The sequence below is a fragment of the Sphaerodactylus townsendi genome, linkage group LG03 (genome assembly GCF_021028975.2).
Source record: "Sphaerodactylus townsendi isolate TG3544 linkage group LG03, MPM_Stown_v2.3, whole genome shotgun sequence".
NCBI lineage: Eukaryota > Metazoa > Chordata > Lepidosauria > Squamata > Sphaerodactylidae > Sphaerodactylus > Sphaerodactylus townsendi.
This window is the reverse complement of record NC_059427.1, coordinates 116,066,009-116,168,711: the sequence shown is the minus strand read 5'-3', so window position 1 is coordinate 116,168,711 and position 102,703 is coordinate 116,066,009. Positions and strand designations below refer to the sequence as shown.

The 102,703-nt window shown below is 42.2% G+C and overlaps 1 protein-coding gene and 1 pseudogene across 1 annotated transcript; both read right to left on the bottom strand.

Moving 5' to 3' along the window:
- Positions 1 to 30,119: 30,119 nt before the first annotated feature.
- LOC125429057 lies at positions 30,120 to 57,079 on the bottom strand (annotated as a pseudogene).
- Positions 57,080 to 67,218: 10,139 nt separating this feature from the next.
- Positions 67,219 to 98,481, bottom strand: LOC125429056 (myosin-4). Its single transcript, XM_048489819.1, has 38 exons — positions 98,242 to 98,481; positions 98,010 to 98,153; positions 94,233 to 94,389; positions 92,557 to 92,584; positions 91,758 to 91,878; positions 91,178 to 91,270; positions 91,024 to 91,087; positions 89,811 to 89,909; positions 89,616 to 89,719; positions 89,396 to 89,534; positions 87,066 to 87,184; positions 86,797 to 86,946; positions 86,048 to 86,218; positions 84,427 to 84,733; positions 82,741 to 82,811; positions 81,076 to 81,163; positions 80,866 to 80,983; positions 80,234 to 80,357; positions 80,013 to 80,149; positions 79,278 to 79,533; positions 78,554 to 78,796; positions 78,277 to 78,453; positions 77,842 to 77,987; positions 77,646 to 77,736; positions 77,166 to 77,555; positions 76,867 to 76,993; positions 75,699 to 75,817; positions 74,589 to 74,785; positions 73,696 to 73,879; positions 73,427 to 73,592; positions 72,141 to 72,265; positions 71,633 to 71,941; positions 71,328 to 71,531; positions 69,074 to 69,199; positions 68,811 to 68,981; positions 68,337 to 68,441; positions 68,135 to 68,230; positions 67,219 to 67,501 (listed from the first exon to the last, which is right to left on the bottom strand). The coding sequence occupies exons 1-38, from the start codon at positions 98,443 to 98,445 to the stop codon at positions 67,349 to 67,351; spliced, it is 5,823 nt and encodes a 1,940-aa protein (XP_048345776.1). The 5' UTR covers positions 98,446 to 98,481; the 3' UTR covers positions 67,219 to 67,348.
- Positions 98,482 to 102,703: the final 4,222 nt, after the last annotated feature.

The following is a 102,703-nucleotide window of genomic DNA, read 5'->3' as shown; positions in this document are numbered from 1 at the left end:
CAGTAGGAATTATGGACAAGTTCTTTTCTACTGCACGTTCCTGTGGACTATCTGGTTTTAAGCATAACAGTGCATAGTTGAAACCTGTGCATTCGTAGTCTCCTCTGCTTAGGTCTTATATGCCTTCATCTTCAATTGTAGCTTATCCATCAGATCTTGGAGCCTGAAAACATTCTTCTTGTCCTCTGCAGCCTACAAGGAATGCAAATGGAATGCTAATGCTGCAGAGATCTGAGAGAGGCATCCTTCAGAGGATATCAGGATATGAATGATCCAGAAGATGACAGACAGAAAAGGTCCTTTGCTGAATCACTATCTCTCCCTCAAGCCAGGAGTATGAGAGAAACAAAAGTTCAGGAATGGGAAAAGTGGAAAACAGCCACACCTGATGTGAGTTCTTTTGATTCGCCACTCACATTTTTGCAATCCTTCTGTTCATCATCAAGCTTTTTTGTAGTTCATACACCTACAAGAGAATATTTCAGCAAAAAAAAATCTACCCCCACAGTGAAGCATCAGTGGAGATATGAACACTCATTTCAGTGATTAATGTTAGAGACACATCATCAAAAAGATAAAACTCATCATCCTGGTAAACAGCCCTTGATATCTAATGTCTACATACAACTGGCCTCCAGCTTCTGGGGCAGCATCTTTCCACCTTTTATTGCTAGCTGACTACCTCATCAAGATGGTGCTGTAGGTTCTTCACACTCTGCTCAAGGTTTTTCTTTATTATTTCTATGTGGGCACAGGTGTCGTGATCCTTCTTCAGCATTTCTGTTATCATAACTGCCTGATAATACAGACGGACTGGTGATATTGAGGGGATTTGAAGGCAATGAAGCAGGAGGGGCAATGACTTGAGTGCTAGTGGCAGAAATCACGTGGCAGATCTGACCAGACACTAGTGAGAGCCCATTATCAAGTCTACCAAGTTTTGGGGCAGCGAAGGTGTATTTCTCTGCCCCCGTTGCATCCACAAGTAGCCATTCAGCAGAGTTATTTAGGGTGATTAACAGCTTGCTGTTCTCCACTCGGAGGACTGTGGCTGATGTACCATTGGTTTCTGCTGTGATCATTTTGCTGCACACTTTCAGGATAAAATTGGTCAGATCTGCATGGGATTGGACTCCATCACTGAACAACCTCTGGTGAAACTGTTTGGAGCACCATCTGGTCCAGTTTTATTGGATCAATTTCAGTTTTTGAGGTTCAAGGACAAGTTGCTTGCAAGGATTCGGTTTACTACTAGTCCCCTGGACCCTTGTCCATCATGGCAAAGAGAAGCTTTGGGGTGGGGGTGGGCTGGTCCAGTGGGTTCAGGAGGTGACAAACACCTCTTTGATGGAGGTGGTAGTGCCAGCACTTCTGAAAGAGGCAATTACCCACCTTCTTTTGGAGGGGCCCTCTTTGGACCCTATAGTGCTAGGCAATTATCCCTCAGTGGCCAACATCCAGTTTTGGTCAAGGTCCTGCAGACAGTGGTGGCTGTTCAACTGTAGGCTTGCTTAGAAGAAACTGATTTCCTGGACCCACGTCAATCTGGTTTAAGGTATGGTTATGGCATGGCAGTTTGATGATGAAGTCCATGCAGATGGTTTGCCAGGTGGATTGGGCAATGGTTGAAGTAACCCCTCTGTTTTGCCCTGTTTATGCTTGATGACATGTTGCACAGATTATCACATTTCATTAGACATCCTATCAGAGCAAGGGCAAATCCCAGGATACCAGATGCAAAGGCTTCAAAACGTCCCAATACTCAGCTGGTTTAAGATCATGACACAGGTGCAATATCTCAGAGTGGAGTTTCCCTGATGGCACATACAGTCCATCATCTCTGATCCTCTGAAAATTTCCTGGGGGAGGGGGGTTGGCACATGGTGCCTGAAGCCAAATCTGCTGTTGTGGCTCCTGGATCTTAACCTCCCATTCAGTTCCCACCTGGGAAACCATACAATGTTCAGGTTGCAAGACTGGTGACAAGTTCTCTTTTGGAGCTTGGCAAGTGTACTGAGGCTTCTGGGATAGGATTTTTTGTCTTATTTTGATAGTCTGGGAACCTCTGGAAATTTAACAGGAGTGGGCTGTTCTGTAATAACAAAGACCCCTTTCAGAAGACTGATGAGGAACATCTCCAGGTGCAGGTCAGGAAAATATTATAATCTCACTGATGAACAATCTTGACGAAGCCAAAAAGAAGGGAAACAGCTTTGGATTCACCTCAGCCTTCTCTGGTGGACTGAATAGGCATTCTCATTGTTGGTGGTGGATGGAGGTGCCTGCCACTGTAGCTGTCCCTGTAGGGCTAACACTTGCTAACTCAGAAGGGCCAATTGAGACTGAAGGGCCTCATTCACAGTCTCCAAATTCTCCAACTGTTAGAGCTAGATTGTCCTGTACTCTGCAGGCACAGCCAGCCAGATCTCCTCAAGGAATATCAGATTCTTCACCCTAGGGCTGGCTAGGCTTGGGGAGTTGGAGATAGAAGCATTCAATTTAAGCCTGGTGGACCAGTTGATCCATCAAGCTTCTCCCAGTCTAAGACTTAAATAAGCTGAAACAGCTCTACCTGCTCTGGACCTGTGTGTGAACTAATGAACAGGCATTGGAGATGACCTTGACAAGTAACACTTGGGAACTCATCTTTTCCAAGTTTAACTGTGGGTAGAATCCTGCAAAGGTTTGCATCCACTGAGACCATAGTCTGGCCCAGGAAGTGGAGCATGGGCACTGCGTCTCCACTGGGCTATTTTAGATTGAGCTTGCTGCCTGGTGGACTTGTGGGCCAGGTCCTGAGTTGGCCCAGGACCTAGGTCAAGCAGAGGGAAGTTCTAATGCAGGAGTGCCAACTTCAGTCTTCTCAGGGGCAGCCTCTGGAACAGATGGGCCAGGGGTATCTGCCATGTAAAGGTCTCTCAGAGTTTTCTGCTCTCTCCTAGGCAGTGTTTCTGACTCCAATAAGAAACCATTTCAGAGGAAAATCCCAGCTAAATTATCCTCACATTGCACTCTAACTGCAAGTGTCAACAACTGTTACTTGTCAAGATCATCTCCAAAGCCCATTAGTTAGTTCACACAGTTCAGCTGTGAATCTGGTACAGGAGGGGAAGTGTGCTCTTATCCAAAAAGTTCCACACAGGCAGCCCTCTGATTGGGAAGGTCAGGCATTTATGGCCAGCATTTTCTATATAATATAGACCAGGGGCCTCCAACTTTTTGATCTTGTGGGCTCTATGGGGATTGTTAATGGGGTGGTGTGCGCAAGAATAAAATGGCTGCCAGAGGAGAAGGAACCAACTGGAACTCTTGTGATCAACTATGCTAGAGAGAACATCCTCATCTTATCCGCTTTCCTCTACCTTGCTGGCTGAAGATATTCTTTGTGGCACATCATGCTTTAGCCTTAAGAACTATTGTTGCTGCTTTTAGGAATAAGTAGATAGCCAGTTAATTTTTGTATTTTATGTGCATTAAGACTCCGCTGAATTATATGCTTTGTTCTAAGAATCTTTGTTGAATTTCTTCAATAAATCTTTTTTGCTTCATTTTGTTTAAGTTACTGGGAAGTGCCTTGAACCAACCTGGGCCTAAGTTTGGTGCTGTTACCACACCAAGGCAGGGTCAGCCTTGACAACTCCTCAGGCTCCTCCTCTGAGGTTTCTGAGTCGGAGTCCAGAGGCAGCTCAGTAGGAGTCATGGCAGATCGTGACCAAACCTGGGTAGTATCATCAGGAGAGTCCCCCAAACAATCCCTGAAAGTTTGGTGCTGCTAGCCTAAACAATGCGCCCTCTGCAGGCCAAAAACTGCAAAACACTAAAAATGTTTTAAAAACCCACAAACGGGTGGGCGGAGCTTTGGACATGAATGGGGGGGTTGAACCCGTGAACCCCCCTTACCTACGTCCTTGCTTGGGGCCAACATACCTTAAGGAATGTCTACATATGAACCTATCTGACCCTTGTCGTTTCTGGAGGCTGTGCTTCAGGTGCCCATCATTAGAGTTTAGATAGGTAGCAGCCTGAAAAGATAACTTCTCAGTCATGGCATTAACTTAAGGAATTCCCTGCCTAAGAAGATTTATTTGTCTCTCTTTATCACTGTACTCCACCAGCACATGAAGAGTTTTCTGTTTTGTTTGGTGTTCCCTCAGTTCTGTTTACATGTTTGTGTGTATGCGTTTTACTGAACTGTTTTCTCCTCCCAGCTCTTTTTTATTTTGTGACATCTAGCCCAAGGAAGAGTTCTGGTGAACTCAAAAGCTTGCATTCTGTTTCGTGACATTGTAGCTGGTCCTGATAAAACGTACTATATGGGTTGTGGGTTGTTTCAATTTTCATTTTGGATAAGTTGTTGACAACACAACTTTTGTCTACTTGAAAAAATACTTGAAAAATTGAACAGGAAGCATTTTCATTTAGGGGAATATACTGATCCTTCCCAATTAGAAATGGAACAATGTAAGTTCAATGATATAACTTGTAAAAGTAAATTCAGAATCATAACTACTAAGACAATACTACATCCGAAAAGTTCTGGATCATAAATACTACGGCATATTTCAAAGTCATCTTGAAACTGCAATTCAAATTGACAATCTTTTTCAAATGAATAAAACAAAAGTATAGATTTTATATCACAATAAATGAAATTGGCATTCATCACAGAGTAAATAGTGAAAGGCTCCTGTCAGTTCCAGTGATACTTACATACCTGCTCAGCCAGCCCAGCCCAGACTCTCAATTATCTAGGGAAAATGTAATTAGTGTTTCTCACTCCCAGGATTTGACTTACCCTGCCCTGGAGCTCTTTGCAATATGGAGCTAATGAGCTGTTTCAATTTAATTACGCATTCCATTTCTAGCCAGCAGATGGCACTAAAAATCCTTCTAAGGCTCCCAGAGAGTTTCAGCTTTCTTGTCCAACAGGAAGAAAAAGAAGCAAAAAAAGACTTGGGATACAGCAGCTAAATCTGCCACTTGTGAAGATTTTGGTGGCAAAAACTGACACAGCCATAAGGCTATTGAAGAATCAGTACAAGCTGGAGAAACACATTTTCTAAACTGTATTGACCTCTACTGAATTTGTCACTCAGCAGGAAAACATGCTACCTATAATTAATTTAAAATAATAATAGTAATAATTAAATGAACTATCCATATTCACATCTACTTTTAATAGGGCAGTTTGCAGGCCTGACTTCTTTTGCTTCATCTGCTTCTATTTATATAGAAGGCTAGAGTTGGAGGGAACTTCCAGGGTCATCTAGTCTAACCCCTGTACAATACTAGAAATTCACAGCTATCACCCTCCACACAGTGACCTGTGCTTCATGCCCAGACCATGGCAAAAAAGCCCTCCAGGATCCCTGGCCAATCTGGCCTGTAGGAAAATTGCTTCCTGCCCCCCTCAAGAGTCTGGATGTGCTCCTAGATGCCTCTTCTTCAACAGAGGTTCAGGTAGTGTGGCAGTTTTTCATCTTTGTCTGGCAAAGCAACTGGCCCCTGATTTTTCCCAGACAGATCTAGATACTGGGATCTATGTGATGGTCACCTCTAAGCTAGATTACTGCAATTCACTCTATGTAGGACTACCCTTCGGTCTGCTCCAGAGGCTCCAGCTGGTCCAGATTGCAGCAGTTACAGGAGCCCTGTGGTGGATGCATATTCAACCTGTGTTCCACCAGCTGCACTGGCTCTGTACTGCACTAAATGGTCTGGGACCAGCATACTTACAGAATTGCCTCTCCTGGTATGTCCACCAAAGATTGCTCCATTCAGAGAATACCAACCTATTGGTGATCCCTGGCCCAAAGGAACTCCGGGTAGTCTCAACTAGGCCCAGTGCTTTTTCAGTTATGCTCCCAACCTCTGTCTGAGGAGACTAAGGCCCTGCTGGACCTAATGCAGTTCCACTGGGCATGTAAGTGAGTTGTTCCACCTCCAGGTATATGGTTGAGGCAGCTACAGTTAACCATCTAGGCCTGCCCTCCAAACTCTAATTTTCAACTTGGTTTATTTAGTCCACCAGGACCCCTTGATGTTATTGTTTGTTTTAAATTTTGAGAGCAGCAGTGACATAGTGGTTAAGACCAGGTATATTCCAACACCTTAGACTAATCACAGTTCTTCTGAGCTCTCTCAGCCCCATCTACCTCACAGGGTGTTTGTTGTGAGGGGGGAAGGGAAAGGAGTTTGTAAGCCCCTTTGAGTCTCCTTACAGGAAAGAAAGGGGGGACATAAATCCAAACTCCTACTCTTCTTCTTCTTCTTCTTCTTCTTCTTCTTCTTCTTCTTCTTCTTCTTCTTCTTCTTCTTCTTCTTCTTCTTCTTCTTCTTCTTCTTCTTCTTCTTCTTCTTCTTCTTCTTCTTCTTCTTCTTCTAAATCCAATAAATAAATGACTAAATAGATAAAGTGGTAAATGCTACTATCCTGGGCATGTAAGAAAGGATCCAGACAGACAAGCACTGAGGCAACCCTTTCACTGATGATCTGCCAGAATTCACAGAATCAGCATTCCTGCCAGATGGTCATGTAACCTCTGCTTAAAAACCTCCAATGAAGGAGAGTCCACCACCTCCCAAGGAAGCCTGTTTTACTGAGGGACCACTCTACCTGTTAAAAAAATCTTCCTTATGTTTAGCTGAAAACTCTTTTGGTTTAATTTCAACCCATTGGTTCTGGTCTGACCTTCTGGGCCAACAGAAAACAACTCTGTACATGACAGCCCATCAAGTACTTGAAGATGGTTACCATATCAGCTCTCAGTCATCTCCACTCCAGGTTAAAAATACTGAGCTGCTTCAACCTTTCCTAATTGGACTTGGTCTCCAGACTCCTCACCATCTCCATCTTGTCTATATCCTTCTTAAACAGTGGTGTCCAAAACTGAATATCCAGGAGTCTGTGCAGAAAAGTTACATATCACATACAAATCAGGTTCAGAAAATATTAGACTGCACATTGTTCTGTGAATTTCTCCTCAGATGCAAATTAGTTACTCCAGTTATTTGGAACAAAGGTCCTTTATTATATATTTCCCAGCATAAAGGTGAAAATGTGAATCAGCTCCAGGGGACCAAAGGAGTGGGTAGTTTTGATTTCAGGGCTACTTGCAAGTAGAAACCATTCCAATAATAGCAGTGGTTGATACCAAGCATGAGGAGCTGTTGTTCTGTTCTCTCCTGTAGTTTCTAAAGACTGGACTCCTATAACACAAATTTTCAGGAGAGTTCAAAATGCTAGCCAGTTAATAATAATGACAATAAAGAATCTGATTTCTAGATGAACAGTATACAGGCTACAATTATACCAAATAAGCCCATGAGTTAAATAGAATTTAAATAACTATTTAAATAATAGAATAAAGCAGAATTCACAGAAATACCAAAACATACCCTGAAGAGTCTTACCGGTAATCTTACAAGTACAAACTGGCATGAACTGCACACACTTGCTGTAAATGTTTCTGACTCTTTGCCAGCCAAGGGGAAAATTCAAAGTGCCTCTGCTTTTTGTCCAGGACTGCACAGGCTGTACTTGACCTCTCTGCATTTTGCTTGGTCTTCTGTAGTGAAGCACAGAATTGACAGGATCAGAGTGCTCCTCTGATTTTTGTAGGCACTGAACCGGCTTCTCCCTGCAAAACAAACAACCCCATACCAAAGGTGTTTTCCAAACGTCTTTCAGGTATAGGGAGCAGAAAAGATGCTTGGAGTAGCTAGATGGAAGCATTAGGAAGATGAAGCAGGAAAAACACATGGAAAGGAAGGCATGTGTGAAATAGTCTTGCTGAAGTGATCTGAATAATGAGATGAAGATAACTACTGGGAGAGAGAGTGAAGCTGAAGAAGAAAAAAGCAACAGGTAGAGCGTGGCCAGCTTCACTGTTATTACAAAATAATAGAAAATATGCAGCCTCAACTGCAATAGGAGCAACATAGGATTGGGTGCCAAAAGGTTTATACTACTAAACTCAAGTCCATCCTTAATACATAATTTGCCAAGGGTTGGAATGCCTGACAACGAACCCCCAACCAATGGACTTGCAGGACTCCCAAAGTGTGTCCCTCACATTCCAACCAGTGCCCCTGACCCTCACTGCCCCTGACCTTTCCAAGACCTGTCGGCCTCAGGAAGAGAAGTGGGCTGGATCCTATGTGCGGACTCAGTGCACTGGATCCAGCATGCAGGATCAGACACCCCCCCTCCCTTTTCAAGACCAGCTGGCCTCAGGAGCAAGGCGGGGGGGGGGGCAAGAGGGCCTGCTCCTCCATGCTGAATTCCCTGTTTCTCGAGCTGCAGAGGGTCTCAATAGTAACTGCTCAGGGTGAACATGTACATGGGTGCTTAACCCACAAAAGAAGGGTGCTCCTGTAGTCAAGAGATACACACATGTAAGCCATTCTGATAACATGGAGATCACATTTGCATTATAATGAGCAGACTGTTTTCAGCACAAATATAACACACACTCATGGTAACAACATAAAATTTTTTGTCTCTGAATCATTGATTTATACTCCAAGAAGGGAAGATTAAACTTTTTCCACTTCACGCTTAATAAGTTTTTACAATATTGCAAAGAATTAATTCTTTTATATATAAATCTTATCTTATTTTTTGTTTCAATAATTCTCTTCCTGATAAGGTGGTCTTATAATGTGAAAGAATATTTTAACCATCCATCATTATTGGAATCTTTGCAAAAGTGCCTGTTTTGCTTTTCCCCAAACCACGTGTTGCTCTATTTATATTTATAATACACCCTGGAATTTCCATCATTCAGTTCCAACTGAAAATCTGATGTGATAATTTTATTGCTTCCCTTTGATGTTTCAGTTTCTCCTGACGATACAGAAGTTTCCATCCTCCTTTTATGTGGATTTTTTAAAATCCTCTGAGACAGGATATAGCAGACCTAGCTATTAATAGAAATATCACCTTGTTCGTTTCCTTCAGCTGACTCTTGGACCCTTCCGTCCTCTGTGTGGAGATATGTTTACTTTTAAACTACGGTGAAATCAAGGTTTCTTTTCCTTCTTGGTTTTTTAAAAAATTACTTAATGAAAAAATATCCAGCTGGTCAATCTTGAAAACACCTGTTCTCTCACAACTATGAGCACTAATACCAGTAAGTCAGATCCTTTGTTCTGTGAGTCCAAGAATTAGGGATCTTTGCTGTGTTCCTCTCCTCTAGCAGCCTCCTCTGACCCCGGGGAAGTTGATTCCTGGGATTTGATTACCATGTGGGTAATCAGGGGCAGCACATAATACCTGAGGTGTCAGAATTAAACTTCCGAATCTTCTTGCAATGTCTTCTATCAATGATAACTATATTTACTGTTGTTACTCTCTTAATGTTTCTGCTGCTAATACACACTCACCTAATTATGTCAACATGCCAGAGTCGTGTAAGACATTTGTGCATTACTAGCAGGAAGAAAGTGAAGGCAGCAGTTCTATTATTTATATGGGGAGGCTGTGTCTGAGAATAATTTTGCAGAGCTCCATAAGAAGAAGAAGAGTTTGGATTTATATCCCCCCTTTCTCTCCTGTAGGAGACTCAAAGGGGCTTACGAACTCCTTTCCCTCCCCCCCTCACACAACAAACATCCTGTGAGCTGGGTGGGGCTGAGAGAGCTCTGAAGAACTGTGACTAGCCCAAGATCACCCAGCTGGCGGGTGTTGGAGTGCCCAGGCTACTCTGAATTCCCCAGAAAAACCTCCACAGCTTAAGCTGCAGAGCGGGGAATCAAACCCAGTTCCTCCAGATTAGAGTGCACCTGCTCTAAGAACATAAGAACATAAGAACTAGCCTGCTGGATCAGACCAGAGTCCATCTAGTCCAGCATTCTGCTACTCGCAGTGGCCCACCAGGTGCCTTTGGGAGCTCACATGCAGGAGGTGAAAGCAATGGCCTTCTGCTGCTGCTGCTGCTCCTGAGCACCTGGTCTGCTAAGGCATTTGCAATCTGAGATCAAGGAGGATCAAGATTGGTAGCCATAAGATTGACTTCTCCTCCATAAATCTGTCCAAGCCCTTTTTAAAGCTATCCAGGTTAGTGGCCATCACCACCTCCTGCGGCAGCATATTCCAAACACCAATCACACGTTGCGTGAAGAAGTGTTTCCTTTTATTAGTCCTCATTCTTCCCCCCAGCATTTTCAATGAATGCCCCCTGGTTCTAGTATTGTGAGAAAAGAGAGAAAAAATTTCTCTCTGTCAGCACATTTTTCTCACCCCCCATGCATAATTTTATAGACTTCAATCATATCCCCCCTCAGGGACATCTCCTCTCCAAAACTAAAAAAGAGTCCCAAACGCTGCAGCCTTCTCCTCATAAGGAAGGTGCTCCAATCCTTCAATCATCCTCGTTGCCCTTCTCTGCACTTTTCTATCTCTTCGATATCCTTTTTTGAGATGTGGCTTAACGCAAGAACTGAACATCAGTAATTCCTGGGCAAGTGCTTGGTCGCGATCTCATACTGCTTTATATATAAGGGCATGACAATCCTTTTGCAGTTTTATTATCAACTCCTTTCCTAATTATCCCCAGCATAGAGTTTGCCTTTTTCACAGCTGCCATGCATTGAGTTGACATTCCCATGGAACTATCAACTAAGACGCCCAAATCCCTTTCCTGGTCTGTGACTGTTAGCACTGACCCCTGTAGCGTGTATGTGAAGTTTGGATTTTTTGCCCCTATGTGCATCACTTTACATTTAGCTACATTGAACTGCATTTTGCCATTTCTTTAGCCCACCTTCACCCCTAATTTACTACAAAGGTCCACCCTTGGAGCTCTTTCGCCAATCCCTTTGTGGTTCTTACCAATCCCTACATAATTTGGTATCATCTGCAAACTTGGCCACCACGCTACCCACCCCTACTTCCAGGTCATTTATGAATAAGTTAAAGAGCACTGGTCCCAAAACGGATCCTTGGGGGACACCACTCCCTACGTCTCTCCATTGTGAGAACTTCCCATTTATACCCACCCTTTGTTTCCTGTTCCTCAACCAGTTTTTAATCCACAGGAGGACTTCCCCTCTTATTCCTTCATTGCTGAGTTTTCTCAACAGTTCTATTATTTATATGGGGCAGCAGTTCTATTATTTCTATCTCTGAACCATTATGCAGTTCTATCTCTGAACCATTATGCCACACATTTTCTGCCAAGCTTTAAAATATTTAGCTACATGTTTGCAGTGAAGTTTGGATCAGATTTTGTAATCATATGTGCTTTATACATTTATCTTATTGTCTTATTTTTAAAGATTGTTCAATGCCTTTAAGTTTTGGGAGTACTGAAATAAATAGTGGCTGTAAAGGTTTCAATGGTGTTGATGGGAAGGGCAGCCGCCTAACCTTGAGTACATTCCACAGCCCGGGCGATGGGCCAGCTGCATCGGCGGAGACTTTATCTCTGCGCGGGAGATGAGGTCTCCGTTCCCATGGGAAGCCGGGAGGGGGATGGGATGGATAGAGTTATAACCTGTGCTTCTGGCGGGAAGTGTCATTCCTGCCACCGCGCAGTGTGCTTGGAGCTTTCTAAGATGTCTGAATAAACCGGTCTTTTTTCACCAAAGAGGCCTTTTATTTCTGCTTCTATGGAATTCCTTACATTGTGGCAGGAATCTTTAATTCATCTACATCCCTAGTACAGTGGACCTCTGGTGTAATACTCGGCATGGAGAGGTTGAATATTACCGCGAGGAAGTTGTGCTTGGTAGCTCCCCAAAGAGGGCCTCCTCGACCTTTCCCTTTCTGGATCTGGAGGAAACCCGGCAGGGAGAAGCGGGCCTCAGCTGGTGACTTCTTTCTCGCCCTCGTATCAGCACGAAGTCTTCCCTTTACTCCGTTGGAACGAGGGACGTGGCGACGGCGACCATGGGGGACTTTACATGAGTCGTTTGGGGCGCTTGCTCTATGGATCGGCGAAATTGGATCGGATCTCTACCCGCTTTTCGTATGGATTACAAAACCTCAGATGCAACCTGTCATGGGAGGAGACGTGGCTCTGACCACCTTTCATGCGGCAACCCAGGGAGTCCATTGAATGATTCCTGGACTTCGTATTTTTGAGTGATGCTCCCAAAGAACTTCAACACCGTGGCAATACAGCATCTGGGGCCTCATCTCGAAGGACACTGGGACTAAACCTGGATTGCAGGAGGGGTGTCCGTACCGTCTTCCCGACATCCGGACCCCCCCCTGGATCCCCGGTCAGCGGCTGCACCACAGGGGAGCCACCCGGTGGCTCACCGTGTGTCTCCAATGTCTTCGCTTCCAGATGACGGAAGAGTCCGGAAGAAAGCCTGCACTCCCGCGAAGCGTCGGATCTGTTCCCTCCTCCCATCGAAAGAGAACTGGGGAGGAGGAAGTGGGCCGACTGGGCGCAGATGCCCAAGAAGCATGGACCATTGTCGCCAAGCTATGGGAGGAGGAACGGGCACAGTTGCAGCAAGAGCCTTTGAAAACCTGGCAGAAGGGGACCGGGAAACAGCGAAGCGAAAGCAAGTCCAACTTCCTGAAGGTTGGACCCGTGCCAAAGAATGCGCCCAACAACACATATCGCGCAGAACCTGTCAGTCCATGATAAAGGTCCTGGAACACTCCAGACTGGATTTTATAGCAGCGGCAACACGAAAGCGTTCAGGCGCTTTGGCGCACGCATAAGTGAACTTACTGCAGCTATTAAAAGCGGGACCTAACTGGCTAAATTGAACGAAAAAAAAGCAGCCCATTACAGCATATGCGCACCAGGATGCATTCGACCCCGCTAAGGAGAGAGAGAGCTGGCTGGCGTTAGAGAGGGAACTGAGGGAGGCAGCAGACCAGGAAGCCCCAAGTTGGAGTCTATGCTGTTAAACAGCTCGATGCTGCCGGGCGCCAGAGGGGCAACGTGGCTGAAACAGGTCCTTGCCACCCAAACGCCAGCGTGCACCGGGAGTTGATACCGCCCGGTTCCCGGCCCCCCCTTGTGCAACCGCTGCCCGCCCAACCTGCTTCAACCCGTGCAACCGGCCGCCCCTGCCGGCGCCAAGAGCCGTGAAGAAAGGGGTTACTATAGGCCCCCCGATACCTCGCCCGCTTTTGATGGGACCCGCTTCCAAGCTTCCCTACTTCATTTTGCAACTTCGATGCCCCACATGGAGTGACTATGATGATTTATGTACCGGTCTGGTAGCGAAAAAAATAACGTGGACATCGGGCTCTAGTCCTTTGGATGGGGCAGTCAGCTCGACTGGTTTGTGACCCTTTTAGATTTGCAAGATGAAGGAGCTCGTCAAGCCGCGATGCCCGCTTATTCCTCCAAGCCTTAAGAGCTGCGCTTCCAAGATCCGAGCGCCAAAATAGAGGCAGGCTATCCGCTAACCATCAAAACTATCCAGCAGGGCAAATCCGTCCGCTTGCAAAGAATTTGCCCGGTGAATTTCGTGCGGCGGTTGCTCGACTCCCTCCTGAGTGGCCTGAACGCATGAAATGCGAATACTTCTCAGATCTGCGTGTTGGGCCCGGGCAGAAGCTGCGTGAAAGCGGTGTTTTCTTAATTCGGGTTCCCTTCGCGCACTGTTGCTGATTGGATCCAATTGGGATCCCCAGGTGGCGCCTGCGGCTTTGGAATACACTGGCTTCGTGCGGAGGCCGCCCACCGCCGAAGCCTACCACTTAAGCGGGGCCCACCAAGAGCCAAGCCCAGCCGGCCCCCACCGAGACCACCTCTGAGCCGTCGCCCGAATTTCTGGGATTGTGCCTTTGAGCTGCTGAGGACCAGGTCATCTAGCTGCCAACTGTCCAAAGAAACAAAAACCAACCGCTTCCAGCCACGCCAAGCATCTCCATCTGCCAAAGCCACCACGCATAAGAGTCGGGGCCGCCTCCGACGTGGCTCTTCTAAGGCGGTCATCGGCTGCTTACCCAGAGGAGGGGGGGGAAGCAGCTGTTTGCCTTTCTTCAGCCCCCCCCATGGATATGGGCCAGTCCCACTCCTGACGCTGTGAGTGCGGAAGGCAGCAGCTCCCATTACTGTCCAAGCCTGCTTCTGGCCAACCCGGCTAAACATACTCGTGACATTATAGCACTTCGGCCCGCTTGTGGGATTCTGGCTGCTCCCATTGCTTTAATGCATTTGCCCCCCAGGTGGCAGAGGAGCTAGGTCTGGACCAAATTCCCCTGGCTAAAGTTCATTTCTTACCATTTCACCCAAATGGACGGTAGCCCTCTTTCGAGAACGTAAGGACTCCGGCCCTAGTTCAAAACACAAATCGGGTTCTCCATGCCGTTGCGCTAATTCATTGGGAGAAAATTAGTTTTATTTTTAAGCCAGGGGCCAAACACTCCATAGTTTTGGGCATGCCTTGGTTATTGTTACATGAACCAAAGTTCATTTGGAAAGAACGGATCTTAGAATTTCACTGACCCTCCCTCGCGGTGGTGAACACACATGAATTGGGGGGAAAACCTCAACTTCTCCCTGACACACCCCCCTCCCTGGCTTCATCAGCGATTGTTCCAGATTCTAATGGCATCCCATCGGGCGTACCAAGCATCCATAGCCACAGAGTTTTTCAGGAGTATAAGCAATGCGATCAGTTGCCAATCCCACATAGAGACATCAATTGACTGCAAAATTGTTATACAGCCGAAGGGCGCAACTGCCCAAAGGTAGAATCCTACCGTGATGAGTCCCAATGAGGAGAAGGAACTTCTGTGCCTTTCTTGGACAAAGAAACCTGCGCTCAAGGGTTCATAATGGGCGGCTACCAAACACACACACCGCGGCGCTGCTCCTCGCTTTTGTTTTCTTGTAAAAAAAAAGATGGGTCCCACGGCTTTGCAACAGATTATCGAGGTCTCAATGCAGTCTCCCCTGTCCAATAAATATCCTTTTGCCTTTGATCTAAGGGACAGCTTTAGATGCACTGGGGCGAAAGGGCGCATCTTTACTAAATTATTAGACTTGAGAGAAGCTTACTACAGGGTCAGAATTGCTGAAGGCTATGAACACTTGACTGCGTTTAACACAAAGTTTGAGGACAGTTTGAATACTTAATAATGCCATTCGGGTTAAATTAGGGGCCCCGGGGCTTTTATGGCCCTTCATCAACGAAGTTCTCCATGAGATTTATTGTACAAGGGAGTTGTGGTAATAAACTCTAGATGACGCTTTAATTTATTGATTCACAAACCATAGAAGAGCATGAAGCATTGGTTCGGAGGTATTGGAAACGCTTAAGCTAGACAACTCTCTCTTTGCCAAAACTCTCCAAATGCTGTTTCCACCAGACCTCCATTGACTATTTGGGTTACCGGATTCAAGCCCGAAAGGGGCTTAAAAAAAAATGGATCCTGCTAAAATTCGACGCCGTTCTCCAAATTTCGGCCTGCCCCCTACCAAACCTAAAGGAGCTCCAATCTTTTTCTGGCGTTTTGCTAATTTCTATCGCGTGGACTTTATAAATTCCACAATTCGCTGAGCTGACTCTCCCTCTCACAGACCTCTCTACACACTAAGGGTAAAGATCCAACTGTCCGGCCAAGCCCGGGGCCCCCCTTTCCTGGTCTGAAGAATGTCTGGCAACAGCCTTTTCAGCTCTTAAAGTCTGCTTTTACCACCGAACCTATCCTAAAGCACCCCCTGACCCAGGGATCTCTCCGCTTTGTAGTTCACGTGGATGCTCCGCCGGACAAAGCCAGCTTAGGGCAGCCCTGTTTGCTAGAAAAAATAAAAGATGGTAGGCTGGTTCCGTTGGTGCTTATTTATTTCAAAGAAATTCCTCCAAAAGGTGCTTCGAACTCAACTGGACTGTGGGGGGGATAAAGAGACTGCAGCCATCAAAGTAGCGCATCATCTCTCCACTTCTGGCGCCACTGGCTGGAGGGGGCTAAACACCCCTTTCAGGTTTGGTCGGATCACAAAAACCTGGCCGCTCTTTCCACCCCCCTCAAGATGTCCGCAAAACAACTCCGTTGGGCCGATTTCTTTTCTCGTTTCTCTTTCACAGTCCATTTTCCGAAACCAACAAACTAGTTGACGCCGCTCTGCGCGCCTACCCGGGAGAGGGGGGGGGTGGAGCTGCCTTACGAGACATTCCACGACTGTTCTCTCCCTCCCAGTTAGGACTGGCTGTCACCCGATCTCAAACGCCCACTCCTCCTTCAACGCCTATTCCTAGTCTCGTCTCTCCTTTCCTGCGGAACCCGAGGAGGCGGGGCTGCACGAGCCTCCAGCGGAGGAAAGTGACTCCCAATTGCGTTTGGAGAATGGAGTTTGGCGGAGGGGAGTGTTGGTATTGGTACTTATGGAGTCCCTCCAGCAGGTTCTTGAAGCTCGCCACGATGCCCGCTCAGCCATTTTGGCTTTCTGAAAACTCTGCATTTGGCCCGCCGTCAGTTCTGGTGGCGCCGCAATGCGCAAGGACATTGAGGCGTATATAAAAGGCTGCTCTGTTTGTGCAGAAGCCAAAACCATTCGAAAGCCCCATGGGCTGTTGAAACCGCTCCCGGTGGCCTCCCGCCCTTGGGAAGTCATCTCCATGGATTTTATTACAGATTTGCCCGAAAGTCATGGCAACACGGTCTTGTGGGTGGTGGTGGACTTATTTTCTAAACAAGCCCATTTTATTCCATGTGCCTCCATCCTCCTCGCCCTAAGTTAGCACGGCTGTTCATTCAACATGTTTACCGCCTACACTACGCCTCGCGTTAAGGTGGTCTCCGATCGCGGCCCCCAATTCATTTCAAAGTTCTGGAAGGCGTTTTTGGTTGTTGGGGTCACCGTCGCCGCCCCCTACCACGTTCAAAGTGACGGTGAGTCGGAGAGAACGAACAGAACCCTAGAGCAGTATTTACGTTGTTACACCAACTACCACCAAGACAATTGGCGCGAGCTCATTCCCTTTGCGGAGTACGCCTATAACAATCCGGTTCAAAGCAGTACAAAGAAAACCCCCTTTGAAATTGTGTCTGGTCGCTCGTTCCCGCCGTTGCCGCAACTACCCGAGGCAGCTTTGGATCCTCCAGAGTTTCAACAATGGATTTCATCCCTATCGAGGGATGGACATCGGTCCAGACCGCTTTTACAACAGGCTAAGGACTTCCAAAAGCTGCAAGCAGATAAGCACCGCCGGATTTTCCTCTGCGTGTGGGCGCTTGGGTGTATTTGTCTACCAAAAATCTCAGAGACGCATAAATTTTCCAAACTAGGCAAAAGATTCGTGGGACCTTTTCAGATTACTAAAGTGATTAATGATGTCACTGCCCGATTGGATTTGCCTAACTCTCTTAGTAACATTCATCCTGTCTTCCATTCCAGTTTACTCAAGGAGGCTCCCGCTTCCGATGCCTGTCACTACCCGCCTGAGGGACCCCAATCGACTATTATTGATGGCCACAAGCACTACGTAAATTGACGCCATCCTGACTCTCGCTTTAATCGCAAACGCTTGCAATATTTAGTCTCTTGGGTGGGATATTCCTCTGGTATAATCAATGGGTTTATTCCGAAAATATTGACGCTTCCACCCTTATTTCTGCTTTCCACCGCGCCTTTCCGCATAAACCTGGGGGGGAGGGGTCTTCTTTAAGGGTGGCAGAGTGTAAAGGTTTCAATGGTGTTGATGGGAAGGGCAGCCGCCTAACCTTGAGTACATTCCACAGCCCGGCGATAATAGCGTATCGGGCGGAGACTTTATCTCTGCTGGAGATGAGGTCTCCGCTCCCACGGGAAGCCGGAGGGGATGGGATGGATAGTTATAACCTGTGCTTCATGGAAGTGTCATTCCTGCTACCGCGCAGGCCTCTGAGCTTTCTAAGATGTCTGAATAAACGGTCTTTTTCACCAAAGAGCCTTTTATTTCTGCTTCTATGGAATTCCTTACAGTGGCATGACATCCCTCCAAAGGTTGCACAGGCTTTATACTATATCGGTGGTGGCAAACCTTTGGCACTCCAGATGTTATGGACTACAATTCCCATCAGCCCCTACAATTGGCCATGCTGGCAGAGGCTGATGGGAATTGTAGTCCATAACATCTGGAGTGCCAAAGGTTCGCCACCACGGTACTATATTTTCTAACACTGGTGAGCTAAGCTGAGTATATGAATGAGAATTAGAACAAGAATCAATATAGCTGCTATGCAGTTGGTTCGGATCAGCTGCATTTGATTTCTAAGCCCAAACCCCCACCAAAAACAACAACAGTGCAAGCATCCATTTAAGGAGCAAGTAAAGGTGAATGCAAAGGCACTTTGGGGGTAGAAGCTAAATCTGTTTCCTACTGCTAGAAATTATTTCGTGCCACATTCTTTCGATACTGCCACTTATTCCTGTTCCTCAGAGTTGCATTGAACATAACGGATGCTCTTCATTTCACAGTTTTCACACTCCATAGCACACAGAGTACAACAGAACAGTCATACCGCCTACTACCCTCTGTGCTTATGGCTTTTATTTCTGAAACACTGACCTAGCCTTCTCAGTTCAGTGTAGTGAAGAATATTCTGAGTTTGGTAGCGTGCTGCCTGGTTTCTATCAATAACAATATTAATAGAAAGATGGTTCAATTCCTCTGGAAAATTCCTTAGAAATTTACAGTTTGGGTAAATCAGTGTATTACAGTGCAATCCTGAGGGAAGGATAGTTGTGCCATGGCCAGGGATGGCGTAGCCACGGCGCTGCCGGCCATCTTCTAAGAGACTTGCTATGGTGTGGTCAGGAACTGAAACTGGCGTGTGCAGCTTAGTGTGCTGTGCCACCGATTTTGCTGGTGTAACTCTGCACTGGCAAATAGGGATGTTCCCAGGCCAAAAGGGGTCAGGAAGCTGACTAAAGCCACTCCCACCCCCAGGAATGCCTCCTCTGTACCAATGCTGGTTCCTGCACTGGAAGAGCTGTGCTGCAGTAGCTGTACTAGTGCCCTGGCGTTGTTTTGCCATATGGCTCCTCACCCTAGAATAAGTACCCTTGCACCAGCATAAGTGCCCCTTAAGCTGGCACGTGGCATTTATGCCGACTCCAGGGTGACACTCAGTGGTGGGATCCAAAAATTTTAGTAACAGGTTCCCAGGGTGGTGGGATTCAAACAGTGGCGTAGCGCCAATGGGGTGGGGCAAGGCACGACGGGGGCGGGGCATTGCTGGGCGGAGCTGTGGCAAGGACGCAGCCGCTGCACCGGTCCTTGGGCGTGAAACGAATGCACACAGGCGCAGGCTGCCACGCACCTCCTGCTAGACTGCTTCAAGTTCTGCGCGCTATTGCTGAGGAGCGGAGGAGGGGCATAACTAAGACAAAAATCACGTGGCAAAATCACCAATTAGTAACTCCCTCTCGGCACACACAAATAATTAGTAACCTACTCTCGGGAACCTGTGAGAACCTGCTGGATCCCACCTCTGGTGACACTGCCTCCTAAGCAGTTCCCCCCTCCCCACATTGCACTGTTAAATGCTGATATCAGCGAAACTATTTTTTCCCTGCTGACAGGAAACAGATGAAAACTTATGAATGTTATTTACATTTTAAAAGAGGTTTATCAAGCTATAATAACCATCAGCAACCAACTGGAAATGCAAGAGACCACCATAATTTCTCATACTGCTGTTATACAACCATTATTTCAGCAACTAATAATTCTGAATAAAGTGTGTGATGGCAGATAGTGTAACCTGTGCTTCCCAGTCAGTTCAGATCTCTTATTAGACATTATCTACTCAAAAATATGGTAAGCTTAACAGAGCTGAAATGTTATTCTGAGTTTTTTCTGGAAAGTCTGAGAAAATAACAATGCAATCCAAAACAAAGTTAAAAACCCTCCGAAACCCATTGACTCTACTTTGGATAACACTGTCAATCAAGCAAGAAAAGGTTGATGTGTTTTCTTGATTGCTTTTCTTAATATACCATTCAGAGAAGTCAATGTCATGAGCAGATTTCTATGACTGCAGAAGTCAGCTTTCCTGGGATCCCCCAATGAATTCTGATAAATTTACCTTGATAAATTAGTCCAGCTACTCATTAGAAGAAGCCTTACTTGCTGCATGCACATAGCTAATTTATAACATGCAGATTTTGTACATGATGAAACTAGTAATGCAGTCAGCTTACAAAAGCTGACTTTTGTAAGAATGCACAAGCACACTGTCACCTTTCCAAATATTGGCTCTTCTTCCAAAGGCCTCCAGCAGAGGTTTAGGCTGGATGATCTGATCTTCCAGATTCTCCTAATTATAAAATAAGATGCTTCCTTTTCAGTTGTGATTTATAAATGTAGAAGAGTGTGAAAGATCTAGGGCAAATTTAGATGTTGTAAACCAGGCAAAATATTACAGTGTTTCTTCCTGTAATCTCTGCTTTTTCATTCCTTAGTAAAACCCTTTTCTATTCTGATACAAAACAGTTACAGTAAAGAAACAGCAAAAGCATTTTTAACCAGGTGTAGGCTAGGATCCATCAGAACATTTCTGTAGAGAACGTTCTGCTTGTGGAGTGTAACCTTTTATTCCTTACCCCACACCCCACCCCTTTACTGCTGCAGCCTAAAAATGTACTGGAAACAGTATTTCAGGAGCATTTTAAATGGGAAGGGGCCAGGGGAGGTGACAAAGTGACATTCTATTGGTGGAAATGCTTCCATCCGCAGAAACACTCTATACCTTTTTTCGAAGAAACACTCTATACTTTTTTCCATGGAAAGATGACAGTGTGGTTGTGCATTCTTCGGCAGAAGTCCCAGTAGCTTGTTTTGGCATTTGAAAAGTGTCCAGTTTCTCTTTTTCCATGAAAGAATCTTACCTAAGTCCTTTTTTTATATATTTATTGTCCTCTATCATGATAAACTGAATAACATAATCCTGCATTGAATAACATGGTCCTGCATGCCAAAATGTTTTAATTCCTGTCACTGGAGCCACATGTTGACAATTTATGCTAAATGCTGTTGACAGTGATCATTCATTTAACCACCTAAACCATATTCAGAGCAGTACTGATGGGAAGTGGAAGCAAAGGTCATGTACAGCCTTGAGCAATGGCAAAAGTCCAGCCTCCCTGACAGCATAGCACTGGACTGAAAATTACCTTGAGATGATGAACTGCTGATGAATGAAAGAGCTGTGGGCCTGGGAGACTTTACACACAGCTGCCTGTCAGTGCAGCATTCTAACTTCCTATTTTTGGTGCAGTAATAATTTCTTTTTTAGGTGCAAATGTGTTGAAGTGCTGGTCTCATGTGCTCTTCCTGTTAATTAGGGAAAGACACGATTACTTGAAGGTTGCAAGGAGTCAGCTGGTCTGAGACTTCTTTTTCACCTGTGTCATCCATAGCCTATCGCACTCTGTCAGCTTCAAGATCAAAAGAAGAATGCTAGAGAGGATTTCAGGAGACACTTCAAACAGGAAAAAACAGCTCATTGCTGGGGACATCACTCAAACATGCAACAATTTGTTAGTTGACCCTGGGAGATTTAGTTTCATGATTCATGTTAAAAGCCAAGACAGAAATTTAATTGTCTAAATTAAAAAAAAACAACCCTTCTTCTTAAATGCTCATAAGCATGAGAAAGGTTCTTCATATTCCAAACTCATTGTGGCCTGGATTCAAAGAACCACAAACACAGCAGTGTTCTGTGAATATATCCTTCCCCTTCTTGCTTTAGCCCCCTAGATCCCCATGCCCCAGAAAAGCCTCAAAAGTCAATCTGGAGGAAGACTCATAAAACCTTGGTAATGGCATGCCATGTGGAAAAGAGGCGGACAGTTGTTTATTCATTTTAAATACAGATTGTGCTGTCAGTAAAAATTCCCAAGATGATTTTTTTAATATAAAAAGTCCAACAAAACTATAAACAGCATCAACGAAAATCAGGTACCAATGAAAGAACAACACTGTCTTTGAAGCAAAGTGCCCCTCTCCACATGTTCATGTTCGCTTTGCATAAGAACTTAAGTGAAAAGGAAAAAATGCTTTATTTTATTTTATTATAGTATATTTATACCCCACTCATCCCTGACAATAGCCAACCTCAGGTGGCTTACAAACAGCTGAAACATTATATAAATACAGTCCATACGGTAAAATTGGAGTGTCAGAATCTAAAAATACATTTATAGATGAGGACAATAACACCCCATTCAGTTTATAAATATCTCAGTTTCCTTGCTAGGGAACAAGATATCAGCATAGGGAGGGAGGCGTGCAATTTAACAAAGACACTCAGTGGTGCTAGAAGTCAATGATCAGTGGATATGCAAGGTGGTCACAGTGGTTGTGTGGCTGGCAAGATGGTACAAGAATGTCATCATATCATCACATCATCATCATCATTATCAATCTGACGGATGGATGGATTTGACGGATGGATGGATAGACGGACGGACGGATGGACGGACGGATGGACGGACGGATGGACGGACGGATGGACGGACGGATGGACGGACGGACGGACGGACGGACGACGGATTTGGATGGATGGATGGATGGATGGATGGATGGATGGATGGATGGATGGATGGATGGCGGATTGATGGATGGATGGATGGATGGATGGCGGATGGATGGATGGCGGATGGATGGATGGATGGATGGCGGATGGATGGCGGATTGATGGATGGATGGATGGATGGATGGATGGATGGATGGATGGATGGATGGATGGATGGATGGATGGATGGATGGATGGATGGATGGATGGATGGATGGATGGATGGATGGATGGATGGATGGATGGATGGATGGATGGATGGATGGATGGATGGATGGATGAGCTCAATCAAAAGCCTGGTAGAACATCTCTGTCTTGCAGGCCCTGCAGAATTGGGTGAAGTCCTGCAGGGACCTGGTGTCAGCAGACAGAGTGTTCAACCAGGCTGTAATCAGAGGCAATAAAATCTCTGGCTCTGGACGAGGCCAATCTAATGTCCTTATGGGCAGGGTCAGAAAATTTCCCATCAAAGGAATGGAGAGTCCTTTGTGGGTGATATGGGGAGATGCTGTCCTGCAGATATGAGAATCCCAGACTGCACAAGGCCTTAAAAGTCAGAACTTGTAGATTGAACATGACTTATAATTCGTGTTCGACAGGTAACTAAGGCAGTTGATGTAAAATGGGAGTGATGTAATCCCCCACAGTAGCTCCAGCAAGGAGTCTAGCCAGAGGCATATCTAGGGGAAATGGAGCTCAGGGCAAAGTCTGAGTTTTACACACACACAGCTCCATTTTCCCTAGATACACCTCTGGTGGGTCTTGTAGATGAAGCCATACTTCTGGCGCTTCAGCTGCAGGAACTTGTACCGCTGTCAGGAGAGAAGCAGAGGAGCCAAGCATCACCTGCCTTGTCCCCTTTCTCTTTCTTCTCCCTCCCTCTGTTCCTTCCTACTCTGTGAGTGTTGTGTATTCCTTCCTTCCTTCCTTCCTTCCTTCCTTCCTTCCTTCCTTCCTTCCTTCCTTCCTTCCTTCCTTCCTTCCTTCCTTCCTTCCTTCCTTCCTTCCTTCCTTCCTTCCTTCCTTCCTTCCTTCCTTCCTTCCTTCCTTCCTTCCTTCCTTCTGTTTAGTTAACACAACTGGGGTTGCTTGCTTGGTGTCTCCTCCAAATCTGCTGCCCCTGTGCAGCAGTGTTCAGGTTGGGGGCTCAGTAACAGTGCTTGCTGTGGGTGCCATGTTTTGTAGCTACGCTTCTGGGAGGAACTAGAAGTTCTAGTACAGGAAGGGGACTATGACCTAATAGGCTTTACTGAAACTTGGTAAACTCAGTATTGGAATATTAGCATTGAGGGGTACACTTTTTTAAAAAAAGGGGATAGACAAATAAGAAAGCTAGTAGGAGTAGCATTATATGTCAAAAATGTGAGGAATGTACTTGTGAAGAAATACATGAATCTGAGCATGGCAATTTCATTGAGAGTTTATGAGTAAAAATAAAAGGAATAAGAAATTATAGTGGTATTATAATGGTGGTCTGCTATAGACCACCAACCCATGCAGAGTACTTGGATGAAGCACTCCTACACCAGATTACACAATTCTCAAAGAGACAGGATAAAGGGGTCAAGAGAGATTTCAATTACACAGATATCTGTTGGTCATAGGATTGATCACTGATAAGGTGCAAAGTTTTAAATACCCCAGTACCCTAGAGTTCCCATTTTTATGTCATCCCCAAGATATATAAGTTCAGCTTTCCACCCCCTGGATGCCTTATCATCTCCAACTCTGCATCCCTATTAGAACTAAATATCTGGACTTCTTCCTTAGATCATTTACCTTTGTATGGACTCTTATATTAAAGACACATGTGATTTTGCAAATAATGACACTTGATTTAGGGGCACTGTATACTAATATACCACATGAAGAAGCAAGGGTGATCCTTGTTAACACCCAGAATGCCCTTGCCACGCACCTGCAGGGGCGCATGCCCGGTGCATTGCGCACACCCCGTCCCCTTGGCGCTATGCCATTGTTAACACCTTAAGTAGAAGAGAGTCTCTGTTCCCACCAACATATTTCTTAATTGAGTTAGCTGACATAATCATGGGAAAGAATGACTTTAGATTCAATAATCAGTTTTACCAACAAATTAAGGGTGATGCTAGAGGGGGAAGGGCAGCCCCAAGTATAGCCAACCTCTTTATGGAGGACTTGGAATGTAAATTCATTTGTAATCCACATGAAAATCCTTTTAGGGGCAATGTTATACTTCACATGCATTATGTAAATGGTATCTTTATGATATTTGCAGATGAGAAATCAGTACAGCCGTTTATAGAGTGGATGAATAGCATACATGCCATGCTCAATTCCAGTCTACCATGAAAGCATTAATTTTTTAGATACCATAGTCTATATTACATCAGAGAAGTTAAACCCTACATCAAGCCCATGGATAAAAATAATGCTTTACATTACAAGTCATATCATCCCAAACATCTTAGGAATAGTTTGCCCTATAGTCAACTCCCGAGAATTAAGAGAAATTCAACTTTGGATAGTGATTTTTAAGCACAAAGTTTAACAAGCTCCTGCATCAGTAGTATAATAGAGATTATCCCCAGCATACTTTAGATAGGGCTTGGAAAAGGGCTGCACACATAAAAAGGGAGATTTTGCTGCAACCTGAAGAAAGAAAATCTGAACAAAGAAAAACAATTTAAAAACACTTGCATGTCATAGCTGATATTCCAGGCTGTGCCAAACCCCCAAAAATTGGTTTCAGACATGCAGATAACATAAAACAACACCTCATTAGGTCGGATTTTTAAAAAGAATACAGCCCCATAGACAATTAACTACATGGCATTTCAGGTGTGGACACTGCGTGCACTGTGAATTATCAATGAATATTAAGGAATATATTCATCCTAAAATGGGAATTAAAAGACTTGACAATGTCTCAAACCCATAATTGTGTTTATCTTTTGCAATGTAAATGTGATTATTTATATATTGGCATGTCAACGAGCGCTTTGAAATTTAGAATTTTCCAGGATATTTCAAAAATTAAACATAAATAGGCATAAGCTTCACTGTTTGAACATTTTATTAGCAAACAGCATACAGAGAAAGATTTCAGATTCTGTGTCTTATATAAACATCATTAGTTCCCTCAGGCGGACATTAAAAAACATTTACTGCAACGAGAAGCTAAACTTATTTATAAAGTCCAAGCATGCAAACCCAGGGGTCTCAACAGAGAACTATAGTTCTCTAGTTTCCCAGCCCTTTTAGATAAAAATGCACTAGTGTCCCTTTAAAACACTACAATATGGAGAACGTAGCCTGCCTAAATTGAGGAACAGGTTGCTTTTGCAGGATTAGTTTATGTTGTTCCAATTAAGTTGTAAAAAGGAAACTAGAATAGGTTAGTCTGACAAAACTGAGTAACATCCCAGCTGCTTCTAATTAGAATTATGCTTTTAGAATACATAATCTCCAGACATCACACATGCCTAATTAGAGCATTATTACGGCTGCTTGAGTTGCCCCATTGTTAAGGAACACATCTCTTTATTGAGGCTACTTGAATAGAAGAAAACGTATAGGTTTTTAGACTTACTCTTTAATATATTTATACATACTCTTTAATATAACTGTATTTATTCTTTAATGTGCTTTTAAATACAAATATTTTGTGTTAAATTGTATTTAATAAAAATGTGCTCCTAATAGCTGATGGTAATTTCTAACCATTGTTTACACAGCCTTAATTATGTATTAATTATGAATTTATAGCTTTGGATGACAGCTATCCTATGTGCGCAATGGGCATAACAGCTTTTTAAATTGCTGATGAAGTGGAATTATTGACCATCTATGAAACAGAATTTTATCTGGACACTTGTACTAACTAGGAATACCTACTTTGGTCTACGCAATTGGACTCTCTGGACTGATCTGGATTTCGATATGTATATGGATTATGACTTACTTTTAGAACACTAGCTAATTAACTTTTGCAGTGTTTCTAGACACATTTGTGCGGTATTATGATTATGCACCTTGGATGTTTAGAGGTTGTACTTTATGAAATACATGTGAATAAGCATACAAATGTTACGTATTATCTTGTTAGCCACAGTATCGTGATTTTGGGTTTTTCCCCTTCAGTTGAGTGTGAGGAACTACATGAATCTGAGCATGGCTATTCCATGGTTAAAATAAAAGGAGTAAGAGATAACAGTGGCATTATGGTGGGGGTGGGGGTGCTATTGACCACCAAGCCAGGCAGAAGACTTGGATAAGACACTCCCACACCAGATTTGAAAGTTCTCAAAGAGACAGGACAAAGTGGTCATGGGAGATTTCAATTACTCAGATATCACTTGGAAGTCCAACTCTGCTAAAAATGAAAAAGTCAAATGAATTCCTGATGTCCATATTCCAAAAAGTGTAGAGAGAAACAAGGTGGTCTGCTAGCCTGGATTTGATTTTCACCAACTGGGAAAAATTGGTTGACAAGATGAAAGTAGTGGGCACCCTGGGAGGTAGTGACCATGTAATTTTGAACTTTACAATCTTGGGGAAGGGAAAAATTGTACGTATTCAGGCATATAGGTTGGATTTTAGGAAAGCAACTTTTTTTAAACAAACTTGATGTCTGTAACAAAGGGAGTGGAAAAGGAAAAGCTTCTTGTTTTTCTCCACAGAAAGAAGAGAAAGTATAAGAACTCATATTTTACTTGATGCAGAGTAAGCCTCTAACCACATGGCCAATTGAGCAGGCAAGAAAGACATACATAAAGGAAGATTTTTAATCTTCCATCAGCCTGGGTGTGATAAACAGCCATATATGGCAGGACAGGGAAGATTGCAGAGTGCTCTGGAATAATGCATATTTAGTATGCCTTTTATACCACACTATGACTAGTTATCAGGCTGCTGTGGAAGGAAACCCAGGAAAAACTGAGATTTTGCACTGAACAGGCTCAATCACTTGGAATGTACCACTCATGTAGATTGGCAGCTCCAAACTCCATTAACTTTATTTTGCACCTTCCCATGAAGCCATCCCTCTACCACATTCATGAGAAGAAGAAGAGGAGGAGGAGGAGGAGGAGGAGTTTGGATTTATATCCCCCCTTTCTCTCCTGCAGGAGACTCAAAGGGGCTGACAATCTCCTTTCCCTTCCCCCCTCACAACAAACACTCTGTGAGGTAGATGGGGCTGAGAGAGCTCTGAGAAGCTGTGACTAGCCCAAGGTCACCCAGCTGGCGTGTGTGGGAGTGTACAGGCTAATCTGAATTCCCCAGATAAGCCTCCACAGCTCATGCAGCAGAGCAGGGAATCAACCCCGGTTCCTCCAGATTAGATACATGAGCTCTTAACCTCCTATGCCACTGCTGCTCCCTAGGGTCATGAGGGTCATTACTACTGCCTGCTGCTATTTATGCCAACAATCTTCGTTCTTCATGTCACTCCCCTTCATGTACTCTGGCAGCCCAATCCAGAAGTGGGGAGGAGCTTTGTGGCTGCTAGGGACTGTGTGGCAAAGGCAGTGCCATACTGCCTCCAAAGGGGCTTCAAACAGCACAGAAAGAAGGGAATTTTTAAAACCCTTCTGCAGCGCAAAAAAATCCCATAGCCTTACACCCTTTTTGGGGCCATGGAGTTGGGGCCATGGACGGGGGACCGTTTCCAGGCTGGAAGGTCAGCTCCACCCCTGGTGATGCCCATGGCCTGCCTCCCTGCTGGTGTGCACTTAGATGACCAGCTCCTAAGCAGAAGATATTTCTGGGGGTGCAGCTGCCATGGAGCTATGCTGCAGCTGCATGCTAGCATCTTTGCTTTCTCCACCAGCATAGGTGCCCCTTATGTTGGCAGTGTGGGCAAACGTGCCAGTGTGACCCTATGCCACTCCCACTGACTGATTTGTCTCCTTTATCTGGATTTGGCCCTTAATGATTTAGTCACACAATAACAGCAATTGGCAATGATGAACCCAGAAGACAGACATTAGAGGATTTTCTCAGCAAGGACTGCTCCCTCTTTACCAAACCCTATTAAAACTAATCCATACCAGTAAAACCATATATTGAATAAATAGCCCGACAATCTGATGTTTCAGAGAACAACTTTATGTAAAGAAATGAGTAAATTTAGGAAGTCCAGATGCACTGTTCTTTCTATATTTACACATATCTCCAAAGAATTGACTGTTTCTGTCTGTTTCTCTCCCCTCTCCACCCCAAAGCTCTTTCATCTCACAAAACAATTTTGTTAAAGGCAGAAGTCACCTTCTCTGATCCTTTCTGTCTCTTTCTCCTGCATCCTACTGCACCCTAGACTCCTGGGATGGCCCACAGGAAGCATAGTTCCTAGAAATAAATTATCAAGAGTCTGTTCTGGCAAAGTGCTGGATAATGAGATGAAAAGCTGAAAAGTGGAATTTGCTAGGATTCCATCTTCTATCTATTACTTCAATTATTAATTTTTTTCTTTTCCTATCTCAAGTACAACAAGGAAGCATGGGAAAGCATCAGACAAAAGAAACAAGGGACTGACTGAAAAAGTGGCAAAAGTAGAATCAATATGTAGAGTGGCAGAAGAAGAAATATGAAGAAGAGGCTTTTGATTGCTCTTATTCTATGTTTTTTTAACTGTACAACCAATTAAGTATAGATATAAGATTTCTGGCTATCCTGAGAAATTTTGCTATCATAATTATCTCTAGGTTCACATCAGTGGTGGGATTCAAACATTTTAACAACAGATTCCGATGGTGGTGGGATTCAAATAATGACTGTTAAAAAGTATTTTAAAATATATTTAATATCACTTTTTCTATTTTAAGTATTAAAAATATTAATACTTAATAAAAATATTTTAAGTATTAAAAAGTGATATTTTAAATTTTAACAACAGGTTCTACAGAACCTTCGGAACCCCCTGAATCCCACCTTTGGTTCACATAGAATTAAAGTTTTTAGGTACTTCACAGTTGATATGGCATTTAATTCCTATTGCCTGGTTGCCATTGCAAACACCTTAAGCAACCATAAGGTGGCAGCAAAACATCTTAAGAGATAATGAAGCAACTACATTTTAAAGTCCATGGCAGCACTAAAAGAGGAAGGCCCAATATGAGATGGATTGACTGTATAAAGAAAATAATGGTCCTTAGTTCGCAAAACCATTTTGCAAGGCTGTTAACAGTAGGATGTTTTGGAGGACACTAATTCATAGGGTCACCATGAGTCAGAAGCGACTTGATAGCACTTCACACACACATTACATTGCCTTACACTTGTATCTCAATGAAAAGGGGATTCGAATGAACAACAGAACCCATACATTATTTTTTGTTACACTTTAAAGCTCTGGTTGGAGCTCTGGTCTCCTCACTGTCATACAAGGAAGTGTAAATACCTCTTATTTCCTCAATGTCATATAAGGAAGTATAAAATGTACCCTGTAATAATGAATTATTTTTATCCCAACAGAGCTTTTCCTGGACCCATTTAAGAAACGCTATACACACAGAGAAAGTGGCCTTATATATTATGGCTCCAATGCTGAGTTAATTTTATTTGCCCATTTGGGGACTACTAGGCTATCTCATAAGAAAGGGCCAGACATAATGTGTGAGAGAGTAAGATTCACCAAAAAAAAGTTTACACGTTTTTATGTGTGCAAAGGTTTCTACAATCTTTATTTCCTAGACATTTGAGGACAGAATGAACAATAATTACATAACTAGGTGACAAAGATCTTCACATTTTGTGCATTTCTTCGTTCACCTTCAGCATCTAGGTGAGCTCACTCTTCGCTTTTGGCTGCCTTTCCAGCATCACGGGACTTCACCCGCAGTTTGTTAACCTGGGATTCTGCAATGTCAGCCCGCTCTTCAGCTTCTTCCAGCTCATGTTGAATCTTGCGGAACTTGGAGAGGTTGAGGTTGGATTGTTCCTCCTGAGAATGGCAAAAGAATTATGAAAATCAAAGTACTATTTCTGCTTAATTTGGGGGCGCAACTTCTGCTTCATTTCAGGGCTAAGATGAACATGGCAGATTTATTTATTTTATTTATTTATTTATAATTACATTTGTATACCGCCCCATCCCCTGAGGGCTCTGGGCGGTGATTTGAGTTTCTGTGACTGAACCTAAGCAGTTAGAACAAACAGCAATCCTGTTTTTCTCAAGATAAGGCAGCAGAAATTCATGATAAAAGTGCTCATGTCAATTTAATGTAATTTCTATTTAGCTTAATGAAGAACTAAGCTTTCAAGAAATAATTTAGCTGGCAAACTTTAACGTTTCTTGAGACTCTAATGAATTGAGTAAGAACAGTCTAACAGCCACATGGGGGGGGGGGAGGGCATTAGGAAGAGGCATGGCCTTGCTCCACTGCATTTGCCCTCCCTGGAGCACCGACCCCGGTGGAGGTGGAAGATGCTCTAGCAATCACCTGTCCCTCAGACCCACACCACAAAATACAGAAGTCCAGGCTGCAACACAGCTTCACTGGCATCCCAATCGGAAGCCAGCAAGGGGGATGGGGGTGGGCTGGGAGGCTCCCAGGAGTGTGGCCAACATTAGATTGAGGGCTGGGAACACAGCCCTTTTGGTGGCGTAAATCCTGTTAGCCCTATGGGGCTTTCTGGCAGTGGGGGGGGGAGGGTTCAGAGCTGTTTCTTGCTCCCTATGCCACCCTTGTAGAAGCAGTGAGGTGGCACCACATTGGTGCGGTGTCCTGCCACCTCTGGGTTTGCCCATGAAATAATCAATATTATTTCAGCGTATAATATTTTGTCAAATTAAATTGAAATGCAATTCTTTTCCTGTCAAGTACTTACAGATTCTTCAGATTGTCTCTTGTATGCTTTCACTTTGAGTTGGAGTTTATCCACCAGATCCTGAAGCCTTAGAACATTCTTCCGATCTTCCTCAGACTGAAGAAAATTTGGATAATGGAAGGAAAAAATGTAAGCGTATAGAATTTATTTTTCCTCAGTCCCGCCTTTCCTAAATAATACTGGCTTTCTAAAACAGAAGTATAAAGCAGACTAGTAGTTTGGATTAAGCGCAGTTAAGGTTAGCATAGTGTGGGATAGTGGTAACATTTCATGTTGCCCTTTATGGGTACTGCAATGATTGGCAGTAATTGTGTTAATTATACTGGAACGGGGAAAGGGGGACAATAAACATATGGGTCGGTATGGGGCAATATTTTTTCCATGTCATAAAATTGTAATCTATGACCTACTAACTGCAGGATGTAAATACATATACATAACTATTATTATGATTTTAATAATGATGTTATTCTTTTTTTTTGCACTGTTATCAATGTCAAATGATACTGATTAATAATGTCACTGGACTGTTTATCACAGGTAAATTTTTACATGCTCACCTGGTAGGACAACTCTTTAACCCTTCTCTCATATTTGCGCACACCTTTAACAGCATCAGCACTGCGCTTCTGCTCATTCTCAACTTCTCCTTCCAACTCCCGTACCTGAAAAAAGAAATTGAAGATTTCAGTTGTAACTTATACAGTTGTAACTTATAGAAGCACCACCACATCTGAAACAGATGCCTTCATTGGCATACAACTACATCAATGCCTTCATCGACATACAACTACAACAAATAGAAAAATACCTAGCTCTTACATGGATGGGGACAGCATTAAATCCAGGTCATTTACATACAGTTATGGGTCTCTTACTATTTAGGAAATTTTCCTTAGTATACCAAAAAATATAGGGTTCAATCCAAATTAAATTTCCTAACGGCAGAATGGAACTTTCCTGCTTCTCCAGTCCACTGATCTCCACAAAACACTACTCCTGGGGGATAGAGGATCCTGAGAAATGACACGAGGAGAGTCTGCAGTGGGAAGGGGGAACTGATAGAAATTGCAGATTTATTTTGGATCTAATATTGTAAATTGATCAAAAAAAGACCAAAAAAACATCCTCAAAAGCCACCTTGATAAATAATGAAAATATTCCAAGAGGCATGGAATTTTGAGAGCATTAATTAAAGGAAAGGAGGAGGAGAACTGGGTCTCTTCTAGTAGGGACCTATTTACCATAGATTTTGAGTATTGTTCATAGAAATTCTGATAGGAACCTATTTGTTTCAGCTACTCACTCTAGCCTCCAGTTTCTGGAGCTGCTTCTTGCCACCTTTCATTGCCAGCTGCTCTGCCTCATCAAGACGGTGCTGCAGGTCCTTCACGGTCTGCTCAAGGTTCTTCTTCATCCTCTCCAGGTGAGCGCTGGTGTCTTGTTCCTTCTTCAGCTCCTCTGCCATCATGGCTGCCTATTAATAATGAAATCAGTCCAACTCAATAAACCAGCCATACCAATGAAAGCCAGATTATACTTTTCAAAGAAAAACATCCTCCTACTCACATCAGTGATGGCCTTCTTGGCCTTCTCTTCTGCATTGCGTGCCTCCTGAATTGTCTCTTCCACTTCACCCTGGATTTGGGCAATATCTGTTTCCAGCTTCTTCTTGGTATTGATCAAGCTGGTGTTCTGTTGGGGGGCAGGGAAAGGGTTTAGCGTTATTGATTGAATTGAACATAAAAGATTGCCTTCTATTGTCAAACATTAATAACGTTTTGGCAGGGAGTGCAGAGTGTCTGTATGATACCCAGCCTTATTTCTAAACTCCCTTCAGAGTCCCAAAGGAGGCCAAAAATGTTGTCACTAGATTTAATAATAATCTTCTTAATATCCATTCATGCGTTGTATGAAGCCTGACAAATGTTAGTCAGGCATAGTTTTCATATATTTTTTTTAAAAAGCATAATGACCAGCAAGGTCAGAAAGAAGGACAGGGAAACTGCAGATTTTCCTAACATATTCATCAAGCTCAAGTTTTGCCTTTTAGAACAGGGCCTATACACAATTCTTTCTTCTCTCTCAGGGACTCTGTAAGGATACACTGTTCATTAGAAGCTGACCTGTGTGTGGAGGAGCTGCACACGTTCACTGGCATCCAGGAGTTCCTGTTCAGCCACTTTCCTGCCCCTTTCTGTCTGTTCCAGGGCTGCCCGGAGCTCTTCAATCTCAGCCTGCATCAGGTTAGCCCTGCGCTCAACCATGGCCACCTGTTCCTTCAGATCATCTTGACTCCTCACAGCATCATCCAAATGCAGTTGTGTATCCTGTCAGACAAAATTATTGTGAGTCTTTAAACGTTTGTTGTTATTACAGAATCATGGTTTCTTGGCCAATAGCCTGAAATTTCCCTGTATATACCTTGAGCTGTCCTTGGGTATTCCTGAGGTTCTTGAGTGCCTCAGCAGCTTGGCGGTTGGCATGGCTCAGTTGGATTTCCATTTCATTCAGATCTCCCTCCATCTTCTTCTTTATCCTTAAGGCATCATTCCTGCTCCTCACTTCAGCATCTAGAGTACTCTGCATGGACTCTACCACTCTCAGGTGATTCCTCTTCAACTGGTCAATTTCCTCATCCTTCTCTGCAATTCTCCTATCAATGTCAGACTTCACCTGGTTGAGCTCAAGCTGAATGCGGAGGATTTTGCCTTCTTCATGTTCCAGTGAAGCCTAAAGGAAACCATTTATTAAAGCTGATAACAATGAACTAAAATTGGCAGCTTCTTTCTATTGTATTAAAATATAGTAGAGATTATCTTTAATTTAGAACATTCCGCATTCTTTTTTGTGGCCATCAGTATAACAGAACTGTTTTGATCAGTTTTATGTTCATTATTTTCAGTTTGCTTTTTGAATTGTTCCATAGTGGTTTATTTATTTGTTTCATTTGTATACTGCCCTCCCCCAAAGGGCTCAGGGCGGTGAACCTCAAATATATAATCTCAGTAAATCAGCATAAAACCAGCATAAAACTATGAATTAAAATTTGCAACACAACAATTTAACAACAACAGCTGATGGCGACTTCTTCCCCATCCCCTCCCATCCACGGGAGGCTTAGATGGTATGAGGGTCCCAAGCCTGGTAGAACATGTCCACCAAAGGCCTGGTGGAACAGGTCCGTTTTACAGGCCCTGCAGAAACTCTATAGGTCCTGCAGGGCCCTGGTCTCTTTAGGGAGCCTGTTCCACCAGGTTTATAGTATCTCATAGGACAAGAGTTCCTTGTCCAGTTTTCTCTATGATCAATCTCAGGTTTACCTCAGCTTCCTCAAGAGAAGCTTGAAGTTCAGATTTCTCCTGCTCAATCTGTTTCTTCACTTTTTCCAGTTCATGGATGGCCTTCCCTCCTTCAGCAATCTGTTCCGTGAGGTCAGATATCTCCTCTGTTGGTTAAATGACAAAAGCATGCTTGTATGGATGAAGATATAGGATGGGGTGAAGATACAGAAAGAGTGCTTAAGATTAAGGATTAAAGTGTATTTTGCCAATTATGTCATCGGCAAAGTTTCCATTCTATTCAGCTTTCAGAGGAAGGCATACTTCAGCACATTGCATCCCAACATTTCCTTTGATGCAAGGCATAATCACCAATTTGCTTACCGGTAAAAGTCACGCACTAGCTTCTCACTGTTGGGCATACAGTGTTCCAAATCCAGATTTGAAGAGAAAGTAATGAACTTACGTTGAAGATTCTTATTCTCGCGTTTCAGAGTTTCCAGCTGATCCAAGGACTCTTCATAAGAATTCTTCATCTTGAAGAGCTCTGTGCTCAGAGAGCGAGACTCCTTCTGTGAAGCTTCCAGTTCAGACTGAGTTTCCTCATACTTCTGCTTCCATTCTGCCAGAACCTGCAAAGCACCATCAGATAATAATCCATGAATTCCTAGGCAGGAGGCTTTTGTATCATATAGTCAAATGGTTTTTACAGTGGCCAAACCTACCTTATCGAAGTTCTTCTGTTTCTTATCTAGAGCTGCGCAGGCTGCGTTGGACCTTTCCACATCAATCATGAGGTCCTCCACTTCATTCTGAAGTCTCTGCTTTGTCTTCTCAAGGGAAGCACACTTGGAATTCACAGCCTCTACGTGTTCTTCAGCGTCCTGCAGGCGCTGGGCAAGCTTTTTCCTGAAGGAAAAATATTGGAAGTAAACAGCATTTATCTCTTTAGGCAACTGAAGGGAAGAAAGGACTTTGGCACTGCATTATAAACATAGCACATCCTTTGTTTCATTTAAAATTCAGACTCTTTTTATTTACATGAAGCATTGAAGAGGGAATTTAAACAAAATATCTTTAAAACAAAATGATGAACCAGCAATACACTTTGTCATGGGAATGTTTGGGGGGGGGGGGTTGTTTTTCTTTTCTGTAAGAACTTTTGAGGAAATATGCAATATGCTAATCTCAGTTACCACTGGCATGTGCACTGGGTGATTATTTTGAAGTGATGATCATTCTAAAACTTCAAATACTTAAAGGGCATCACAAACAGTGCCATAACGCGAATCCACTCGCCATAATTAGATTTCCCAGTATTTGCTGACTGAAAGGTTAATGTAAAAAACATGTGATCAGAAAATATCATCTGTAATTCTAGATCTGTGATTACGGTTTCATATGTACAGCACTGGGTAAATAGAGCCTTAATTAATCTCAAATACTGGATCATATGCAGCAACCAAATGGGGAATGTTGAAACAAGGGAGCTGGAAGCGGAACAGGTGGTGAGTGGGCAGAGAGTGGGTGGACGGAAGAGAAGAATGTAGCACTGTGAGAGGGCAAAACTTTGGATGGAGAGGTATTATGAACCTGAGACAGGCATGGCTCACTTGTGCAGCAAGAGGTCAGAGTTTGAGGAAAAGGTCAGAGTTTCCCTACATCAGGAAAATGTGTGCTTTGTGCACCTGAAAATGTGTGCTTTTTGCACCCGAAGCACAGCAGCGTTGGAACCATTGTGTAAATGAAAATCAAAGTCAGATATTGCCATTAATATGGTGCGTAATTGAATATCTGCCATGACGCGCAGGTGAGTTTTCCACAAGAGAACTTGTGCAAAATAAGCCTGAGCCTCTGGTAAACCTCATAGGCAATCAACCTGAAAAGTGTTACTGGGCTTATTAAAACTTGCAGAAAACAAATAATATTTGAATTAAGCATGAAAAGAAGTAACTTTTTAATTTATGCAAGGTTGGGGAGCTAATTCAACTAACTCAAAAATAATTAACTCAAACTAACTCAAAAACAGTTTTATACCGGGCCCATTAAACACAAGCCTGTTCGTGTGTTGACCGTAATATGTGCAAAAAATGGTAAATTTATTTATTTGCATCATTTGTAGTCTGCATTTCTCACTTGGACTCAAGACAGATTACAAAGAGTATGTGAACACAGTCAACTGGATGGGGTATTAAATAAACAATACAGTAAGATTAATGATGTTGAACCAATCAGACATTCTATGTGCAGTGTCAGAAATCTGACAGCATATTCATCACATAGGATCCTGACTAATATGTAGAGTAATCACACTCATCCCAAACCCCCTGTCCTCAATTTCCACCCCCCAAAACATACATACTTGGCTTCCTCAAGTTCCTCAGTGCGCTGAATGGCATCAGTCTCATATTTGGTCCTCCATTGGGCAACCTCACTGTTGGCCTTGGACATGGCACGTTGTAGCTCAGCCTTGGCTTCCTGCTCTTCTTCAAATTGCTCCCGTAGCAAGTCACAGTCATGGCGAGCAGATTGCAAACCATGGGCCAGTGCATTCTTTGCCTGCACAAAATAATTAATTTGTTCAGTGATTTCCCTAAATCTGTTTTGCCAGCCCTTCTGAGAATAACTATGTTTCTATTTCCAGTTATAAAACAATTAATGTATAATTACAAATTAAACTGAGGAAAACTTATCTGAGGAAAATTAAAGGGTCTCTTTCCCCACCTGTGTTGTGACTTTTAATTTACAAATTAATCTAGTTTTTACTGATTGTAGACTAGAAAGTTTTAGGCAGTTTTTTATATATACTTGTCTGTATAATACTGTCATTGTATATTATGTTCTCGGACATCATGGTTATTTTCTGCTTTATTCAGAGTAGTATTATAACAGCGCAAAAACTGTCTACCAGATGCAGATGTAAAATGCACCTTTGTTTCTTCTTCAAGTTGCCTCTTCAGTTCTTCAATCTGTTGGGTAAAGCCTTGCTTGCCTCTTGAAAGCTGGGAAATGAGAGAATCTTTTTCCTCTACTTGACGTGCAAGTTCACCTGAAAAGTACAAAAGCAAATAGAGGTGTCTTGGAAGAATAGTACCTCCAAGTGGACACTTTGAAACAACATATGTGGAAGAACATGGAAACTATCAAATCCAAAGATCCCAATATCTTGACCCATACCTGTAGCACTCCCAATACCATAGAGCTCCTGCAATCACTCCATGACCCAGGACCAAGAGAAACAGTTAACTGGAAGCAATTCTTACATAGGCTTTTTCTGCCCAAAACATTTAAAACATTTCCCAACTGTTTTGCAAATGTTTTGAAAAGAATAATTTTGTGGGTTGTCCACATAGCATAGAAAAATAAAGCATTTCAGTTGAAAACGGTTCTTTTTAAAAAAAAAGAAAAACCATGCAGACATATCTTCAAACCTATGGAGATTCAAAATCTGCACAACCTTGCCACTTGTGACCACTTGTCCTGTGACCTCTCACAAAGCAACAACAACAACAAAGGAATAAAAGCACATTCACATAATCAGCAGGCAAAACTGAATTTATTAGTGCATAGTAATGATGAAAATGGCAGGCAGCCCGATGCCAGCTGAGAAAACATCTGTAGGAAACTTCAGCAAATAGTGAACAGCACGAAGAATCACTGAAGTGGCAGAAAATGACAGGCAGCAGAGAAAACAAAAGTAAGAGCCTCAAAATCAGGTGGAAAATAAAATGTTTCCTGATCTCCGCATAGCAAGCAGGAAACGTTCTTAAATTTTTTTATAAAAAAGATTGCTAAATAACCGTATCCAATTAAATAGCTTGAAGTAGAACTTGTGGGGGGGAAGCTATGTGGAAACTTTTTATTTATATGAGGAAACTTTTTATTTCTTTCCTCAAAACATTTTATTTGTGCTCTGCAGAAAAAGCCATGGAAAAGTACTTGCAAGACAGCACAGTGCTACATTTCTCCTTGGTTCAGCCTCAGAAGATAAAACGCTTTCATATCTATTTTCAGAAGCAGGGTCTCTACTGACAAAACAGCAAGAGCGAAATTGTCAGTACAGATAAATTCTTCAGGTTCTACTACTGAACCACTGTTACTCTCAAGCCCTAGGTTACCTTTTGACTAGCTTCTTTGCCATTCAGGAATTGAGTACTTGAACTTAGTCCTAACTTACTCTACCTTTACTTGCTTGCTAACTTCCTGGTTTGGGCGATTTTCCACAGTGCTCCTGTGATGACAAGACCACAACAGACCTTTTTAGCATTTAAAGTTTGCAATCATTCTTTTGTAATTTATAATCAATCTTACCTGCTTCTGTCTGTAGACGAGCTCTTTGAGCACTCAGATCGTTAATTGTGCGCTGATGTTCTTCCTCCTTTGCTTTAACTTCACTGAGCTGATCTTCCAAGGAACGGCTTAATTTCTCAAGAGTGGCCTAAAATGAGCAAAAGGAAATACAACATTCACTTGAAAGATATTTTAGTAAAAGAGTGAGAAATGGCACACAATGAACAGCAAAAGTGAACATTTGATCACATATGAAAAATAACACAAATATTGGTTGTGATGGGATTTCTGGGCTATGTGGCCATGGTCTGGTAGATCTTGATCCTAATGTTTTATCTGTGGCTGGCATTTTCATCTTCGTGAAACAGACTTTTCTCTGTGATACACCTCTGAAGATGCCAGCCACAGATGCAGGCAAAACGTTAGGAACAAGATTTACCAGACCACGGCCACACAGCCCAGAAAACCCACTACAACCAGTTGAATCTGGCCATGAAAGCCTTCAACAACACAAATATTGTTTGTGCCAGATCATGTATCCTTCATTCCAGCCACAATCAAGAAGAATTTTGGAACAAGCCTAATTAATAGGATAGCACATACTTAAAGCAATGTTCATCAGGTGTTAGGAAGCATGGAAACTACTGATTCTTAGACTAAATGTTAACATGATTTAGGCTTGTTAGAGTTAATTTTAAGAGGTCTCATTACATATTGCTTGTTCAAGTTTTCATTAATTCCTGGCACCCAGATCCTGAATATTTGCCTTGGTGAATTTATCTTTGTTTGCATTTACAATGATGGCATATTGTTAACATTTTCCTGTTTTGATAATATAGCTGGTAGTATACTACACCTCCAATACTTAAAAGCTTTTGGTATAAATGATAGTATTAGGTTGTAGACTCCGACATCAGTATGGATAATTTTAGTTTTCAAGAATGTTAGATGTAAATTTTATTCTAATGTACTAAGAAGCAAAACCTTGGTTTTGGAGACAGATTCCATGTTGCTGGCAAGGTCATCAATCTCCATCTTCAGCTCACTCTTTTCCTTCTCCAGCTTCTGTTTCACGCGCTGCAGGTTATCAATTTGTTCCCCAAGTTCAGCTGTGCTGTCTGCATGCTTCTTGCGGAAGGCAGCTGCAGTGGCTTCATGCTGCAGAGTAGCCTCTTCAAGGTCTCTGCGCAGCTTCTGGAATTCTGCCTCGCGTTTCTTGTTCATCTCAATCTGAGCTGCTGTTGCTCCACCAGCTTCCTCCAGGCGCTCACTGATCTCTTCAAGTTCCCTGGAGAGATCAGCCCGCTGCTTCTCTGCTTTGGCCCGAGAGGCACGTTCTGCCTCAATTTCCTCCTCCAGTTCTTCAATTCGGGCTCTGTGGAAACAAGGGAAGCAACCATTAGGAGTCAAAGATGCTTCTCAGGATGGAGTTAATTCCCACTCCAGTCCTAAGGGAGGCCATGTTGCAATCTTGCCTGTAGCTCCTTGATCTTCTTCTGAAGCTGAGAGCCTAAGGCCTGCCTGGAGTACTTCGAGAATTTTGCTTTGGAGTTGGCTGATTTCAAAGTCTCTTTCCTTTTCATGACAAAACATAATATGTGAAAGAGTCCACTGTATCTAAAGTCTAGTCTTCAAAATCCAAATTAAATGTGGCTGGTACAATGCATCTCCATGCAAATCTTCCAAAAGAAAGCCATGCTTACTTGTAGAAAGCTTTTCATCCAGCTGCTGTTTTGGTCATTCTCCAAATCCATTGTAGATTCCTTGGGCCCAGTTTCAGATCTCCTTCAAGCTTCCTCTTGGCTCTTTCAAGGTCCATGCGGAGCTTCTTTTCTTGCTCCAGAGACCCTTCAAGCTGAAGAGAAAGAAGTCATAAAGACCCTGCCACTCCATACCCTTCTCTCCAGGGTGGGTGGGCCTCAACCAGATGATGGGACCTCTTCCCCTCTCCCCATCACTCCCCCCAGGGTGAGTGGGCCATGACCAGATGCCGGGTCCCCTCCCTCCCCTTCCCCCTAGTGTGGGTGGGCCAAGACCAGATGACGGCCCACCTTCCCTTCCCCTCCCCTCTCCCCCTCCCTACCATTCTCCCTAGGGTGGGTGGGCCACCTCAGAGATATTATTCCCCATATTATTGTGCTCACATCATCCACTTGCTGCTCCAGCTTGGTCTTTGCTTTGGTCAGAGTATTCACTTTGTCCTCTTCTGCCTGCAGGTCATCCAAGGTCTGTTGGTGGGCTTCTTGGAGGGCTTTCTTTTCCTTGGTCAGTTTGGCAATGTTCTCATCCAAAACTGCCATCTCCTCAGTAAGGTTTTTCACCTTTCAGAATGGAAATACATCCAGAATTTGATCATGCTATGCAATGAGGGTGGTACATTTTGACTACTTGCTACAGATTTGAAGGTATTCTGGCCAGTACCTTGTTCTCAGTGGCATGCTTTTCCTTTTCAACCTTGGCCAGTGTCAACTCAAGATCATCAATGTCTTTCTTCAGCTCTGAGCATTCATCTTCCAGCTTCCTCTTCTTGGCTGTCAACTCAGCATTCATTTCCTCTTCATCTTCTGCTCGTTCCGTCAGCTCTTTAATTTTGGCTTCCAGCTGGATTTTGGTTTTGATCAGCTGGTCGCACCTCTCCTCAGCATCTGCCAAGCCATCCGATTCCTAGAGGTGAAAAACATGTGCATCCCAGAACTGGGTCAGGGTTTTGAATCCAGAGCTATAACCATATAACCAGATCCTGAGTACAACCTTTTATTTCTAGTGCAAAAACCAGCATAGTGACACATTAGAACATGATTTATTTCCTGCCATTGAAATGAACATGGCAGATATCCGAAACTGGATAATTCACATTAAACATATATATTGGAGCAGGATCTAATGTTTATGGCTTATATAACACAGAATACTAAACAGAAAAGCAAATATGTTATATATGTATATGTGTGTATATATATACACAAAATGCCTTTAAGACTCGACACACAGATACATACAAAGTTTCATAGCAACTATGGTAAGAAAAAGTTTATAAACGGTATGTAGGAAAAAAATTGAAAACTCCTATTCCCAGACATTCCACTGCAATGTTTGAGTTCCTTATACACTTAAACATGCTATAAATGAGATTTAAAAATGCATATTTTAAGTCACCAGTAATGCTTACAGCTTGGACTTGGAGCTGCAAGTCATTTTTCTCTTGCATCAGAGACACCATTTTTTCTTCCAGTTCCTTCCGTTTGGCTTCTGACTTGGCAAGGTCCTCCTTAGTTTTCTCAAACTCTTCCTTCATGTTGGCCATCTCCTTCTCAGACTCAGCACTCTTCAGCAGAGGCTTGATCTTAAAGTACAGCTTCATCCAAGCCCAGGTTTTGACATTCATGAATGAACGGATATTGTACTGAATTGTAAAGATGGACTCCCTGCAAGGAAGGCAACATGACATCTTGAAGATGATTCCAGAAAAAAACTGGTGTGACCAAAGTTTGTTTTTTTATTTTATCTACAGTTTATTCTACTCCTCATTCCAATTTGTTTTATAACAGTCATACTATATTATTGAAACATATTTTGCTTATTTTCCAAAGTGGGACAATGTGCAAGAATTTATGATGGTTTCCTCTACACTGCTGTCTCACAGACAACATTATCAAGTTTCATTCTAAGACTCCTAAAACATTATGTATAAGTGCAACAAATGCATTTTTTCTGAGGCATAAACATAGTTCTGTGTATCATGGAGCAGAATTGGCTATGTGTGTGTACCACAGACTATGGCAAATTCACAAATTTGCTGCAACATGCTTTGTGGCCCAACAGCAGTTCATACTTTTGTCACATGTCCTTGTGACAAGAGGTTCACTAGGTCATGAATTCTATTAATGATGTCAAAATTCTACCTCCTTTCCATCATTTTCTTGAACTCCAGCCTCATCACGTAGCCACGGCACACGGCTTGTGTACGTGTAATCAGTTGTGCCAACTTCTCATCTCTCATCTCCTCTAGAGTACCAAGGAGGCCAGCTTTGAAGAACACCTGGAGAAGTAAAATATTTGAGAATATTGCTCACTGTTACAGTAAAGTCAGATGTTTCATTCTTGTTCCCCAGAATATTTTTACCTTGGTGTGGCCAAATTTATATTGGGTGTGATCAACATCAATGGATCCAAGAAGTTTCTCTGAAGCCTTCTTGCTATCAATGAACTGTCCCTCTGGGATGGCACTTGCGTTTAATATCCTGTACCTGTAGAGAAAAACATAGTTATTATTTTGCTGAATCATTATATAAAACTCGTTCCTTTTCATTTGTAAACATCAGTCAGAAAAACTCCCTAATTTTGCCAAAGAATTTCAGTCTCATGCCCAGATAACTCTCCCTTCATATGTTTTAGTTTATTAACAAATTAATGAGGAACTGTGTCACCCTCTACCTAGTCTAAAACACTTCTCTTGAAGCTCTCTGGTTGTGCTGTTAAAAGTCAATGCTATAGAAAAAGAAATCACATATTTCTATTTAAAGTATATAATGCCCGGTTTGTCTCTTTGTCCCATCCTCATTTCCTTAACCTGTACATTATAAATATTATATACGTTAATTGATTCCTAATTTACAAGATATTTTAAAGTCTAGTTTATTGTATTACGTTGAAAATGGCTTTTTGAAACATAAGTAAGAAATACAATTAATTAGCACATACTAACCTCTGTTTGAAGTCACCGTAAATGATCCTGCTGGGGAATCCCTTCCTACAAATTCTGATGCCTTCCAGCACTCCATTGCACCTCAGCTGATGCAATACCAGTTCATGCTCCATGGCACCTTAGAATATTAGAGCGTAGATTAGTGCTACATGGTAGGAGAGGAAATTGGTGTTTCACACTTCTCTTTTGATCTCCATATCTTACCAGGAGTTTTAGTTTCATTGGGAATGAGGCAGCGCACAAAATGCGGGTGAGTACTCCTCAGGTTACTCATCAGCTTGTTTAAGTTCTCCTGTGGGACCAGAAGCTGCTATTACAATCTTTATGTGGCTGAAGAACAATTTCTTGGACTGCCACACAGACAAATAATTTTTGAAACTGATCAGCAGCCTACCACTTGTCAGTAGGAGCTATTGCAGAGAGGACACACTCATACACACACACACACACACACACACACACACACACACCTTTAATAGCCATGAATAATGACAAAATATAGGATCCAAGAGCAATAAAAACATATATAAAACATATATAAAACATCTGAAGTCCGAAAGGATCAACACTCCAGAACTTTTCTCAGGAATTTGGCAACTAGCTCCAAGATCTCGATTGAGCTATTATTTAGCAAAAAAACAAGCCCACAAGTTAGGTGTGAAATTCCTTAGTAGAGGAGGAATGATACACTGGGACAAATTCATATTTTTCTCTAAGTTTCTATATCCACTCTTTGGTTTTAACTATCAGCCCAAAGCTGTTTCCCTTTCTAAATAGCGTATATTTTCTTGATCCATGATTTTTACATACAGATTTTTTTAAAAAAATTCAATTATCTTTGAGTTTACAAATTCTGACATATTTATGTTCAGTTTTACAAATTTAAAAAATTGCACTTTACCCTGAAGAGAGCAGACACAGTCTGGAAAGAGGAACCCTTCTTTTTGCCACCCTTCTTGCCGCCACCGCCCTCTGGTTAATTAAAAAAATAAGTAATTAGAAATGCAGTGAAATTTTAAACAAATTAAATGTGACTAGTTTTAATATCTACAAAAGGTTTTTAGTTTGTATTCTACTTATTTTTACTTTCCCTTCCCCACCCCCCACAACAAACACCCTGTGAGGTGGGTGGGGCTGAGAGAGCTCCAAAGAGCTGTAACTAGCCCAAGGCCACCCAGCTGGCATGTATTGGAGTGCACAAGCTAATCTGGTTCCCCAGATAACCCTCCACAGCTCAAGAGGCAGAGCAGGGAATCAAACCCAGTTCTCCAGATTAGAGTGCACCTGCTCTTAACCACTACACCACACTGTACACCACGCTACACCATTTCATGAATCATTTCATTAATATATGCATCAAGCTGAATACATATGCATAAAGCATTTGACTCTGATGAATTACTTAAATTGCTAATTATGCAGAACTTCCCAGCATGTAGGGTGATCAGCAAACAGTATAGCTCAGCAATACTGATAGTCTGTGACTGTAGCCCTGTTCCCATGTTATAGTGAACACACATGCATCCTCTATGTAAGAAAGAACCAGGAGACATTTGCTTTACAAGTGAAACTGGGAAACAACACCTGGATAAACTATGGGGGTGCAACTGCATGTTCAGTTGTGCATGAATTTAATGTAACAAAAGAATTATTTAACACATGCATGATTTTAAAAAATCAAGTGCACCCTCTTTACATGCGTTCACTATAACTTGCAAACAGAGCTTGATTCACTCAGAGAACAGCAAAGGAGAAAGTATTGCTACTTTTAAACAAAGTTCGTTGTGAACGTAGATATGGGTTGCAGGGTCACACCACCTCATAAATTGGCAAGTACTGATTAAAGTTTTCTTTATGAATTTGTTTTAAGGTTCAGGAATACCACCTTCAGGGGGACGATCAGCAAACAATAACGCCAGGGTCTTCATGGATGATTTCTGGTACAGCCCCAAAACGGTTTCATTCAGGGGGTCCTTGTTCTTGTCCAGCCAGCCACTGATGTTGTAATCCACAGTCCCGGCATAGTGCACCAGGGAGAAGTGGGCCTCTGCTTTGCCTTTGCCGGGCTTGGGCTTCTCAAAGTTCTTACACTTGCCAAGATGCTGGTCATACAGCTTATTTTTGAAAGAAGTGTCTGTTGCCTTGGGGAACATGCACTCCTCTTCAAGGATGGAGAAAATGCCCATTGGCTGTCAGCAAATACACAGATTAATTAAATCAGCATGTATTTAGTAATGTTAAATCTTGCACAGTAAGCATACAATAAAACTAATTTAATACAGCTAATGTAATGAAAGTCATTTCGTCCTGGTGCAAAGGTGCATACTTCTGCGCACCTATTTGTCCACACTATGAAACACGAACTCAAACGTCTTCCAAAAATTGGGATTTTGACAGCTACTTTCAGTTTAAAGGGCCTTCTCCATTGTGGTTTTATAATTCAGGAAGAAACATATCTCTCCCTCTATCACTGTTTCTCATTAGTGGGTGAAGAATTTTATTTTAATTCTGTTTGCCATGGCCTCACTAACTCTCATTGACCATCCTCCCTGTTATGTATGTTTACATGTTTACATATTTTATTTAATTATTTAAAATGTTTAAATAATTGTAGCCATTTATCTGTATTTTAAACTGTTTTAATGTTTGGTTGTTTGCTGCCTTTGGGACCCTAAGTTGGGTGGAAATATGGCACTCAAATGTTTCAAATAAATCCATCAAATTATTTTATATCCAGACCTTCTCAATAAGCTCAATGCAGGCGGCCAAGTCCATTCCAAAGTCAATAAACTCCCAGTCAATTCCTTCTTTCTTGTATTCTTCCTGCTCCAGCACGAACATGTGATGGTTGAAAAACTGTTGCAGTTTCTCGTTGGTGAAGTTGATGCAAAGCTGTTCCAGGCTGTTGAACTAGAAATTGATAAATGAGACCACAGTGTTTACAAGTGTTTCTAATCAGATTCCGAATGGCTATCTATCAGTATAGGCCTTCCTTCTCAGTAGGTTTATGTACTAAAAGTATATATAAAATTTAGCAAAAAGGTGTCTTTATTTTTCACACACATCCTGTGTTATCAGATCAAATCTGCTCATATTATAATACTATTGTTCGCCTATGATGGCTCATCTTCTCTGAACTCACTGTTTTTCATCCTTTCAAAGACATCGTTTAAACTCCAAAGATTCCTTTAGTTGATGAGTCCGTAGTCCTCAAGCCAAATAATTTCTACAATTTCTAATCTGTGCCAGAGACTTCTCTCTCTAGCCAACAGCTCGGAAACAATCTCACTCCTTCAGTGCCTTTGCATTCAGAGCATTATTGAATGATACGCTTAATTGCTTAAAAGATTTCCTCTGGCAGTTAGGATGCTCATCACTCTTCTAGAACTATTCCACAAAGTCTGTGTTCCTTACATCAAAGATCTCAAAGCCAGCAATGTCCAACACTCCAATGAAGTGCTGCCTAGGCTGTTTGGTATCCAGCTGCTGGTTGATACGAATGACCATCCACAAGAACATCTTCTCAAAGACAGACTTCGCCAAAGCACCAACGGAATTGTACACCTACAGTAGCAGAATGTGAACAGGAAACAGAGAGTCAGAATACAAAGCAGATGGCTAATACCTTGGACAAAGAATGGTTAATAATGAGGCAAATTCAAACAGCTGATTTCATTCCATCAATCATCACCTGCTGGACAGTTTGGCCTTTGGTGACAAACTCGTTGCCGACTTTGACTCGAGGATAGCACAGAGCTTTAAGCAGGTCTGCTGAGTTGAGGTTCATGAGGTAGGCAGCCTTGTCAGCAACTTAACACAGAGATGACAGGAAGAGATTATCAATCCATAACAGAAATACGATGTTTCTAGACCATCTTGCAATGATTCATGTAAGTCAATGGAGATGTTAGCAGTAGTCTAGCTTTTCTATTCTTTGCATTGGGGTGTATTATAACTAAAGAATGAGTCACAGAAATCTATTTGTGTAAAAAGGTACACATAAAGAAGCAATTTGGGTAACACCCACTAATCCCAACACCCCATTGCAAAGTCCTGTGTGCAGAGTGCCACTAACCTGGATAGTGCCACTAACCTGTGTGCAGAGATGGCCACTAACCTGGATAGCTTTAAAAGGGGCTTGGACAGATTTATGGAGGAGAAGTCGATTTATGGCTACCAATCTTGATCCTCTTTGATCTCAGATTGCAAATGCCTTAGCAGACCAGGTGATCGGGAGCAACAGCCGCAGAAGGCCATTGCGTTCACATCCTACATGTGAGCTCCCAAAGGCACCTGGTGGGCCACTGCGAGTAGCAGAATGCTGGACTAGATGGACTCTGGTCTGATCCAGCTGGCTTGTTCTTATGTTCTTATGCCTGTGACAGTAACGCTGAACATTTATAATCCCTGTATATAAAATTCATAATGGAGGCTATGGATCACCTTACATGGAAGTAATATGGAGGAAGAAACTTGATCTCCCATACACACATTCATTTTTACATTTGAGCAAGATGTAATATTTTTGATTCAACCTCTGTTTCCTAACATTAATTTTTTTCCACCTCTGTCCATGTTAATTCTTTTTGTTAATGCTGGATGGTTAAATGAAAGGAACGAGCAAAGGATCATAATAAAACTGTATTGTCTATACTAATGCAATACAGACAAAGTTATAATAAGCTACAGTACCTTACCAGGATGTATAAAGTACTGAGACATCTGAATATAAATGGCACAGTATATCCTGCACCTCTCAGTATGATGGTTAATATGATATAACTGGGAGTTCTGAAGAGGTTTTCAGTAGTACCTTCAGTGCCATCTGGCTCAGCCTGCTCCTCACGTTGCTTCTGCTTGAACTTCATGTTCCCATAGTGCATTACAGCTCCTGTAAGCTTGTAAATGGCTGTCTTTTCATCAGCACTGAAGCCCAGAATGTCAATGGCGCTCTGTCGATTGAATTAGCAAGCTCTGTAAGTGAATACACTTCAGGTAGATACCACCCAAACTCAGTTTTGCACGCTACTTACGTCTGTGGCCATCAGTTCTTCTTGATCATCTATGCTGGCAACAGTGATTTCCCCTTGACTGACAAAGGCGAAGTCGTAAGGGTTGGTGGTAATCAGAAGCATCTCTAAATGGAGAATAGAGTAGATTTGTTCAAATTGCTTTGCTTAAATGCCTAGTTGCTGCTTCTGTGGTACAAATTATATTTGTTTGTTCTAAATTGTAGAGCATAAAGCCAGGCAACAATGTCTGTTTTGAATTGTAATCATAATGGTGTCTGTTTTAGATTGTGAGGCAACAAGCCAAGGGTCACCAGTCAGGGTTGACAGCTGAGGAATGCTGTCAGTCTGGTTTTTTTAAAATCACCCATACTGATAAGTTATGTCTTTGAAAGACATAACTGTTGTCCTTTGTTTTATTCAGAACCAATCATCTGATTAGTTAGAAACTATTCTGCCTAGCTATAAGCTAATCAATAAGGGTAGCTGCTGCTTTTTAGCACAGTAGACTGAAAGTATAAAGATATGTCTTTGTTCTTTCCCTCTTGAGGAACACACATGCTTATTCTCTGTGTGTGTGTCCTGTTTTTTATTGCAATAAAAACATTTGGCTAAATGAGACCAATTAATTTTTCAGACTGAATTATCTAATATTACTACAAAATAAGTCAAATATTATCTTTACCAATTAGTTCTGGCTTCTTGTTGGACATGATCTGATAAAAAATGTGGTAGCTTCTTTCTGCTTTTAGCTGGAAAGTAACTCTGGATTTTTCCAGAAGATCTGAAAAGAAAGGAGAAACAGAAGCAACCCAATTAAAAACCAAAAGGGACAGACATAGATAACTGCTTATTTTTATTTTTTAAAAATGTTCTCTTACATGTCTCAATGTCAGCAGAAGACAGTTTGCCTGTGGCACCAAAATGAATTCTGATGAATTTACCCTATAGAATGGAAAAGGCATGTCATGCTATGTTCTATTGAAGATATGCTATATGAGTATGTCTGATTTCAATGCAGGCCAATGCTCAGATTCTGCAAAGAACTTACAAAACGTGAAGAGTTGTCATTCCTCACAGTCTTGGCATTTCCAAAAGCCTCCAGCAATGGATTGGCACTGATGATTTGATCTTCAAGGGTCCCCTGCAATGTAAATGCTATTATCAAATTTCTGTCTTCAGTTATAGAGTAGGCTGCACAAAATCATATTACTAGTGAAAAAAACATACCTGCATTTTGCCAGGTGTGGGTGCTGCCTCTTCCTTTTTCTTATCACCAGTAGTTGCAATTGTTGCAAAGTACTGGATGACACGTTTCGTGTTTACAGTCTTTCCAGCACCAGATTCTCCGCTGTTGATCAAAGAAAAGTGTTATGACCAAAACAAAATAGAAGTGCAGTGATAGCTTGAAAACTAAAATTTATTCCAGCATGAGCTATTGTGAGCCAAATGCAAACTTTCCTTCTAGTCTCTCCTGCCATTTCCATGTGTTGGCCTTGGACAGTCCAAGAAGGAGTGGTTTGAATTCTCCTTGAACCCCGAAACCCCACTCTGTACCACAAAGCCAGCATAAACCTGAATAAGGAAATAAACTTACGTGATCAGAACTGACTGATTTTCACGATCTGAAAAGACACAGAACCAGCATTGTTGGGTTTAATAAGACTATGGTTCTACTCAAAATTTCTTGAGAGTGAATCTCATTAAACTCATTGAGGCTTTCTTGTGGAATCCTTAGTGCACATAATTATTAAAAAGAAGTGTCCCTATGATCAGGAAATGATCTGCAGGGCAAGGCCAGGTTGTTTACATCCTGCAATTCTGTGGGGACTCAAAAAAGGTGCAGAATGTGATACTGAAAGCAAATATCAGCCTCAGATCGATCTAGCCACAGTGATCCATGCAACAGTCACCTCTAGGTTGGATTACTGTAGCTCACTCTATGCAGGGTTACCCTTGAGACTGCTCCAAAAACTACAGCTGGTCCAGAACATGGCAGTGCGTGTCCTGACTGGGACCCCTTATAGAACAAATATAATAGTAGTGTTCCACCAGTTGAATTCCAGATCAGGCTCAAGGTATTGCTCTTGAACGTCAAAGCCCTAAATGGTCTAGGACCTTCATTTCTTTGGGACTGCCTCTTCCTCCACACCCGTCAGAGAGCCTTATACTCAGCTTCATTTAATCTGACTCCAACCTGGAGAAACGTTCTGCTAAGTGAAACTTGCTGGATCTTACACAATTCTGCAGGATTTGCAAGACAGAGATTTTCTGCCAGATGTATGATTGAGACAGCAACCATTAATATATGTGCTTGGCCTCCACACACCTCTTTCCCCCTTTCTCTTGTTCCCTCCTCCCACCTCTGATCTTGGCAGCATACTCCTTCCTGGTTTATGGTAGATACTAGACTGAATCATCCTTTTGAGAGATCATCTTCAGAATTACGCCATTCTAGGATTGTATGATTATTGTATGATATTTTAATGTTATTGTGATTTGAAATTCGAATGTTTAATTTGAACTGTACTTTTAAATATGATAAGCTGCCTTGACCCCAGTTTAGCCAGGGGAGGGCTGGGTATAAATAGCACTATTATTATTCTTATTATTTAATTTTGTTTAATATCACAGCTGCCAGTTCTTTAGCTGGTTGTTGTTGACCTTTCTATTATTATTATTATTAGTAATGTGGTAGTAGCAGTGATAGTAGCAGTATTTAATTTTGTTTAATACCACAGCTGCCAGTTTCCTGCAACATCCGTGTAGCTACACAGATATGCAGAAATGAACCCCCACAGCCATGCCAATCATCCTACAATGCAATTGGCTGCACCTGCATAGCTGCATATATGCAACACAAAAAATGTTTTTTAAAAAAGGGGCAGGGCAATGACAGGCAGATTCTCCCTGACCATGGACAGCACGGTGGAAGGAAGAGAAATAAAGTATCACCTGCCTGGCCATTTGGGTGGGAGTGGCTCCAACCCAGGATTTGGAAAAGATAGCTGGTTTAGTGATTTTTGAAAACCCTGGGTTGAGGGAGATAAAACAGGTTTTTTGGGGGGTGGAACCAGTGCAAAGTCCCCCCTCCTCAGAACAGGTTATATAGCGTCCGGCACCCATTCTATTTACCCTGTAAATTGTAAACAAGTCTATTCAATGTTACATAACTTTCTAAATATTTTGTGACAAGCAAGAAACCATAAGGACTTGCCGGAGGCATCTCACTTTCCCCTACCTCATTGTATCTTCTTTCTTTTTCCCGAAAGCTCCTGACACCTCTCCCCTTTTCCCGATTTCTTCTCTCCTCTCCACCCAACAGCTAATCTACATTTATCTGCACCTCCACTTTCAGTTTTCCTTCTCTTCATCAGCAGCCTCTTCCTTCATCCTTTTTGTTAACTAGTTTCTTTTATGTATATTATTAATTTTTGGTGGAAAATTGGTCCAGTTTTAGTTCAGCAGCAGGAAATAGGACAAATTGAATTTCTAAGACAAAAGAATTTCTTTGCTATATTGACTGGCATTTTCATTTCTGAGAAAGGATGTTAACTCAAAATGATATCAGTCTACTTACCAGTTAACATGAACTGATAGGCATTGTCAGAGATGGAGAAGATGTGGGGAGGAGCCTCTTGACGCTTTTTCCCCCTGTATGCACTGACAACCTCAGCGTTGTACACTGGCAGCCACTTGTAGGGGTTGACAGTGACACAGAAGAGACCTGAATAAGTCTGTAAGAAACAGGAAACATAATTTACAAGCAGGAACTCTCAAATACTTGACAGAATCATCTAATTTCCTTCTTTGCTCACTATTTCTTCTTTCCATTTCCTGAAAGCTCCTATAGCCTCTCCCCTTTTCCTGATTCCTTCTCATTTGATTGACAGACTACAGTTATCTGTGCCTCAGTTTGAGCACAGTCTGAACTGAGTTGTGATAATGCCTTTCTATGGGACAAATCCTGTGTACGCTGAAAATGCCCATGAGCCTTGAAGATTCTTTGAAGCCAGATAATTCCCGGACACTGGCAACTCACTGTGGATTTTCTAATTAGTTTAGAAAATCTTAAATTTATTTGAAAGTATGGATGATTGTATGCTTTGACATATACTTCTGGAGACTGGGGCACTAGCTGTTTCATAGCCCTGTCTGTAGACTTTGTTCACACTATTGACTTAGTAAAGTGTTAAGTTATTCAGTCCTACTGACTGTTAGCCACTGTTTGTTTATTGCTCACAGTTTTATTGAACAATAATTCGGGAGCAGTAGCAACAGAAGGCCATTGCTTTCACCTCCTGCAGGTGAGCTCCCAAAGGCACCAGGTGGGCCACTGCGAGTAGCAGAGTCCTGGACTAGATGGACTCTGGTCTGATCCAGCAGGCTAGTTCTTATGTTCTTATGTTCTAATAGCAAGCAGCCAGGCCTAGCTGAGTTATGGAAGCCCAGTAGTATCAAGTCATCCAGAGACTGCAACCAGACCTAAAGTTGCCAACCTCCAAATGGGATCTGGAGATCTTCTAGAAGTACAACTGTGATCCATCCCCTTCAGAGAAAATAGTTGCTTTGGTAATGGCCTCTATGGCCCTAACTCAGCTGAGGACCCCCCCCCCTTAAGCGCTCCCCTCCTCAGTTTCCACCCTCAAATCTCCAGGAATTTCCCAATCTGGAGCTGGCAACTCTAGTTAGATAAGTCCCAATAAGTCCTCTCTCAAAGACCAAAATAGTCTGGAAAAGGCTCCACACCCTCCCAGTTGCTTTTGCTGACAGAACGAAGTCTTAGAACACTGTGGTTGCCTATCAAATGCTTCTGGCATAATCCACTGCTAAAATCAACAGGTGTACCTTTTATCACTTTCAGATTTTTAATCCCTCTAAAGTATTTTTTTTAGATTTCATATTTTTCTGAAAACCTGAGGCCTTTTTCAGGTTTGTAGAAATGTCTGTATTGCCTGTTTACAACTCCAATCTCCAGATTTAAGTATCCAAAGATTTGCTTGCTTTAGAATAAAAGAGTGTGTGTGTGTGTGTTTTGCTCATGCTGTGGATTATCTTCATATCATCCCAAATAGTATAAAAACCCATTATTGCCAAGCTTAGTGTAAGCAAAAATATTCAGGGATGGGGGTGGATGAATTTCATGAATACTATGAAAGCAATTCATCTGAATAAATGGCAATAATTAATGGATAATTCATAAGGCTCTGGTCGCTTTCCATGCTCCTATTTTTGAGAGGCCCAAGACTTTAAATAGATGGGAAAGTAATAGTTCCCCCATACACTGCCAAAAGAGAAAGAAAAAAGCCCAACTATGGGGAAGAAGAAGAGTTGGATTTATATCTCCCCTTTCTCTCATGTAAGGAGACTCAAAGGGCTTACAAACTCCATTCCCTTCCCCCCTCACAACAAACACCCTGTGAGGTAGGTGGGACTGAGAGAACTCCGAAGAACTGTGACTAGCCCAAGGTCACACAGCTGGCATGTGTGGGAGTGTACAGGCTAATCTGAATTCCCCTGATAAGGTGCCACAGCTCAGACGGCAGAGCGGGGAATCAAACCTGGTTCCTCCAGATTAGAGTACACCTGATCTTAACCACTATGACACTGCTGTTCTACGCCACTATGGACAATGGAAACACACTGAATTTCTTGAAATGGGTTTGATGCCTAGTTTCACTACAAAGGAACAGAGAAATGCCACTTTAAAGCATACTCACATAGATCATCCAGGCTGCATAACGCTCTTTGAGGTTATACAGGACAGCAGGTTCGTGAAGATGGGTCATCATGGCCATGTCCTCAATTTTGTCATATTTGGGAGGATTCATGGAGAAGGTTTGATCTTCCTTCACCGTCACAGACTGTCAAGGAAACAAAAGACTAGTTATCATCATCCTAGAAATTAGAGAGGAGACAGTTATTACATTTGACTTATTGCATTTTACTTACTTCCCCCTTTTCAGTCTTGGCCGTGACCTTTCCCCCTTCCCTGGCAGTGACAGTGGCCTTGATATAGACGATCTTAGGATCCACCACAAAAACAGAATTCTTAGCATCAAAAGGCTTGTTCTGTGCCTCAATCCTCTCCTTTGCTGGTTTGCGGAGAAACGGGGCAGCTGCCCCAAAGGCGGCCATCTCAGCGTCACCCATGGCTGTGTTTTATAGTGCACAGCTCAGCACAGAAAAAAACTGAAGAAAAGAAAAATATAAACAATGTCACCGAACGGTTGAAATATTTCTCTTACAATTATTTCCAGTGCCACTTCCACTTTCAATCAAGATAGATTATATACAGTATGTTTACTTCATCATACTTGTCACACTAACTACATGGGTAAGTGATGTGGTGTACGGGTGGGTGACCAGTGGGTACTTCTTGGTGGCATCTCATTTGCCTCCCTCCACTCTTCCTTTCATAAAAGCTCAAACATCATATTTCCTTTTCCTCCTTCCTTCTTTCCTTCCCATCTACTAACCAACTCACCTTTATCTGCCTTCAATTTTTCAATTTCCCTCCTTCCTTCCCCCGGCAGCTTCTTCATGGGACAACTAGTTGCATAAGGCCAGGCTTCACATCAAGCTCATTAGCATGGTGAGAGCTTGCAAGAAGCACCTCATTTTCCTACTCACTAGCACTTGCAAGGGGCACCTCACTCACGTCAACTTGCAAGGGGACTTCATTTTCCCATTATCTTCCCTATACTAATACCTTTTTTCTTTCCTCCTGACAACTCATCTTTTCCTGTTCATTCTCTTGTTCCCGCCCATCAACCAACCTAACTTTTATCAATCCCCAGTCATCAAATACATTTGTTATTTTATTATAGTCTATCTTTCTCCACAACGAAGACTGGAAAAATCACCCAATAGTTACCCCCAGACCTTGCTGTTTTCTCCTCCTTATGAGGTGGATTAGCCAGGACACAAAGTCACTTCCTGAGCCAGCACTGTGGCAAAACGCCCAAGTGAGGTAAAGGAACATGCATCGAGCCCAGCCACCTGAGCCTTGTGTGAAGTCAGACATGGGACCCACAGCCTATCCCTGGCAAGGTAAGGTCACTGCTATCTGGCCTGCCCAAGCCCCATGCAAGGTAAGAAGGTGACATTTGGCTAAGTGAGGGGGTATGTTTGGCCTTAGGGGTGGGGGTGCCTCTTCCCTGTCTCTCTTCCTCTTTTGAGGGGTGGGACCGAGGCAGGCTGGGAGTAAATAAAGAAATGTCAATAGAGGCATCAAAAGATGTAAGAGGCAGTCTGTGTAATTTCTATGCAAGTCTCCTTTGCGTACAAATTAAAAACAAGGTATATTCAAGTCAAGCACTTTAGAGACCAAGATTTTTTTCCTCTCGGGTTGTTATTGGACTCAAATCTAACTCTTCTACCTCAGACCAGCTACTCTCCTGAAATTAAATTTAAAAACATTCTCGGCAGCAAATTTTGTGAGACATGTTAATTTAATAACACTTATGCAATGAGAATGTTTTGAGTTTATTGAAGCCTAATTTGCTTCTTGATGAATTCTAATTCAGTAGTTCCATCTGGACAGCCAGTGCAATATAGTGATAACATGCAATGGACTCGTATCTGGAGAACTGAGTTCAGTTACAGCTCCCTCAGAACTCTCTCATCCCACACAGAGTCAGCCAAGGGCAAATCACCTTTGAACATTTCTTGTCTTGAAAACTCTATGAGGTCGCCTTAAGTCGGTTGTGACTTGATGGCATGAACACACTGTTCCAGACAGGGACATGCCTTCAAAAAATTTTGCATCATTCTGTGTGTCCAACAGGTGAGACTTTTGTTTGATTAATTCTACACTGGTACTTCTTATTCAGCATTTTAAATAAAGATCATATAATTTCAGAAAAAAATTGGGAACATGCCATGCTCTTTATGCCGACATCCTAATTGCAGCTAACGGCAGGATTAAGTATGTGCGGTGATAGCTGTGGGTTTCCAGTATCAATCATCCTTTTTTGGATTGTGACAGTACAAATATTTAATTAGAAGGGCTGGTAAGGGTTTCACTGATTTCAGGATAGTATCTTAGCAGACTTTCTCCCGTTTGTTGGAATGCAAATTTAGTGGTGGGGGGGGGGGAGTAACTGTGATATAGCTGTCCACCAAGAAACATGCAAATCTCTTGCTATAGGGTATCTAGCTATCCCCATGGGACTAGTAAATCAGGGTCTTACCTTCTTTGAGTACCAGTCAGATAGAAATGCAGGGTCCAGCTGGCCAACACTGCAAAATAAAAATGACAAATCCTTTCTTTACTGCTTTACCAAAGCTCTAGTAATATATCACCGAGCAAAGAGGATATGAGGCCGACTGCAAATCTCTTAATTACACAAGCAGTTGCTATACAGAGGTGTCAAAAATAACCGCAGTGTACTGGGATATGAGGAATTCTGGGTGACATCCCACTTCTTTAAACTCCAACTCCTCACACCCTTACCTTCAAGCTGTAACAGAGCAAGGACATAAGAGTCTGGTCCCAGTGCTACTTATATAGCGAGTGATTTGCATACACAGCAGCCTCCTCTTCTTTCTTAGGTCAAAACCTTTTTGGCAGCCTGGCTTCCAGCAGGATTCCCATTCATATTTGACGTGAATAGATATAATTAGACATATCAGCTCCATGAATTAATCTATAAATAATTTGGCAAGGGTAATGCGGTGGCAAAAAGGTATAATTAGGAAGTCTCCTCCTTTGTATAAGGCTAAGGAAGCAATCTACTCAGAAGTAAGCACCATTTTAGTCAATGGGGCTTACTTCCAGGAAAGTGTTTTTAGAATTGCATCCAAAATCTGTAGTAGCAAGAGGCTGGATGAAAAGAAAACTTCAAGGCAGGATTAAAATTGTAGCTCTCAAGAACAGGGGCAAGACACTAGAAGAAGAGGGGACAGTAGTCAGTGCAATAAAAGGGAATATGGAGTGACAACTGATGGCAATCTGACAGCAGAAAAATAAATGTATTTGTTTAATAATTATTTTGATTTCAACCCTGCACTTTTCCTGGCAAGGCTGGGCTCAGGGCAGCTTCCAACAATAAATACATAAATATAAAATTAATACATGCCCTTTAAAACAGAATTCCTGGCCTAGATATTATAACATTTACAGTTCACAGGTTAAAAAAATGGCGCCCTGTGCTACACAGCCACCTTATCTAGGGTCGATCCCCACTGAGGATTAGATGCGTGCTCGTCATACAAAATATCCAGGTTTTCAGCAGAACTCCCCACTGCACCAGCGCCGAACACGCTTTCATCCCGTTTCTGGTGCTCCCCACCCCCCCGCACGTGTTATTTTAGAACCTGGAAGAAAGTAGACCTTTTCAAAAAATGTGTGGGCAATCTGGAGCGGTGGGGAAGTTATGGGGGTGAATCCGGATTCGTTTTTCCCACCGCTGGTAGTGACGTGGAGCCTCCCATCCAATGAGAACACAGTGGACTGTGCGCAATGCACGCGCAGCCTTTTTTATTTATTTTGCGGACTGGAGATCCACGTGGATACGAATCATGGGGCCAGTTTTGACTGATTGACTGAGTAGAAGGAAATACAAAGCATGGAATATATATGGGAACAAATACAATTAGAAATTTTGATATAATGTCAAGAAATCAAATATGGCAAGAAAAACAAAAGGATATGTTGTGGATCTGGACTGAATTCAAAGAATGGTTAAATGAAATTGGAATCACAGAAGACAACTGGAAAAGAAGACTAGAAAAAATGAACCTGCTGCTGCACATTTAAAGAAGAGAAGAAGAGGGGTGGGGTGGAAAAGGGGGTAAAAGGATATGGAGGATGGAATATAATGATGTATAGCATAAGCATGTAATGATCCAAAATATCAATACAAATTTATATATAAAAAAAGAAAATACAAAGCAGTGCTACACGTCGTATCCACGTGGATCCGAGTACATGGAGGTGTGCGGAAACAGGGCTTTTCTTTAATCGTCTGTTTCTTCGTCTCTGCGTAGAATTGTTCTGTGCATGCTCACGCAGATGTGGATCCGCAAGGTTTAAAAAAATCCCGCCCCAACACAACGCAGCAGCCAATCAGGATAGCCCCTGAGCAGATTGCGTGTTCAATCCGCCTCATCAGTGGGGAATCCTTCATTGCTGCTGCATTTCTGGGAACAAGGATAGTTTGTGGAGCAGAAGCTTCAATGGGGATGCTGAAACCGTGCTCAAAAGGTGGACTGTCTTCTGTAGGTGAGCATTGGTCTAAATAAGGTAGAAGGTAGATGTGGAGACAACCAACCTATGTGAGTTCACAGGCCCCAAAAAGGTACACAGGGAAGTGGAAATAGGTAAAATAGGAAGAGGAAAAGAAAAAGGGAAGGGAAGGGGGAAAAGGAAGGACCAGAATAAGGGAGGATGGGGGAAAGGAGGCCAACTGATCTATAGAATGATCGCTGTCCTCAACCATATGCCTGGCAGAACTTCCCTCTCTTATAGGTCCTGCAGAATTGAAATAAGTCCCTCAGGGCATGGGTTGCACTAGACAGAGCGTTCCACCAGACTCAGGTCATATCTGAAAAGACCCTTGGCCTTGCCTAAGACAGCTGGATGGTTTTGGATTACTAGGAGATTATTCCCCTTTGAGAGAGATATAGGGAGAAACAGTTTGATAGTATAAGGCCCCCAAATTCTTTAGGGCCTTGAAGGTAAGCACCAAAACCTTGAACCCAATCTGGTACTCAATCTGGAGCCAATGCAGCAGTCAAAAGCTGTATGTATGCTCTTCAAGGGATCCCAGTAAGGACCCATGCTGCCGCATTCTGGACCAATTGTAGTTTCCAGAGCAACTTCAAGGGCAGCCCCACATAGAGCAAAGTTACAGTGCTCGAACTTAGAGTTGACTGTTGTATGGATTGCTGTAGCCTGGTTAGTATGGGATAGGGAAGAGATCAACTGTTGGGCTTGATGAAGAAGGAAAAATGCCAACCTTGCCATGTTTGTGACCTGCCTCATCCCCCAATGGAGGCATTCTGAGTCACACCCACTTGACAGCAGTGGCGTATCTGCCGGGGACAAGGGGTAACCCCTGTCCCCAGGCGCAACTAATCTGGTCACTTGGGGGCACAAAATCGTGAAGAAGTCCTGCTGCCTTGTCATCTTTGGGATCCCTAGGCCCCACCCATGTCATGAGAGTGACGACATAGGCGGGTCTGAGGAAGCCTGAAGACAAGGCAGTGGTGGTGCCCTGCTGCCCAGCTTCTGCCCTTCCTAGACCCTGGGAAGAACAGGAGCTGGCCTCCAGGGCTGACGGGGGGCCCCCTCCACCCTCTGGGCCCCCTCAGCCCAGCCTCTGCCTTCCGCAGAGCCTGGGTAGAGCAGAAGCCACTGCCATCCTCCAGAGACATGCTTTTTAAAGTATGGAGGGTGGGGGCGGGGCACAGGGAGGGCAGAAGCCAGGCTGCGGGGAGAGGGGGCAGGGCCCACATCTCCTGTCCCCAGATGCAGGGGGCACTCAGAGAAGGCTTGTCTCTGGGTGCCATTTTTCCGCCATACATCTCTGCTTGACAGAAGTAGCTGGTACCAGTTGTACTCCATCAAGAATTGGGAACTTTTCCCAAGTGGCTCTTCTTCAACCACCTCATCATAACCTCCAATCATTTGGGCAGATTTTATGGGTAGCGCCTGGCCATCCATGAACAGATATAGCTGGGTGTCATCTGCAAATTGATGGCAACCAACCCAAAACTTTTAACTAGCTGGGGAGCGGATTGGTCCTTGTGGGATTCCACACACCACAGGGTGTTGTATTGAGGCCCCCTCTGCTAGCACCACCCTCCTTATGTGGACAAGGAAACAGGATAAACAAAGTACAGGCCAGAGACATAATTGACACATACGTAGTGTCAATATGCTATGGTTTAAATGAAGGTTGCACCATATGGAAAAGAAAGAAATGCAAAGAGTAAAACTTAGGTGAAAGATACTAAATTACTAGGAAAACCATATTTTTAACTTGAATATCAGAGGAGAATTTCTCTCTACTCTTAGCATTATGGTGTCTTTATATAGATAATTATTCCTTGCTTTTCTCCCAATGTGGAGTCAAAAAGGCTTGCAACATCATTCTCCCCACCTCTTATATGATCCTCACAACAGCCCTGTTGAGACAGGTTGGGCTGGGAGAGAGTCATTCCGCAAGCTTCTATGACAGAGTGGTAATTCAAACTTGGGTTTCCATGGTATAGCATGTCCTCTGCTATACCACCCTGGCAGTTGAATGAAAAGAGATAAATGCATGCATCTGATTGGTGCAATGGAAGCATGTCACATTATTCAAAGGACATTCCAATAGAATGAATGCCAGTAAAGATGGTTTAACTGGGAAATGGATGCATCTCACATTGAGAAGAGGCTGGTGAGTTCACAAAAGAGCGGAGATGAATATTTGAAATGTGCTAATTTTTCCAATTTCACTCCTCAATTTTTTAGTATGAAATGTCAAAGTCTTAATTTGAATTTGCATTTTCAATGTTACACCATTGCTTATATTCTAACTTTTCAGGTTTGTGGACATCTTCAAATTGTTTCACCAAGAGATTTAATCTCTAGGAGGAGAGCTGGGTTTTTTTGTTGTTGTTGTTAAGCACCATCATGTTGTTTTAGATGTAGTTAAGGGTGCCATCAATGGGGAATCAGAAAAAATGGTTGATCTGAAACAAGGACCCACCAACACAAATACTCCTTATGCCAGCACAAGGGGCAAATACTGTGGCATTGGGCACACAGTGCAGCTCTGCAGTTCCCATAAACAGAAGCTACCACAGAGCCAGGACTACCGGCATGGATAGGAATGCATTCCCAGGAGCCAACTTTAGTAAGCTTCCACAGGGCTTTGAGCCCGGAAATGTCCCCGACACCTACCAGCAACTTAAACCATCAAAAGAGTAGGCATAGGCCACTTACACACAACAGTGAGTTTCAAGTGTTGGGGTTTTCTTGATTTTTACATCTTCTCAACACCTCCCCAGTCCGCTTTGGACATGAACAGAGCTGTGCCAACCACCAGCAGATGTGAAACTACACCCCCCCCCTGGATTGCACTGGTCATATATATATACATATATATGTATATGTGTGTGTGTGTGTGTGTATAGAGACAGACAGACAGACAGACAGACAGACAGATTTTAATAGTTTTAAATCATTTGTATTATACTTATTTTGTGAGCTGCCCTGAGCCCTGCTATGTAGGAGGAGGGTGAGATATAAGTGTAAATCATGAATAAATAAATACAAGCACCAAATATGACATTTCACGAGATTTGCATAATCAAATAAACATAACTACATGTTCAGTTCCCCTGGAGAAAATGGCTGCTTTGGAGGGTGGCCTTGATGGCATTTTGCCCCACTGAGGTTCCTGTCCTCCCCAGGCTCCAAGCCCAAATCTCCTGGAGTTGTCCAAACTGGAGCTGACAACACCCTCCCACACCCCCTGCCAGCCACAGAATTAGGTAGGCACTAGGACCCAAGTGGAGCATTCTAAAACAAAGATGGTCCACTCCAGTGAATGGCGGATGAAGTTACAATTCTACTGAGTTCTTTTTGTTCAAAAGAGTATAGTGCTTCTACACTTTTTGCGAAGAATTCTGGGGTCACCAAGATGTGTCTCATATGACACCCTCCGTAGAGAAACTGGACAAAATAGTATGGAACTGATGGCATGGATAAGAGCATTTAAGTACTGGACCCAAATTCATTTTGAGTCCAGACCCAATAGCTTTATACGTCAACTCTTATCAGAATCTACATCTGTGAAATGGTTGGCAGGCATAGATGAGAAGCTCAGCAACATGGGTTTAACAGCTGATCAATTCCAAACTATGTCTGCCACCAGAATTCATAACGAAATTAAATCTGAACGAGAGAAACTGGAAATGTTGCAGGAGGGGGGGGGGGAGTTGCTCTCCACAGTCCTTGGTATTGTCCGGTCAGATTACTGTGCTAACTATTTGTACATTCTGTGCAATCCCAAACAACACAGAGCGTATACTTTGGCTCGTTTTAACGCTCTGCCTAATGCTATGACTCTTGGCAGGTATAATAACACTCCATATGAGAACAGGTTATGTCAATGTAATATGGCTGTTGTTGAGACTGTTCAACATGTACTCTTGGAATGCCCTACATACGAATCGTTACGCTCTATGTACATTTATCCATTGATAGAGAGCTCAAACGCTGTCAGGCTACCATCTGTTATGAACTTTCTACTCAAAGGTTCCTGTGATTTTGTATGTGAGAATGTTGCGAGTTTTTTGAGGCACTATCTGGTCAGGCACAATCATTGCCTACAAAGTAGTAATGGCTAATTTATTTCTATGTGTGCGGGTTACAAGGCTTGGTTGCAAATGTTTAATGTAGATTTTAATTTGTTTTAATGTTTTAATGTTTTAGTCAATAGACAAATGCCCTTTTTACTAATTTTGTAATTTATAATGCCAATAAAGGCTTTGGAATTGGAATTGTTCAGTATAGTGCTTCTTTTAAATGGGCAAGTCTGAGAATTTTCCTTTTCTTTGTGTTTACAGATGGTTGTCTCTTTAGTCGTTTTGAATGTTAAGAGGCAGGGCCTTAGGGAGATTGGGAAGGTTGAATTTCAAGCTGGCACAAACCCATTCTTCAGGAGCGCTTGACATTCTAAGAATCCAAAAGCTGACATTCAGGAATTTAGCTGGTGCAAGTCAGCATTACTCCTGTGACCTTCTCAAGACCTGCGCTCGTGGAGGCTCAATAACCAAGTGATTTCTGAACATTTGGTAACATTGGCTATAGCAAATTAAACACGTGCATCCACTCATTTAAACTGAAAATTCTTTCTGCACATTGGAACTGATCTGAAGCAACAGCCAAATTGCAGAAAATCTATTCTAGATGGCAAGCTTGAAAGTCCAAAGCTTTAAACTTCAGCTACAAGGGGTGGGGGTGGGCTTTTGGATGATGAGGAACTCTCTCTTCTTACTACAATACAACTGGGCAGTCAAAGGCAAATGGCAAATACTGATGTCCCGTTTATATGCCTCTCGTTGCTTTTATGAAGTATTCAAACTACTTTACGTACGTTATCTTTGTATATGCCATTATTATTCTTGTTTTATAAATGAAGGTGAAACAGGGTGAGCTTGAGAGCCAAACTAGACATTACTTCTTTTATGAATTAGCCTTGAGGACTAGCAGCCATACTCAAGGTTAAAAAGTGGACTGTAAAAGTGGTAAATAAAGGGGAGAGCAGTGGGCAAGAATATTCCTCGTAATAGAACAAGCATTGTATAATAGTTCCATGAGAAGCAGAAAGCAGAGGCCTTATTTGTGAGTCTGACAGTAGTTCTGCTTTATGTTATCTTCAGAAACTTTCTATATCATAATCTTTCCATACTCAAAAGATTCACAGATCACAGAGTTTTACAAGCTTGAAACAGCTTTATTGGTCTGGATTGTTCAGTTGTTCTGTCTCATTCCTCCGTCATCCGATCTGGTGCTGCATTCAGTTTCTTGTAAGATGCTCCTTTACCCAACTGTTGATGCTTTTTAAATTCCCCCCTCCCCCACAATATGAAGCCATTATTACATCTTTCTCTGCAAAAAAGATTGATGTTAGTCAAAGAAGTCTTCATCAGTCATAATCTGTCCCTTGTAGCAATGGAGGTTATCGAATATGATTGTACTGAATTTCTTTGTGGGGCAAAAATAGGGAAAATATAGGGAATTCTTTAAAAAAAAACCTTTGGAAAGGCAGGTGACATTTCTTTTCGTCATAAAGAATTGTAGCAAACACTAGCTGCAAGGTTGTAAAATACAAGAATTACGAGTAATTGTAAAATGTGTCAATTAAATGTTTTCCTCTGCATTGTCAAAGGTGATTTTTTAAAAAGTAATTCTCAGGCTTGGAGGCTGCAGAGAACCAAACTGGTAACTTTAGCCTCGCACCCCTATGTATATTCTTTCTCTTCTTTTTTGTTTAATTCAGTTACATCTAGAAAATAATTCTGAATCCTTTACAGTTGAAATTCAAATGATGATTTGGTTACCGGAAAAAAGTCTGGGATTTTTTGTATTTTTTGTCTGAGGAGAAGGGCTTTCCTGGTGGTCAAAAAGAATAGGAGATGGAACTGATGCCCACTCTTATATAGGCGTCGTCCCCCAAATCCATCACAAAGAATGCAGCATCATGCTAGTGGTCTAAGTGTGAATTCCACCGGGACAGGCTGGACTTCCTGGGTTACTGAGCTGGGATTGAGATGGACCCTCAATAGGTGCAAGATGTGCTGGTTTGGGAACCACAATGCACCTGCAAGCAGTTGCAATCTTTCCTAGGGTTTGCTAATTTTTATTGGGACTTCATCCCAGGGTTTGCCCAACTAGCTCTCCTGCTAACAGACTTGTTAAAAACTAAGGGGAGGGGTCCTCAGGTTAGCACTCCGGGGTGTCCTCTGAACTGGTCTGAAAAGTGCCAGGTTGCATTCGATCAATTGAACCAAGCCTTTACCATGGAACCAATCCTTAGGCATGCTATTCCTGAAAAATATTTTGTGGTTCTTGTGGATGCTTCAGATTTGGCCATGGGAGCAGCCCTCCTGCAGAGGGGGGAGGATGGAAAATTATACCCCTGTGCATATCAGTCCCAAATGTTTTTGGAGGCCGAACTCAACTGGACTGAGGGAGAGAAGGAGGCTAGGGCCACAAAGAAAGCTCTGGCCTCTTGGAGACATTGGTTAGAGGGGGCTAAGCACTCCTTCAAGGTGTGGACTGATCACAAGAACTTGGCAGCACTAAAGACTTCCAGTAAATACAGTTGTGTTGGGCTGATTTCTTTTCAAAATTTGATTTCACCTTGCATGTCTTCCCAGGGAAGAATTTCCTGGCTGATGCTCTCTCCTGGTTGCCACAACCTTCAGTTCATAAAGAACCAATTGTGTGTACAGTGTTCACCCCCACTCAATTGGGGTTGGGTGTTATCACCTGCAGTCAGACTAAAGGGGTGCAGGGGAAGATGCCCCTTCCTCTGGATAGTGATCTGGAGTTGGAGATCTGAGCTGCGGTGGTCATTAACCCAGAGTTGGCGGATAGAGGGGGGAGGCTTTAGTTTTGGGACTGTAAATTGTATGTCCCCTCTACTCTCTGGCAGAAAGTCCTGCAGGGTTGTTATGATGTTAAGGCAGCAGGTCATTTTGGGTTTGTAAAAATTCTGCACCTGGCACGATGACAGTTTTAGTGGCTCACATTGCATAAAGATGTGGAAGGTTACGTGAAGGGGTGTTCTGTGTGTGCCATGATGAAGACTGTCCTGGACAAGCAACCCGGCCTGTTGCAACCCAGAACACCAGAAGCCCCTGGGAGGGTGATCTCTATGGATTTCATAACTGATTTGCCCACCAGCAAGGATAAGATAGTGATCTGAGTGGTGGTGGACCTGTTTTCCAAGCAGGGCCATCTCATCCCATTCTGGGGGTTCCCATTGCCCAGAACTTGGCTCAGATGTTCGTGGCGCTCTGTGCCACTGAAAATTGTTCCAGATAGAGGAAGCCAATTTGTGTCCCACTTCTGGAAGCATTTCCTGAAACTTTGGGGGGGGGGGCATTTCAAAAATTTTACGTGGCATACATCCTGTATTCCATTGAAGCCTGCTGAAGAAGGCGCCCCCAGGAGATCGCTGGCATCCAAGCTCGAGTGTGCCCCTGCCCATTTGGATTGGAGAAGATATGCATCATAAAATGGATTCTATTTTGGACTCTTGGGTTTATAGGGGTCGGCTGCAATATCTGATGTCTTGGGCCCATTTTCCAGTGGGAGGCAATGAGTGGGTGGACACTATCCATGTTAAAGCTCCTCAGAAAAAGCTGAATATCTTTACTGGCTTTTGGGGGGTGGATTTGACATTTTTCAGGTCTGTTAAACCCAACCCCCCAAAATTTCAGCTGCCTCCAAGCCCACATGGAGTTTAAAGGCAGCAGCATTTAGCACTGAACGAGCCCAGCATTCAGCTCTGCACTGCTGCTGCCTCTGAGCCCATGTGGAGTTTGGAGGCAACAGAAGTGGAGAGCTGAAGGCTGGACTCTACACAATCTGCTGCCTCCAAGCCCACATGGACTTGGGTGGTGAAGCAGGGTTCTCCCATCCATCCTCCATTGTTTCCAATATAGGGAGAAGAGTCTGTGTTTATACCACCTGCCACCTCAGAGACCCAGCCAACAAATAACTTAAGGGGAAAGGGAGAAAGGAGAGTTTTTTTAAAAAAAAAATGGCAGTGGGGCAAAAGTAGCCAGAATAATGCCAAACAAATTCAGAATTATTCGGGATCTGCTTTTCAACTCCCTTAAATCACCACCATTTTTTTTTCAGGACACCTCCCCCCAAATATTTTTTTTTGGCTTGGCTTTTGCCAAATGCACACCCCATTGGAATTATTTCACTGAAATTACTCCATACAGGAATGTGCTGTTAATGTTTTTGCTTCTTTATAAGGTTTATGAGAATAGATTTTTAAAACCACAACTTTTTCACAACTGTTAGAAAGGGCATTTCTCATTAAGATTCTGTGTGAAACAACAACAAACACTCTTAATTCTAGACAGCTAGTAAACCACAAAAGCCATTTGTTCTTCAGTATGCCAAGGAATCTACAAATCTTTATTTTCTAGAAACTGATAACAAAATAAACAGGACTTAACAGTGACAAAGAACTTCACATTTTGTGCATTTCTTCAATCACTCTGACGCTTCTCGGTGAGCTTACTCTTCGCTTACAACTTTCTTCTGCACTTCTCGGCTCCTCACCCTGAGCTTATTGACCTGGGACTCAGCAACATCAGCCCTTTCCTCAGCCTCTTCTAGTTCATGCTGAATCTTGCGGAACTTGGAAAGATTCACATTGGATTGCTCCTCCTGGAAAGAGAAAAGCAATTTTGAAATCCAAGTCCTGGTAATTCTACATCAAAAGTAAACAAGAAACTGTAATTTTATTAAGAATTTGTGTGATATAAGAATGACATGCATTATTTAACAAGTGGAATTTTGGACTGCTGTGGGAGGGAGCAGCCATGAGAGTCACATTCAGTACCCAGAGGTCAGTAAAAATGCTGCACTGGATCCAGCCACATATCTTTTGATTTCAGTAAATGCTTGTTGTTGTTGTTGTTGATTATTCAGAATGTTACTCGCTGATCCTCATTTTAACCATCACAAGAACTTGAGTTCTAGAACTCCTATATGTAAACAGTAGGGCACATAACTAGTTGCCCAGATTTAATTTGCTGATTTCTAGCTACAAAATCAGCTGACCAGCGTCTCAGCAAACCTAAATCATTCCTTCCATGCCTTCAGGTGCACATATTTCTTGTGAATTGCTATACAAATGGGAATGCATGTTTCTAATCACTATATTAGGATGCATATGTGTTGCTCAAGGGTACATCTGGGTCTTTTGTTTATGTGTTTGATAGAATTCAGTTTTTGTGCTCATTAATTTGTTCCATAGCCACTGACACAAATTGAAACCAAATTTAGAAATATGCTTACTGATTCTTCAGACTGTCTCTTGTATGCTTTCACTTTCAGCTGCAGTTTGTCAACCAGATCCTGGAGCCTAAGAACATTTTTCCGGTCTTCCTCAGACTGAACAGAATAGATAAAATACAAAACAGTGGGATTTCATGTGGTTCTTAAGGTACTTCTGAACTTTTGAATAACATTTAGTTCCGTTAAAAGCCTCTATCCTCACCTGGTAGGTCAACTCTTTTACCCGTCTCTCATATTTGCGTACTCCCTTAATAGCATCAGCACTGCGCTTCTGCTCAGACTCAACTTCTCCTTCTAATTCCCGTACCTGAGGGCAAAGAAATGGAAAATTTCAGTTGTTATTCATACGTTAGAATGAGAAGTATCACTATATCTAGTTGTAAAGTGATTTGCCCCCATGCAAATGATAGTAGCCTCAAACCCAAGTCACCCACACAAAATTATGAACCTCTGCCTGTAGTTTAATTAAAAAGAAGATGGTGAGGAGGAACCTTCTCAAAAGTCACCCTCAGAAGGGATGGATTTCTGAGAGCAGCTGAGCATTAAGTAAGGAAAGGAGGGGGAGAATTCAAGCTGCTGAAGCCCCAGAGAATGTGGCAAATTCTGATTTTGAGAATTCTTCATAGAATGTTGAGAATTCTTCATAGAAATTCTGATAGGAACTTCAGCTACTCACTCTAGCCTCCAGTTTCTGGAGCTGCTTCTTGCCACCTTTCATTGCCAGCTGCTCTGCCTCATCAAGACGGAGCTGCAGGTCCTTCACGGTCTGCTCAAGGTTCTTCTTCATCCTCTCCAGGTGAGCGCTGGTGTCTTGTTCCTTCTTCAGCTCCTCTGCCATCATGGCTGCCTATTAATAATGAAATCAGTCCAACTCAATTAACCAGCCATACCAATGAAAGCCAGATTATACTTTTCAAAGAAAAACATCCTCCTGCTCACATCAGTGATGGCCTTCTTGGCCTTCTCTTCTGCATTGCGTGCCTCCTGAATTGTCTCTTCCACTTCACCCTGGATTTGGGCAATATCTGTTTCCAGCTTCTTCTTGGTATTGATCAAGCTGGTGTTCTGTTGGGGGGCAGGGAAAGGGTTTAGCATTATTGCTTCAATAGAAAAGATCACCTTAATTATTGATCCATCAAACATTAACAATGTTTTGCAAGGAGAATCATACTCAACTAGCAGTAAAGCTCATTTTAAATTAAAATAAAATGAGTTCTAGATGGGGGGAAGGGTAAGCAAAGGACTGTTGGCAAAGCAGCTGCTACTCCTGGCTGCCGCTGCCGCCTCCTACCCCCTCTCCCATTGCTTCTTTGCCCCCCTCCAATTTTCTCATGCTTCAGCCTCCAGGGCATTTTCCCCATGGACAAATATCCCGGGATAGACCTAGGATCAGTCACGGAGCTACAAGGGGGCAGGTTGTGCCGTGCACCAGGCGCACGCCTGGGAGATGCAAAAATCCCCCAGGCCCCTCCCCCCTTCCCTCCACAGCACCCCCAACCCCCCCGGCGCCCCCACCCACCCACCTTCCCACACTTACCTTAGTTCCTTTTTCAAAACTTTTTCAGGCTGCAAAAGGCCTGTTCTCAGTAAAAATGGCCTGAGGAACTACAGTCCCCAGGAGACCTTGGGGCTCACAAGGTCTCCTGGGAAGTATAGTTCCTCAGGCAGTTTTTACTGAGAATAGGCCTTTTGCAGCCTGAAAAAGTTTTGAAAAAGGAAAGGAACTAAGGTAAGTGTAGGAAGGTGGGTGGGGGAAGGGGGTGGGGCACTGCAGGGGGGCAGGGCGCCGCGGGGGCATGGAGGGGGCAGAAAATGTAGCATGTGCACCGGGTGCAGTTTGGCCCAGCTACGCCTCTGCCCAGAATTATATATCCCAGGTTGTTTTTATCCTGGTTTCTCCCTTCGCATGGTTGCCCGTCAGTGCATTCAGGCTGGAAGGAAGAACTCCAGTGAATTATACACAAGCCCCCAGTTTATTTTCATTTTCAACATGAACATTTATGTTTACATCATTTACGTAGTTTACGCAGTTTGTGTACATTTATGTAGATTCTGTTTTTCCAACTTTCTGATTGACTGCTCCTAAGGGGTAGGGAGAGCAGGCGCTGAACCTGGAAAAATAAACCGCCCCGTCTCCCATGGTGTTTGCATGGGAGCAGGAGTACATGAGCTTTCTCAAAAGAATCACCAATTTCATTGTTTTTTTGAAAGCTGCAGGATAAGGGAAATCTTGCAGGGCAGCCCCAAATTAAGCCTGGAAGCCATGCCTGAACCGGGATGTTTCACCTCCTTATCCCAGGATATTTTGTCCATGGGGAACACAGCCATGTTTCCTGGCTGTCTGCTTCCTCCCCCATCCACCTCTTCTGCCACCGCTTCTTCCACCCACTCCCCTGGTCAACTTTTTTTTTGGCTGTACCTCCTCATCTTTTTTGGCAGGGACTGTTGGGGGCTCCTGGGTAAGTGGAAATGGGGGTGGGGATTTGGAGGTGGAGAGTGGGGGTGGGAGAATGGGGAAGCTTCTGCCGGGCTGGCAGAAAAGGTGGCTTGCTGCCTGTGCCCTGCCTGGCTTGGGTTTAAGGGCACAGGAGGGAGGATCGGGGAATGGGGAGGCTTTTGCCAGGCAAGAAGGGGAGGGCAACTTGCCACTGCTGTCCCACTGCTCTTGGGTTGGGGGAAAGTCAGGAGGGGAACTGGTGCGGGATGCAATTCCCACCAGTTTCCAGGCAAGACACACTTCCTCAACAGGAAGTGAGTCTTGCACACCGATTGGTGGAAAGTAGGTTGTCACGACATTCCATCTCTTGGGGAATTATGTGTAAGGATTGCAAAGGGCAACCATTCAGAATTGAGCAGAAAGAGTGCCTATGTTGATACCTAACCTTATTTCTCAACTCCCTTTATAGTCCCAAAGGAGACCAAAAATTCTGTAACTGAATTAAATAATAATCTTCCCAGTATCCATTCTATGTTTTATGTCAAGCCTGACAAATGTTAGTCAGGCATAGTTTTCCTATTTTTTTTAAAAAACCATGATGACCAGCAAGGTACTCAGAAAGAAGGACAGGGAAACTGCAGATTTTCCTAACATATTCATCATGCTGATTTTTTGCCTTTTAGAACAGGGCCTATACACAATTCTTTCTTCTCTCTCAGCGACTGTGTAAGGGTACACTGTTCATTAGAAGCTGACCTGTGTGTGGAGGAGCTGCACACGTTCACTGGCATCCAGGAGTTCCTGTTCAGCCACTTTCCTGCCCCTTTCTGTCTGTTCCAGGGCTGCCCGGAGCTCTTCAATCTCAGCCTGCATCAGGTTAGCCCTGCGCTCCACCATGGCCACCTGCTCCTTTAAGTCTTCCTGGCTTCTTAGGGCATCATCCAAATGAAGTTGTGTGTCCTGGAAAATAATATTAAAATCAAGTAGTACAATTAGCATTCTTTGTACAGCGATAGTCATTATTATTTATGGTGTAATGGAATAATGTAATTTAAGAGTACCTTGAGCAGTCCTTGTGTGTTTCTGAGGTTCTTGAATGTCTCGGCAGCTTGGCGGTTGGCATGGCTCAGCTGGATTTCCATTTCATTCAGATCTCCCTCCATCTTCTTCTTGAGACGTAGGGCATCATTTCTGCTCCTGATCTCAGCATCCAGTGTGCTCTGCATGGACTCTACCACTCTCAGGTGATTCCTCTTCAGCTGATCAATTTCCTCATCCTTCTCTGCAATTCTCCTGTCAACCTCAGACTTCACCTGGTTGAGCTCAAGTTGAATGCGGAGGATTTTGCCTTCTTCATGTTCCAGTGAGGCCTTAGAAAACAATTTAAAACTTGTAAATTTTGGAGTAAAATCAGCAATTGTCTATCTTCTGAACATAGTACTGTATATTGAATATTTTATATTTCTTTATACTTCCAACGTTTTTGTTCATAGTCCCTTTAGGTGTCTACTGTATTGTTTCACAGAATTAGATACATTTATTTTTTTCTATTTACAATATTATTCTTACCTCAGCTTCCTCTAGAGAAGCCTGGATTTCAGATTTCTCTTGCTCAATCTGCTTCTTCACTTTCTCCAGTTCATGGATGGCCTTTCCTCCCTCAGCAATCTGCTCCGTGAGGTCAGATATCTCCTCTGTTGGTTTCCATCAAAGCATGCAAAAAAATATGATTGATTGATCTGGTGCATTTTTATTCCACTCTTTGTTTAAAGGGGTAATAGGAGCACGCATGGTTTCCCATTTCTTTCATGTCATTCTCCCAACAACCTTGTGAACTGGTGAGGCTGAGAGAGATTACTCAGTGAGTTTCATTGTAAACTTAAATTTGAACCTGATTCTAACCACTACACCATGAGAATCTGGTTATTCCTACTATACCTGGTTCCAACCACTACACCATGGTGACTCATATAGATGAGAAGAAACAAATGTATGCTGCAGTTGAATAAAATCTAGTTTTAATTTGGGCGGGGAAGGGGGAAGAATATTTCTTTAATTTATCACAGATCACCTGTGCAGAACAGAATATTTAGCACCATAGTATTAGTACTATCCTAGATTGTGAGACGGTGAACAGTGCTTGATTAATTTATGAAAACTGCAAAATGCCTGATTATTTCGGTGGTTTATAAATAACAGTAACATAATGATGAAATTGTGTTTTGTAGCTCACAATGTGCTCGTAATGTGACCCCTTCAGACGAAAGGACTTTGGAGGGAAGGACTGCATGAGGACATTACTGCCAGCATGGTTAGAATGTCAGACTAGGATCTGGGAGGCCCAAGTTCAAATCCTTACACTGCCATAGAAACTTGCTGGGTTGCTTTGGGCTTTCACATAGTTTCAGCCTAATCCACCTCACAGGGCTGTTGTGAGGACAGAATGAAAGGAAGGAGGGCAACATAAGTCACTTTTTGTCCCCACTGTGGATAAAAGTGAGGTTTAAATGAAGTAAATAAATAAATAACAACTTGGTGTCTTAATCATTTCTTGTTGGCGGGAACACAACATGATATATAGCCCAATCTTGTCGGATCCTAAAAGCTAAGCAGGGTCAGTACTTGGAAAGGAGACTTCCAAAGTAGGCTCAGCAGAGGGGGGCAATAGCAAACCACCACTGTTTCTCATTTGCCTTGGAAAAACCCTTGCTGGGGTAGCCATAAATTGGCTGTGACATGACAGCACTTCATACACACACCATCATTTCTTGGAACAGGAATAATAACTGACATGTTTCTGCTACACCAGCGAACTGGTAGCTTGTGAACTTTTAAAAAAGAAATAATGGCCTTACGTTGAAGATTCTTGTTCTCCCGTTTCAGCGTTTCCAGCTGATCCAAGGACTCCTCATAAGCATTCTTCATCTTGAAGAGCTCCGTGCTCAGAGAGCGAGACTCCTTCTGGGAAGCTTCCAGTTCAGATTGGGTTTCTTCGTATTTCTGCTTCCATTCTGCCAGAATCTGTAAAATACCATCAAGAAAATATAAGCAAGGACCTTAGATACTATTTTCCAAACTCTGATCTTGGCCAGTAATACTACATCAGTATCCAATTTCTGTCTACCTTGTCAAAGTTCTTCTGCTTCTTATCTAGAGCTGCGCAGGCTGCGTTGGACCTTTCCACATCAATCATGAGGTCCTCCACTTCATTCTGAAGTCTCTGTTTTGTCTTCTCGAGGGAAGCACACTTGGAATTCACAGCCTCTACGTGTTCTTCAGCATCCTGCAGGCGCTGGGCGAGCTTTTTCCTGAGAGAATGGAATGTATAGGCACAAGGTGAGCAATGGATATAAAGGCACAAAGCCATTTTGTGCCCCCACATGCATGCTGTGATTGATTTGTGACACAAATGAGACCCACCATGGTATAATGGTTGCAGTGTTAGACTAGGATCTGGGAGACTTAGGTTTGAATCCTTACACTGCTTCAGGTGCTTTCTGGGTTACCGAGGGCTAGATTCACAGGATTTGTATGAGGATTAAATGGAGAATGGAAGAATGTAGATAGTCACTTTGGGTTCCCAGTGGGGAGAAAAGTGTGGTATAAATGAAGACATGAAAATATCTTTTAAAAATAAGTTAATCTTGGTTGGCAGTGAATTGATTTTTAGGGTGTCCTGAGGACACAGTATATTTAGCAAAAATACACTTTTTCATTCAATCACCATCTTGCCACTGTATCATAATGCAAACTTTCCTGCAGCTACTCTGCTCCCTGCCCCCCCAAAAATAATAGCACGTGGCTTGTTTTTTGTGAACTCTGATACATGTAACTGTTTTTCTGCATTCCTTTCCAGATAAAGACATATTGTGTTCTTGTGCGAAATACACTTTTGACACACAATACACTTTTCACAAGTTAATGCTTTTATTGCCTCTCTCCCTCTCCCCTCGCACACATACGCCTGCATGCACACACAGGTGCACACAGGTGCATACCACAGCTACCAGCACTCACTTGGCCTCTTCGAGTTCCTCAGTGCGCTGAATGGCATCAGTCTCATATTTGGTCCTCCACTGGGCAACCTCACTGTTGGCCTTGGACATGGCACGTTGTAGCTCAGCCTTGGCTTCCTGCTCCTCTTCATATTGCTCCCGCAGCAAGTCACAGTCATGACGAGCAGATTGCAAACCATGAGCTAGTGCATTCTTGGCCTGAGATAAAGAGTTACATTATTTAGTGAAAAATTCCATAGTCTGTTGTAAAAACAACAAACAACCGTGTGGCCCTTAAGGACTAACAAATATGCTAAGATACAATTTTATGGGCTCGAGCCCGTTTTGGCCTTTTCTAATAGCTTAATTCAATATCCAGTTTAACTTTCTGTATATTGATTTTGTGAGCAGTGTTTATGACTTGGGTTCAATAACCTTGTATGCCTTCTTTCTTGCATATTTCCTCACCAGAGGAAAACAGCAGAAAGAAAGCACAAGATCCAATGCAGCATAATGAAACCCGTTATCTCTTTGCTAGACCAAGTAGACAGCTGGAGGGGTTGGTTGCCAAAAGTGCTCCAGATATGCTCCTGGCCAATTGGAAAGTTGCGGAGTCCACCATAATTAGATATCTAGAGAGCTTTTTTGAATGTTAAGTTTCTCAGCACTTCTGAAATTAAGAATGGTGGACATTTTACTAAATGGCACATGGGAAGAAAAACGTTTTGAGAGTTTGATTAGAGACAGGGATCCCACAGTGTTTGGAGAAATTATAAAAAATATATAAGTCCATTTTTTTTTACTAAACTAAACTCTACAGAGTAATAATCTTATGTATTGTCGAAGGCTTTCACGGCCGGAATCACTTGGGTGCTGTGTGGTTTCCGGGCTGTATGGCCGTGTTCTAGCAGCATTCTCTCCTGACGTTTCGCCTGCATCTGTGGCTGGCATCTTCAGAGGATCCTCTGAAGATGCCAGCCACAGATGCAGGCGAAACGTCAGGAGAGAATGCTGCTAGAACACGGCCATACAGCCCGGAAACCACACAGCACCCAAACTAATAATCATACTTGGAAATAATAAATGGCAAAGTCCAGTATTGTAGTGGTAAAAGAAAAAAATGGAACCACACCTTTGTCTCCTCCTCAAGCTGCCTTTTCAGTTCTTCTATTTGCTGGGTAAAGGCTTGCTTGCCTCTTGAGAGCTGAGAGATCAGCGAATCTTTTTCCTCTACCTGGCGTGATAATTCACCTGATTAAGCAAAAATGGATTAAATTGTCAGAATTAAAAATTATGCATTATTCTTAAAAAATAGTTGCCACAAGTGTTAATAAATTAAGAGTTAATAATAAGTGTTAATAAATTAATTAACTTTGATTTTGCACCTGCTGCAGGGCTTCTCACCCTGCTTGTAGTTCCCCACTGCTGCCCAGCTCTGTCCTTCACTCAAATCAGGGCCAGTGAGGGAAGCCCCAAATGGTTCCCCACAAGCCCAGGGCTTTCCCATGAGCACCGCTTAAGCACCACGAGCTCTTCCGTAGTCTCTTTCAAGCATGTGAGGGCAGCCTCCGTTTTCTGCATTCGGATTGGCTGAAGCTCGCCCCATTCCACCCACTCACTTTCACTATAGTTTTACATAGTTTTACACTATAGTTTCTCCATGAAGACTCCCCACAGAGGTTACCTCTGCTTGCAGCTCATGCAAAACTATTACTACCTTTCTATGTATGTGTTATCTAGAAGTGCAAAATAAACAAATTCTTAAAAAATGGTTCATGAAGGAGAGGTCTATCAATATCTATTATTGGTAGTAACTAGCAGGAAGAAAATGTGTATTTTGAGGCCAAATTAGGTGGTGGTCTTAAAATCTATGCCCTTCTTATTGATACCCCAGAATAACTTGTTTGCCATTGTGTAAATCAGGATGCTTTTTTTTGCAAAAACTGATCTGCTTCCGCTCCCCATCCATCCTGTCTCCAGCTTTGCATTGAGTTGGTGGCTGTGTTTCTTCCTGTCCCCAAATGTTGCAGATGATTTTGTGTGGGAATTCGTTTTCTGTTGTTGCTCTTTTGCTTTTTAATTCTCTTGAGTCGCCCACCTGCCATTTTTTTTTAATTAGCAGGTTAAGTTGAAGTGTATTTGGCTCTTTTATTTTAAGGTACTGTAAGAGGCATTAGTGAATAAATATCATTTTTACACACACACAAAAAATCAGGATGCTGGACTAGGTCTGATCCAGCAGAACTCTTCCTATGCTTTTAAGGTTGCTGATTGAGGCAAAATTTGCTCAAATTTCACACCTGTTTCTGTTTGCAGACGAGCCTTTTGGGCACTCAGATCATTGATTGTGCGCTGATGTTCTTCCTCCTTTGCTTTAAGTTCACTGAGCTGGTCTTCTAAGGTGCGGCTTAATTTCTCAAGAGTTGACTGAAATGAGTAAAAGGAAATACAACATTCACTTGAAAGATATTTTTCAGTGTAAGAGTGAGGAATGTTCAAAAGGAAGGGCTTTAATTATGTGAGTCAAATATATTTTGTATTCAAAAAAAGCCGTTTACTTTTAATGTGCTTGAAAAACTGTAAAATTATCATGGCAGACCTTAGCCTTAGAGACAGATTCCATGTTGCTGGCAAGGTCATCAATCTCCATCTTCAGCTCACTCTTTTCCTTCTCCAGCTTCTGTTTCACGCGCTGCAGGTTATCAATTTGTTCCCCAAGTTCAGCTGTGCTGTCTGCATGCTTCTTGCGGAAGGCAGCTGCAGTGGCTTCATGCTGCAGAGTAGCCTCTTCAAGGTCTCTGCGCAGCTTCTGGAATTCTGCCTCGCGTTTCTTGTTCATCTCAATCTGAGCTGCTGTTGCCCCACCAGCTTCCTCCAGACGCTCACTGATCTCTTCAAGTTCCCTGGAGAGATCAGCCCGCTGCTTCTCTGCTTTGGCCCGAGAGGCACGTTCTGCCTCAATCTCCTCCTCCAGTTCTTCAATTCGGGCCTAGAAACAAGGAAGCAACCATTAGGAGTCAAAGATGCTTCTCAGATGAGTTAATTCACTCAGTCCTAAGGAGGCCATGTTGCAACTTGCCTGTAGCTCCTTGATCTTCTTCTGAAGCTGAGAGCCTAAGGCCTGCTCGTCTTCAATTTTGCTTTGGAGTTGGCTGATTTCAAAGTCTTTCCTTTTCATGACAAAACATAATATGTGAGAGTCCGTATCTAAGGTCTAGTTCAAAAAATCCAAATTAAATGTGTGGTACAAATCTTCCAAAGAAAGCCATGCTTACTTCTTAAGCTTTTCATCCAGCTGCTGTTTGTCATTCTCCAAATCCATTGTAGATTCCTGGGCCAGCTTCAGATCTCCTTCAAGCTTCCTCTTGGCTCTTTCAAGGTCCATGCGGAGCTTCTTTTCTTGCTCCAGAGACCCTTCAAGCTGAAGAGAAAGAAGTCATAAAGACCCTGCCACTCCATACCCTTCTCTCCAGGGTGGGTGGGCCTCAACCAGATGATGGGACCTCTTCCCCTCTCCCCGTCACTCCCCCCAGAGTGAGTGGGCCATGACCAAATGCCAGGTCCCCTCCCTCCCCTTCCCCCTAGTGTGGGTGGGCCAAGACCAGATGACGGCCCACCTTCCATTCCCCTCCCCTCTCCCCCTCCCTACCATTCTCCCTAGGGTGGGTGGGCCACCTCAGAGATATTATTCCCCATATTATTGTGCTCACATCATCCACTTGCTGCTCCAGCTTGGTCTTTGCTTTGGTCAGAGTATTCACTTTGTCCTCTTCTGCCTGCAGGTCATCCAAGGTCTGTTGATGGGCTTCTTGGAGGGCTTTCTTTTCCTTGGTCAGTTTGGCAATGTTCTCATCCAAAACTGCCATCTCCTCAGTAAGGTTTTTCACCTTTCAGAATGGAAATACATCCAGAATTTGATCATGCTATGCAATGAGGGTGGTACATTTTGACTACTCGCTACAGATTTGAAGGTATTCTGGCCAGTACCTTATTCTCAGTGGCATGCTTTTCCTTTTCAACCTTGGCCAGTGTCAACTCAAGATCATCAATGTCTTTCTTCAGCTCTGAGCATTCATCTTCCAGCTTCCTCTTCTTGGCTGTCAACTCAGCATTCATTTCCTCTTCATCTTCTGCTCGTTCCGTCAGCTCTTTAATTTTGGCTTCCAGCTGGATTTTGGTTTTGATCAGCTGGTCGCACCTCTCCTCAGCATCTGCCAAGCCATCTGATTCCTAGAGGTGAAAAACATGTGCATCCCAGAACTGGGTCAGGGTTTTGAATCCAGAGCTATAACCATATAACCAGATCCTGAGTACAACCTTTTATTTCTAGTGCAAAAACCAGCATAGTGACACATTAGAACATGATTTATTTCCTGCCATTGAAATGAACATGGCAGATATCCGAAACTGGATAATTCACATTAAACATATATATTGGAGCAGGATCTAATGTTTATGGCTTATATATCATACCCAAAAGCAAATTTATTATATGTGCATATGTATACACAAAATGCCTTTAAGACTAGACACATCATACACAGCTTTACACCAACTATGGTAAGAAAAGGTTTATAAAAGGTATGTAGAGAAGAATAAATGAAGCACTCCTATTCCCAGTGTTCTACTGCAAAGTTTGAGCTCCTTATACACTTAAACATGCTATCAGTGACATTAAAAATGCATATTTTAAGTCACCAGTAATGCTTACAGCTTGGACTTGGAGCTGCAAGTCATTTTTCTCTTGCATCAGAGACACCATTTTTTCTTCCAGTTCCTTCCGTTTGGCCTCTGACTTGGCAAGGTCCTCCTTAGTTTTCTCAAACTCTTCCTTCATGTTGGCCATCTCCTTCTCAGACTCGGCACTCTTCAGCAGAGGCTTGATCTTAAAGTACAGCTTCATCCAAGGCCAGGTCTTGACATTCATGAATGAACGGATATTGTACTGAATTGTAAAGATGGACTCCCTGCAAGGAAGGCAACATGACATCTTTGAATATGATTCCAGAAAAAAACTGGTGTGACCAAAGTTTGTTTTTTATTTTATCTACAGTTTATTCTACTCCTCATTCCAATTTGTTTTATAACAGTCATACTATATTATTGAAACACGTTTTGCTTATTTTGCAAAGAAGTGGGACAATGTGCAAGAATTTATGATGGTTTCCTCTACACTGCTGTCTCACAGACAACATTATCAAGTTTCATTCTAAGACTCCTAAAGCGTTAAGTATAAGTGCAGCAAATGCATTTTTTCTGAGGCATAAACATTGTTCTGTGTATCATGGAGCAGAATTGGCTATGTGTGTGTACCACAGACTATGGCAAATTCACAAATTTGCTGCAACATGTTTGTGGTCCAACAGTAGTTTATACTTTTGTCACATGTCCTTGTGACAAGAGGTTCACTAGGTCATGAATTCTATTAATGATGTCAAAATTCTACCTCCTTTCCATCATTTTCTGGAATTCCAGCCTCATCACATAGCCACGGCACACGGCTTGCGTACGTGTAATCAATTGTGCCAACTTCTCATCTCTCATCTCCTCTAGAGTACCAAGGAGGCCAGCTTTGAAAAACACCTGGAGAAGTAAAATATTTGAGAATATTGCTCACTGTTACAGTAAAGTCAGATGTTTCACTTTTGTTCCCCAGAATATTTTTACCTTGGTGTGGCCAAATTTATACTGGGTGTGATCAACATCAATGGATCCAAGAAGTTTCTCTGAAGCCTTCTTGCTATCAATGAACTGTCCCTCTGGGATGGCGCTTGCATTTAAAACTTTGTATCTGTTTTAAAAAGTAAAATATGATGTTTATCATTCAAAGCCATGACTATAAGAACAGAACAAAAACACCTGTATCAGACCAAGCATCTACTTATTTAAATACCCTGTTATCATCAATGATGAAAAATCATTGACAGCACTAAATGTCAGAAGAAAACATGGATTCAAATCAAACTTCAAGCAGAGCAATTGGTAAAATCTAGTTGATAATGATGAGATAGTTATTATCCCTGAGACTTTATGTATTAATTTTTTGACATTTGTGTATGTGCTATGGCTTCGTGCACATGCCTGTTTGGGAGGGGAATAGTGTGTCCAAATAGCTACAGTGGTGCCCTTCCTCCTTGACTGGAACATTTCCAGCCCAGGCGCCTGATGCCCCAGGGCAAATATATCCATGGCTGCTAATGCCATGAATGCCACTTTTATTTTCTCTATACAAATTGGATAAGCTCTGTTCATGACATTACAAAACAAATCAAACATGTTAACCCTAGAGCCAGTCTGACCTCTGTTTGAAGTCACCATAAATGATCCTGCTGGGGAATCCCTTTCTGCAAATTCTGATGCCTTCCAGTACACCATTACACCTCAGCTGATGTAGCACAAGCTCATGTTCCATAGCACCTTAGAAAACAAGGGCAAGTGTGAACATAAAGCGTATATCAAGGGTATAAACCACACCTCTTTTAAAAATCAGAGTGAGCTCTATAGCTTACCAGGAGTTTTAGTTTCATTGGGAATGAGGCAGCGCACAAAATGAGGATGGGTACTCCTCAGATTAGACATCAGCTTGTTTAAGTTCTCCTGTGTGATCATAAGTCAAGGTCAGTTAACAAATTCCATATCTAAATAGAATATCAAGAAACACCAATGCACAATGAAATTCCTAAAGTGTTACTTATATAAGGAACACAGTGAAAATATTAGTACAAAACTTAATGGAGCTCTGAATCTGTGTAATTTAAAAAATGCTGTGGAAATGGTTTGCTTGTAGGAGATGGAGTCAAATTTTCCCTTAAGAATTATGTTCTTTGCTCAAGGGTGACCCAAATATCCTGGTGGTGTCTGTTTTCATGAATGATTTCTATCAGATCTGTATGGTTCACACCACCATCCAGACATTCTGGAATGGATGAACAAGTTTACGGAATGCTCAACAATGGCAAAGCTTTGGTGCACAGTAGGCCCTCCACAGAGTATGATAGAAAACAAAAAGTTTTTTTGGATTATACTAATTGAAGACTTGGATAGTTATACAAACTAAGAACCTGCATAATTAGAGCTTATAAGGATTGTGTCAATAAGGACAAATGATTAATTGTATCTTAATTTCTGGAGCTTTAAAATTATTTTCGGAATTTAAGATGTTGTAAAATCAAATGATGCAGATGTATGCAAGCTTCTGGCCCACTCTGCAGGGCCAACAAACACAGGTTTAGAACAGTAAAAAATGTTTTGTGGGGACACTTTGCACAGATTCTCCTTTTAAAATGTGTCTGCCCCATGTTATTTTCCCAAAACTAGGTTTTTTGAGAATCACACTATCCATGAGTCTTTTCAAAAATCCTAGGTTGCAGCCACTTGCAAGCGAATGGCCAGGCAAGAGGCACTTTATTCGCCTCCATTTTCCTTTTATAAAAATGTTGTGGCTTACATCTGCGTAGCTTTGCAGATACAGGTGGTCATATCATAAGACATCAGCATGGCTGTGGGGGTTCATTAGTGCATGGCTGCGTATCTATGCATCGGTGGGAAGTAAATTAAAAAAAAGAGATGTGGATTGTCATATCATAAGACATCAGCATGGCTGTGGGGGTTCATTAGTGCATGGCTGTGTATCTATGCATCGGTGGGAAGTAAATTTAAAAAAAAAGAGATGTGGATTGTTTCCATGGGCTCCAATACCAGCCTGCACAGATGACTGCAAATATGAAAACAAGAAAATGGGTTACTTTATTCTGACTACAACCCGTTATACATTTGTTGTCTAGAACGGGCCTCACGGTGATTATGCTTGATTTTAATTTCATGTAATTATAAAAAAAAATATTGATCACTAGGTGTGTTTTATTGTGAGTGGGAGAGTTTGCCACCTTCATACTTGACTTGATAACTTCCAAAATGTATTTCCACTGTGTGTTCTGTGGGACATTCCCCTTGAGAAATTTCAGCTAGTCTACAAAGTGGTAACCTGGTTTTTTTTTTCTTCTAGCACATTTACATTACTGAAGGGTTGAAGCTGCCACACTCAATATTCTAGAGACAGAACCTTTGGATCCTTGTGTTCTTTATAAGTCAGTCAGCTTAGATATACTACCTGCAGCCATAAATCAGACTTTTCTTCCATTAAAAGTACACTTTAAGCAAAGGTTTTACTGTACCCTGAAGAGAGCAGAGACGGTCTGGAAGGAAGACCCCTTCTTCTTAGCAGCCTTCTTACTACCACCGCCCTCTGAATAAGAGAATAAAATATCACAATTAAAAAAAACCTTCAAATGTCAATTATTAGTTTGCCATAGAGATCACCTTAGTCAAATTCTTACCCATATTATCAAATACTCTTTATTAGGAGATGGCATATTTGGGGTGCATATTACGCTGTGTGTGATCCTCAGAGAAAGTGAAGGGAGTGCAAAAACTGACATAAAGATCAGTTTCATTTTCTCTTAATATTTGATTTAAACTATATATGGTGTATAATGCTTAGACATAAATAGATTTATGAGTTTGAGCCCCAAACTAACCCTGTTCTACTTCCAGTCATTGGTCCATGCCTCACAGCATAACATAGACATCTGTGGGACATCTTTTTTTCTCACTAAACATTTCTCACTGCATAGAAAAACTGTCCGTCCGTGGAGTCTACCCAATACTTCTCAATGGGAGGTAGATCAGTCTTCCAAAGGGCTAAGATTCTTGCATCTGTGACTGTGCAGCTAGAAGGATAGCTCATAAAAAATGGGAAACTATATAATTCTGGAATCAGCAGGACCAAATGAGTACAACTGTGTACTTTTGGGGATGAAAAGTTGCCCAGGATCAGAGCCTGTAGAGCAAACTTCCTGGGGCAACCTTCAGCAGATGGTGGCAAAGAGAATCCCTTTAGCTACACACAAAATGCTGAGTGCAAGCTAAGGGTGAAACTGACCAAAGAACAAAACAGTTGAGTGGGGAAAATAAGATACCTCCTCCTGAATTCCACATTCTGCACAGGCAGGCAGGGGAGTCTTGCAAGTGCCTTAGGGGGAGAAGGTGCACTTCAAAATGTGTTCCAAAAAGGATGCCTTGAGCAGAAATAAGGTGTCCTGAGGATTTCTTGGGGAAACAGCTGTGTGGAATGCCTTCCCAAGGTGACTTTTTAAAGGTTCTCAGGATGTCTTATTTGTGTTGTGTGAACACTGTCCTTCTTGAATCTTCTCCAGCCAATGCAGCCAATTGCTATATTTAAATATTTCTATTCCATCCTCGGAAATATCTTTTTCTGAGCTGGATGACTAATTCAGAGGAGCAAGCGCTAATTCTGATGAATTTTCCTTGCTAGTCTGGTGGCATTGTTGTGTGAAAGGAATAGCTGAGAATAGGAAAGCAAATAATATAACAATAGCCTCATGACTTGGCCTTCTCATTTGATCTATCTATCCTTTGTTCTTTTCATACTCTCTATTTGGTAAAATGGGTCAAAATTGAGAACAAAAATGTCATTAAAAATCTGGGAATCATACGACCAACCCTTGGTATCTACAATACAAATGTAGACCTGTTCCCGTGCTACAGTGAACACATGTGCATCCTGCCTGTATTTAAGAGAGAGTGGAAAGACAGTTTCTTTATAAGTGAAACAAGGGAATAGAACCTGGATAAATGAGGGGGTTCAGTCACACTCACACTCAGTTGTTCATGCATTTGATGTAACATAAGGATTATTTAAAACATGCGTTCACTGTAATTTGTGAACAGATCATGATTCACCGTGAACTTAATGATGGGTTACAGTGCCATAATGTCTTATAAAATGGCAAGTCCGGATTGAGTTTTCCTGTATAAATCTGTTCTAAGGCAGAAATTACCAGCTTCAGCAGGACGATCAGCAAACAATAAGGCCAGGGTCTTCATGGATGACTTTTGGAACAGCCCCACAACAGTTTCATTCAGGGGGTCCTTGTTCTTGTCCAGCCAGCCACTGATGTTGTAATCCACAGTCCCAGCATAGTGCACCAGGGAGAAGTGGGCCTCTGCTTTGCCTTTGGCAGGTTTTGGCTTCTGGAAATTGTTTGATTTACCAAGATGCTGGTCATAGAGTTTGTTCTTGAAAGATGTGTCAGTCGCCTTGGGGAACATGCACTCTTCCTCTAGGATGGAGAAAATGCCCATTGGCTACAAGAAAACCAAGAGAAGAAAGAGTTTGCCATCTGTATTTTGCATAGTAAATAGGAGCAATTAATTTTTAAATGTCAGTGTCTTAACTCCGTCAAACAGTTATTTAACTAGATTTGCCCCTTTTACAAGGGACAATAACATTAAAGATATTTGGAAATAGTCTATTTGAAAATTAAAGGAAAGAATTCATTGCACAGTAAAAAGCACAGAGTATGACTCCTTTTTTACATAGCCAATACATGTAGAAAGGCTACTGACTGAAAAAAATTGTAATTAGGAAACATTTTCTACAAGTTTACATTTATACTGCAAAGCCCTTCCAGAAAATATGGAATGTCAATGAATTTAAGACTCTGGTTAGGATGCCCTGTAAATGTTTTAGACTTTGCAAGTGAAAAAATCTACATATCTGTGAATAGGAATATTGCTTTCTTTTGTGGAAAATAGAAAGATAGGAGAATACAGGTAAGCCCATGATATGCTTTTAAATTTTCACTATAAATCCACTTGTCACTGTTTTAATATGAAAGTTGTACCTTGGAAGCTTTAAATAATCCATTTGTACCATGTTTTCATTTCTTTTAAAATATAGGATGATTATTCTGAAGGTTGAATGATAAATACTGTCCTAAATTATGATTGTGGTCAAGTCCTTCAGAAATGGTCTACTTAAGATATGACTGAGCTTCTTTATCACTTCTTATGCCACATATGAACACTGATAATAAATTTGAAATCCTATTAGGAACTGTCTTTAAAAAAATGTGTGACAATGATTTAAGCATATTTGCTTAGAACTGAATACCATTAATTTCAAGTGGAAAATTCTTCCAAATACATGTAGTTATGAGTGCAGCATAGAATATTCTTGTGTCAGGACAAAATTTGGCTATTTTGTTGCTGAAAGTATGAACATTATTGTTGTTGCTGATGTTAATAATAATTCAATTTGATACCCTGATCTCCCTACTGAAGCGGGCTTATGGTGGCTTCCAATACATTTAGACACAATTTACAAATAAATATTATTTTTAAAAATATCAATAATGTATACAACTATTAATCTATGATACTAAAACACACCAAAGGGTGGAGCGACACACCACTCCCCCAATTTTATAAGAAAAGGGAGAGGGGAAGAGAGAAAGAAGGCCAGCAAGATGCCCTCAACTACAGGTCTGGTGGAAAAGCTCTGTCTTCCAGGCCCTGTGGAATTGGGATAAGTCCTACAGGGCCCTGGTTTCAATTTTCCTACTTTAAGATCTACTGAATGAAGTTGCATGCCAGATTAATAGATTCTTTTTAAAAGACCTTCTCAATCAACTCAATGCAGGCAGCCAAGTCCATTCCGAAGTCAATGAACTCCCAATCAATCCCTTCCTTCTTGTACTCCTCTTGCTCCAGCACAAACATGTGGTGGTTGAAGAACTGTTGCAGTTTCTCATTGGTGAAGTTGATGCACAGCTGCTCCAGACTGTTGAACTAGAATAATAAAATGAGAAATGGTTATAAGAAACTCAATTCAGTATTACATACATTTTAGTCAACCATTTCATGATAATGAAAAATTTATTGTTCTTATTATGATGTGTGTGTAAAACAATCTTTAATCAGCATGGAAGATGTGGCCACTCACTAAAACAAATTTAAATGGCTTGATTGTACATGGAGAATCTAAAAGGACAAATAGCAGTGCTACAAAATTAACCTTGATTGAAACCTTGATTGAAAAAAATAAATATTCCTGTTTTAGAAGTTATGTCAGCAGCACTTAAGCACTTCCTTAATGCCCATCTTATTCTTAATTTCCTCTTATTTCCTCTTCAGTGTCATACATATATACACTGTCAAGTTTTGAGTTTGAGAACACTTTATCATGTCTTCCTATGTGCCAGCTAATTTTTGCAATGAGGGCACATCAGTTCTAAGTTACTTATGTTTCTAAACATTTCTAGTTTGTCAATTCCTGTTTTACTTGTGTGTTACCAGCTGAAACTGGTACTTTGAGTACCTGGTACTCAAAGCTGATGAGAACTGAATAAAAAATACCTGTCCCTTACATCAAAGATCTCAAAGCCAGCAATATCCAGAACACCAATGAAGTACTGTCTTGGTTGCTTGGTATCTAACTGCTGATTGATACGAACGACCATCCACAAAAACATCTTTTCAAAGACAGCCTTTGCCAAAGCACCAACAGAATTGTACACCTACAGTAGCAGAATGTGATCAGGAAACAGAGAGTCAGAATACAAAGCAGATTCTTGGACAAAGAATAGTTAATAATGTGGCAAAATCAAACAGCTGATTTCATTTCATCAGTCATCACCTGCTGGACAGTTTGGCCTTTGGTGACATACTCGTTACCAACTTTGACTCGAGGATAGCACAGAGCTTTAAGCAGGTCTGCTGAGTTGAGGTTCATGAGGTAGGCAGCCTTGTCAGCAACTTAACACAGAGATGGCAGGAAGAGATTATCAATCCATAACATAAAGACGATGTTTCTAGACAATCTTGCAATTATTCATGTAGATGTTACTCAGTGCTTCTCAGCAGTGGTCTAGCTTTTCTGTTCCTTGCATTTGAGTGTATTATAACTATGGGACTCGTCACGCATAGATTTATGTAAAAAGATACACATAGCTGATTTCTGGACAGCAAAAATAAAACATCTTTAGGACTTTTTAAAAACCGCTTGGAGGGAGAAGTTCAAGCAGCTCTCTACTGCAAAACATCTTCCAAAAAATTATTTCTCTCAACCCAGGTTTTTAGAAAATTCTAAATTAGTGATCTTTCCCTCCATAAGAACATAAGAAAGAGCCTGCTGGATCACACCAGAGTCTATCTAGTCCAGCACTCTGCTACTCGCAGTGGCCCATCAGATGCCTTTGGGAGTTCACAGGCAAACTGTGAAAGCAATGGCCTTCTGCTGCTGCTGGTGCTCCCGAGCACCTGGTCTGCTAAGGCATTTGCAATCTCAGATCAAAGAAGATCAAGATTGGTAGCCATAGATCAACTTCTCCTCCATAAATCTGTCCAAGCCCCTTTTAAAGCTATCCAGGTTAGTGGCCATCACCACCTCCTGTGGCAGCATATTCCAAACACCAATCACACGTTGCGTGAAGAAGTGTTTCCTTTTATTAGTCCTAATTCTCCCCCCCCCCCCACATTTTCAATGGATGCCCTCTGGTTCTAGTATTGTGAGAAAGAGAGAAAAATTTCTCTCTGTCAACATTTTCTACCCCATGCATAATTTTATAGACTTCTATCATATCCCCCCTCAGACGTCTCCTCTCCTAAAAACTAAAGAGTCCCAAACTGCAGCCTCTCCTCATAAGGAAGGTGCTCCAATCCCTCAATCATCCTCGTTGCCCTTCTCTGCACTTTTTCTATCTTTTCGATATCCTTTTTGAGATGTGGCGACCAGAACTGAACAAAGTACTTCAAGTGCGGTCGCACCACTTCAACCACCCAGGTTGAAGATGTTTCCTGCCTGCTGAGCCAAAAAAAATACCCAGGCAGGAGACACTTTATTTCTCCCTCTCAAACTTCTCTTATTTTCGCTGCTCGCACTTGCCATTTTGTGTGCTGCAGCAGAGATTCTCTGAAAATTTCCCGCGGAAGTTTTCTCTGCTTGCAGCTCATCCACATGTGATTTCTGTAAAAAGTAGATGAATAAAGTTTGTTTTGCCTAGTGATCCAGCGCACTTGTCATTTTTCTTTTTAAAAAAAACTATTTGAGGGGGAGGTCTGAGAGCTACAATGTCACAATTAGAGAAGATGCAAAACGTGCATATTTGTGTCATTTTAGCTTCACAGACCTCCCCCTCAAAGCAAAAAAAGTAAAAAAGACACGTGCACAGAATTGCTGGGCAAAACAAACTTTATTCATCTACTTTTTACACAGAAATTGCATATGGATGAGCTGCAAACAGAGGAAACCTCCATGTAAAACCTTCACCAAATAGTGAAGGCACAGAGAATCTCTGCAGCAGCACACAAAATGGTGGCTGCAACTATGAAACTGAGAAAAGCTCCGTGCAGCAAGCAGGGGAAAAATCCATTTTGACTAGCAACACTTTGACTGGCTGTTTTTAGCAGGCTGTGTGTGAACTCAAAAAGCCCAAATGGAAAACGTCTTCAGGATGTTTTATTTCTGCTATGCGGAAATCACCATAGAGAAGCGACTTATGTAACACCCACTAATCCCAACACCCTGTTGCAATTTAAGAGTTCTATGTGCAGATAGCCTGTGACAGAAATGTACAAAATTCATAATGGAGGGTGTGGATCCTTTTGATACATGGAAGTAACATGCAGGAAGAAACTTGATCTCCCATCCACACACTCATTTTTACATTTGAGCAAGATGTAGTATTTTTCATTCAACCTCTGTTTCCTAGCATTAATTTTTTTTCCAGTTCTGTCCCTGTTAATTCTTTTTGTTAATGCTGGATGGTTAAATGAAAGGAACAAGCAAAGGATCATAATAAAACTGTATTGTCTATACTAATGCAATACAGACAAAGTTATAATAAGCTACAGTACCTTACCAGGATGTATAAAGTACTGAATATAAATGGCATAATATATCCTGCACCTCTCAGTACGAAGGTTAGTATGATATAACTGGGAGTTCTGAAGAGGATTCAGTACTACCTTCAGTGCCATCTGGCTCAGCCTGCTCCTCACGTTGCTTCTGCTTGAACTTCATGTTCCCATAGTGCATTACAGCTCCTGTAAGCTTATAAATGGCTGTCTTTTCATCAGCATTGAAGCCCAGAATGTCAATGGCACTCTGTCGATTGAATTAGCAAGCTCTGTAAGTGAATACACTTCAGGTAGATACCACCCAAACTCAGTTTTGCACGCTACTTACGTCTGTGGCCATCAGTTCTTCTTGATCATCTATGCTGGGGACAGTGATTTCTCCTTGACTGACAAATGCAAAGTCGTAAGGGTTGGTGGTAATCAGAAGCATCTCTAAATGGAGAATAGAGTAGATTTGTTCAAATTGCTTTGTTAAAATACCCAGTTGCTGCTGCTACTAAAAGATGTGAAATATTATCTTTACCAATGAGTTCTGGCTTCTTGTTGGACATGATCTGATAAAAAATGTGGTAGCTTCTTTCTGCTTTTAACTGGAAAGTAACTCTGGATTTTTCCAGAAGATCTGAAAAGAAGAAGAAACAGTGGTCCATTGTGCACAGCACAAAAAAGATTTCTGTGAGCATCTTAAAAAGAGGAAACTGCCTTTTTACACTCCACACACTCAAAATAAGACATCTGGGGGACATCTTAAAAAGAGGTGGCTTCTGGGTGCTTTCCAGACCCTGGGTGCTTTCCAGACATGTGGGGAAAAGAGGCCTTTTCCCACTTGACTATTTTGCACTCTGGGTCAGTTTAACCCTCATGTTGCACCCAAAATCTTGTGTGTAGCTGAAGGGATTCTCTCTGATACCATTTGTTGAAGGTTGCCCAAGGACGTTTGCTCTGCAGGCTGGGTGCCTTTTCAGCCCCTAAAAGTATATAGTTGTACTCAGCTGGTCATGCCAATGTCAGTGATATATAGTTTTTTTTTTATTTTGGAGGAGCTATCTTCAAAAATATGCAGATACAAATACGAGAATCTAAGGTCGCTTCCGCACACGCAAAATAATGCGTTTTCAAACCACTTTCACAACTGTTTGCAAGTGGATTTTGCCATTCCACACAGCTTCAAAGAGCACTGAAAGCAGTTTGAAAGTGCATTATTCTGCATGTGCGGAATGAGCCTAAGGCACTTGGAGGACTCCCGTTGAAAAGCTTAGTATGATATAACTGGGAGTTCTGAAGAGGATTCAGTAGCACCTTCAGTGCCATCTGGCTCAGCCTGCTCCTCACGTTGCTTCTGCTTGAACTTCATGTTCCCATAGTGCATTACAGCTCCTGTAAGCTTATAAATGGCTGTCTTTTCATCAGCACTGAAGCCCAGAATGTCAGCTTAGGAAAAAGGTGCACTTTGAACTGCAGCTTAGGAACTGCAGCTTAGGAACTGCAGCTTAGGAAAAAGGTGCACTTTGAAGTATTCTTTAAAAAAGATATCTTCAGCTAAAATAAGGCATCATGAGGAAATCTTGGGAAGAACGCTTTGTCAAGTGCCTTCCCAGGACGCCTTTTTAAGAGTCACCAGGATGTTTTAGATTTTATGGAACTGATGAGAAGCAATGCAATAAAAAACCAAAAGGGACAGAACATACCTAATTGCCTATCTTTTTTTAACAACAACCAAAAAAAATGTTTCTTACATGTCTCAATGTCAGCAGAAGACAGTTTGCCTGTGGTACCAAAATGAATTCTGATGAATTTACCCTATAGAATGGAAAAGGCATGTTATCAATATGCTCTTCTAAAGAAATATGTTATGCACTTTCCTATCCTGCGACTGTGCAAAAAACTTACAAAACGTGAGGAGTTGTCATTCCTCACAGTCTTGGCATTTCCAAAAGCCTCCAGCAAGGGATTGGCACTGATGATTTGATCTTCAAGGGTCCCCTGCAATGGAAATTTTATTGTCAAATTGTCTATCTTCAGTCTTAGAGCAGTTGTGCAAAATCATGTTAGCCCAATCCAGAGTGCATGGCAGTCAGGGACTGCGACACTTCCACACCACTGTGCTGCCTCCAAAGAGGTTTCAGACAGTGCGGGGAGGGCCCCCCCTTTTAAAAAAACCTGGCTGCCTAAAAAAAAAAACCATTGCTCAAAATGACTTACACCACTTTCTTTTGGCATAAGTCTACAAGAGGGAGGGGGGGGGTGTTCCTGGAATGAAAGGCTGTTGGAAGCTAACCAAAGTTGGCTACATCCCTGGTGTGGTCTTGCACAGTGATGGAGCTGCAGGGCAGCAGGCTTTTCTGGGTTCAGGTATCGTGGAGCTGCATGGCACTCCCTTTGGCACAAGTCCATGCTGCTTCCAAGACTCCATTCACCACCACCCTATATTGGGGTAAATGTCATTTATTACTAGTGGAAAAAAACATACCTGCATTTTGCCAGGTGTGGGTGCTGCCTCTTCCTTTTTCTTATCACCTGTAGTTGCAATTGTTGCAAAGTATTGGATGACACGTTTCGTGTTCACAGTCTTTCCAGCACCAGATTCTCCACTGTTGATCAGAAAGAGGAAAACCAATAGAAAAAGAGAACAGGGTTCATTGCCTGAGAATCATAAAACTGCCCCCCATTTATACCACACTGTTCACTGGTTTTATACCAGCTTAACCTGCCAGGGCAGAAAGTTGAGACTGGCAGTTTTTCAAGGATTCTGGATATTCTGTTAGAGACCACCAGACCTTCTTTCCCATGCAGGATTCTGGATATTCTGTTAGAGACCACCAGACCTTCTTTCCCATGCAGGGTTATCTACAACTACGGAATGACTATTAACCAAGTTTAAATATATATTGTAGTTGTGTCTTAGGAGAACAACGGTATTGTGATAATGTATTGTCGAAGGCTTTCACGGCCGGGATCACTTGTGTGCTGTGTGGTTTCCGGGCTGTATGGCTGTGTTCTAGCAGCATTCTCTCCTGACGTTTCGCCTGCATCTGTGGCTGGCATCTTCAGAGGATCCTCTGAAGATGCCAGCCACAGATGCAGGCGAAACGTCAGGAGAGAATGCTGCTAGAACACAGCCATACAGCCCGGAAACCACACAGCACGCAAGGTATTGTGATGCTTTTCCTAACGTAATGATGATGTGTTTAGGACAAATTTCAAGAGGACAAATTTTACAGCGCTGCATGCTCTGGTACAAACATACTGCATTAAACAAGAATGCTTACGTGATCAGAATTGACTGGTTCTCCCGATCTGGAAATATGAGAAAACAGTTACTTTTTAATGAAACCAGATGTTTTCATATCAATATAAGAAATGTGAAAAAAAATATTAATAGAACTCTACAATCACCCAAAATACACTAGCAGTAAAACCTCATCATTTAAAATACATTAGTATAACCTTACATTTATTTTACATATTCATTACATAATTATGTGTTAGTTAAAAACCTATGACAATAATGTTTTCCTCGTTTTCCCAGCAGTCTAGCTGCAGCGTGCTTCATCAGCTAATCCAACTGGAAGATTACCACAGCATGTAGCACTGTGGCCAGGTCCCCTTTGTCTAAAAACAGGAGGAGCTGGTGAAGCCAAATATTTTTGATGGGAGACAGAAATTTGTTTGGACAGAGGCTTGTGTACAAGAAGAACCAGAAAAGAGGACAGTGCGGGGAGGGGGGGAGGTAGGGATCATTAGCTTCAAGACTGTTACATTTTCTTTATACAGCAGTGTGAAAAGTGGAATCCAGTTCTCTCTTTTATCCTCAAAACAATTATCTCAGGAAATGTTTAACAACTGAATCATTTTGTCTGTGTTCCAGGTTCCGAAGGCCATGAAATCGGGGATATCTGCTTTTGGAGTTGTACTGACCCAGAAAGACCAGGTGCAAGACCCTTGGATGTTCCTGGATTCACTGCTGTCTCTTGAAGCTCAGGTGGTGGTGGTGACCAGGAGGGCTTTCCAGAAGTTCCGTCTGGTTCACCAGATCCTCCTGTTTTTAGACAAAGGGGACCTGGCCTACAGTGCTACATGCTCTGGTAATCTTCCAATTAGATTAGCCGATGAAGCATGCTGCAGCTAGACTACTTGCTGGCAAATCAGATGCACATCATGCTGGTTCTCAGGGAACTGCGTTGACTCTGGGCCCAGTTCAAGATGTTAACATTAACATACAATGCCCCAGTGGCAGAGCTACAATGGGGGGGGGGGATTTCCCAGGTGCAAGCATGGGGGGCAGAAAGGGGGCTCCCCCACCCCACCCCTCCCCTCACGCTGCCTCAGGCTACCTCTGCAGCCCGCAGCAGCCTCTGCAGCCCACAGCAGCCCACACGGACCACAACAGGCTGCTTTTTTTGTTTTAAAAAGGTAGGTAAGGGGTATTTTGGGGGACAGGGGCACATGGGGGGTCATGGTTGCCATTTTGCCCCAGGCACCATTTTCCCTTCCTATGGCACTGCAATGCCCTAAATGACTTGGGTACTGCCTACATAAATGTATGTTTGGGGCTGCATGTACTCGCCCAGGCACTGAGGTCATAGGGGGAGGATCTCCTTGTGGTACCCCCCTGCTGAGATGTGGGATCACTTTCTCTGTGATTTGTTCCCAGGCTTTGGAATAACCTCTACCCAGAGCTTTGTTGGACACCTACTCTTTTATGTGTTTAGGTGCCTGGCACAGACTTTCCTGTTCACCTAGGCATTTGGTTAGTCTCCTTGGATGCCCCCTCTATGATACTGCTGATTAGGGATGTGGGGGTAAGGGTTAGGGTTGGGATTTTAACTTTTGTATGTTGTAGTTTTTTTAAGAAATGATTTTATGTATGAGGATGTTTTGATGTTGTAGCCACCTAGAGATCTTGCATATAGGCAGGGCATAAATTAAGTAAACAAATACTCACCAGTTAACATGAACTGATAGGCATTGTCAGAGATGGAGAAGATATGGGGAGGAGCCTCTTGACGCTTTTTGCCCCTGTATGCACTGACAACCTCAGGGTTGTACACTGGCAGCCACTTGTAGGGATTGACAGTGACACAGAAGAGACCTGAGTAGGTCTGTAAAAGTGAAATAAAATAGCTGGCTCAATTTAGCTGCTTATGCTAGTCAAATTTTTACTCATAGATTGTGAGGAAATATCATATATTAATAACTGCTACTTATTTATAGAGTGGAAAAAGAGGAAGAGCAAACACTCTAAGCATTTCCAGGCAACCTAATATTTGGCAGAGTATGTGTTTTCATCACTTCCAGATAAACAAATACTTGGTAAAGAGTTTTTAATTTTGAGTACACAGAGCCCTTCAGATTTCAGGACATAATTGACAGAGTTTGGATTTCCCCTCCAATCAAGATATTTCTCTTTATAAATCCCAAATATTAATGAAGGATACAAGATTAGCTGAGTATTATTATAATGTTTAATATACTTGTCAGCCTGCTGCTTGTTTCTTAAGAACACATGTATATGGATTCACAGTGAAGTAAAATACATGGATGTCGCCACCTCTGCCATTTTAACTGTGGAGGGGAGTACACTCTCTAAAAGATAGCACTGGGAAATATTTCTAAAAGCTTGAGTAATGCCTTGATTAATTAAATAATACATTTGATTCTTAACATGACCCATCTGAGGATACTTCAATTTGGAGATAAGAATAATGAGCATACAAAGATCTTCTACAAAGCTGAGAAAATCATGAGGTTTGCAGAAAAATCTGAAATCTAAAAAATATTAAAATGGGAGGGAAGGGGTTAAACCTCCCCAATAACAGAACCAACACCCATAGCTTTAAGAAATTAATGCCTTCTGAGATTTCAGTGACTATTTTGTGGGTTGCTAGGAAACCACAACAGCATTGGCAGCTATCAAACTTGGTTTCTATTAGGAAAAGGCAGGGGACAAAGCATGTTTAGGGCTGTATTGGCCTTCTGGTCGCCAGTTTTCATTTCCCTCCTGTCTAGGGGAACAAGTCATTGGGACTAGACCCAGCAACAATCACCAGGCAACTTGCTATCATGTAATTTGAATGACTCACAAATGTGCAACAATGGCTACTGAACAACATGATGTCAAACAACATGTTTGCGCCCAGCCATAGCCTTTGCACAATTTCAGTAGCTACCATACAAATCACCTGTGCAGCTCGCTACCATGTGATTTTTGAAATGTGGCTAGACTTCTCCCAGGAGAGGCTGCTAAGGGGAGGGAAGAAGGGAATGCAGGAAGCTACTGTGGTGTTAGAGTGCCAGGGTAGGATCTGGGAGAGTCAGGTTAAAAGACTGTTCTGCTGTGGGAGCTTGCTTGATGGCCTTGGACCAGCCTCTTTCTCTCTGATTAATTTATCCCACAAGGCTGTTGTCAGAATAAAATGGAGGACAGGAGAATGATGTAAGCTGCTTTGGGTCCCAACTGGGGGGGAAAGTTAGGGCCATAAATGTAGTAAATTAAGAAATAAAGCTGAAGACTAGTGCATCTGATAAAAGAAAGAGTGAGTGGGAAGGAGAGAAGGAAGCAATAAAAAGGAACAGGGTATGGGGGTTGCCAGGAGGTCAGAAAGAGGACATCATGCATTGGCTCCCAGTCGAGTTCCGAATCATCTACAATGTATGGATACTAACCTTTAAGGCCTAACGCGGCCTGGGACCTTCGTACCTTCGGGACCGCCTTACCCCATATGTCCCTTCAACAGCCCCTGTGTTCGGCAGAGGCCAATTTGTTGGTGGTCCCCAGCCCCTCAATGATGCGGCTGGCCTCCACTCGGGCCAAGGCCTTTATGGCCCTGGCCCCTGCCTGGTGAACACTCTTCCTCCATCTGGATCTTGGTGAGTTCCACAGGGCCTGTAAGACTGAGTTGTTCCACCGGAGGGACCAGCTGCTGATTGGTGGCCCCTCCTTTCTGCTTTATCCTCTTTTATATCTTGGGTCCCTAACATCTTGGGACCCACCATTCCCCCTCTTTGGGAGGGTTTTAATGAGGATTTTAATGGACGCCTATAATTTTGTACTATACACTGTATTTTAAAGGGTTTTATTTTATAGTTAATATTTAATTTATATTTTGTATTTTGTGTGTTTCTATCGTTTGTTGTTTTGTTGTGCACCACCCTGAGCCCTTTGTGGAAGGGGCGGTATATAAATTTAATAATAAATAAATAAACGTGGAGAAGGGAATACAGACAAAAATGAAGTGAGCCCCACACATCCTTGTGTTGCTATGTTACAAGTAGCAGATACTTGCAACATATTGAACAGCCTGAAAGCTAAGACAGTGGAAGAACTCTTTAATCCCATTCTTGTGCTTCCATCTACAGTAGAGGCTGTATAGACTGTGTCAGCACTAACCATGAAACGGTAGCATGAAACATTGTTGACAGAACGTAGTAAGTGGAGGGCAGGGAATGGAGAATTCAGAGAGAGAATTTGGGTCGCGGGAAAGCTCTAGTGATGCAATGGGGGTGAAGAGTTCGCAGACCTATGCTGGTCACCCAGCAGTTAATATTGTATAAGTATTTGTTAACTCAGTTAATCCAGCCTCTGGCCATGGCATGCAGATAGCAGAATGCAGAGATTCTACGTAAACAAAAGATCTCTAGGAGAAAAAGACTTCCAAAACATGTATCCATCCCAAGACTAGTTCCAGCTGCATATCTGCAACCTATGAGCTGTTTCAAGTTTGCCAGAAGTGAACATTTAATTCTTGTTGGGTGTAGGGGCTGCCATCACTATGTTGCAACCCAAGAGATTGGAAGAATTTTGAGAAGAATTGCATAGATTCCCAGCCAGTGGCTTTTGGTTTCAGTTAGTATATATTGGTTGGTGGAGCCATGGAGCCATTATAATCTATCCAAATCACTCTCTGTTTCTTCCAGGATTTTATAATGTGACTATTTCCTAAGGGCTGCAGTGTCTCTTTCCCAGAGCACTCACACAGATTGTAACCCATGAACCACAATTTGTTTAGAGTCACCAGGCACCAGGCATCCCTCTACCTCTTATTCCCCAAAGAATGGCAGGGATGGGCTACTAATGTTACATAATAATTTTCAGGTATAATTAAAAATAATTTTACAGTATTTTTAATCATATCTGAAAATTATTGTGAAAAAAGCACAGCCTCAGAAGAAAAACATTCTTTCAATTTTAACCATATAGATAGGAGCCTAAAGGAGATCATTAATTTCCTTCAACCTAGCTCCATCTCAGTGAACAGCTGTGCATCAAACTACAATAAACACTGCAGCAGTTATTCACAACATCTGAACTGTGCTTCATTAAACAGATAACATACAGCAGGATGAGGGTTTCATAATTGTTCGGGAGTGTGCCTAAGAATTATTTGTTTGAAACAGTTATCTTCCTCGTTATTGGGCCACTTTAGGGAAGCATTCTGAAGAGCCTCAGTAAATCACAGAATGCATGGCTTCATCATGATTTATCTATACAACTTTGCATATTGTCTTTCAGATTTATTTGTTTGGAAAGCTGCGTGGTATTCCCTTCTGATGGCATGAGTAGCAAGGTATTAAAAATACCTCAAATTGTAACTCTCAGACAATAAGCAGCCTACAGCAGTCCAAAGAGAATAATTTTTATGAGAATTAATTTTTTTGGTTAGACCATACCAAAAAGTACAAAACTGTATTAGCGAAAGAAAGAAAATTCTTTTTTACTCACATAGATCATCCAGGCTGCATAACGCTCTTTGAGGTTATACAGGACAGCAGGTTCGTGGAGATGGGTCATCATGGCCATGTCCTCAATTTTGTCATATTTGGGAGGGTTCATAGGAAAGACTTGGTCATCCTTAACAGTCACAGACTGACAAAAAAGACCAAATTATATCAGTATATAAAAGAGAGAGGAAACCGTTTTGACAATTCATTCTCCATTTCCATCTTTTACTCACTTCTCCCTTTTCGGTCTTGGCTGTTACTTTTCCTCCTTCCCTGCTCTGGACAGTAGCTTTCACATAGGAGATCTTAGGATCCACCACAAAGACTGATGACTTGGCATCAAATGGCTTATTCTGTGCCTCAATTCTCTCCTTTTCTGATTTCCGAAGATAAACAGCAGCTGGCCCAAAGACAGCCATCTCGGCGTCCGAAGACATGGCTTCTGTTTAGAGGAGGTACCTCAGCAATAATCACTAATGACAGAAAAAAGGTCTATCAGCTTCTCTTATTCATAGAAAGTCTCCTATGATTCTGATTCAGCTTTCTTCAGTAACCTTCCATCAAGTCCATACAACAATTTATGAATGCAGAGGACTTTATGACTATAGAGCCCCCAGTTCCAAGTACTTCTGATTTGCATAAATAAATTACCCTGTTTCCCCAAAAATAAGACATCCTCTGAGAATAAGACGTAGTAGAGGTTTTGCTGAAGGGCTAAATATAAAGCATCCCCCGAAAGTAAGACGTAGCAAAGTTTTTGTTTGGAAGCATGCCTGTCGAACAGAACACCAGAGCATGCAGCTGTGGAGTGGAAAAATAAGACATCTCCTGAAAATATGACATAGTGCATCTTTGGGAGCAAAAATTAATATAAGACACTGTCTTATTTTTGGGGAAACTGGGTATATATTAATACACAAATACATTATCTCTCCATTGAAAGAAATGGTGAAGACCATGCATGCAAGAAATTAATGTACACAACAAAACACATAAGGATAGATAGGATGCATATTTGTTTCTTTTCATAGGGAATATTATTTTCATTTGCCACTTCCCAAAGAATCTTGGAGTTAATTGAGAATTGCATGATATTGTTTCTAATTTCTCCTTCAGCAAACATCTAACAGTTTTCTCTTTTTATATTTCATCTATGTAGAACTAATAATTTTCTCATGACTTTGACATACATTCTATAGTCAATAGCATTGGTTAAATATTAATAATATAAGCAGGATCCTACAATGTACTGTAAATCCAAAGGGCCCCTAATGTGGACTTATTCTATGTTAATAAAAGAATGTATTGGACCAGATAGAGAAAAGGATGAATAGTATTGTGGAAGACACAAAAATTTAATGACAGTCTTCATATTTCCATCCTCCAGTCATGCAGCTGCTATTCTTTCTTTTGGAAGGCAAGGTGGGGTTAAATGATGTTTTGATATTTAACAATATGGAAATTATTTTGGTGTGTGTAAAATGCCATCAAATCAAGCTGACTCATAGTGACCCCAGCAAGGGGTTTTCAAAGTGAAGGAGAAGCAGAGGGATTTGCCATTGCCTTCCTCTGCAGCCTCTTCCTAAGTGGTCTTCCTTCCAAACACTGGCCCTGCTTAGTTTCTGAGATCTAAAGAGACTGGGCTATACCACACCATCTTCCCTCTGGAAATAATTCTGATAAGACATGAATAAAGGAGTAGAGAAGTATTTCTAATTTAAAATGTCATGTTTAAAATTTGTTTCAGATTCATGAAAATAAGTCAACATGTCGTTTCATTTATTAATTCTATTGCTGTTCAAATTCTGATTCAAAAATGTTTTGATATATTTTTTACCAATGATGATATTGATTTAAAAACATATTTTTAAGTATACATTTCAAGTATACATTCCCAAGGCTGCTCTATGGGAATAAGTATATTTGTATCTTACCTCAACTTGCACATGTACGCCGGCTTAAGACTGTGCAACGCTGCAAAAAACTAATTTTTACTGCAGTCAAAAAGCCTCAGGGATCGATTAGAGAAAGGCCATGAATGAAAGCATGCAAGAGCATCTTGGGATATCTTTATAATAAACAAGTTCCAGAGGTAGCAGGATTGCCCTGGGCGGTGCGGATTACCAGGCCTCTGCTACAAGCATCTGTCTTTTTCTCCAGTTGACTTACCTTGTGGCTCCAGCAAAAAGATGAGGCAGATGAAAGACAGGGCAGGTTTCAGAAACTCTTTTATAAGGTCCGTCAGCCACCCCTCTGCTGCAGGTCAAATATTTCTGGCAAGGTATTGTTTGCCAAAGTTGACAGCCACCATCGTTCTTACTCAGATTATCCATGGATATATTTAGAATAGAAAAATCGAGTCACTGCATTCCTACAAGTGTCTGTATGATTTCTAAATATATTTTATAGAGATGATTGACTTTTTACATTTTCCAATAAAAATCAATCAACTATTTATATGCCTGTAATAAATCAAGACTATTTTAAAGTGTGCTTGTATTGAACCATTTTTCTTATGCACGTTAAACCAATGTAAAGAAAATGGGAAATTAAATTTCACCAACTTCCAGAAAAAAACTGGATTTTAAAAAAGCATCAGAATATTCATTGCAACATTTTGCTCTGTCAAAGTCCTTGTTTCAATATTTAAAAAACAAACAACCCTCTGTGATGGGACTATGAAAACCTGTCTACTGTTTTGAAATGGGGTTTGGTTAAGAGCCATGTAGGCAACAGGAGATTTAGCAGGCATCCATTCTATGTCATCCATCCATTTTGGACAACTACTGTACTCATAAAAGCCTTTAGACCATGATGAGAATGTTATGCTGTGCAACAGAATCCAAGTGAAGAGCTTGAGGAGGAATGGACCTGTCCTTTGCAACAGCAAGCCAAACAAATTTGAAAAAAAAAAGATGATGGGGGATTAAATGACCTTCTAGTTAAGAACAAGGGTATGTGGTTCTCATTGGCTACAGTAAGTATTCCATTTATTTGAGAAGGCCTTCTTTGCAGATCTAATTCCTCTACACACTTCTCCTTCCCTCCTTACCGGACACAAGTCTGTGGAAAGTCCAGTATGGCCCTCTTGTTCAGCTCAGAAACTATACAGTGCCTTCCCTTTCCACAATTATAAAGACCTTGCCTGTGTTATTGTAGAGTGTCCAGGAAACTATATTTCCACCATTTGAGCTGGACCAAGAGATGGATTTTTGTTCAGTACTCTTCTGCTTACCTCCAACTTCTCCTTGTGCTGTTTTAGTCACATTTTGGGGTCAGGGGGAGAGAAGAAGTGAGAAAGTTGTGTTCTGATGTTGGTAATCCCCTCCATCAGCAGAAATTTCCAGGGGATTCAAGTGTCAACAGCATGGCTCATTGGAAAACAGCCAGAGACCATGCCATTTCCTGAAACACCACGGCTATAATCCAGCAATAGAGTTAGTTGTGCTTAAGCCCAATTAATTTAAAACTGCTTAATATTTTTCATTTTCTCAACCTTGCCTTAAAAGTATCCCACAACTTGGACTCATCAATTCTTTTTGGTAGTCCTTTTGGTAGCCCGTTGGTAGTCCTTTCACTAGGTTCCCATCTTAAAAATCACAGTGGAGCTCAGATTAATTGATTAACATGTCATTCATTTCATAACCTTTATTCACATTTTAAAAGTCATAAATACAAATTTTAAAAACCTTGCTAAGAATGGGTTTTTAGGACTGTTGACAATACTAGCTAAGAATGTATGAAAATAACCTCACTTAAAAATTTGGTCACAGCCTCCAAGGCCACATTATTCTCACTATTTAAAAGAAATATAATTTTTTTTGTGAATCAGGTGCCTTATCTTGATCTATTAGCAAAGGAGCTAAAAGACTGGCTCTTGCAGACGCATACAAGGGGCAGTATAATAAAACATGCCAGACAGACTCTTTGCAGCCAACCTCACAAATGCATTTTCTCTCATGGTGGGGGAGCCCAAGTTTTCTCCCTTGTCTGAGAGCTGAAGGTAGGACACTGAACCTAGCCAATGATACAGCCCATCGCCACTTAGCCTCGGTTAGCAAATATAGATATCTGGCCATAGTTAAGTTGCTAAATGGGATGCCCAAATAAAGGAAAGAACAACATTTATTGGCTTCTTTCATAAGTCTTATATATCCGAATTCAAGAAGTCTTTTTTTAATTGTACCAACAAATGCCTTCTGTTCAGTAAACATAGCTAAATCCTCAATTGTTATCCCCAGATCAGATTATTTTCAATACTAGAATTGCCGATAGTAGGAAAGACTGTTTATACCCGGTTATAACATGTATGCACCCAAAACTTAAAGCCCTAGTCTCCAGAAGGTGCCGGCCGGTTTCTAGACAAAGAGCAGCATAGGGAACAGAATGAGGGAGGCCAAGGATTTTCTAAAGGAATCGTGATTTCACATGTTCCACCTCACCATTCCAGGTTCCAATCCAAATTGGTATTCTGTGCAATAGTTGCTCCTTAGCATTAAAGGCCCGGATTGCTTCTGGAACATAACCATGACCTTTCTGATAGAACCTGGCAATAGCCTGGCAATTTGCCTGTTGAAATAGCCTCGGGGTCTATGAGTGGGCCAAGAGGTTTGATGGTGAAAGTTAAGGCCAAGGTACCTAAAACTTTTAACTTGTTCAACATAGTTGCCATTCAGTTCCCATCTACATGGCCTC

What these genes read in the sequence shown, in the direction of transcription:
- LOC125429056 (XM_048489819.1), bottom strand. Translation starts at nt 98,445, where the DNA reads ATGTCTTCGGACGCCGAGATGGCTGTCTTTGGGCCAGCTGCTGTTTAT. An exon ending in CCAAGACCGAAAAGGGAGAA is followed by an intron (nt 98,154 to 98,241) that starts GTGAGTAAAAGA and finishes CTTTTTTGTCAG; the next exon opens with TCTGTGACTGTTAAGGATGA. An exon ending in GAGGAACTCGAAGAGGCCAA is followed by an intron (nt 73,880 to 74,588) that starts GTGAGTGCTGGT and finishes CCATTCTCTCAG; the next exon opens with GAAAAAGCTCGCCCAGCGCC.